At 51.9% G+C, this 108,547-nt stretch overlaps 4 protein-coding genes across 7 annotated transcripts; 2 read left to right on the plus strand and 2 right to left on the minus strand.

The window, feature by feature from the left end:
* Nucleotides 1-214: 214 nt before the first annotated feature.
* On the plus strand, nt 215-54,011 carry PPP1R37 (protein phosphatase 1 regulatory subunit 37). 4 transcript variants are annotated; one of them, XR_010323342.1, is made up of 15 exons: nt 217-826; nt 3,506-3,622; nt 43,979-44,076; nt 45,536-45,581; nt 45,793-45,893; nt 46,736-46,855; nt 47,378-47,528; nt 47,619-47,774; nt 49,003-49,115; nt 51,581-51,722; nt 51,804-51,970; nt 52,104-52,562; nt 52,699-52,872; nt 53,160-53,250; nt 53,342-54,009. XR_010323342.1 is itself a non-coding variant. In XM_064293793.1 (14 exons), exons 1-13 carry the CDS (start codon nt 625-627, stop codon nt 53,240-53,242), a joined length of 2,265 nt encoding a protein of 754 aa, XP_064149863.1. In that variant the 5' UTR covers nt 216-624; the 3' UTR covers nt 53,243-53,250; nt 53,342-54,008. The 4 variants fall into 4 exon arrangements, 3 of the variants coding, with proteins under 3 accessions (XP_064149865.1, XP_064149863.1, XP_003406498.2); XM_064293793.1 differs by having other exon boundaries at nt 216-826; nt 52,104-52,872; nt 53,342-54,008; XM_064293795.1 differs by lacking the exon at nt 51,581-51,722 and having other exon boundaries at nt 215-826; nt 51,917-51,970; nt 52,104-52,872; nt 53,342-54,011.
* Nucleotides 54,012-57,029: 3,018 nt separating this feature from the next.
* On the minus strand, nt 57,030-66,293 carry NKPD1 (NTPase KAP family P-loop domain containing 1). Its single transcript, XM_010586448.3, has 5 exons — nt 65,330-66,293; nt 63,844-64,347; nt 61,457-61,588; nt 58,254-60,005; nt 57,030-58,210 (listed from the first exon to the last, which is right to left on the minus strand). Exons 1-5 carry the CDS (start codon nt 65,427-65,429, stop codon nt 58,119-58,121), a joined length of 2,580 nt encoding a protein of 859 aa, XP_010584750.1. The 5' UTR covers nt 65,430-66,293; the 3' UTR covers nt 57,030-58,118.
* Nucleotides 66,294-66,339: 46 nt separating this feature from the next.
* TRAPPC6A (trafficking protein particle complex subunit 6A) lies at nt 66,340-84,178 on the minus strand. Its single transcript, XM_010586450.3, has 6 exons — nt 82,873-84,178; nt 70,694-70,761; nt 70,402-70,519; nt 69,707-69,790; nt 69,434-69,527; nt 66,340-68,725 (listed from the first exon to the last, which is right to left on the minus strand). The coding sequence occupies exons 1-6, from the start codon at nt 82,954-82,956 to the stop codon at nt 68,694-68,696; spliced, it is 480 nt and encodes a 159-aa protein (XP_010584752.1). The 5' UTR covers nt 82,957-84,178; the 3' UTR covers nt 66,340-68,693.
* A 7-nt stretch (nt 84,179-84,185) lies between these two features.
* BLOC1S3 (biogenesis of lysosomal organelles complex 1 subunit 3) lies at nt 84,186-108,286 on the plus strand. The gene has a single exon (XM_064293807.1). It carries the CDS (start codon nt 84,186-84,188, stop codon nt 84,786-84,788), a length of 603 nt encoding a protein of 200 aa, XP_064149877.1. The 3' UTR covers nt 84,789-108,286.
* The last annotated feature ends 261 nt before the right edge of the window (nt 108,287-108,547 follow it).

Consider the following 108,547-nt stretch of genomic DNA (forward strand, 5'->3'; position numbering starts at 1 on the left):
ATATTCAACACAGCTCCTATTGCCTTTCAAGTTCTCCATCCTTTCGCCTCCTCATCAGTTAGCCTAACCTCGTCAAGCAGATGTTTTTATTTCTATCAACTCCATTCCCTTCTCCACCTTCCTGGGATCGTGACAAATGAGTGCGAGCCCGAATATAAAGCGGCGCGGGTGGGGGTGGGGCTCGGGTTCGCGCTTGCGCGCTGCTCTGGGAGACGGCGTCCATCTCGCCCCGCCCCTCATATCCTGCAGTTCCTGCTCTGCAGATTCACTACTCACGTTTCTTTTCTCCATGGCTCTTTCTGCTCTTAGTTTTCTTCTCCATGTCACCTGCGAGACAACTCTGCCTGCAAGCAGCTTAAACTGATTTCTGTCTTTCTTAGTACACTGTAAACTTACAGGCCTTTAGCGAAAGTGCGATTGCGGACGAGCAGGCGCGCGCGGGGCTTGGCGGAGGCGCGCTTGGGCTCCGGCGGCGACGACTACAACGACGAGGAGAGCGGACGGAGGCGGTGCCTGAAGCAGCGGCGGAGCCCATGCCCCGGGACGGCGGGTGGGCCCGGAGAGACAAGTCCGGGGCCCAGGGCATGTCCCCGGGGCCCCCGTGAGGAGGCGGTGGCGGCGGAGATGGAGCTCCCGCCGCAGGAGGCGCCGCCCGGGCCGGGTGCTGACGGCGACGCCGAGGAGGCCCCCGCCGAGGCCCGGCCCCCCAGTCCCGCATCGCCCCCAGCCGACAGTCGCCTCAAGGCTGCAGCCAAGCGTGTCACGTTCCCGTCCGACGAGGATATCGTGTCTGGAGCGGTGGAGCCCAAAGATCCCTGGAGACATGGTAGCTACGGTTGGGGGCGGGCTTGTGGGGGGACCTGGGAGTCGAGAGGGGTCAGTGCAGCGCTGGGCACGGAGGTGAAGCTCATCAGGTTGCACTTGGTGATGATTTAAGCAAACAGTTTGGAGCTGGAGGAGGCTAGAGGAGAGGGTGGTTATAGGGTTGGGAAGGTGAAAAGTAGCTGGCTTATGTCCTTTGAGTATATAGTTCCCCCGGAGAAGGACAGAGAGAGCGGTCGTGGAGGAAGAGTGGGTCAGTATTGGCTCTGAAATGGCAATTGAAATAGTTTGATGAGCCCATGGGGTATGGAACGAGGGTAGGTTGCTGATTTGCAAGCCCTGGGTGGAAATGTTGGTCACTTTCTTGGCCAAAGGGAGAAGAGGATAAACCTGGACTGTGGCTGTGGAAAAAAGACGAACCCGTTGCTGTCCAATCGATTCTGACCCATAGCGATCCTATAGAACAGAGTAGAACTACCCCATAGAGTTTCTAAGACTGTGAATCTTTACAGAAGCTGCCACATCGTTTTCCTGCAGCGGCTGTAGAGGAGTTGGTAAATCTTGGGGTTGGGAAAATAGAGTTAGGGTTAACTCCCAGAAAAGGAGCAGAGTTGGTGGTCAGTATGGTTGTGGGGTGAGATAGAGAAGGTGTTAGATCTTGGTATTCAGAAGAGGAAAAGTCACTGCATGGCTCCTTTTTCCCACAAAAAAAAAAAAAAGAAGGGAAGCAGAAAGTCCTTGGTTATTCAGTTTAGGAGGGGAGTTCCTGGGTAGCACAAAGGGTTAAGTGCTCGACTACTAGCCTAAAGGTTGGAGGTCTGAACCCACCCAGAAGCACCTCAGAAGACAGGCCTGGCGATCTGTTTCTGAAAGGTTACAGCCTTGAAAACTATGGAGCAGCTCTACCCTGCACACATGCAATCACCATGAGTCGAAATCAACTCAACGGCAACTAACCACAACGGGTCAGGAGTTGGACTTGCTGGTTCAGTAGGTGAGAGCGTTGAAGAAGTTTGGTGGCTTGCGATGTTGGGAGATAGGGGAGTCCGTGGATTATAGGCCCCTTGGAGAAGATAGTTAGGGGTTAGAAGGCCAGGTCAGTGTTCACACCGAAAGGGCAGCTGGAGGAGTGTGTTGAGGTAGAAAGTCGCAGGTCGCTGGGCAGTTGGGAGCTGGACAGCAGTGTCGAGTCTGTTTCTGTGCTACAGAGGCCTCTTGGTCTTTCTGGGGTAGAGCCTGGGAAGAGAGGAATGAGACCGGCCATGGCCTTCTAGAAGTTGGTCTGCTGCCCCCACCCTCCTGCTGAGAAAGAAGTAGGAACTATTGCCAGTCTGTGGGCAGTGGAGGAGTTTTGTGGCTTTGGTCTGGGGGTGGGGGCGAGGGTGTGAAACATGGTAACTGGAAGCTGAACACACAGGGAGCTGCCATAAATGTCAGCTTGGCTGGTTATTGTTAAAGAGAAGGTGGGTAATTTAAGACTCTCGGCACTGGAAGCCAGCCAGGTCCCTGGGCTGTAGGCCCCAGGGATAGATGGTCAGTTTTAGGTTGGAGATCTTGGCAGACTGAGATCAAGGAGGGGAGTCAAAACAGACTCTGGCTATAGTGTGATATCCAGTCTAGGGAGTTCAGAGCAGGAAGGGGGAGAGACCTGGAGAGGCAGAGTAGGGTGGTGGTTAAGAGCAGAGGCTCTAGGTCAAATCCTGACTCTGCCACTTACCCACCTTGTGACCTCGGGCTGGTTGCTTAACACCCCCTTCCCAGCCTGTTTTCTCATCTGTAAAAAACCCCGTTGCCATTGAGATGATACCGACTCATAGTGGGTGATAATACATAATAGCCATGCCATGGGATTGATGAAAGAACTAAAAGAGATTGTGTATGAAAAGTGATTGGCCAGAGTGAGCCCTCGTGAAGGTGTTGTTATTATTAAGGCGACGATGGTCATTTTAGGGGCTGGTATAGAGGAGTTGGTTCTGGAGATGGGGCCTAGATGTTGCTGCTTTGGAAGTTTCCAGGAGAGGGGCAGAGATAGTGGTCAGTTTGAGGAGACAGAGAGATTCGACCCATAGGTAAGTCAAGAGACCGCGACCTTAAGGAGCTGGAAAAACTGCCTTAGCTGAGAGATGAGTTTGGCCAGGGCTTGGCAGCAGAGTTTGTTGTATGAAGACTGTGTGTAGCTCCCTGGGAGAGGGGAAGAGAAGATGGTCAGTTGTGGGGGGCAGTTGGTGAAGGGTCAGTGGTGGGGGCAGTTGGAGAGAGTTTGGTACAAGTTGGGAAGGGAAATTTCTGGTCTGCAGGTTCCCAGGAGAGGAACAGCTGTTTGAACCAACTGTTTCTCTTTGAGGAAGTCCTTTTTTCCTCTCTGAGACTCTAGGTTTCTTTCTCTGCAAGTGGAAGTGTTCATTTCTCCTGGAGGGCAGTTGTAAGAATGAAACAAGATAGCCCTTGTAAGCTCCTGCCACATAGTAAGTCTTCAGTAAATAGCAGCTGCTGCTATTAAGGTAGAAACTCTGGTGGCGTAGTGGTTAAGAGCTATGGCAGCTAACCAGAAGGACGGCAGTTCGAATCCACGAGGCACTCCTCAGAATCTCTGTGGGGTAGTTCTACTCTGCCCTGTAGGGTTGCTATGAGTCGGAATCTACTCGACAGCAATGGGTTTGGGTTTTTTTGGGGTATTATTCAGGTGGAGTCCCTGGATGGTGCAAACGGTTAATATGCTTGACTGCTAACAGAAAGCTTAAGAGATTTGAGTCCACCCAGAGGCACCTTGGAAGAAAGTCCTGTGATCTCTTTCCAAAAAGTAAGCATTGAAAACCGTATGGAGCACAGTTCTACTGTGACACACATGGAGCTGCCATGAGTTGAAAGTGACTCAAGGGCAATTTTTTTCTAAATATTCAGGCAGATATTTTCCCTCCAGGGGCTGAAATATTTGGGCAGCGTTGGGGAGGCAGTGAAACAGTTTGAGCGGAGGGAAGAATGTCTTTCAAGACAGAAGGTTGGCTGGAGTCTGCCTAGGAGTTGAGAATTGCTGATTGGCCTGCCCTCGTTAAGGGTGGGGTTGGTGACAGCTTACAGGCTGGGGGAGGCTCTTATTATTGAAGGTTTGGGAAAGGGCAGCAAGGACGGGTCAGGACTCATACTCCGGAGGCATTGGTCTGAGGTGCAGAGGTGATGGCATGGAGAAGTCAGTAAATTTATGGGCTGGAAGAGTTGGTATGTCTTGGCTGAGGAGAGGTGTTGAGTGGGCCAAGCAGTGAGGGAGTTGTGTGATCTTAGACCTGGGTTGTGGAGGTGTCATTGGTGAAGTTGGTGAGTTTGGACAGTGGATTTACAGACAAATTGGAGGGCCTGCTCCTGCCAAGGAGCAGTTAGGTAGCCTTTGTGCCTGTTGACCAGCCTTGGGGCTGAGAGAGGTAGAGGATTCGTCAGGCTGTAGAAAAGGAGCTGTGTACAGAAAGTTGGTGGAAGAACTATCTAGTTGGGAGGCTGCAGGGTCTTGGGCTGGCCAGGGAGGAGTTGGTTGGTCTTAGTACAGGGTGGGAGATTGGTTGGAGCTGACTGTGGCTCAAGGAAAGCACAGTGTGGGGGGGGGGGGTGGAAGAGTTGCACTGTTGCCTGCTGTAGTGACGTGACCCCAAAGGCCAAGGGGTGACGGCGGAGTTGGTGAGTCTGCATTGGCAGAGAGGTGATTCCAGAGCTGTCCATCCAGAGCAGAGTTGGAGACGTGCCTGGGCTAGGAGGTGAGGAGAGTCCCAGGGCTGGGAGAAGGCAGCACCTGAGAAAGGGGGGAGCCCAGCACAGGGTTCCCGCTTGGCTGAGCCGTGCCTTGAGGAGGAGCGCCTCGCCAGCCCTGACCAAGGGACCTCTCTGCTGTGGTGGAGAAGGGCGGGGGCTGGAGCTAGAGTGGTGTCTGCCTGAGAGCCCTCCATCAAGACTTTTCAGGGGCCCGGGCCTGGGGGATTCCTGGAGGCTAGAGCTAGAGGATGGAGATCTTGGTGGGGTCCATCAGTGCCTCAGAGGGGCTTTCCCTGACTTCCCATCTTGCACGGTGGCCCTCCCTGTCCCCAGCACTGGGGCCTGCTTTCTTTTCCTTATTGCATTAATGGCCGGCTGATGTTACATTGCATGTTTGTTTTCCTGTCAGTGGTCTTTCCCCCACTGGAATAGGAGGACAGACGCTTAGTCGTCCTATTTTCCACTGTTTCCCCAGCTGCCTCAAAGGATACGCAGCGATCGTGCCTAAACGGGCGCCTGTGGGCATGTGTGCGGTCATTAGGAAAGGGCTGAAGCCAGGCTGTGCCTGGGCTGGTGTAGCCAGTGAGAGGAGCCCTGCAGCCTGGGAGGTGGAGGCCCAGCTACCATGCGCTGTGTGGCCTCCGTAAGGCCCTTGCTCTTGCTGGACCTTGTTTGTTTCCTCATCTGTGAAGCAGAGGCTGTGCTCCCCTCCCTGCTGGCCACCCAGGGTGTCTGAGAGAGGAGACAGAGCTGGGCAGGGGCAGGGTCTCTGCAGGGAGCAGATGTGCGTGGATGGTGTGGGTGTGGAAGTGAAGGTCAGAGGAGGTGGAGATGGTGCTGGTGCAGTACCCTCCTGGGGGTGGGGGCAGGCACCAGTGGAAGAGGGACTGGCTAGCTGCTCCCCACCTACCCTGTGAGGGCAGGCCTGATGGTTCCTGCTCCTCTGAGGGCCCAGGCCCCACTTGTACCAGGAACCCTTTCAGACCAAACTGCAGGAATGGCCTGAGGCTGTTCTCCAGCCCCAGCCGAGCTGCGCGTGGGGAGGAGGCATGGGGTTTGTGAGGAGGCCTGAGAGCGGAGCTTGTGATCTAGAGCACGTGACAATTGAGCACGTGACAATCGGCCACAGTCTGGGAGCCCGCCGCCCCTCCCCAGTCCTGCCGATGACTCATTCCCCACTCCCTGACCTCCTGCCAGGAGTTAGTCCTGGAGTTGGTGGGGGGGCGATTTTGCCCACCAGGAAACTCTTCATGTGTAGTGGAGGCGTTGCAGGGTGAGGGGAACCCAAGTAGGCAAGGTGTCTCTGGCCACCTGAGCTGGGGGGGGGGGCAAGGCAAGGAGGAGACAGCAAGAACAGAGGGAGGGACAGTGGCCATGGTGTTCTTATATGGGGACCCAGGAGGTGGAAGTGCCGTACTATTTGTTCTCATTGAAACCCCGCGCTGCAAATTCAGTGCTTTAAACTGGTTTGACGGGTAGAAATATACCTGTGAGGGGTAGAAGTGAGGCTCTAGGTTAAGAACCAGTGTGTTTCCGTGTATGTGGTGGTGTCGCTGGGGGTAGGCAACAGGAGTTAGGGTGTCATTGATGCTGGCAGGGAGCTGCTTCTGCTCAGATTTCCGCCTGGAGCACCGGCTCACCTCCTCCTGCCCGAGGTCGTGCACTGCCCTTTCTTGCCTCTGTCGTGTGGTTGCGTTCAGCTTTCCTACCCGCATCTCCCTGAGCATCCTGCCGTCCCTCAGAGGCCTATCCCTCTGTGATGACTGCTCCAGCCATCCCTGTGACACTAACCAGGCGTCGGGACGAGCTCGGCCTCTGGGCCAGCCAGCATCTCTGACAAGCTGCTTGACCATGGGCAAGTTTCCCAACCTCTGTGAGGTGAGACAAAATCAGCACGTCTTGGCCACCAGCGTGAGAGGACCCCTAGCTTGGCAGCAACGGTACCAAGAGTCCAAACTCACAATTTTCACCCTAGCCTGTTTAGCAGCTGATGGTTTTGGACAAGTTGCAGTTCTTCCCTGAGCCTTGTCTCCTCTGTAGAATGGGCCCCCCAGCCCAGCCCTCAGTCCTGCCGTGAGGTGACCAGGTTGTTAATGGTCCCATTGTGTGGGGGCCTTATCTGCCAGGCCAGGTCCTGAGAACACCAGATGCTGGGGGTGCTGGCTCTTCCAAAGCTGACAGCTCTCAGCGTCCTCACACTCACACAGCTGCCTGCGTTCTTCCTACCTCCAACTCTGCATCAAGGGCAGGGACCATGTGTCCCTGCCTCTGTGTCCCTACCTGGGTGCAAGAGCGCTCAGGCACTGGGACAAATGTTGGGAGGAATGAATTTATTTTCTCAGATCCGACACCCCATGGTAGTATTTGGAAAAAACTTTTTTTTTTTGGTAGCTTATCCACTTTGTGCCAGGACAAGGGCTCAGCCCCAGACACCCCCAGGTAGGCTCTGGCATCTGTTCAGGAGCCCCAGAAAGAGCACACAACACTGTCACACAGAAGGCATACAGGGAATAGTCACTGAATGAACCTTTAGAAGTGCGTGTGCGCGCGCGCGCGTGCATGAGTGTAGGAGCGTGGCTCTCATGAGCGTCAGATGGCGATTGAGTATTAAGAACCGTTGAGCCAAATGCCCTGGGCTAGGCTGGCTGCAGCTGAACCATATTGTGGGAAGCCTATACAGGAACTAAAATTTCCAAGCCCCTACCCAGACGCACAGAGGCAGTTTCTGGGCATGGGGGCCAGGAATCTGCAATTCTACAAAAACTCCCAAAAAGCCCTTGTGACACACAGCCAGCTTTTGCTATCCTTGTGCTCAGTCCATCTTCAGCGCTCAAGCCCAAGACTGCCTTCCAGACCTCAATTCAAGGGTGGCTGAGGTCGACCACAAAGCCTTGTTGTGGAGCAAATTCATAGGCAAGTGCTGGCATGTCTGACTTCAGGAAGCTGCAGAGATTGGAGTTGGGCAGGGAGCTTGCTGGGCTAGAGCCTGGGCAGGCCTGGGTGTCCTGCTATTTGGGTGGCCTTACAGTCACCTGTCATTGCCTCCCAGGGCCCAACACTGTGCCAGGCACTTTGCAGCCTCATCTTATTTAAAGCTCGCAGCCACCCCAGCAGGTAGGTGCTGTTATTCCCATTGTGTAGATGAGGAAGTGGAGGCACAGAGAGGTGAAATGATTTACCCGAGGTCACACAGCCAGTCAGTCAGTCGCCAAGCTGGGATTCAAGCTGGGATTCAAACAGTTAGACTGGCTCTAGAACCTGCACTTGTAACTTTTATATGTGGCTACCTGAGCTTAGGCAAGTGGCTGCATTCAGTTCTGCGTGCCATTTAGTGTCTCCATCTGTAAACTGTACCATCTGTAAAATGGAGAGGACAGCTGTGGTCTCGCAGGGTTGTGACAGGGATGAGAAACAGACTGAGTAAAGGGCCGGCCCTGTGGCACTCAGGAGGCAGAGGGCACTGTTGTTCTCAGACAGTTCAGGCCGTGGCATCGGTCCTGGCCCTTGGCCCTTGGACGTGTCCTTCTTGCACTAGCACGGCATCTGGTATGGGGTAGGTGCTTGTACATCCCTCCTGAAGAGGTGAATGGGTGTCCGCATCATTCATTCAGCGTGGCATGCCGCTCAGCCTCGGGCCCTGGGACAGCCAGGTGTTAGGGCCGCAGCGGGTGAAGACAGCCCCATCCCTGCGTCCCTGCCTCCGTGGAGGTCACAGTCAAGTGAGGGAGACACGCAGTAAACAATTCTAACCAGATCAGGGTGCTGAGGACCCTGACTAAGGAGCATCCCCAGGGTGTGTGCATGGGCAGGAGGACAGCAAGGGCAGCCTCCTGGATGACGAAAGGACGTCTGAGGCCTAAAGAAATGACAGGAGTTGGGCAGGTGAGGCACTGTGGGAACTGTGTGCAAAGGGGGGAGGCAGGAGAGAAGGAGCTGGGCAGTCAAGTTGCTGGAAGGCAGCCAGTCTTGGGAGTCTGGGGGTGGGGGTGGCGGACAGGAGGGGAGAAGGTGGTGAGACCAGCTGGGCAGGGCCTTGGAGGCTGCTCAGCCTGAGGGCCGAGGGAAGTCCAAGGGAGCTGAGGAGCCACTGAAGTTGTAACAAGGGGCTTGGTTTGTGTTTTTACAGCCCCCTCTGGGGGTGGGTGGCGTGGAGGGGGTGAGACTGAGGGGAGATGAGGGAGGTGATATGGGCCAGGAGCCTGTGGGCTCTAGACTTCCCTGGCCCTGAGTTGGCTAATAGCTAACATTTGACTTTATTGATTTTTTCATTAACTTTATTTGAACTGCTCCCTCTCCCAGATTTTGCCATTGCCAGCCTTTTCTGTAACACTTCTGAGGTGACGATTTCCCTGTCTGTTATCTTGTTTGATCTCAGAGCTCCTCCTCCCCTAGTCGGTTCTGCCTGGCCCTGCCCAGGACATCCGGCCCCTAGGTAGAGTGGGCTGGGCCACCAGTGCCTGGGGTGGTGGAAAGTGGGTGGACTGGCCCAGAGAGCCAGGGCCCAGGGCCTACGCAGCCTGAGCACACCCTAAGTGCCTGAGGGTGCCCCGGGGCCCCAGATGCAGCTACTCAACTGTGGGCATCCAGCCCTATGCACACTGGTCCCTGGATACCACTCCTGGTTGTGATCCCTTGGAAGCCGGAGGTAGCCACCATGGCCCCTCGCCAGAATGTCAGTTGAGGGTAGCCTCCTCTGTGACAGCCCGGGTATGGCCCCGTGCTGCAGCTGTGCAGGAGGCTGCGTCTGCTGTTTGTTTAGTGTGGCAGGTGGGGAGCTCCCCAGTTTCTGGAAGGGGATTCTTGGCTAGGTGCCTAAAGCAGTTACGGATACCCATTATCCTTTGGTTATGTCCCCCTCACTAGGAAGGAAGCTTCATGAGGGCAGGCTCATCTTAGTTCTGGCTGCCCAGAACCCTTCATGGTGCCTAGCCCTCTGCAGGCTCTCCTACAGGATGATTGGTGGGTAGGGGGAGGTACAGGGTAAGCACTCAGGTGAGTTCCCACTGCTGTCTCAGAGCGGTTGTCTTAAGGTTGGGGGCTGGAGCCTGGAAGTGTCTGCATGTGACTTGCAGGCCACCTGGCTCCCTTTCCAGCAGGAGTCGGGGAGCCTTGTTGGGTTCCAGCTGGGAATGTCCTCCCTGGTTGGGTGGGCGAGCCCCTCTTAGAAGCTGCCGCTTAGAACCCATCGGGGTCATAGTCGTGTGACACCTTCACACCCACCCCTTCCATCTCCAGAAGTGTTAGCATCACATGCCAGCTGCATCAGTGACAGCTAGAGAACTGCTCACGTTCTGTGTGTTGGGGGAGGGCTTTTGCAAAGCACCTTCCCAACTGAACTCCCTTGGTTCCCCAGAGTAACGGGAGGGAGGGAGGGAGGGAGGGGGCTACCAGAAGATGAAGGCAAACGCCGGGAAAGTGACCCTGTGGTGAGTCTGGTGGTGGTGATCACAGCGGCATGTTTCTGGAGCTCTGACCAGGTGTGAGCGCTTTGCATGTGTTACTCATTTCATCGTCACCAGGCCAGGAGGGAAAACAGGCTGATACAGGTGCCAGGGCCACACAGAGAAAAGGGAGGGAGGAACTGGGAGCTGACCCTCTGCTCTGGTTCCCAGAAGCCGCTGAGGCTCCTTGATGACCACACCCCTGAGCTGGCAAATATTCCTGCCCAAATGGATGCCTGACCACTCACTGCTCATCTCCCCCTCTGATGTGCCACTTGATGGTCCCCTGCCTTTCCCAACAAGCTCCTGTTCATCCTTCCCACGCTGGCTCCAACGTCCCTTCCTTGGTGATGCTCCTAAGTCCCCAGAGAGTTCCGCTTCACTCTCTGGGGCTCCCATGGCACCTCCTCACGCTGTTGTTATTTGTTTGGGCCCATCTCCCCCGACTGGACCCAGAAGCTCCACGAGGGATCGTGCCTTCTCCCAGGCTCCTCGGGGCTGCAAAACCACGGCACACACCCAGGAATCTTAGGGACACTAGGAGCCTAGGCACCCTCAGAACTATGGTGGGGGCAGGGATGTGAGGAGATCAGGGGAAGGAGGATTTTGTTCTTGGATCATTTGTTCATGCGTTCATACACTCATTCATTCCTTGCCAACACTTGGCTTTGCCCCATGAGGTGGAGGAACCTCCTGACAGCTCTCCTGCTCTCTCCTGTGCCCTCTCCATCTCCTTCTCCACCCAGCAGCCACAGCAGTCTTGAAAAAAAAATCATATCACCCTCTGTGACTCCCGCCTTTCACACTAAACCCTAAGTCCCTCCAGCAGCCTGGGAGGCTCTGCGTGACCTAGCCCTGCCTCCACTGCCTCTGCACTCACTGGGTTCAAGGCAGGGTGGCTTACTCTAAGTTCATAGCACACAAGAGGAACACCCTGCATCCTGGCCTCTGGAAGGCCAGCCCCACTCACACAGCTAGCTCCAGCTCCTTTCTACAGTACCAGCAGATCCCTCCTTCCGGGACCTCCAAATAGGCCACCAGCAGGTGGTCAGTGATCTATGTCCATAGGCCTGCTGGTTTGCTCTCTTACCGCCTAGACTCTAGGCATCATGAGGACGGGGAGTGGGGGGGGGTTGTTTGGGACAGTTGCATCCCCTGTGCCCAAGCTGTGTGGCACTGTGCCTGGTTGGAGCTTGATACTCGTACCACCAAGAAAGCCGTGCTGAGAGCAGACTGTGTCCTTTGGACCTGGGATTCCTGCACGGAGAAGCTCCTAGTCCAGGGGAAGATTGATGAGAAGGCTGACAGAGAGAGAAAGCCTTCCCCTGGAGCTGACACCCTGAATTTGGACTTTTAGCCTACTTTGCTGTGAGAAATAGATTTCTTTGTTAAAGCCATCTACTTGTGGTATTTCTCTTATAGCAGTACTAGATGACTAGGACAACAAGCAAGCCATGAGTGATGCTAGACCTTGGGGACATAGACAGGCCTGGCCTCCTGCAGCCTGGCTCCAGCTCTGGGAAGAAAAGGAAGCCTGGAGCAAGGTGGAGGGCCGTAGAGAGAGGGAGCCAGACCTGGCAGACCTCCACTGAGCCAGCCTCTTGGAAGGGTGGGAGTGCAGGCCTGGACGAAGACGCATCTTTGCTGTTGACTTGCTGTGGGTCGTAGGCCAAGGCACTTGCCCTCTCTGTGCAGCAAGATGGCGTCCGAGGTCCTTTCCCACTGGTGTCTGTCTCCCCATTGCTTTGTGTAGCTCACACCCACCACTGAGTGCATCCCAGGACCAGCTCCCCATCGTGGGTTGGGAGCCGAGAGAGGTGAGGTCCTGGCAACTGGTCAGCCTTTGTCAGAAGGACCTGATTGCCCTTCCTCCTCCAACAGATGTGTCACAGGGGCAGGCAGAGAATGTCAGGGCATCCCGCCACCAGCTGCCTGTCACTGCCTCATCCTCTCACTTTCTTCCCTTCTCACTCCTGGCCGTATAATCCCCTTCTTTCCTTAGCCTGGGCCCCTTTTCTCCCTGGCCCAGTTTGGTCAGAATGACCAGAAAGCTTTTAGTCTCCCAGGGAGAGTTTTTCCTTGTTGGGCCTGGACTGGGCCCTGGGGCTCCCCGTCTGAGGCCTGCCCACTCTAGGTTGTCCCTGTCTGGAGACAGAGCTGTCCTGCCAGTGGACTGGGAGCCCCAGGAAGCATGAATGGGGCCGTCTTGGTCACTGCTGTGTCCCCAGCATAGGTGCTCAGTGAGTGTTGTCCCCCTAGGATGGAGTTGGGGGTGGGTACGGGCAGAGCCCCTGAAGACAGTGGCCCCCATGGACCTGCGCTTGGAGCTGCCATGTCTGACAGCTACCTGTCCCGTCTGGTCCTAGGGGAAGATATCTTAGGCTGGCGAGTCCAGTGAGTGGAGCAGGCACTGGAGGGCGGGGCCATCTGATTTAATATGTACCACCACCAGCTGTTGGATCCATGTGCCTTTCCTCACTGACCATCCAGCCAAGCTAAGAATCCAGGGAACCCTGCTATCATCCGGTTTAACCTCCTTGTTTGACAAATGAGGCAGCAGGGGGTGGCGGGGGAGCTTCCGAAGGACAGCCAGCTCTGTGGCTCCTGTTGCCCTTCCCGGCCACCTCTCTGGCTTTGGGGGTCAGTGTGTGAGCTGCAGGTGCATACTTGGGGGTGGGCAGGTGAAGAGACCTACCTGCCTTGTTGGGCGTAGTCCCCCAGCCCTGACTTGCATGTGAAGTTATTAATAGAAAGGACCTGGGCTCTGTAACAGTTGAGGCTCTAATGCCAGCCCCCCACAGAGCCCAGTGACCTTGGCTGTGTGAGCCTTGGTCTCCTCCTTATACCCTCCTGGAGCTGTCGAGGCCCCACAGGAGAAAGGGTGTGAAGTCACCTGGAAGCTTGAGTGGAGTTATTAAGGACAGGTGCCGGTACCCTGGCAGGGCACTCTCAGTCTTCTCTGACCTTAGAATTGAGGACTATTCATTGTTTAAAAAAAAAAAAAGTTGGAAAATCTAAAGAAGAAAATAAAAATCACTTGTTATTCTCACCATCTGGATTTTCGTTTTGAAAGAGCTCTGTTGTTGTTAGGTGCCTTCAAGCTGATTCAGACCCATAGCGACCCCATGTGACAGAGTAGAGCTGCCCCATAGGGTTTTCTAGGCGGTAATCTTTACAGAAGCAGATCGGCAGGCCTTTCTCCTGCGGAACCACTGAGTGGGTTGGAACTGCCAAACTTTCGTTGAGCAGCTGAGCTCTTAACTGTTGTGCTAGTAAAAAGGGCTCCTGAAAACAGCTTTATTGAGAGATGTAATGCATATACCATGCAGTTCACCCATTTAAAGTGTACAGGTCCTTGGTTTTCAGTATATTCATAGCTGTGCATCCATTAAGCTTAAGATATTTTCATTACCGCGTAAAGAAACCCCTGTACCTTTTAGCCATCATTCCCCTCATTGCTCCTCTCCTCCCCTCCCCTCCCCCGACCCAAGCCAAACCAAACCCACTGCCATAGTGACCCTATAGAACAGGGTAGAACTGCCCACAGGGTTTCCAAGGCTGTAGTCTTTACAGAAGCAGACTGCCACATCTTTCTCCTGCAGAGCAAGCTGATGGGTTCAAACCACAGACCTTTTCCTTAGCAGCCGGGTGTTTAAGCACTGTGCCACCAGGGCTCCTTTCTCTCAGCCTAGGCATCCTCTGATCTACTTTCTGTCTCAGTAGATTTGTGTGTCCTGCACATTTCATGTAAATGGAATCATGTAATACATGGTCTTTTGTGACTGGCTTCTCTGACATGGTGTGTTTTCTGGGTTTTTCCATGTCGTAGCATCTATCAATACTGTATTCCTTTTTAATGCCAAATAATATTCCGCTTTATGGACAGACCACGTTTCATTTATCCATTCATCAGTTTGGACATTTGGCTCATTTCACCGTTTGACTGCTAGGAATAGTGCTGCGGTGAACGTTTGGGGACAGGTTTTTGCATAGGCATATGCTTTCGTTTCTCTCGATTATATACCTGGGAGTGAAACTGCTGGGTCAGATGGTTATTCTCTGCTTAACTTTTTGAGGAACTGCCAGGCTGCTTTTCCCCGGGGCTGCACCATCTTAGGTTCCCACCAGCAGCGTGTGACGTTCCAGTCTCTCCACTTTCTCCACATCCTCCTCACCAGCCCCTGGGATGTCTGTCTTTTTGATTCTGAGCCCTTCTAGGTGTGAAGTGGGATCTCTGTGTAGTTTCCATTTGCATTTCTCTGATGGATGATGATGTTGGGCATCTTTTCATGTGCTTCTTGGCCATTTGTATTTCTTCTTTGAAGACTTGTTTATTCAGATCCTCTGCCCATTTTTTAATTGGGTTGTCTTTTTATTAAAGAGTTCTAAGATTCCGGACCCTTATCAGATGTACGATTTACACCACCTGGAATGTTTTGAGTCCTCAGATGCCATCCACGTTCCCCTCACCCCCACACTGTAAGCCTGGAGGGCAGGGCTTTATCATCTGGTTGTCATAGTCACCGTTGTAGCTGTAGATTTGTTTTTTGAACAAACGAATAATATTTGCAATTTGGATGTCTTGATGCCAGGATGGTGTCTTGTTTTAGTTAGCGCTCATCTGACTAGCAGTTTACCTGTTCGTTGTTCCGTGTTCTGTACTTTTGAGAATTGCTTCTTTGTGCCCTTTGCCCATTTTTGTTTTGAGGTCTTTTGTAACAGTTTTTTTCTGTCCATTGAAGCATTGAAGATATTAAGTCTTTGGGACTTTATTTTGCACATTTTCTCCTTCAGCTGTCATTTGCCTTGCTGGAAAGGTGGGGGGAATGGGGGACGAAACACCTCTTTTGTCCCTAGAAAGCAGCGTTTTTTCCTCTGTTACTTCACTGGATCTCTAGAGCAACACACCCATCTCTGCCCACGCAGCCCCCAGGACGGAATGGAGCAGCAGCCCAGGGCCTGGATGGGATGCAGTGCAGGAGGGAGGGCCCAGGCAAAGAGACAGCAGGTTACAGAGTGGGACTAGGTCTGGGTCAGAGCTCCACAGGGACCCTGTAAGGGTGACCTTAGCCACTGTTTGCCAAGCACCAGGCCTAGTGACCCGGTGAAGCTGCTGGGGCCCCTCGTCTTGTAGCTGAGGAAACTGCCACTCAGAGCCGTCAGTCACTTGCCGAGGTCGCACTCCTTTGCAGAAGGTGGCAGGAGCCAGGGCAGCCCCACCATGCTGCATAGGCTCAGCGATGCCAGGGCCCCGGGTGTCCGTGGAGCCCAGTCTCTAGCCCCTCCGCTGTGGCCATGGTCCCTTTATCTGGGGTGCTCATTCTTGAGAGGCTTCTTGGTCCCTGTAGTTTCAGATCCTCTGGCCCTGCTGGAGCGGGTGCCATCCACACCTCTCGTCTTCCCAGGCTGCCTTTTCCTCTGACCCTGGGTTTTTTTCTTGAATGCACTGACACTCTGGAGCCAGCCCTGTGCAGGCCCTTGGCGGGGGTTCTCCTGGCTATTTGTGTGTTTACATACCACTCACTGTCTTGGCCCCTCTCCTCCATTGTAGACTAAGAAGGCGCGCCCTCCCACGGTATTGTTCACTGCTGGATCCCTGGCGCCCAGACCACTGCTTGGCATGGAATAGACACTAAATACATACTTGACAGAATGAGCAAATGTCCATCTTTTGGGTCTCAGCTTAAATGTCTCTTTCTCTTACGGGTTTTTCTTAACTATTCCCAAATACCTCAATTTGTGTGCCCTCTGTTTTTCCTCTAAGACACATTTTTATTCTTATAATTTTGATTTGTCTTCTCAGCAGTTGCTCCCTGAAGGGAGGATTCAGGCCTTTTTTTCCTCCACTGTCTACCCTGCCCAGGCTGTTGGTAAAGGATGAATGGATCGATGTCTCCTGTAGTGCTTAGGCAGCCCTCACAAGGTGAGGTGGCGTTACCCACCTTTCACAGCTGAGGAGAGTGAGGCTGGGCTGTGAGAAGTTCAGGCACCCAGTTTCCATCCCTGGAGGCTTTGCTGGGTCAGTAAACAGCTCACATTTACTCACTTCTAGAATTCCAAATGAAAACTCTTCCAAAGCCTCTGATCCGACTGGCCATCTGGTGCCCCTGACCAAAAGCCTAAGGCAGGTGGCCCGAAATAGCCCACTCAGTGCTGGCAGGGCTGGTTGTCCCCTGACTGATTGTCTTTGGAGGCCCCTTCCCCTAGCCTGTCACCTACCCGGGATTTCTGTGGCCAATGGTGCCGGGCTTGGCAAGCCTTTTTCAGTACCTCAGGGCCCCCGGCTCTGTGCTGGGTCCCTGGCCTGTTTGCTTCATTTGACCCTGACAGTGCCTTTCAACTCCCCAAAGGCACCAACTATCTGCTGTCTCTCCTTCAAGCCCTTGCACGCGCTATTCCCTCGGCTGTGGCACTCTGCTCCCTCCCCTCTCGTTTTAAAATTATTATTTTTAATTTTTTTTTTGCTACATAAAATATTTATGTAACATACATGTAAGTTAAAGTGTCGTGTAATGAAAACCTGTGAGCCTTACCTCCCAATTTAAGAATGAGAACATTGCCACTAACTTGCCTCCGCCTCTGCGTGGGAGGGTGGAGCACACAGCTGGTAACTACTACCCCGCTTGCTGCAGTTGTCAGTCCATTGTTTTTTAAAACACTTTTATCACCTGTGTATGTGTGCTGAAAAGTAGAGTTTCCTTTTGCCTTTTTCTCAGTTTCATAAACATGGCGCTGTGTCATGAGTGGGCTCCTGGGTCTTGCTTTTTCTCATTTTGGCTTCACAGTTTCATCCATGTAGGTGCTCTGGAGTCCTCCCTTCTGTGGCCATGTCTTAGATTGTCCACTGCACTGTTTGCTGGTGGACGTTTGGGCAGTTTCCAGTTTTCCATATTACAAACTTGTGCGGCTGTGGACGTTCTGATACGTGTTGTGGGGTGTACGCCAGAACTCTCTAGAGTGAGGACCTGGGAGCTGAATTGCTGGTTGTGGTTGATGTGTATGTTCGGTTTTATCAAGTATTGCTGAGCTTTCTAAGGTGATTTCCCCTTCCTTTCACCTGGCTAACTCCTCATTCTTCAAGGGTCTCCTCCCATTCTTTGCTCCAGCAGAGCCCCTGCTGTGTGCCAGGTGCATCTTTGTTCTGGGATACAATCAGACTCATGATCCCTGTCCTTGTGGGACCAGTGGTGCTAGATATCCCCTCCTCCAGGAAGCTCTCCCTGACTGCCCTCCTGGGCTCCCCTGCCCTGGCCCTGCCTACTCTGGGTCATCACTGTCTGGGGATAGGTCGCTCTCCCCCACTGGACTGGGAGCCCCATGTAGATAGGGACCAGGGGTGGGGCCCAGAGCAGGTGCTCAGTAAAGGATCTGTTGTGTTACTGCTGAGACACTCACCCTTGAGGCAGGTGGTAGTAAGAGGAAGGAGTGCATTCCACTATCCAGTCCTTGTTGTAGTTGGGCCTGGACCCCAGGGCATTCTGAACCCAAAGCCCAGCACTTTCCCAAATGACTGAGTACCCAAATGCCTGTGCACGCGCTCTGTGGCAGATGGAGGGGAGTTGCTGTCCCACTGTTCACCCTACTCAGCCGGGCTGCAGGGCCAAGGAATGGGGTGGGCAGGGCTGGGGTGAGGAGAGGAGGCTCCCAACCACAAACGTTTATAAAAAGGATGGAAAGCAAGAATCGTGGAGGCCCAGAGGAGTGATTACAGCTGTGTGGGGTCAGGGTCCCTGTGGGCCTGGGGGTCAACAGCAACAGCAATAGTCAGGATTGTGGAATGCCAACGGTGTGCCAGGCACATTGCTCCGTGCTTTACATGCATTGATTCATTTTATCTCACTGTATCCCGCAAGGTTGGTGGGACTGTTACCCCATTTCACAGATGAGGGAGGACTCTGAGGGCCAGGGGTTGAAGTCAGGCTCTCCTAGCTCGTTAGTGGTAAATCTAGAATTCAGTGCAGGCAGCCAGACACTGGAGCCTGAATGCTCCACCCTTGCTGTGTGGCTGCGGCCCAGAGAGCCTGCTAGCGGCATTGGGCAAACAGCTTGGCCTTCTATTGACTTGATTCCTCATGGCAGTTGTGAGGTAGGGGTCAACACCCCCATTTTACAGATAGGTAGATTGAGGAACAGAGGCTATGTGGCTCGTAGTGCCACCTCCGAGTGGGGGAAGCACAGTCAGCCCTGGGCTCTGACTTCTTCCTTGTTCCTGATCCCAGACTCTCCCTAGCCTCTCCCCCCCACCCTCCCCCCCAAAAGCTCCCTGGAGAGAGTGCTTCTCCAGCCACTCTGGTGGTGCTCATTTGTCCCAAGTCCTTGCTTCTGCACACTCAGGCACCAGCCCTGAGTAAATATTTGTCCAAAAGCAAACAGAAGCATGTGTGGCCAGTATTTCCGAGCTGGGTGGCAGGGGACAGGTGCAGGCAGCTGGTTTGGGGGCAGCCGCTTGGTGAGCCTCAGGCCGGAGCCAATAGTTGGCTTGCTCTTTTTCTTGTCCTGCACCTACCCTCTGAGGTGGGGTTGAGGTGTCAGGCCCAGGATTAATGATGACAGCAGTGCTGTTTACTGAGCACCATCCCCATGCCAGGCACTTTGCACACGCACTGGTAGTCCCCGACTTAGGGCAGGCTCCGTTCCGAAGACTCCATCTTTAAGTCCTTTCTAACATAAGTTGAATATCTCTTTTTTTTTTTTTTTTTCAAGTATTCATTGTTATTGCCTTTTATTATCAGTGTCATTATAATCTAATCTCTATTTGTTTCTGGGGGTTGGAAACATCACTTGTAAACATCTGTGAAGGACCTTCTGAGAATAACATCAGCATTTGATGCGCGGCCACATTGTATGTAGTACCTATTACTAGCGATAAGATGTAAGTACTCACAAAAACAGACTGTTGTAAGTGTCGTAAGTACCATTTGTGCGCTTCTCATAACTCACGTGCTTCGTAAGTCGGGGACTACCTGTAATCTCAGCGGCTGCTTCTAGAAGCCTTTGGGTGTGTGTGTGTGTGCGTCTGTCTGTCTCTCTCATTGGCTCCATTTTCCAGATGCGGAGACTCAACCAAAAAGAGAGATTAGTGCCATTATCTGTGATGGTTGGGGTCTGTTTAGTTGTCAGGGCCACAATCCCTTTGGGGCAGTATTTGGTAAATGAGAGTGTCCATTGGAACGACCCAGGGAGTTCTTCCCAGAGGGTCCGGAAAGCTGCCGAGCCAGACGGGAGCCTGCCCTCTAGGCCACGTGCACTCCCGTCTTGTTCCTCCTCCCCTGCATACCGTTTGCTCCCGCAGGCAGGTCAGCCCGCCCTGCCCAGGGCCTCTTAGTCCATCTCCTGTCACAGAGCTGGCCACGCAGCCTTGGTTAAGATTCTGCATCCCTCCCCGCCTGGGACCGGACAGGGGCAGGTGCACTCTTGTGGGCTTGGGGCAGTTCTTAGAGAAGAGATGTCCGTACCCCAAACAGTGGTTGCGACCAGAAAGGTGGTAGAGTGTGGTGGTTAAGAGCAAGGCCTGTGGCACTAGACTGCTCGGGCTTGAATCCCAGCTCTTCCCTTTATTAGCTTTTTGTCCTTGGGCAGGTTCCTTAATTTTTCAGGCCTCAGTTTATTTGAGAGATGAGGATAATAAATCCTACTTCATAGAGTTGTTAGAAGGATTAAGTAAGGTAGTATATGTGAAGTACTATGTAAGTGTTTGCTACTGTCAGTAATAATAATAATGATTTATAATTAAGTTGCCTGTCACTTCGTTAGGGGCCCTGGTTGTGCAATGTTAAAGTGTTAAAGGCTGCTGACCGAAAGGATGGTGATTCGAACCCACCAGCCACTCCGTGGGAGAAAGATGTGGCAGTCTGCTCCAGTAAAGACTAAAGTCTTGGAAACCCTGTAGGGTAGTTCTACTCTGTCCTGGAGGGTTGCTCTGAGTTGGAATCGACCCAGCAGCGATGGGGGTCACATAGCTGGGTTTCTGGTGCTTGAGCAGTGTTAGCTGTATCAAGTCCGCACTGTGAGCTCTGGCAGGCCCTCTGTCCCGTGTGACCTGCCTCATTCCTTCTGTCCCTGGGGACTCTGATCACACTGGTTTTTTAGCAGGATCTTCATCAGGGCCAGGCTGCCGGGAAGGTCAGGAGGAGGGGAAGCTCAGGCTACCTGTCTGCTGCTGCCTTTCACTGGAGTAGGCAGGTCCTTCCCACGCCCCTGCCTGCAGCCCCAGCCTGCCCGGAGGCCCACCACTTGGCGGTGACGTAAGCCACCCCCCTGCATCTGGCTGCCTGCACGCGGCAGCACCAGCCCCCTGAGTCGTGATACTTCCCTCTGGGGGCGGGAGGAGAGCCCTGCTCTTTGTGAGCCCACGCTGCAGGCAGCGTGGCCCCTCACCAGCGTAGTGCAGCCCCCGCCTCGGCACAGGGTGTCATCCTGTCTTCCCTTCTGGTGTCCTGGGGCGAAGGGAAGTGGCCACTGTTTCAGTTCATGGAGCAAGTCAGCTCATTCATTCACAAGCGCTAACTTGGGACACTGACATCGGAAGCTCCTGGTTGTGGACAAGGAAACAGATGTTTGTAGACTGGGATAAGTCCTGGGACAAGACAAAGGACGCCCTGGACGGGGGGAGATGTGGGTGGGTGTGCATGGGGGGCTGCTGCTTTAGAAAGGCTTCTCAGAGACCAGCCTGATGGCAATTCCGGGCGAGGGGAAGGGAGGAGCAGTTGCCAGACCTGGAGGCAAGAACCAACAAGGAGGAGTGGGAGGCGGTGGTGGTGGCTGGAGAGCAGGTGAGAGATGGGCAGGGTCTTGTACTTGGGTTAAGGAGTCCAGCGTCACCCTCACGGCGAGGGACAAAAAGCGGGGAGGAAGTCAGTGGCCTTTGCCCGCTCTGCCTGAGCTTGGTCTGCGCCTGTGGCCTGCCTCGTTTCCAGTGTTGAGAACTGTGGAGCTGTGGAGGAGGTGGGCTTTCCTGTGCTGGGTTGGAGTTGCCTGGAGTTGCCCTATACGTCATCACCATCACCAGATTTCCTGTGTGCCCACCTTAGGTGTGCGTTTCTGAAGCACAGACTGGAGACGGAAACCCTGAATGTGCTGCTTTGGGGTTGTCTCCCTCGCCCCCTCCCTGTGCAGAGGGGGCTGCTGTGGTAAGGAGAGGCCAGGAGCCTACCTGGAGGTGGCGCCTTGTGACCCAGCCACCTGGGAGGGGGTATTAGTAAATTGATTGTTGTGGGCTCCCTGTAGAACGCAAGGTGCACCAAGTCACTGGGTGGGAGCCCCAGGGTCCAGCCCGGCCACTGTATTCTTTGACAACCTCCCTCTAGCTCCTGCTGCCTCAGGGTGTGGCCTGGATTCCTTCCTTCCTCCATTCAGCACACATTCGCCTCAGGCCTCAGGCCCAGGCTGCGGGGAGCCACACAGGGGTGGTTACCACCCTCAGGGACCTCATGATCAAGGGGTCAAGGGCAGACTTTGTAATTCATGTTGTTGGTGAAGGGCCTGCCCTGGTGCACCCCTGCACCCCGAGCTGTCAGCCCCAGGCAGGAGCCAGATTTCCCTCCCAGCCGAAATGTTGCCTTGAGGTCCCTTGTAGGCACCAGATCTGAGAGGCTTTTACTTTTGCTCCATATAAGTTTTTTTTAATGAATGTTTTCAAACAGATACACAAGTAGGAGTATAATGAGCCTGGGGGACCCACTTCCCAGCTTCAGGAATTACCAACATGTGGCCAATCCGTATCTCCCCTCATGTCCCTCCCCCCTTTGTTTTGTGACAAATCCTTGATATCTGTCATCTGTCTGTAGATTCTTCAGAGTTGCTTCAGAAACGGTGAGGATGTTCAGCCCCCAGACAGCCACCTTCTGTCTGCTGTCATCTAGGCCAAGACCACTGGGAGGTGGCCAGGCTGGGGCTGTCTTACCTCTGGCCGACCTGCACATGGCGTGTGTGTGTGTGTGTGTGTGTGTGTGAGAGAGAGAGAGAAAGAGGGAGAGCACGTGTGCATGCGTGTGTGTGTTGGTCAGAACAGAGCTCGGCTTCCCTGACACCCTGCGTGGCCACCTTACTTGAAGGAGGCACTACCCAGGAGGCTTTGGGGCTGTCAGGAGGCCGGCGAAGGTGCTGGCATCATTCCTTGCTCCACCGCTCTGTGTTCGTGAATACAGGTTTTTATTGTTCTTTTTTTTTATTCCATAAAAGCAGCCTTTGCGCACACTGTTCTGCTCCTTGCTTTTTCATTTCATAGTGTGGATCGTGTTCCCTGTTGGCTCAGAGCGTTCCACTGTGGGTGAACTGCAGCTCATTGACCTGTCCGCTGCTGGTGGATACTTGGGCTCATCCCAGTCTGTGGTTGCAAACACTGCTGCGATTTTGCTCCTTTGCCAGTCTGCCTGCAGGACGCATCCCCACGAGCAGAATTGCTGGATCAAAGGGGATATACATTAGTAATTTTTTTTTAATGTACTTTTATTTTGTTGTTGTTGAGAATGAATATACATAGCAAAACATACAACAATTCAACCGTTTCTACATGTACCATTTAGTAACATTCATTATATTGTTCCGGTTGTGCAACCATTCTCACACTCCTTTTCTGAGCTGTTCCTCTTTCATTAACATAAATTCACTGCCTCCTAAATTTCCTATCTAATCTTTTGAGTTTCAGTTGTCAGTTTGATCACATATAGATGGTTCTTAAATGAGTATAATGGTCAAGACAGATTTTTTTTACTAGTTAAGGTAAATGATCTCAGGGCAGTAGTTTCAGTACATTTGTACTTTTGATTGCTGTTGCCAGATTGCCTTCCAAAGGGGTGGTCGTGGTCTCTGCCTCCTCCAGCACCCTGTGGAAGCACCAGCCCCTCAGTCTCTCCTGCAACAGCGGAGCACCAGCCCCTCAGTCTCTTCTGCAACAGCGTGTGCTACCCTGCTTTGGGGTGCGTGCCTGGTTATCTGGTAGGAGAAAAATCGCATCTCAGTGTAAAGTAGTTTATTTGTATTTCCCTTATTATGAGACTTGCTGAATATGGACAAATCTAAGTCTCGGTTTCTTGCTTTGGGGAGTGGACTTAGCGAGTCCTTCTTAGAGTGCTGGATTGAGAAAAAAAGGAGCTAGCGTGGGGCTTTGGAGCACAGCCTATGAGGATCGAATACTGCCTCTGCTTTCACCTGGAAGCGTGGCCTTGCGCAGGTCCTTTCTCGTCTCTGAGCCTCATCTGGAAAGGCAGGGAAATAATCCCTGCTTCTTAGGGTTGGTCTGAGGCATAAATGAGGTTATATTTGTAAATCATGTAGTTTGGGACCAGGCTCAAAGTGGTGGCCCAGTAGAGCACCGAGAAGGCCCCTAAGCACAGCTGGTCCTCCTGTCCCCCACGCTGCTGAGTGCCTGAGGGCTCCGGGAGGTGGAGGGGTGGGGATGAGCAGTGTTGCAGATGCGGCTAGTCAGAAACACTGGACACTTCTAGGAGCGGGAGGAAATTTGGGCTGTGGCTAAAGCCCAGTGCTCTGTGGGTGGGTCAGCGAGAAAGAGGAAGACCCTCAACGAGATGGGCTGACACAGTGGCTGCAACGATGGGCTCAAGCATAACAACGACTGTGAGGATGGTGCAGGACCGGGTAGTGTTTAATTCTGTTGTACATAGGGTCGCTGTAAGTCGGAACTGACTCGCAGGGACCTAATAACAGCACTGTGGGTGGGAAGGGTATTTGTGAGAGACTCAGTGGAATAGACCCAAATTCCTGGACAAGTTTAGAAGGGCCTCTGTGACCTAGCTCCCACTTGACTGTCTTGTCTTAGCTCTAGCCTGGGGAGTTGCCAGCTTCGCCTAAGGCTTACTTAGTATCATCTGCATACCCTTCCCCACCAGCTGAGCCCCTGGAGGATGGGGACCAGCCCAGAGTGACTCTGTCTCCCTAGCGCCAGCACAGAACCTGGCATGAGGTAGGCTGTGGAAAATGTTTACTGAACGAAGAGCGAGAGGGTACCTAAGTTGGTATTCTCTTGAGCTCTGAGTGGCAGAAAGCCTAACTCATAGTGGCTTATGCAGAGAGGGAATGTGTTATCCTATGGAACTGAGCAGTTCTTAGTAGTTTGGCTTCAGGCCTGGCTGGATCCAGGGTCTCAGACAACGTCATCAGGACCCTGTCTCCCTTTACCTCTGGGCTCAGCTTTCTCTGAGTTGGTTTCCTTCTGGTGAGGTGCTCACCTCCTGGTGGGTGCCAGGATGGCCACCAACAGCTCCAGAAGCAGGAAACAACTTTAGCCATCCCAGCGTGAAGGGAGTTCCTGTTTCCTGGGACTGGCTGTGACTGATTCTGCAAGGGTCACCTTCCTGTCCCCAACTAAGTCACTGTGGTAGGGCTGTGGGACAACCTGCCTGTTCATGGAGCCTGTGGGGAGGATGGCGGGGCATGGAGTGGGGATGCTGGGTGGTACCATCCTATGATGGCTTCTGGGGTGGCGCCGTGAGGGCGGTGGGGTGACCAGGCTGGTCTGTACAGGATGGAAAGCAGCCATTCTGGATTCTCACAGACATAGCCAAGGCTGCACCCAAACGGGGCAGCTGTGCCCCTAACACTTAGTCCCCACCCAGGGAGCTGCTGCAAGTGGACAGGCTTCAGGGTGGCCGCAGGTGAAGGCCTCCCACTCTCCTGAAGACATGCTAGGGCCCTCTGGCCCTGTCATCAGCCCTGAAACTTTGCAACCATCAGCAGCCTGGCCGCAGGAAGGTGGTGTTTCACATAGAGTTGAGGTGGGCTGCCTTGTTCCCATTGTGCCAGTCACACACAAACGATGCTGTCCTGTGCAGGCCTGGTCACTCACTGGCCACAAGACTCCTAGCTAGTCAGTACTCTCTGGCAAACTGCACTCTACCTTCAAGGCCTAGCACAGCGTCCATCTGCCTGACCACTCGCCCTGTTTTGGTACCTTCTCTGTGCCAGGCACCGTGCTGGGTGGTGCTGGGGACACAGCATGGTCCACGACCACTTCGCACTGTCCTGCTGGGGCTCACATTTGAGTGGGGGGACAGACCTGTCTCCAGACACAGACAACCCAGAGCCTCAGTCTCATCTGTCAAGTGGGATGATGGGGCAGGGAGCATGTAAAGTGCTCATTGTGGTGGGCACAGAGTGGTGGCAGCAACTATAGTAAATAGTTATGGGGGCTCCCTGCCTGCACTCTAGGCCCTTGCGAGGTGGAAGGAGGCACAGGGAGGTCATATCTGGGTGTGTGTGAAGTATGGAACAGGGACTAGAACCCAGGCCCTCGGGCTTCAGGCAATGGGGCTGGGTAGTGGTGGTGGTTGTGAACCAGAGCTCAGGCCTGCACCCACAGAGGCCTGGCTTCCAGGTGCAGCTTTGCCATACCCTTGCCTTGCCTTGCCTTCCCAGGCTTGAGGGTTCTGGAAATACTGCAACAAGTGTTTGCTTTCTTTTTAAAAAATTATGTAAGTAATGTCTGTGTACATTCTGTCTGTATGATATACCCCAGGTCCCTGATGTCCTGTGGGCCAACCACTGGTTTTACAGGCACCCAGGCTGGAGACCAGATTCTCCCTCACTTGTTGCCCCGTCCTGCCCTACCCGCTTCCTAACTGGGTGCCAAGTCCTCTGGGTTTTCCCAGCCTTCTGAGTGAGTACAGCCACTCACTTCCAGAAGTGGTCTGTGTTAGAGCTTGACAAACTACAGCCTGAGCCGGCCATCCGTTTTTGTAAATACAGGGTTTTTTTTTTTGTTTTTAAATTATATATTTTTTGAAAAATAGGCTTTATAAAGACCAAATAAATTTCTTGGAAATTAAAGATGTCTCTCCCTTAAAAGGCAAAAGAGCAGCAACATAATTACGAAGAAACGGAATAGTTGGATAACAATAAAATAATGAGAGAGATTTTCACAAATATAAGTTTTGTTAGAACACATCTACCTTCATTCATTTACATGCTGTCTGTTGCTGCTTCTATTGCCCGGAGTTGAGTAGTTGCAGCAGAGACCATACATCCTGTGAACCCTAGAATATCTACTATCTAGCACTTTAAGAAAAATGTTGCAACCCCTGGTAAAAGCAGAAAACAAAACTGTTGCCATTGACTTGATTCCGATTCATAGCAAGCCCACAGGACAGAGTAGAACTGCCCCATAGGGTTCCAAGGCTGTAGTCTTTATGGGAGCAGACTGCCATATCTTTCTCTTGTGGAGCAGCTTGTGGGTTCGAACCACTGACCTTTCAGTTAGTAGCCAAGTGCTTAACCGCTGCACCACCAGGACTCTTTGCGACCCCTGGTTAGACTCTACAACTGCGTGTGTGTGTTGAAAGTCAAGTCACACGTGGGCGTTCAGTCTACTACTTCTACTTCTGTGAATTCTGAAAGAAGGGTAAAAAAAGATATTTCTTGGGGAAGCTGGGAGCTTTGGTGGGGTGCTGCCAGCATGGGGCCTAGTGAGCAGGGGGACAGTGGGGCGCGTGGCCACTGGAGGGAACTCTGCAGTTTCCCACAGTGCTGTTACGGGCTTCACAGGACTCCTCTTGTCCTGCCCAAACTGCTGGTTAGCTGCCAAATGAGGGTCAGGTGGTCACCATCAGAGACAAGGTGGTTCCAGGGAACGCATCACGTCACCTCTGGTGTGCCAGTCCCCTTGCCTCCCTGCTAAGGGGTGCTGTGGGCCCCACTCAGAGCAGGAGGAGCCAGAGGTCCTCTGACTCCGGTCCTGTTTCTTCTCTGCTGATTTTTGTGTTATCCTTGCTCCCCAGAATCTCCAGGGAACCCCTATTCCTCCAGAATACAAACATCCTAGACCGAGAGTAGATCCTGTCACCACTGTGCTCCTGGGGCATCTTGCTTGGGAGAGTGAAGTCATCACCAAGGTCCTCTGTGCCCCGCCTCACCCAAACCCCCTCTTGCTCCATTTGTGTTGATATCTTCTGTGTACCCTACTAGATGTTTAAGCCCCAGCAGGGTGGGGCCTGGTACTGTGCAGGAGGCCCACCCATGTCTGTGAAGGGAGGCACAGAACCCAGCTCGGTTGTTGGGGCCTTTGGGAGCCAGCCTGCCCGCCCTGTGCCAGCGCACCTCTGCTTCTTTCTCCTCAGCCACACGCCAGAAATAAAATGCCACCAGCATTGCAAAGTATGGCTATTCTGAGTGGTTGTCATCAGAATCACCTGGGGTCTCAAAACCTGGACCCTGGACCCTAGTGGACCTCATACCTCAGTCTGCCTCTCTGAAGGCCTGGAGCAGCATGGTCTCCATTTTATCTGGTGGGCACTCAAGGCTGGGCAGGCAGGTCTCAACGTCCCTGCCTCTGGGCCTGCCTGCCTGTGCTCTGCCCTCCCTCCACGGGAATCCCCTTTAGCTTGTCAGATGCAGCCTGGCCGCCTCTGAGAGCCGCCCTGTGCTGCTGCTTCGTGTTATTTTACTCCCACTGGGATGACTGTCTGTTTCCCACCGGCGGCAGGCTGCCAGGCAGGGTCTGAGTCACCGCTGCCCTTGCTGCCAACCTGTCTTTGCATCTCAAAGGTGTTTTTTGCACCTGAGTGCAAACAGAAGAGACAGACGGGCCTGTGTCTCTGCCTGTCACCTGATGCCTAGTGTCCGGTTTCTCTCTGTCCCTTTGTCAGGGCCACAGTGGGGGTGGGGGGAGGCTGTTTGCTGAGGAGACAATTGCACTGCCAGCCCCACCGCCTTCTCCCTGGGTAACTGGGGAGCTCCCACCCTTGCAGCTGTCACAGCATCATCCCTCCCTGCAGCTCTCTCCTTCCCCCAACCCACCCCCACCCCCCGCCGAGAGCCCAGGGATCCCACAGCCTGTCTCTGCCCCTGGCCCCTTCCTCCTCCTTGGACCAGTCAGGGTAGCCTGAGAATGAAGCCAAGCTCTGGTTTCAGAAGAAGACAGGCCATAGTGTGCACTCCAGTCCTGCCTCTTCTTGGCAGATGACTTGCCTACTTGGAGCTGACTTCCCCTGGTTCATGAAATGGGGGGATAATTGTGCCAGTGTCATCAGGTCGCTGAGATGGGCAAATGAAGTTGAGCCTGCGAAGTACTTAGCACTGTGCCTCACAGAGCAAGTCCTCACTACGTGGAAGCAGCCGCCGCCGCCACCATCGTCACCTCTGTCCAGTGTGGCCCTGCTGAGGCCGCTCTAGCCCTGTGCTGTTGGGCCAGCTAACTGGTGCCCTCACGTCCCTTATCTCCTGAGACCACAGATGTCCCTTTCAAAGAGGGGAAGAGTTTGCTGCTCTCTTTGATCACAGCCGCAGCAGGGTGTGGGTTGGAATGCAGGCCTCTAATTCCAAGCCATTCACTCTGCAAATCCCTTCTCCAGCCCACACTCACTTGTGAATACACGCAAAACACACACACACACACACACACACACATTTTCTCTTAGAAACACTCAAACATCCTCCTCCTCTCTGACAAACTACTTGAATTCCAGCCCCTGGTTAAGTCGAGCCTTCTGAGCATTGGCCCTGAGCAAACGCATCTGAGCCCTGACTTCCAACACACACTTAGATGCGTGTTCACCTCATATACATGGGTGTGCACCTTCCATTCACCGGCTGCCGGCCGTGGGCCCGGCTTCACTAAACATTCGCTCGCTCTGCCGATGCTTTTGTGGCCAGTGATGTGCTGGGTGCTGTGCTGGGACCCAATAGGGAGCAAGAACAGTGTGGTCCCTGTGGTCCCTGATTCCAGCTGTGCTCGTCCTGACCATTTCATCACTGCAGTGGCCCTATGAATTAGTTACACATCCCCATTCTGCGGATAAGGCAACCGAGGCACGGAGGTTAAATTACTCAAAGTATTTAAGCTGGGAGCCAGGATGTGAATCCAGGTGACCTGGCCCCATGTCTGTGTTCTTAGCCAGTTTGCAAGAACTCCTGTCTTGGGTGGGAAACTGGAGATGCTGCATATCAGAACCCCAAGCCAAGGTCACATCATGTGTGGAGGAGGCAGCAGGGATTCAAGTCCCTGTCACCTTGGGCCAAAGCTGTGCCCTTAGCCATTGCATAACTCTACCCTTCAAAGCTGGCCCCAGGCACTGCCTCAACTCCTACCACGTCCCCCAGAGCCTTTGCCCTTCCTGTGTCCCAGATGTCTTCCTGTGCTTCCATTTCCTCACATTACACTCCCGGGGCCTGCCTCTAGTGTCCCGTCCACAAGCTGCCACTGAGAGGCTCCCTGTGTTGGGCTAGAGAACTCCATGTGGGACCAGTGGTCAAGGGGCCGTTTCCCTTGCCCTGCTATGAATCGGGGGCTCGCCCCCACAGGGCACTTGAAGGGGCACAGTCCTGCCATGGCCATTTGGCCCTGCCTGGGAAAACAGGGACCTGTGGTTATGGCCCCCCTGGATCTTGGGAGCCCTGCCCCCTTTAAGAAACTTCAGCTGCTTTGCCCAGGAATCCTGACCCACAAAAATGGGGCACTGGGTATCACATCACCCCGTCAGGGTGGTCATCCAGACTGATTCGGCATTGTCTGTGGGCTGACCTACCATTTGTGCCCTCTGTGACGCTGGCCCATGACATAAGCTCTCTAGCTTACATGGATTAAATGAACTATCAGTACCAGGTGCCGCTGAGTTGACTCCAACTCATGATGATCCCATGTGTGTCAGAGAAGAACTGTGCTCCATCGGGTTTTCAGGGGCTGATATTTTGGAAGTAGATTGCTGGGTCTTTCTTCTGAGGAGCCTCTGGGTGGATCTGAACCACCAACCTTTCAGTTAGTAGCCGAGTGCATAGCCCTTTAACCCACCCAGGGACTCACACCTAGGTATAATTCTCAGTAACCCATAATTGTTGCCCTTTTAAGTCACTTTAAGCCCTAATACTCTTCATGCGAACTATCTCTCACAGCCGCCTGCTTTCTCATTGCCACTCTGCCAGCTAACCTTCTACGCCTGCTTCATTCTAACCTGCCTGACAAGGCGGAGCTGACCTCATCCAGATTAAAACTGTGTGAACAGCACGAGTCAGTAGGCGCCACACTGAACACAGGCGGGAGAGGCACGGCATCGGCCTTTAGGGGAGAGGCTCTGCAGCTTGCTCTCTGGCCCTTTGGGGGAGCTGTCCGCTGAGGTGTTGGGTGACACTGCAGAGGCTGCGGGAGAGGCTCACATGGTCCCCTGCCAAAGAGCCAAGTGGGCGCCCGGGGTGGTCAGGGACTAGAGGGCCTAGTGCTGCTGTCTTTCACAGTCCCCAGAGATCAGACCCTTAGAGTTGTTTTCTCTTCATCATTTTGTCTTAACATCACAGTGAACAGATTTTGTTACATGTCTCATCATAAAGAAGGAGCCCTGGTTGCCCAGTGGTTAAGCACGTGGCTGCTAACCAGAAGGTCAGTGGTTTGAATCCACCAGCTGCTCCATGGGAAAGAAATGTGGCAATGTGCTTCCTTAAAGATTTACAGCCTTGGAAACCCTATGGGGCAGTTCTCCTGTGTCCTGCAGGGCCACTATGAGTCAGAATCAACTTGTCAGTGATGGGTTTCATAAAGAGGCGCTCTGTCTAGGGGCCAGTCCTGGGTCAGCCCCTAGCTCTGCTAGTACTTGGCATGTGACCTTGGACAAGTCCTTGATCATCTGTCCCCATGCCTCAGTTTCCTCCTCTCTAAAGTGGAGATGAATAAGGAAGACTGAAGAAGAATTGAAACCTTGGAATTATGGTGTTGGCAAAGAATATTGTATATACCACAGACTGCCAGAAGAACAAACAAATCTGTCTTGGAAGAAATACAGCCAGCGTGCTCCTTGGAAGCACTCACATACTTTGGACATGTTATCAAGAGGGGTCGGGGAGGGGGCCAAGATGGCTGACTAGGTAGAAGCTACCTCGGATCCCTCTTGCAACAAAGGCTTGGAAAAGCAAGTGAATCGATCCCATACATGACAATTTACGAACCCTGACCATCAAACACAGATCTAAAGAGTTGACCTGAGTGACAGAGACTGAGAACGAAGAACCACGGGGAAGCAATGACTGCTTTCGGAGCCTGGATCCAGCATCCCAGTCAGAAAACCTTGGCGCCAGGCTTTGGACTGGGTGCAGGGGAGCTGAGCACGGCATCCTGAGATGGTGCAAACATGGGACGCAGCCCTAGTGCCCAGAAGTGACCTCGGGGGAGGCCCAGCCAGTGCACGCAGGCAGCGCAGCGATGGAGCTGACAGGAGGAGAGGTGACCGGGAGGCAGCGACTGATTTTGGAGCCTGGAGTGCAGCATCCCAGCCGGGGCACCTTGGAGCTGGGCTTTGGACTGGGAGCGGAGGAACTAACCACGGCTTCTGAGACAGCGCAAGCACGGGACGCGGCCCTGACCCTCAGGGGCAGTCTCGACCCAGCCAACACACACAGACTACATACCCCTCGGGAATCTCAGATAAAACAGCCATCGCCAGACAAGATAAGTAACTTTGTCTATGTTCCGGGGTGCTACTCTCTCCTATTTATCTGATCCCTCCCCTCCCCTTCCCAGGCGGCTTCATTAACATTGGAATTTCCGGAGCCAGAGAGTGAAGTGCGCTGCGGTTTTTCTTTTCTTGGTCTTTCCCTAACCCATTCTCCTGGCCTGAGAGAAACAGCTACAAAAAAACCCAGGGACCAAAAATCTTTCCCTAATTGGACTAAAAATACAGAACCAGCTCCAGCCAAGCATATGTGATCCACAGTCTTGGTCTTTCATCCCTACAGGGAACAAGGTGGCTATTATAATGCAAAGGCAATTCTGATAGGGATCTGACTGTAATTGTTTGATTACTGGAAAGACAAGTTTCCCAGGTCTGATATTTCTGCGTATTCAACAGAGCCCTCACCCACAACAGGGAACTGAGGGCTGAAGCTCCCCCCAGACCAGCTAGCCTCCTGCCTTAGGGGTCTAAGGAGGGTGACACCTACCAATCTGTAGAGGTACTTGCATTGGGGGCCTAAGGTACAGATGCAGAGCCCACCCACCAAAGTGCTTTAGGAATAGAGACACACCTACCTCACTGGCACTTGGGGGAAGCCCGTCAGCATCCTGCCCCCCCTGGAGTGTGACCCCCTGCTGCTACTAGAATCTGGTGCACACAGCTATCACCACTACTCCTCTAGGTGGATAGGTGACAGTCTGCACCACACACTTGATGACCCAAAATCAGATTCTACTCAAGAATAGTGAACAGACTCTTAGGCTTATATATCTGCTAACAGCCCAAACCAGCTGGTAATAGGACATAAGTGATTCAAGGGCTACAACAATCAAGACAGCACAATCTAGTAGCCCATCTATGTATACTGAAAGAAAACAAAACAAGATAAGACTCAGTGAGCAAATATAAAATAAATCACTACAATATCTTAGAGATGACTCGGAGACAGCAGTGGATATCAAGCCACATAAAGCAGCAGACCATGATTACTTCTACAACACCCCTAACTAAAGAATCAAAATCTTTCCCAAATGAATATATAATCCTGGAATTGCCAGATGCAGAATATAAAAAACTAATTTTCAGAATGCTTCAAGACATCAGGGATGACCTCAGAAATGAAATGAGGCAATCTACAGAAAAAGCCAAAGAACACACTGATAATGCAATTGAAGAAATCAAAAAGATTATTCAAGAACGTAGTGGAAAATTAATAAGCTGCAAGAATCCATAGAGAGACAACATGTAGAAATCAAAAGTTTAACAGTAAAATCGCAGAATTAGACAACTCAATAGGAAGTCAGAGGAGCAGACTCGAGCACTTGGAATGCAGAGTGGGGGATCTGGAGGACAAGGGAATTGACACCAATATAGCTGAAAAAAAATCAGATAAAAGAATTAAAAAAAGATGAAACCCTAAGAATCATGTGGGACTCTATCAAGAAGAATAACTTGTGTGTGATTGGAGTCCCAGAACAGGGAGGGATAATAGAAAACACAGAGGGAATAGCTGAAGATCTGCTGGCAGAAAACTTCCCTGACATCATGAAAGACGAAAGGATATCTATCCAAGATGTTCATCGAACCCCATATAAGATTGATCCAAAAAGAAGGGTCAGTCCCTGGTGAAGGACATCATGCTTGGTAAAGTAGAGGGTCAGCGAAAAAGAGGAAGACCTTCGATGAGATGGATTGACACAGTAGCTGTAACAATGGGCTCAAGCATAACAATTGTGAGGATGGCCCAGGACCAGGCAGTATTTTGTTCTCTTGTATACAGGGTTGCTGTGAGTCAGAACCAACTCAAGGGCATCTAAGAACAAATAACAAAAGTGGAGATGTACCTACTTCATAGAAGCATTTGGGGAATTGAGCCCTTAATAGGTATAAAGTGCCTGGGATGGCACCTGGTGCATGGTAAGTGCTATGTAGATGCTGTCTATTATTTCTCTCAACTGTCTGTACTGCTATTCTTTTTTCTTATTTTTTTATTTCGGATTAGTTTAGTGTCATTTCTATATAATAACATTTGTGAAATCATGGACTTGATGTGCTAGTTGTTTTTTATTAATAAATACATCATGATTAAAATTTGTTCTTTCACAAGCCACCCAACACTCTCTGCTGTGTCATCCCTGGTGCACACTCCAGGTCTTGGGAAACGCTGATGGTGCTGTGGGGGAAATTGAGGCGGTGGCGGTGGGGTGTGTCCACCCCGTGTGCCAAAACCTGTGCGGCAGTGGGTGTCCCTCCGAGCCCCGACATGACTTCTTTTGTTGTGTCTTTTCTCCAGCGCTGCTCTTACCTGTTAAGGTGTATCTTGGCCTCAGAAGAAATGGACAAGATGCAGTTATTGTTCTTGTCTCGGGGCGGGGTGAGAGGTGTCACCTTCTCTCAGTATGCCTCACCTACCTACCCTTGGTCTTAGTTTCCCCTTCTGTAAGTGGGTAGGCAGACGTGAGCTCCCCAGACCATGCCTTGTTCCAAACCCTGTGAATGCCAGGCTGACGGGGGGTCAGATCGCAGCCATTTTTGGACGACTTTCTGTTCCTTAATCAGTAATCTAGCCCTGTTCTATAACCGTGCCACTTTAGTTAGTGTAATTTTTTAATATCTGGAAAGGTAAGATTCTCTCCTGCCCCCAATCATTTCTTGTTTCAAAATTACCTTGACAATCTTGTGGATCTTCTTTTCCAGATGAACTTGGACCATAATTTGTTCAAGTTATAGACCCATTCCTCCTCCTCCTCCCTACACTGCAAAACCTTGGGATTTGGGTTGGGAAAGTGGCCTTGCCAGAACTCAGAACTGCTAGGTAGTCTTCAGGTCTCTGGCTCTGCTCTTAGCCTGTCTCTGGCCCTGCCATGCTCACACTCAGATATTGATCATCATAGACCACCAAACCAAAACCCCAGTGCCGTTGAGTCAATTCCGACTCATAGCGACCCTATAGGATAGAGTAGTACTGCCCCATAGAGTTTGCAAGGAGTGCCTGGCAGATTTTGAACTGCTGACCCTTTGGTTAGCAACTGTAGCGCTTAACCACTACGCCATCAGGCTTTCGTAGACCACAGGGAGCATTATTGTTTCCATTTTGCAGATGGGGAACTAAGGCCCAGTGAAAGGAAGGGACACATTAGCAGTGGATGGGTAGGCTGGGCCCCAGGGAGTGGGCCGACTGGAGGCTGGGCCAGGGAGGCTGTAGCCCTGGGAGGACTCCTCTGCTGCCCACTGAGGTTCTTTGCTCCGTCTCCAGCCTCCGAGGAGCCTCCCCTGAAATCACATGCAAAGTTCACCAGCTTATCTCTTCCGCAGACAGGGATAGCCTCTGGGGGTCTGCAGCACCCTGCTCAGTGCTGGCCTGCAGGAGGTGCCAGGCAGGAGGGCTGCGATGCTCTTCGGTTTTTCTAAGGGGCCTGTGACCCACAAAGATGAAGTCTCCTGAAGCAGCACTTTGTGCCCCAGACAGGGTCGTTGGGTTTGCTCTCTATTATTAAAAACCAGTCTTCAAAACATTACGTGCTGATAAGAAATTCAAAGCGTTGGCAGAGGTTCTTCACCTGAGAATCATAGGCTGGTTTTCCAGGGGACGTGAATTCCCGGAAATCATGTGGAGAGTATTGTGGTGATTATGAGCAGCACCAGCAGCGCCTATATCATCTAGGCTTCCCTAATGATAAAGGGAGTCCCAAGTGTCACACAGGGATACACCTCCCCACCCACGGTGAGATGCCACCTCATCCCCATTAGGGTGGCTATTATCCAAATAATGGAAACTGAAAAACATTGGTGAAGATGTGGAGAAACTGGAACCCTTGCCCACTGCTGGTGGTGGTGGGATTGTTAAATGATGCAGCCACGGTGGAAAAGTTTGGCACTTCCTTGAAAAGTTAAACTACCACATGACCCAGCAATTCCACTTCTGTGTATATACCTAGGAGACTTGAAAGCAGGAACTCAAACAGATACGTGTACACCGTTGTTCAAAAAAGAACTGTTCATCATAGCCATAAAGTGGAAACAACCCTAGTGTTCATCAATGGATGAATGAATAAAGTGTGTGTGTGTATATAAAAAAAGCAACAACCAAACCCAGTGCCGTCGAGTTGATTCCGACTCTTAGCAACCCTACAGAACAGAGTTGAACTGCCCCATAGAGTTTCCAAGGAGTGCCTGGTGGACTTGAACTGCTGACCTGTTGGTTAGCAGCCATAGTGCTTAACCACTATGCCATCAGGGTTTCCGTGTGTATATATACAAACCAAAAAATAGCAGCAGAACATTTTTGATACAGTACTGGAATATGAGCCTTTCAGGTTAGAAGGCACTCCAGTTATGATTGGGGAAGAGCTGCCTCCTCAAAGTAGAGTTGACCTTGATGTGCATGGAGTCAAGCTTTTGGGACCTTCATTTGCTGATGTGGCATGACTCAAAATGAGAAGAAACAGCTGCAAACATTTGTTAATAATCAGAATGTATGAAGTATAAATCTAGAAAAATGGAAGTCATCAAACATGAAATGGAATGCATAAACATCGATATCCCAGGCATTAGTGAGCTGAAATGGACTAGTATTGACCATTTTGAATCAGACAATCATATGGCCTACTATGCTGGGAATGACAACTTGAAGAGGAATGGTGTTCCATTATCATCAAAAAGAACATTTCAAGAGCTATGCAGAAGTACAACACTGTCAGTGATAGGGTTATATCTGTACTCCTTCAAGGAAGACCAGTGAATTCGACTATTATTCAAATTTATGCACCAATCACTAAGGCCAAAGATGAAGAAAGTGAAGATTTTTATCAACTTCTGTAGTCTGAAATTGATCGAACATCCAATCAAGATGCATTGATAATTCCTGGTGATTGAAACGTGAATTAGAAATAAGGGTTGGTAGTGGGAGAATATGGACTTGGTGATAGAAATGACACTGTAGATCACATGGTAGAATTTTGCAAGACTAACAACTTCTTCATTGTATGTACTGTTTTTCAACAACATGAATGGTGACTATACACGTGCACCTTACCAGATGGAATACACAGGAGTCGAATCGACTACATCTGTGGAAAGATGATGGAAAACCTAAATATCATCAGTCAGAACAAGGCCCGGGATCGACTGTGGAACAGACCATCAGTTGCTCCTATGCAAGTTCAAAGCTGAGGTTGAAGAAAATGAGAACACATCCACAAGAGCCAAAGTACAACCTTGAGTATATCCCACCTGAGTTGAGAGACCATCTTAAGAATAGATTTGACACATTGAACACTAATGACCGAAGACCAGATGAGTGTGAAAGGACATCATACTTGAAGAAAGCAAGAGGCCATTAAAAAAACAGGAAAGAAAGAAAAGACCAAAATGGATGCCAGAAGAGACTCTGAAAACTGCTCTTGAACATAGAGTAGCTAAAGAAAATAGAAGAAATGAAAAAGTAAAAGAGCGAAACAGAAGATTTCAAAGGGCGGCTTGAGAAGACAAAGTAAGTATTATAATGGAATGTGCATTGACCTGGAGATAGGAAACCAAAAGGGAAGAACACAGCATTTCTCAAGCTGGAAGAACTGAAGAAAAAGTTCAAGCCTTGACTTGTAGTATTGAAGGATTCTATGGGGAAAATATTAATTGACACAGGAAGCATCAAAAGAAGACAGAAGGAATACACAGAGTCACCGTACCAAAAAGAATTGGTCGATGTTGAACCATGTCAGGAGGTAGCATATGACCAAGAAATGATGATACTGAAGGAAGAGGCCCAAACTGCACTGAAGGCATTGGTGGAAAAGAAGGCTCCGGGAATTGACGGCATACCAATTGAGATGTTTCAGCAAATGGATGCAGTGCTGGAAGTGCCCACTCTTCGATGGAAAGAAATTTGGAAGACAGCTACCTGGCCAACTGACTGGAAGAGATCCGTATTTGTACCCATTCCAAAGAAGGGTGATCCAACAGAATGTGGAAATTATCAAACAATATTATTAATACCACACCCAAGTAAAATTTTGCTCAAGATCATTCAAAAGCGGTCACAGCAGCACATTGACAGGGCACTGCCAGAAATTCAAGCTGGATTCAGAAGAGAATGTAGAAGTAGGGATATCTTTGCTGATATCAGATGGATCCTGGCTGAAAGCAGAGAATACCAGAAAGAAGTTTACCTGTGTTTTACTGACTGTCAAAGGCATTCGACTATGTGGATCATAACAAATTATGGATAACATTTTGAAGAACACGAATTCCAGAACACTTAATTGTGCTCATGAGGAACCTGTACTTTGACCAAGAGGCAGTTGTTTGAACAGAACAAGGGGATACTGCCTGGTTTAAAGTCAGGAAACATGTGAGTTGTATCCTTTCACGTACTTATTCAGTCTGTGTGGTGAGCAAATAATCCGAGAAGCCAAACCATATGAAGAAGAACAGGGTGTCAGGATTGGAAGAAGACTCATTAACAACCTGCGTTATGCAGATGACACAACCTTCCTTGCTGAAAGTGAAGAGGACTTGAAGCACTTACTCTTGAAGATCAGAGACCACAGCTTTCAGTATGGATTGCACCTCAACATAAAGAAAACAAAAATCCTCACAACTGGACCAATGAGCAACATCATGTTAAATGGAGAAAAGATTGAAGTTGTCAAGGGTTTCATTTTACTTGGATCCACAATCAATGCCCATGGAAGCAGCAGTCAGGAACTCAAACAACTGATTGCATTGGGCAGATCTTCTGCAAAAGACTTCTTTAAAATGTAAAAAAGATGTCACTTTAAGGACTCAGGTGTGCCTGACCCAACCAGTGGTGTTTTCAGTAGCCTCGTATGCATGTGAAAGCTGGACAGTGAATAAGGAAGACCGATGCCTTTGAATTATGGTGTTGGCGGAGAATATTGAATATACCATGAACTGTCAAAAGACTGGACAAATCTGTGTTGGAAGAAGTACAGCCAGAATGTTCATTAGAAGCAAGCAAGGATGGTGAGACTTTGTCTCACATACTTTGTGCATTTTATCAGGAGGGACTAGTCCCTGAAGAAGGACATCATGCTTGGTAAAGTAGAGGGTTTACGAAAAAAAGAAAGACCCTTGACAAAATGGATTGACACAATGGCTGTAACAGTGGGCTCAAGCATGACAACGATTGTAAGGATGGTGCAGGACCAGGCAGTGTTTCTTTCTGTTGTACATAGGGTCACTGTGATTTGGAACAGACTGGATGGCACCTGACAATAACATATATGTTTAAAAAAAAAAAAAACCAAACCCTCTGCCATCAAGTCGATTCTGACTCATAGCGACCCCATAGGGTTTCCAAGGCTATAAATCTCTATGTAAAGAGACTGTCATGTCTTTCTCCTGCGGAGCAACTGGTGGTTTTGAACTGCCGACTTTTAGGTTAGCAGTCAACTGGTTTACTGTGCTACCAGGGCTCTTCTTCTTTTTTTTTTTTTGGTTTTAGTATATAATGGAATATCATAAAGAGAAATGATGTTCTGATACATCCTACTACATGGATGAACCTTGAAAACATCCTGGGTGAAATATCAGATACAAGCAAAGGAGAGTGAAGAACACCAAAGACACAAGGTAATTATGAGCCCGGGAGACAGGGCCACATGAACCAGCGACTACATCAGCCTGAGACCAGAAGAACTAGATGGTGCCCAGCTACAACCGATGACTGCCCTGACAGGGAGCACAACAGAGAACCCCTGAGGGAGCAGGAGAGCAGTGGGATGCAGACGCTAAATTCTGGTAGAAAGACCAGACTTAATGGTCTGACTGAGACTAGAAGGGCCCCGAAGGTCATGGTCCCCAGACCTTCTGTTAGTCCAAGACAGGAACCATTCCCGAAGCCAACTCTTCAGACAGGGATTGGACTGGACTATAGGATAGAAAATGATACTGGTGAAGAGCGAGCTGCTTGGACCACGTAGACATATGAGACTATGTGGGCAGCTCCTGCCTGGAGGAGAGATGAGAGGGCAGAAGCTGGCTGAATAGACACGAAAATAGAGGGTGGAGGGGAGGAGTGTGCTGTCTCATTAGGGGGAGAACAATTAGGAGGATATAGCAAGGTGTGTATAAATTTTTGTATGAGAGACTGACTTGATTTGTAAACTTTCACTTAAAGCACAAAAAAAATTTTTTTAAATCAGATACAAAAGAATAAATATGCGATCCCACTTAACTAAAATATCTCAAACAGGCCAATACAGAGGCCAAGGTAGATTAGAGGTTACCACGGGCCGGCGGCAGGGGACGTGGGGCAGTAATGCTTCGGGGGTACTGAGTTCCTGTTTGGGATGTTGAGGGACTTTTGGAAATAGTGGTGATGGTTGCCCAGTGTGGTGAGTGCAGTTAATGTCACTGAGTTGTATGCTTAAAAATAGTTGAAATGGCAATTGGTTTTTTATATGTTTTACCATAATAAAATTAAAACAAACACATATACACATACCTCCGCAGGCCGCCCCACTGCTGTGGTGGCTGCCACAGAGCAGGCCCCAGAGGTCTCCATCCCCAATCCCAGGATGCTGTCCCGCCCAAGGGAGGTTGTTGATGGCATCCCCCCTTCCTCCAGAGGTGTAAGGACTGGCCGAGGCTGAGAGTGAGCTCCCCTGTGGGTGGAGGAGGCTAGATGCCAGCTGGTGGGTGCTAACTGCGGTGGCTTTCTCTGCTGTTGAGTCCCTGAGGGCTGAGGGCCCCAGGGTGCCTGGCCCTGTGTGGCTGAGACAGCCCCAGTCATGCCCTCTCAGAGCTCCCAGTCCAGCAAGGAGGCAGCTCTGCCACTCACACAGTCACTTGTGTGTGGAGCGACCTTGAGCCTTAGCTTCTTCCTAAGATGGAGCAAATCAGACCTAGGATCCAGGGAAGGAGGGACACCCCAGGAAGGCAGCCAAGTTCTCAGCATGTCACCAGCCCTTAAATAGCTCTGCCTTATGTCTGCTTCACTCAAGCCCCTCTCTTGGACCTTATTGCCCTTTCCAGTGCTTCCCACCCAGGAACACTCTCCCACCTTCCCCCTCTGACCTTCCTGTCTCATCTGTAATGCTCTCTCCATCTCTTCTCCAAGCCTGGCCACCCCCTGCTTACCTTTGCCAGCCTTAGGCGCTGCAGGCCAACTCAACTTTCCTGGGCTCGCTCCTGAGGCTCCGCCTGCAGCCCCGGGTCAGTGTGAGGTCACAGCTGGTTCCACAGACCTGCAGTGACGACTCCTTGCTGCGCTCTGAGGGTCATGTGGAAGCTCATCCATCAGTCTGTCCATCCATGAAACAGATATGGTTTGATACCTACTGTGTGTCTTGACTGTGCTGGCAGTACTGGGGACATGATGGTGACCAAAACAGCTCTCAGCCTGCCCTCATGGGCTCACAGTGTGGTGGGGGAGACAGATCCATCCTTAGGCAGTGAGAACCTAGACTGGCCAGGGCTGGAATGGGGGAGTCAGAGGGTTACCTGCCCCAGCCTGGGCAGTCATGGAGGGCTTCGTGGAGGAAGGAATGTTAGAGATAAACACCTGAAGGCCTTATAGCAGTTTGAGTAGTTGACTGTGAATGAGTCCTATAGACTGACTACAACCCACTAGTGATGATAACAGCAGCCCATGTATACCACATGTCCACTTTGTCCTTGTTTCATGTGACCAGCCTGAGCCCAGGGGCCCTCTTTTGAAGTGTCTGTCTATCTAGGGCTGGGGTTCTTGCCCTTTGGCCATCCAATAAACCTGTGGGCCCCTTCTGAGACTGATCGTTTTAGAGGCCAAAAAAAAAAATAGGATTACAGTAGATACCAGTTGAAATACAGTTAGCTAAATGTTTTTAAAAATTTTGTGCTACTGTGGGATGCAGATCCCAAATTCTCATAAGACCAGACTTAATGGTCTGACTGAGATTGGAAGGACCCTGGTGGTCATAGCCCCCAGACCTGTTGGCCCAGGACAGGAACCATTCCCAAAGCCAACTCTTCAGACATGGATTGGACTGGACAATGGATTGGAGAGGGATAGTGGTGAGGAGTGAGCTTCTTGAATCAGGTGGACACTTGAGACTTTCTTGGCACCTCCTGCCTGGAGGGGAGATGAGAGGGTGGAGGGGGTTAGAAGTTGGCAAAAATGACGCGAAAAGAGAGAGTGAGGGGAGAGTGCGGGCTGTCTCATTAGGGGGAGAGTAATTGGGAGTGTGTAGCAAGGTGTATATGGGTTTTTGTGTGAGAGACTGACTTGATTTGTAAACTTTCACTTAAAACAATCAAAATTATTAAAAAAATACTTTTTATGCTACCGTTCATGCTCTTATTGACACAAGGAGGCGCAGTGGTTAAGTGCTCGGCTGCTAACTGAAAGGTCCGCAGTTCGGACCCACTAGCCACTCAGCAGGAGACAGATGTGGCAGTCCGCTTCCATAAAGATTACAGCCTCGGAAACCCTATGGGGTAGCTCTACTCTGTCCTATAGGATTGCTGTGAGTCAGAATCGACTCCACGACAACGGGTTTCTATTGACAGGTGAAATAACAAGGTGTAGCAGCAGATCTAGTACAGAGAACTGTTTTCAGCGTACTGGTGAGCATTTGAAATCTGCAGTAACTGTCGCGTGATGTGAAATTTCTATTGATGACAAAGTCACAGGATCTGCTAATGCTTTTCTTCTCTTTCTCTGCCTGTGTTAATAAGAAGGAGATGCTAAATTTCAATTAGTGGGGAAAAAGTAATTGTTCCCCATTCGAGTTCATGACCCCTTGAAGGGTCAGTGAAATTCCTGGCCCCGAACCCCAGCTCCAGATGGGCTTGGTTGGACTCCCTGAGGCTGACCCGTTCCTGTCCTCATCGGAGCTGGGGGTGGGGCACCAAGGGCATGGGCCTTCGTCAGTGACTCCCTCTTGGGCTACAGGAGGGACAGCAGACACCTGGGAAGGCTCTTGATCCCCTGCAGCTCCTCCCAGGCCCCATTTCCCACCCTCCTACCCCTCAGGAGGAAATGAGAGGAAGAAGATGTGGGGCCTGATCTCTGGAGAGGCTGAAGGCTGGGGCCTCCTTCCGCCTCTTCCCTCCAGCCCTGCCTGACAGTTCCCAGAGCACCTGGTGGGTGGGCCTGCCCCTCCTCCCCCAGCACAGTGGAGAGAGGAGCCCTGGAGCCAAACAGACTCTGCCCGACCAGCTGCGTGGCCCCAGGGAGATGGCTTCTGGTGGCCTCCCTGGGCCTCCATGTCCTCTCCCCGGAGGAGATGGGGTGTACCAGATGATGGTTGGTGGAGGGGTCTGCACCGAGACGCTCACTTGGAAGTTCCCAGGGGCTGGGCAGGATGGCAGCAGGGTGGGGGTAGGCTGGAAGGACTACCAGGACCCCTTGTCCTGGCACTGGGCCCGGGGTGAGGCTTGGCCTCTGCACCAGCGCTGCCTTCCCCGTCCCACCTTGTCCACTCTGCTGTTATCCACCACGATGGCCCCAGGAGGCCTTCCTAACACCCAGAGCTGACCCTGGCCCTTCCGCTCAGGGCCTTTATTCCTGCTCTTCTGGCCGCCTGGGCTAAAACCCAGGCTCTAATAGCCAGAAACTGAAAACAATACAAATCCTATCAACTGGAGAATGGATTGCCAAAGTGGGGTATATCGTCCAGGTACTGTTAAGCAATACAAAGGAACTGAGCTGAGAATTTTAAGCTCAGTGAAAGAAGCTAGCTGGGAAAGGCCTCCTGGTGCATTTATAGGAAATGTCCAGAAAAGGCTGAGCTGTGGACAGGGACAGCCCAGCTTTCACCTCTGTGGAGATGATCTGTGCACGGCTGGCTGCGCCTCCAGGCTGAGGGGGCCAGGACTTGTTGGGTTTGGGGTGTAGCCCTTCATTCATTCTGTGAGCCACTGCCCATTACCCTGGGGATGTCCTGGGCCCGACCACTGGCTACTTCTGTGTCCCTGGGTCAGGGGACCTGCCCTCAGTAGCCATCGGCTGTGAATGTTTGGCCGTTAAAGGTGTGCAGGTAGTCGAAGTTTGAGTGACATGCCTGTGCTGAGAGGCCACTTGGGGGCGCAGTTGAGATGGAACTGGATCCCATCTCCACCCCTCGCCGGCCATGTGGCCTGGGGCAGGGTGCTTCTTCCTAGGGTGGAAGTGAGGACCCATGCTTACATCCAAAAAAAATTAAATACTTGCTCTAGGCTTGGCGCTGTGCCAGATGGTGCTGGGGACCCAGCGGTGGCCAAGATGGCCCCAGTCCTGCCCTCCTGGGGCTCCCAGTCCAGCGTGGGAGGCAGTTCACAAGTAGAAAATAAATGAATGCTATGTATTCTTGTGTCCTGTTTGTGGGAAGGTGCTCAGGAATTTGGGAGAGTGTGTCGCAATGCAGGGGGGTGCTGCCTTGGTCAGGGGATGCCAGGGAGACCTTTCCCAGGGCAGCCGTGGCCAGCCAGGCCCGGACGGGAGGACAGAGCTCAGCCGTTGTTGGAGGGGGCGTGGTGATGAGGGGTACTGAGGTGGGCAAGGCGGTGTTGGCAGAGGCTTGGGGGCAGGAAGGAGTTGGGGCTCAGGGTGGAAGCCTGTGAGGGGCTCGGGTACGGAGAGTCACAGCCTGGGTCCTCTGTCCACAGCCCAGAACGTGACCGTGGACGAGGTCATCGGCGCCTACAAGCAGGCCTGCCAGAAGCTGAACTGCCGGCAGATTCCCAAGCTCCTCCGGCAGCTCCAGGTAGAACGAACAGGGCAAGGGGTTGGGCGGGGAGAGGGCTGCAGGAGCCTCTCCACCCACAGCCTGGCCCCCCAGACAGGGTGAAGGGCGGGAGCTCTCATCAGGCCTGTGTAGTACAGCTTGGAAAATCCTTTTTCTCAGTAGCACAAGTAATCGGGCTCTTCACAGTTATCTAAAACCTGTTGCCATTGAATCAGTCCTGACTTGTAGTGACCCTGTAAGGCAGAGTAGAACTGCCCCATAGGGCTTCCAAGACTGAAATCTTCATGGACGCTGACTGCCGCATCTTTCTCACGCAGAGTGCGGCTGATGGATTCAAACCACCTACCTTTCATAAATATCTAAACAATACAGAATTATATAAAGTAAGAAATTCAGGTTGCCTATCACGGTTGCTATGAGTCGGAATTGACTCGACGGCAATGGGTTTGGTTTTTTTTGATCACCCCCAAAAGAAAGTCCACACCACGGGGGAGGAACCATGCATACGATGTTTATACTCAAAATTCTTAATTACAAAAGTAAATATATGGTCCCTGATTTTCAAAAATTAAAATAGAGCAGACATACAAAGCAAAACCTACTTTTCCCGCCTCGCCCCGGAGCCCCACTCCCCAGCAGTCCCCGTTGTTAACAGCTTGACATTTTAGCACTCCGGCCCGTTCTATGCTGTGCAAGTAGACAGGCTAATCTTCAAAGGTGAACAGACCCCAGGGTAGTCTTTCATTTTTATCCAAATAGGGTCTTGCCACACTTGCAGGGTGCTTGTCTCACCCAGGGCAAGCACTGCCTCATACCTTCCCCTCTGTGTGGGTTGTTGCAGAATGTTGCGAGGTTGCATGTTCCCAGGGTCGTTCCTCCCTCAGCACTGCTGTGAGCAGTCCTGCTTGCCCATCTCTGCGCACCCACCCGGGTTAGCGATTCTCTGGGGGACTCCAGAAGGGGCCATTGCCAGATCCAGGAAAAGAAGGCCCTCAGTGTGGTAGCCAGGCAGACCTCGGAGTAGACCATCCTTGCCCTTTGCTAGGCCAGTGACCTTGGACCAGGCTTGGACCCTAGCCTCTTCATCTGTCATCGGGGCTCATTGCAGCACCTGCCCTGTGGGTTCATGTGTGTGAAACCTAGAGAACCGAACCTGGTACCTTTAGGGGCAGCAGAGCCAGGAGCGACTGGAAGACGTCTGTGGCCAGGAAGGGCCTCTAGGCTGGAGTGACACGGAGTTGACGCTCTTGCCCTGCACCCACTCTCTTGAGGCCCTGCATCCTGGGGTCCAGCTGTTGGAACTCCCTCTAGGCCTTTGTTTAGGCCCCCATGATCCCACCCCATGATATTGCTTCACCTTGGAAGTACCAGAGATCCAGGATGGGAGGCCCGGCTCCCCGACTGCTGGGGTCCAGCCTGGCCTCTGCGGGGGGGGGGGGTCTTCCTGCCTTCACCACTGTCCATTCTTCTCTCCCAGGAGTTCACAGACCTCGGGCACCGCATCGAGTGTCTGGACCTGAAAGGTGTGTGTCTGGACGGAGGCTGGCCCCTGGGTGGTGGGCAGGGCAGGGAGCCTCCCCAAGGTGCAGCAAGCCCAGGGCAGGTGGTGGGATCCAAGGAACCCCCCTTCCGCCTTGGCCCAGAGCCTGCACTTCTGCTCAGCCAGCCCCAGGCGTACACACACATGCCATTGCTCAGTATCACAGACACGCATGGGCCACTGTCTCATCCTAGGTGAGAAGCTTGATTATAGGACCTGCGAGGCCCTGGAGGAGGTCTTCAAGAGGCTGCAGTTCAAGGTCGTGGACCTGGAGCAGACAAATCTGGATGAAGATGTGAGCAGCCCCTCCCCCCAGACCCGCTCCTTGAGCCTCCTGGCCCCTGGAGGTTCAGGTGGGGAGGGCACCTTGCAGGAGGAGGGATCTCCTTGGACAGAGACCTGGGGATGGGGCAGGAGCAGGGCCTCTTGATGGTCACAATGATCACTGTGGGTGGAGGGGTGTTGGGGGTCCAGGGGTCGGGCCAGATGACGGGCCCCATAGGCTGCTCCAAAGGTGGAAGCATCTGTACGTATGGAGATGTGGAGAGTTGGGCGTAGGGGAGGTGTGTGGCCCACGGGAGCCTTTCCACTGGGGCCAGCAGTGCCTGCAGGGAAGCTGGAGAAATGCCCTGGCGGCACCCGCCCCATTTAGGCCTGGGTGTTCTCACCTCCCCAAACTCAGAAGCCACCAGAAGCCCGGGGTTTTTGGCTTGAGGTTAGAGGGAAACAGGAGGCCCAGTGGGAGAGAGAGAGCCCACAGGCTCTGGGCAGGGGTCCTGGATGGTGGGAGGCCGGGGCCCAGGGACAGCGGAGGCCTGGCCTGGTCACAGACAAAGCACATCCATCAGGACCACCCTGGGTGGCAGGTGACAGAAAACAGACTGGTTTCAGCAGAGAAGGCAGAGTGTGGGTTCTGGTGACTTAGAGGCCCAGGTGGCATTGTGCTGCAGGTGCAGCTGAACCCAGGCGCCAGTCCGTCAGCCTCACCCCCTGGGGAGGACGCCCTGTCTGCACTTGTCCTTCCCCCGCTGCCCCAGGTCCCCTTTTTTCTGTAGGACCCTGTGTTGTGGCCACACGCCTCCCCCAGGACAGCTTCAACCTGAGGCTGAGCCCCCCCACAATATTCTCTGTCCACAGGGTGCCTCAGCCCTCTTTGACATGATCGAGTACTATGAGTCGGCCACCCACCTCAACATCTCCTTCAACAAGCACATCGGTACCCGTGGCTGGCAGGCAGCTGCCCACATGATGCGCAAGGTGGACGCCCCACCTCTTGGTTTCCGTGGGGCAGCTTGGGCATGGGGGTCAGGGTGCTATCCCAGGACACCCAGCTCTTAGGTCCCAACACAGGAGCCTCGGGGTGTGGGCTCTTGGGATTCTGGGCCAGTGGGAAGCAGTGAATTTGGGATGGAAGCTGTTCTCTTCACCTCAACCATGCCAAAAAGAGGTGCCCGTTCTACCAGGCCTTCCCTCACCCTTTCTCTGCTTACAAGGCGTTTATTCCCTTCTCCTTCACGTGCCCATCCCCACTTCACGTTCAGAGATGTCAGGTCTGAGATAGGATGGGGCTGGCTGGGAGGGCTCCCTGTCACACCAGCTTGCCTCTCATCCATGAGACCCCAGCCTGGGGCCTTCCCCTCACTAGCCATGTCCCCAGCTGTAAAACCAGGTGACACCTGTGGCCTTGCTGACCTCTAGGATCCAGGGGGCAGGTCCCCTGGGGCAGGGAGGGCTGGGATCAGGCCTGATCGAGGCCCCACCTGGCACTGCCCCCTGCAGACGAGCTGCCTGCAGTACCTGGACGCCCGCAACACGCCCCTGCTGGACCACTCGGCGCCCTTTGTGGCCCGCGCCCTGCGCATCCGCAGCAGCCTGGCTGTGCTGCACCTGGAGAACGCCAGCCTGTCGGGGCGGCCCCTCATGCTGCTCGGTGAGTCCCAGGAGGACAGGCAGAGGGTGCTAGATCCCCTGGGCAGGGCCTCTGGAGGTGGCCTGCCCAGTCACCGCTGACCCCCTGCAGCCACGGCCCTGAAGATGAACATGAATCTACGGGAGCTGTACCTGGCTGACAACAAGCTGAACGGCCTGCAGGACTCAGCCCAGCTGGGCAACCTGCTCAAGTTCAACTGCTCCCTGCAGATCCTGGACCTCCGCAACAATCACGTCCTAGACTCAGGTGGGTGCGAGTCCACCCACCCCCTCCCAAGACCAGCTGCCCAGTGCCCACTCTGGGCCCAGTCCTGGGCTGGGCGGTGCTGGGCACACAATGGAGACCATGACAGCCCTGGCCCTACCCCCCAGTGGGGCTCACAGTCAAGTGGGGGAGACAGACCCGTCCCCAGACAGAGATGACCCAGAGTGGTCAGTGCTGGGGCTACAGGAACCTAGAGGGGATGGCTGATCCAGGCTGGGGGTCAGGGAGGACTTCCTGGAAAAAGAGGTGAGGAATTGAACAAATAATGGTAATAATTACAATCTGTGAAAAGTGTGCTAAAGGAAACAATATTGTTGGAATAAAGGGTCAGCTAGAGAGCTATTAAGATACAGGAAGGGGAGGGTGCCACAGAGCAGGGGACATCTGGGTTGAGATCTGGAGGGTGAGAACAGAACCAGCCATTTGAAAAGCCCAGGAAAAGAATCCCAGCAGAGGGAACAGCGAGTGCAAAGGCCCTGAGGTGGGAAAAGTTTGGATGGTTGATGTTTTAGGGAAGAGCTGTGGAGAACAAGTGGGTGGGGGACAGGTTAACAGGTCCTTGTCACCCTGAGGGCAGGTGGGTGGGCTCTGGCTCTCTTGAGTGTCCCCTGGCCTTAGTATGAAGATCCAGTTGGAGAGCCTGAGAGGCCAGTGCCTCCTGCAGAGGCCAGGCCAGGACCACGCTTGTTACTCCTGCAGCAGCAGGTGCAGGCTGAGCCCCTGTTCTGCGCCAGGCCCTCTCTGGGCTCTGGGCTTACGACCTTAAGGGAGACACACCTCTGTCCCTATGGTGCTTTGCTGTAGCCAAGAGACACATGCTCAGTGACTTAGCTGTTGAGTCTGTCAGCTGGTGTGGTATGTGCAGGGAGAGACATGGACAGGAAGCCGAGGTGGCTCCTGAGGGCTAGCTGACCAGAGCTAGTCCGTGAGGTGGAGAGGGTTGAGCCAGAGCCGAAGCAGGTGGGGAGGCCGTTGTCCGGCCGCCTGGGGAAAACACATTCCTAGCCATGGATCAGAGGAGCTGTGTGTGCTCTAGCCCGAAGGCAGGGTTGTAGCAGGCCAGTGCCTGGGGGGTGGGGCGGGGGCAGTGCCTCAGTGTGTGCTCAAGGCAGTCGGTCGCTCCCATGCCAGTGTCCCCTGGAGAAGCTTCAGGCTGGACCTGTGGAAGTGCCTAGACCTCCAGTGGGGCCTGACCACGGGTCTCCCCCAGGTCTGGCCTACATCTGTGAGGGCCTCAAGGAGCAGAGGAAGGGGCTGGCAACCCTGGTGCTGTGGAACAACCAGCTCACACACACGGGCATGGCCTTCCTGGGCATGACACTGGTGAGTATGTGGAAACGGGCAGGGGAGGGAGGGAGGTCCAGCGGCCCCCACTCTTCTGGGCACCCGTGCCGGTGACAACATTTCTCTTCCTGCTGTCACATCTCAGCCCTGCTCATCCTGCAGGCTCTGGGGCTGTTCACATTCTCTCTTCAGCCCTGTTTGCTCTTTTGTTCTACTTCTCACCATATTTTTCTTGAGGAAAATAACGTTTTTTTTGAACATTTCGTTGTGTTTTCAGTGAAGGTTTACATGGCAGTTTAGGTTCCTATTCAACGATTTCTACACAAGTCGCTCAGTGACACTGGTTACATTCTTCCCAATGCGTGAACATTCTCAGTGTTTCCGTTCTGGTTGTTCCCTTTCCATTCACTTAGTTTGCCCCCTTACACTCTCATCTTTGTTTTAAAGCAATTGTTGACTGTTTGGTCTCATATAGATGATTTTTTTTTACCTTCACATGTGTAAATTTTATTTTATTTGGGTTATTTCTTAAAACCATGGAACTCAGGTATTTGTGCACATACACGGAATGCTAAAGTTATTTTATAGGTTGGAACACAGAGTAATGCTGACCTTGGGTGATCAGAAGGCCAATGTGGTACGTCGTTTCTCCTCTAACACTAAGGTTCAAAAAAAGAAAAGAGAAAAATCATCTTCTGTTATCATAAATTAGGATCTCAGAATACGAATGTATTAAAAATACACAGTGTACCTTCTGCAAGTAATTTTCACTTCCGTAAGATTTTTTTTTTTTTTTGCTGGAGCCTTAGTGGTGAAGTGGTTAAGAGCTTGGTTGCTAACCAAAAGATCACCAGTTTGAATCCACCAGCTGCTCCTTGAATACCCTGTGGGGCCATTCTACTCTGCCCTGTGGGGTCTCTATGAGTCGGAATTGACTCGACGGCAATGGGTTATATGGTATACTGTCTTGATACGGCAAGCTCTGGAAAGGGAAACTCCTGTTAGGATCCTTTAAGTAAACCCTAAAATTGTCATCAAGCAATGATGGTATCCTGCTGAAGAAGGAGCTGATCAGGCTTCTCCACAGTTAATAGAGGTGAAGTCCCTTTTGTCAGTAGAAAATCGTAAGGTACAAAAGTCAGTATTCCCATGAAGGTCAAATGGAGAATATCTTAGTAGAATTCTGCTAGCCATTTCCTATTATTTAAGGGCATTTTTACTAATTTTTAAGAATGAACACACCAACTTAAAACGTGTACATGTGAAGCTGAAACCTATTTTTTTTTTTTTATTGTGGTTTAGGTAAAAGTTTATAGAGCAAATTAGTTGTCCCTTGGATAGTTTGTACATAAAGCGTCCAGTGACATTGGTTGCATTCCCCACGATGTGTCAGCACTCTCCCCATTTCCGCCCTGAGTTCCTCGTTTCCTCTCGTCTTTACCCCTTCCTGGCTTCTTATCTTTGCCATTGGGCAAATGTTGCCCTTTTGATCTTGTATAATTGACTGTTCTGAGGAACACATTTGTCTCAGGTGTTATTGTTTATTTTATTGGGTTGTCTATTGTTTGGCTGGGAGGTGGCCTCTGAGAATGACTTCAGTTCCAGGTCAGAAGAGCGTCCTAGGGCCATAGTCTCCAGGGTTCCTCCAGTCCCTATCAAACCAGTAAGTCCGGTCTTTTTTGTAAATTTGGTATTTTGTTCTCCGTTTTTCTCCCGCTCTGTCCAGGACTCTGTGTTGTGATCCCAGGCAGAGCGATCTTCATGTAGATGTTTTAAAGGAGCACAGTACTTATGGGGGATATTATTTTTTAAGCCAGTTTGTTACTTAGCTACAAGGTGACATCAGGCGTTAGTTTCGGTTCAGGGTTTGAAGAGCATCTTAGGGCAGTAGTCTCCCGGGGTCGTCCAGTCTTCAACCAGTCCAGTAAGTCTGGTTTTTTGGGAAAATCACCTTTCTTTGTCTTTTTGCATCCAATGCTGTAGCCTAATACACTGCTTTGCACAAGGTAGAAGTGTTCTGTATAATAAGTTAACATTTCTAGAAGCCTTCAGTGACTTTTAAATCTTTTTACTATGCCATATTTAAAGCAAGCTGACAGGACAGAGACTCCCAGGGTGCACCCACAGCTGGCGCCCAGGTTAAGACTGGTACAGGTGAGGGCTGACCACCCTAAGTCCTGAGGGAGATGCAGGGGTGCCAGGTGCAACCTCACAGGCCGGACCTCAGCATGGAGCCCAGATGAGCCCTAGCCAGGGCAGACGGAGGGCCTGGACCTGTGGGACATGGACCAGGGCCAGTCTTGGGGAAAATCTGGGAGACATTTTTTAAGCACACTCAAAGGATCAGACCTTTCCAGACCCACGGAGGGGCAGGAACCCCCACGCTCCAGACTCAGCCCAGCCAAGGAAAAAGAACAGCATGTTGGCCTCTTTTTCTGGTTCTTCCCTGACTTGTTCTTCTGGGCCTTTCCTCCACCATGGGGTTCCCCTGCACGGTCCCCTAGCCGCACACTCAGAGCCTGGAGACGCTGAACCTGGGCCACAACCCCATTGGGAATGAGGGTGTGCGCAACCTGAAGAACGGGCTCATCGGCAACCGCAGCGTGCTGCGCCTCGGCCTGGCCTCCACCAAGCTCACGTGCGAGGGTGAGGGGGCAGGGCGGGTGGGCTGTGGGGCGGCTGGCCGGGCGTGGGGCCCATGGCCAGCCCCTGCGGTCGCCCTCCCAGGCGCGGTGGCAGTGGCGGAGTTCATCGCCGAGAGCCCCCGCCTCCTGAGACTGGACCTGCGGGAGAACGAGATCAAGACGGGCGGGCTCATGGCACTGTCCTTGGCCCTCAAGGTGAACCACTCCCTGCTACGCCTGGACCTCGACCGTGAGCCCAAGAAGGAGGCGGTGAGTGGGCTCCCCTTTGGCCCTGGGGTTGGTGCGGTGGGGCAGGCAGCCCTGCCAGGGCCGTGCAATCAGACAAGCCAGGTGCTGATGTGGGGGCCAGCGAGACCCCTAGCCAGGCCCATCCTGACTACAGGTGAAGAGCTTCATTGAGACGCAGAAGGCTCTGCTCGCCGAGATCCAGAACGGCTGCAAGCGCAACTTCGTGCTGGCGCGGGAGCGTGAGGAGAAGGAGCAGAGGCTGCAGCTGTCAGCCTCCATGCCTGAGATCACTGTCACTGAGCCACAGCCCGAGGAGGAGCCTGGGGAAGAGCCCGCCAGCCCTGGGGAGGAGCCTGCCACTAAGGCACAGGAGAATGGGGCTCCGGACCCTGGGCCCAGCCCGGACTCAGACTCAGACTCTGAGGGGGAGGACGAAGAGGAAGAAGACAGGAAGCAGGATGAGGCCAACAGCAATCAGAGTCCCTCTGCCCCCTGCCCCGTCCTGGTGCCCCCCACGGACTCCCTGGGCCATGGGGACAGGACCCCCCCAGGCGGCCCCTCCTCTCCCACAGAGCAGCGCATTTCTGTGTCCAGCCCGGGCCGGGGCCACAAGGTATTTGTGGTGACCCGGGTGGAGAGTCCGCCTGAGAGGGCAGAACCCCCCGCCCCACCTGCCCCACCTGCCCCACCTGCCCCTCTCTCCCCACCCACCCCTCCCTCCCCACCTGCCTCACCTGCCCCACCACCAGCCGAGGTCATCAGCACGCAGGACCCAGGGGTGTCTGAGCCTCAGCCACAGCCGGAGTCGCCTCAGTCAGGGCCACTGCTGCCCAACGGCCTCAAGCCGGAGTTTGCCCTCGCATTGCCCCCGGAACCGCCCCCTGGGCCTGAGGCCAAGGGAGGTGGCTGTGGCCTGGAACACGGTGAGAGGTGTCCCTGGGGCAGGGCGAGGAGGGGTCCTGAGCTCAAGATGGGGCTTGCTTGGGTGTCCTGTGTGATCTAGGCCAGCAGCTGCCCTTGGGTGCGCCTGGGTTTCTCCCCTGAAGCATGGCCCATTAATGTGCAGGTGCATGTGGGACTTGATCCTGGGCCCCACACTGCCTCCCTGGATCCTTGGAAGCTGTTCCTGGGGGTGGGGGATCTGTCTTGGCTGGGCAGGGCTGCCATCCCACCCACCTGCTCAACAAGCTTCCCCATTCTCTCCACACAGAGCTGAGCTGCTCCAAGAATGAGAAGGAGCTGGAGGAGCTGCTTCTGGAGGCCAGTCAGGAATCTGGACAGGAGACACTGTGACACTTTAGGTGAGGGGAGGGGCCAGGGGCCCTGGGACACCAGGGAGCAAGCTCAGCGACCTACCAGCTCTGACCTTTCCTCCCATCTCTTCTCCCCAAGTTCTTTTTTTCTGGTCGGTCTTCGATGAGCTGAGGCCAGAGCCATGAGAATCTGCTCACCCTCACCCCAGCCTTCCTGAGGCCCAGGACGCCAGGGGTGGGGGGCCGCTCCAGGGACCCCCTCCCCCACAGCAACACTACAAAGGTGCAGGAGCCGCAGGGAATGGCCCCCTTAAGCACTTCTATTTATGTGTCCAGCCTCGAAGACTCTGGGCTGGGGGTGGATGGGAGGAAAAGGAGGAGGCCAGGGCTGCGAGGCCGTCGAGCCACAGCTGGGCTCCAGCCCTTCCCAGAGGGCCTGTCCTACCAGGCTCGCCCGGTTCGGGCAGGTGTCCTCAGTGGTGGTGGGATAGCCCCCTCGGCACCGGCCCAGGACAGGCAGGAGGGAGGGCGTGAGCGGTGGTGGTGGTGGTGGTGGTGGAACTTGGTAGAACAGAGCCCCAGCCGGGTGGGCCAGGGCGGGGGGACGGGAGCAGAGATCAGTGTCTTGTTCTCTTAAGTGCAATAAATCTATCAGGGAGCTGGGGTGGAGAGCAGCCAGGGTTCTGGGGACCCTGCTGCCCAGGCCACTTGAGGCTGTGCCCCCCGAGAGGCACTACAACCAGTGGGGGTGGGGGGTGGAGGGTAAGAATGGGCAGAGAGGGGAGGGGCTGCCCCTCTTGGTGCAGCTCTGTTCACACCTTTTCTAATAAACCAGAGCTGGATTCACCATCTGCCTGCCTGCCGTGCGCTCACCCTGGGGGCCCGTGGGCTTCTGGGCACAGGGGCAGGGGCCGTCACAGCAGCCCTGTTGGGGGACGCCAGCTGGGTTACTTGCCTGCCGTGCGCTCACCCTGGGGGCCCGTGGGCTTCTGGGCACGGGGGCAGGGGCCGTCTCAGCAGCCCTGTTGGGGGACGCCAGCTGGGTTACTTGCCTGCCATGCGCTCACCCTGGGGGCCTGTGGGCTTCTGGGCACAGGGGCAGGGGCCATCACAGCAGCCCTGTTGGGGGATGCCAGCTGGGTTACTTGCCAGTAGTTCCCCAGAGGACAGCCAGGAGGCAGGCGGGCAAAGGCCACGTCTTCCATTACTCCCTCCCTTGGATGCCCAGGCAGGCATGTACGCAGGGGCTGCACACACGCACACACCCCTTTTCTACAAACAGACACACGGCTTGGCTCTAACAACCATCTCACACAGCCCAGTGCATGCCTACCCTTTCTTCAAGGGGAAGCACTCAAGTATCTTCCAGCTCCGGGTCCAGGTGCTCGGATGACTCGTATGACTCAGGTTCAGATCATTCCCTGTGGTGCCGTGATAACAGATCCCAGCCTTTCCCTGCTGGCCCACATGGTGTTCAGGTGGTCACTGTGGCATCCTGCACCCCTATTCTAGCCTGTGCCTGGGACGCCATGGGCGGCGGCGGCTGTAGAGTGTGTCTGGGAAGGGGCTTCACCCTTTACAGAATGAAAACCACACGAGGGGGAGGGTCTTTGCCTCCCATCCACACCCTCTCCTGTTTGGGAGGCCCACACGGGAATAGAGATGGCAGTGGAAAGGCCAGGAGAGTCAGAGTTCGGACTGGGAGCCCTGGTCTTGTTCGGCCCTGGACACGCCCGGGAATTCTCTGCCCCCTACCTTCTTGGTGTCTATATAAACACCGTTACTGCTTAAGCCACTGTTGGTTTGCTCCATGTGTCCTCATGCTCCCCAGGACAACCATGGTTAAGACTCAGTGTAGGGGAGGGGTCGGGGAGCCTTACAGGGCAGCCACCTCCGGGCCACAGTGCAGGCCCTGCCCCCGGGGCGGCAGGGGAAAGGCTGGCAGCCTGGCTGTGGGCCCTGGAAGGCTATGCCACCATGGCCATGAGGCGGGTGTAGGGAGGAGCCCCTCCCAGGCTGCCCTGAACCCAAGTGTGAGGTTTGCCTTAAGGAGCTGAGAAGCCACAGCCCTTCACCAGGTTGGAGTCTCTCAGCACCCACTGCCTATGAACCTAAGCCTCAGCGGGGCTTCTGGCCCTCAGTAGCAGGGCTGGGGGCTCCCATCCGCTTGCACTCTGCCTCCATCTCCAGGCAAGGCAAACTAGAGGCTGGGGGCCTACCTGCCCCATGTGTGGTCCCCCCAATCCTGTCCCCAGCATATCCCTGCCCTTGCTGGCACTAAATGTACTTCACCGGGAGCTTCTGACTTTCAGGAGTGTTGGATACAGAGAGGATCCCCTTGGCCATGTTTGTATTTGCTTACCATTGCCTTAGCCACAGGTGTCCCTGGGTAGTGCAGTCTGTTAGAAACTCAACTACTAACCGAAAGGTTGGCGGTTCAAACCCATCCAGAGGCACCTCAGAAGACGGGCCTGGTGACCTGCTTGCAAAAGGTCACAATTTTGAAAACTCTCTGGAGGGAAGCTCTACTCTGACACACATAGGGTCACCATGAGTTAGAACCGATTCCACGGCAACTGGTTTATTTTTTGGCCCTGAGTGTGTTTTGGTAGCCTTTGTGGAAGGCCTAAGGGGGTCTGGTTCATCGCTCGCCTAGGCACTATACCAAATCTTCACAGTCTCCATGTCCTGACAAAGAGGTTCCTCTCTGCACATGAGGGTTGGCAGGTCGGCAGCAGTGATTAAGGGACCCCAGGCCCCTTCCTTCCTGTGTCTCTGACATCCTTCTGCCACCCGCCACGGCTCCAGGGGTCCCCTGCATCCAGCGGGCAGATGCTAGTGAAGGCCAGCCTGCTGCTTAACCCGGCACCATGGCGGGAAGGGGCACATCACTTCCAGCCCTTTTCTGACGGTAAAACGAAGCTAGTCCCAGGACCTCGTAGATAAGAGAGCTCCTTGCTAGAGGGAGCATGATCCCTGGTGGACAGTGGGCATCTCGGCCACCCCAGTCATTGTGACATCCTGGTTTTTTGTACAAAAACCCAAAACAAACCCACTGCCTTTCGGTTGATTCCGGCTCACTGACCCTATAGAACAGAGGATACTTGAACTGCCCCACAGGGTATCCAAGGCTGTAAATCTTTACAAAAGCAGAGCAGAGTGGCTGGTGGGCTCAAACCACCCACCTTTTGGTTAACAGCTGAGTGCTTTAACTACTGCTCCACCAGAACCTTGGAATCCCTATGGGGCGTTTTGTACAAAGTCCCCCAAACTCTCTGGGGCAGCACTTGGTCAGAGTCTTAAGACAACATGGGCAATGATCTGAGCACAGCTTGGTACCACCTCACAGAGGCTTCTGCTTTTCACGGGGGCCTGGGGACGCCTCAGTCCAGCTCCCAGTCTCCAGCCAAGTCCACACTTCAGTATCTTTCTGTTGCAGCACCCCATTCCTGGCACCAGTTTATTTTCAGCCTGGACTGTAGATGGTAAGAAAGAGAAACCCAGCTCAAAATGGCTTTAACAAAAAGAAAGGGAGAAATACTGGCTCCAGCAGTCAGTCTGTGGTGCTCTCCTTCTTGGCAAGACATCTCCAGGCAGGCCAGGCCTATCCCACCAGCTTAGCCATACCGGACTGGAAAAGCAGCGTCTCTGTCCGGACAGCTCCTGGGACAATCAGGACAGCTGTTTGGGCATTGTGTGCACTATGGCCAGGGGTGTTGGGGGTTATGGGCCAGCCTTGGAGCTCAGGCGCATGAGGCCAGTCCCCACCTGACCGCGTGGCCTGAGGGTGGGTGCTGTTGCTGGGCCTGGAGCGCACAGCTCTTGGGTCCCTCTGGGACTGTCCCCTCCGCCCACCCTCACCTTCCAGTCACATAGGGTATGTTCAGTGTTGGTCCCCCCACTGGACAGGGCCGGGCAAACCCCAGGCCTGCGGGTGTGGCTGAATATTTGACCAACAAGGAATCTGACGCTGCCCACAGGTGTGCCATCTCCAAGATCTCTGGGAAGGGGGAGGCTGGAGCCAGGCTGGCCGAGCCCAGCTCCAGCCCCAGGGTGCCCCTCTTGTCTGGCCTGGCTCCTGCTCTATGTCCTGTTAAGTGTCCCCATCTCTGTCCCTCAATATCCCAGGCCTCAGCTGCCCACCTAGGGGCTGAGCAGATGGCTTCAGTGTCAAACCCATGGCCCTGGAATGGCCTGTCAGGCAGGCAGCCCTGGACAAGTTACTTTTCTGGGGGAGGCTGAGCTGCCCACCCCAGCTGTCTGAGGTGCCAACGAGGCCTAATTACATTATTATGATGAGGGTGGAGCAGCCTGCTGAGGTCACCGGGGACACCACCCTCGGAAATGCCAGCTCCAGCCCTGCCCACAGAGGGGCAGGCTAGGGTGTGGGGACAAGGACCTGAATACCCTGAGGCCTGGACGCTCTCCTTCACCTGAGTCAACCTGGCACATCCGTCCTTCCTCTCCTCTGCCTCTGAAGCCTCGCCCACCACCCCCGCAGTCCCTTTCGCTGCCAGGGATGCCCATGACAAGGCTGCCAGCCTGAAGCTCTGAGGGGGTATGACAGGACAGGGCAGGCCTAGCCCAATCCTCACCTAGCCAGGCAAGACCAAGGCATAAAGACCAGTTGGGGGCTTTACACACCTTCATTTATTGCACTTCAATCCTCAGTTCCTCACTGATCCTGGATCTGCTCTCTGACACCACCCCACTCTTGGGGGCTGCTGCCAACTGCTCTGTCTGGGGAATGTGGCTATCACAGGCCTCACTCCAGACTCTAGACAATGGTCTCTGGGCCTTAGACCCATTCTGGACCTTTTGCCCTCATCTGGGCCAAAAAGTAGCTGTTGCTTCTGCTGGCTGGAGTCCTCCATTCAAGGTCCACTTGGGCTGGGTTCCCTGGAAGGAAAGGGCGCTCAGGCCAGGGGCCTAGGCTTGCCCCCTTTCGCCCAGTCTGAGGGTTGGTGGGCGTTGCTGGCATGCCTAAAGGCATGTTCTGCGTCGTGGCCTGGTGGGGATGAAGGGAAGGTGTTACTGACTCTTGGCATGGCCTGACGGGGACGCCCCGGAGGTGCTGGCTTTGTTGGCGGCGCCGTTGATGGCGTGGGAGACATCCCGGGCAGGGGATTTGGGCGGGCTGGGCGGCTTGAGCGTGCTGACCGCACGGATAAGGCCCATGCGGCGGCGGATGGAGTGGTCCAGGTTGACGGTGCAGCGCAGCAAGCTCTGCGCCTCGTCCACCGTGAAGGGGAAGTCGGCGCCCAAGAAGCGCTCGAAGAGTTCTGGGTCGCCGTCCAGGTCGAGTACGTTCTTCAACGCTTCGGTCATGGTGTGGAGCTCGCGGCTGTTGTCGCAGAACACGTTCCAGAGGCGCGCGCGCCCCTGGGGCGCGCCCCCGGCCTGCTGCCCGTCCTCGAGGCACTGCAGCACCCAGCTGAGGCGGCACGGCCACTGGTTGGCGAGCACGACCCAAGCCACGGCCTGGCGCGGCGTGGGACCCCTAAAGTTCCCCTGCGGCTGCTGCTGCAGCAGCAGGCGCACGGTGATGGGCACGGTGTTGACGATGCGCCGCATGGACACCACGTTGTCGGGCACGTACTCGTAGAGGCAGTCGCGCGCGTCGTGCAGACACAAAAGCGCCTCCTGGATGCGGCGCGCCGCCTCCGCGTCGATGCGGCTCTGCGCGTGCTCGGCGCCCGGGTGCATCTCCACCGCCAGCAGGTGCTCGGCCTCAGTGTTGTCCCGGCTGCTCCTGCCCCCGCCCGGCGACCGCAGCTTGCGCGTGATCTCGCGGTAGAGCAGGTCGTCGCGGCTCTGCACTGCGTCGTGCAGGAACTGCAGCTTGGTGCGGCGGCCCATGATGGGCACGGAGAAGGGCAGCGTAACCGTGCGGTTGAGGAAGTGGTAGCCGTTGTCGGCCGTGCCCTTCATGTTGCTGGCGCTCTCGAGGCACGCGGCCAGGATGCTGGGGTCCACGACCAAGATGAAGATGAATGGTGCGTGGCTGTCGGACAGCAGCGTGTTGATGGCATTGAGCACGCCCACCACGCGCTCCGGGTAGCACGTGTCCAGCCCGGTGACCTCGAGCACGACGCGCAGTCGGCGCCGCTGGTAGATCTCCAGGAAGCACAGGAAATCGGTGAGCAGCTCCACCTCCTTCTTCACCTCGCACATGAAGCCCAGCTGGCTGCCAAACTTCTCACGGGACACCAGCCGCTCGATCCTCTTGCGCTGGCTCACAAACAGGTGCTTGCCCACCGAGTACACGGCCATGAGCAGCCCCGAGCCCGACAGCGTGGTGGCCGCGCCTCCGAACGCCTTGAGCACGCTGCCGCTGCCGCTCGCGTGGCCCAGCGCGTGACCCAGCGCGTGGCCGCTCAGGGACAGGTAGAGCAGGCCCACGCCGAGGCTGAGCGCCGCCAGCAGCGCCAGCAGCACAAGGCACACACGGCATCGGCAGTGCCACTCGCGCTGGTAGAAGCCCGCCGAAGTGACCGGCTTGTTGCTCAGCACTGAGTAAACGCTGAAGGGCAGCGCGCCGTAGTGGTGGCGGATGCCCTCGCACAGCGTGGTCACCAGGCCGGCCCACAGCTTGTCGGTGCCCGCGTACTGCCAGGCGCTGAAGCGGATGAAGAGGAACTGCACGTTCTTGCGCCGCAGGTGCACCTCGGTGATGACCGGCTTCAGGAACACCAGGTACCACAGCAGCTGCGGCAAGCCCCAGCCGCTCACCTGCCGAGGCCGCCACCGCACGCGCCGCAGCTCCTCGGACTCGCGCTGCGCGGCCTCCTGCTCCATCAGCGCTGCGGGAAGGGGGCGGGACACGCATGAGCCGCGGCCGGCGGGTGCGGGGCCTGGAGGGGGCGGGGGCCGAGCGAAGGCCTGGACTCTGGCTTAGACCTCCGGGGACCAGGGGTGGGCAGAAGTAGAGCCCCGAGAGAAGAAGAGCACGGGAGGGGTAGGGAAAGGGGCATGAGGAAGAGTCAGGGCGGGGCTAGGGGCTGGGGGAAAGTCTGGAAGGCCCGAGGGGTAATGGGAAGGTTGTAAGGGTGAGGCCCAGAGGTTCTAAGGACAGGGTGAAAGAATGAATGTGAGATTATGAGGAACAGAAATGTTAGGCAGGCTGGTAAAAGCCTGGGTCTTAATTTCCTGGCTTACTGCTACTCTTCCTACGGACCTCAGCTGCCGCCTCCTCCAGGAAGCCCTCCCTGTTCCCCCAGGCTGGGTCAGGTGCCCTCTGATCTCCCCCATCTCAGCTCTAACCACTCTAGGTCGTCACACTCTGGAGATGGGTGTATCTCTCCTGCTGGACTGTGAGCCCTGTGAGGACAGCTCTGGCTGTCTCAGTCGCTGCTGTGCCTCTGAGCACCGAAGTGTGGGGTAGTGTTTGCTGAGCTGAGCAGTGCGTGACCCCTCTTGCCACCAGGTCAGGATCTGTCTGCTATGTGCTCAGGAATGTTCTAAGTCACCCAGCAAGAGTTCTAAAATGCTGTTTCTTTTGTCCTCCCAATCCAAATCTTTGCTCTCTCCCTTGCTGTGAGATCCCGGGCAGATCCCTTCTCCTCTGGGGATCCTGTTGATTCCTCTGTGACAACACAGGGGCTGGACACAGGCTTGCTGTGCAGCAGTTCACTGAATAAGCGGTTCAGGAATGAAAGGCCTTCAGGCTGGCACTAGCGCTGGGCACGTGGAGTGAGTCACCCTCAGCCTCTCAGGCCAGTTAAGACTGGGGATCTGAGTTCAGGCAGGGTGTGACACAGGTAAAAGCTGCTGCTGAACCTGGCCAGGTTTGGGCTCATTTCTTCAATTAGCATCTCTCTGTTGGGAGTCTTGCAGGTAACAGGCCCTGGGCTGGGGCTGAGGAGACAGAGATAAACCTGGGGGGCACAGGCCAGTGGGGGCTTGGCAGGAGCCTGCAGTCTCGGTGGAGAACCTGGGCTTTCTGCCTAGGGCACTGGGGAGCTGTGGAGGGCTTTTGAACAGGGGAGGGTCAGGGCGAAATGTGGATTTCAGAAAGATTCCTTAGAGTGGATTGGGAGAGGACAGACTGGAGGTGGGAAAGCTGGGGAGGAGGCTGGAGTCCAGGGGTGGGAGGGCGAGGCTATGGGCATGGGCATAGGCCTGGTTAATGCTGAGATGGAGCGCCTGCGCTGGGCAGGCTGGCCCCAGGGCTGAGTGCATCTTCGGGGAGCCTGGAGCCCAGCAGGGCCTAGAGGCTCTGTTTCCCGCCCCACCCCAACACACAGATCCTCACAGGTGATCTTGTCCAGCATCATGTGCAGGCGGCAGCCGAAGGGGGCATAGAAACCTACGGTCACCGGCACGGGCACGTGGCACAAGGTCTTGGCCAGGCAGCTACAGTAGACGTCATCCTCTGTCAGAATGTCTGGGGGCCGGAAGTGGGAGGTGGAGAGGGGAAACTGAGTCAGTGAGCCTGGCCCAGCACCACCTTCCTCCCCATCTGCCCTCCACAACGCCCACCTTCAGCTCTTCCGTGCACCAGCATCCCCGTGCCCCCAATTCCTGAGGTCATTCAGGTCAGACCCTCCAACTGGGGGTTCTGTGGCCACAGACAGGCAGCCTCCTTCTCCAGGGCTAGGTCTGCGCCTTGGGGCCCCACAGGAGGAGCTGACCCTGGGTCTGCCAGTCAGAGGCTGGGGGGCTGAAATTCCCCAGCCTGGACCAGAGGCTAGTGGGAATTTGGCTGCCCTGGCCCTACACCATCAATCTTGACCATCAGCCTTGCTTGGACACAAGGCCCTTGGATACTTAAGATACTACTTCCTGTTCCCCCAAATCCCCCATTGTCAGCTCCTGCCTGCTCCCCTAGCCTAGCTCAAGTGTGGACAGGGCCCAAGGACCCCAGGATCCCTCTGCTTCTGGTCCGCGACCCACCCCAACCTCTCACCCTCCCCGTAATCTCAAATCACCAATCCACCCAGAGCACAGGCCTGGAGACAGGCAGGCGGTCTCACGTTCAAGTCTTGGCCAGTTTTTTCGGCACATCCCTGCAAGAGTGGTAGCCTCAGGGAGGCTCAGTCTCGTCCTCTGGGGAGTGGAGCTAACTGTGCCTGGTCGCCAGGGCTGGGGCAGAGAGGCTGGCCAGTGGGGATGCTAAAGAGCCTGGCCAGGACAGCCTTCAGTAAATGGCACGATCTCAAATGGCTATTAAGGGCACAGATCTTGGTTGGGGCCTCGGGTGTGTGTGTAGGGGGGTGGTAACACACCCACTTTCACAGAAGCCTGGTGGGCTTGCATCCGTTCCCCTCTGAGAGAAGGAGCCCGGCCTGGTGGCTCAGCCAGGGGCCAGGAGGAGGACAAGGGCAGTGGAGGTGGCAGGAAGGGTGCATCTAAGCCCAGCTCTGACCTCACTGGCTGAACCTCTCTTTTCCCGTGTGAGAAATGGGCATCTTGACCAAGAGCCTCCAGTGAGTGACAACGTCATGCCCTGGAAGCCTGGCAGGGACTCAAGAGTTGCAGAGCCTGACCCAACCCGGACCTGTATCCCTGCTCCACTATTGTTCTACTTTCAAAACAGACCTAGAAACCAGCCACGTTGCCCCACCTCTGCCACCCTCACCCTGGCCTGGCCTGGCCTGGCCACCATTCCCTCTCGCCTGCACTCTTGCAGTTGCCGCCTCACTGAGTGGCCAACTTCCGCCCTCGCCTCCTCCTGCCCCCTCTCCTGTTAGATCTTGAGTCAGCTCAAGCTCCTCCTGGACTCAGAGCCTCCCAGGGCACCCCTCTCACTCAGGGTTACAGCCGAATCCTCACCTGGCCACCAGGCCCAGGGTGACCCGCCATCTTACGCCCTCTCTGGCCTCACTCTGTCTGCTGCAGCCGCACTGGCCTCCTTGCTGTCCCCCACCTCGCCACCCCGCTGCCTGAACAGACTCGAGAGAGCCGCACGGGTTCTGCTCAGACGTCTCCTATTTAATTTGCAGACGCTGACATGACCATCTCCTTCCCTGCTGCATTCCTCTCTAATGGGGTTATCCCCAGGTGACCTATTTTTTTAATTTCTTTGTCTTATTTGATTTGCCATATCCATCCCCAAACCCCAGTGGGGTGTGAGTTCCATGAGGACAGGGATGTCTGTCCTGCTCTCTGTCGCATCCCCAGAATACGTCCAGGCACACTACAGGTGTTCACTGCAGTTGCTGAATGAATGAGTGACCTAGTGAATGAGTAGATGAGTGAGTCGATGAATGAATGAGTGGATGAATGAATGAATGGGTGAATGAATGAATGGATCCCACCCCTGCTGTTCACTCCCTCCTCCCCAGTCACTCTCTATCTCCTGCTACAGCCTCACACTGTCCTGTCTCTCACCAGAGCTGGCCAACATTCGTCACCCTGCCCCATGCCCCTGGTGGCTGCTGGGCCAGGGAGGCAGGGCTGTGAAGAGAGAGCAGACCAAGGGTGTCGGCACAGGCAGAGAGAGGCCTTCACCGCGAGCTCAGGCGGCCCTACTCAGGCCAGCAGCAGCCTTGGATCCCCGCAGCTGAGGCAGAGGCGGGGGCAGTGGCGGGGGGAGACCCAGGGTCAGGATGAGGAGGGCAGGCCCAAGGAGCAAGAGGCCTAAGCAGGCAGCGAGGTGGTAGAGCCAGGGACGGAGCCCATGAAGGCCTGGGTCAGCACCGGAGTTGTAGGAAGCAAAGGGGCCGCAGGCCACCGGGGCTGGCAGGGGCTGGACATCAGTGGGCTTGCTGGGCTCCAGGAAGGTGCCGGCTGCTGAGGGTGGGGCTGGGCCGCTGCTGGCTACAGTGGGTACACCGGCGGGCGCACAGGTGAGTGAGGTGGTAGGTGCACTGGTGAGTGAGGTGATGGGCGCAGGGAGCGGCTGGGGGGCGCTGGCCAGGGCCATGAGGGCAGTGGCTGCTGCAGGCGGCCCCCTCTGGGCCCCGTGGACAGGGCAGAGCCGCTGTCGCGGTGGGCAGGGAGGTGGGGGCTGGGGCTGCCGCCGTCGCTGCTGCTGCTGCTTCTGATGTTGCTGCAGGACTGGGGGCTGGGGGTCCAGGCACCGGCTGCCACCGCCCTCCTGCCGGCCATGATAGGCCAGCTGCCAGTGGGGCAGAGGGGGCAGCGAACAGGGCCCGTGGGCTGGAGGGGCTGCTGGGTCATGGCGCCACTGGTGACAGCATCCTAGAAAGAAGGAAGTGGGGTGACTGGGCCTGGGTGCCTGACCCAGTGGGACAGTCCTGGCACAGAACCTGGTCAAGTCTTCAGATGGAAGCTGGGGCTGGAGCAATCTTGGGGGCACCTGAGGCCCCGAAGGATCCGAGTGGAAAGTGAGAAGTGGGCAGAGGGGGAGCCGTGCTCTCTCACAGGTGAGATGGGTAGACAGCAGGAAAGAAGAGGTGAGGGGCCTGGACTGCAGCCGTGCAAGGAGCTGTAGAGTCCCTTCAGCCCTTACTCCCCCAAATTCTTGGGTCTGTGGGGGGCCCCCAGTAAGAGACGGGGAGTCCATAGGTAGCTGGCCTGGCTGCTTCAGAGCAAGCCAAAGTGATGAGAGGTGTCCGTGGAGAGGGGACAGGCCAGCGGGGAAGAAGGGGGTGGGTGGCCCTACACCTTGGCCAGGCTGGCAGGAGGGTGCTGACCTGGCTGGCAGGAGGGTGCTGACCTGGCTGGCAGGAGGGTGCTGACCTGGCTGGCAGGAGGGTGCTGACCTGGCTGGCAGGAGGGTGCCTGAGGCCCAATCACCCATAATGGATGGTAATTGCCCCTCCTCCCCACTCCACTCCCAACCAGGGCAAGCATACCTGCAGTCACACGGGAAGCTGACCCCTCCCCCGATTCAGATGCACTCACTGCTGAGGGATCCCCCAGGACCCCCCTTAAGTTGGGAGGCTGTCTCCACAGCCTAGGAACTTGGGGAGGGGAACTATCCCCATACTAGGGGAAAGAGCAGGCCAGGGAGGCCTCCCCTGCTCCCATGCCTGGCCCAGGCTCCCATCTTGGCTCCCCAGGTTTGGGGTCCCCCCACGTTGGTTTCACTATGTAGAAGCCTCTATGGGAAGTGGTGGTGGATTCTCTCCCAGGACCTGAGGTTCTCCTTTCACTCAGCAGCCTCCACTCACAGGCCTCTTTCATGCTGTGACCGCCCCCCCAACAACTGAACCCCTACCTCCCTGGTGACCCAACTTGGAGTCCAAGAAGTAGCGTTCCGGGGGGGTGCAGGGGGGCAGGGCACCTTTGGCGAAGTGGATGTGGAAGGGCTTCTGCATGGTGGCCGGCGAGGGGTGTCAGAGGCTGCTCCTGGGGGGACAGGTCGGAGCAGGGAGCTGATGGCTCAGTGCCCAGTGCTAGGCAGTACGCACAGCAGAGATCTGACATAGGGTCCCTGCCTGCCTCTGGGACAGGTGAGATCCTGTCCCCAATATCACGTTCCTGGGACACTGAAGGGGGGCTGGAGGATGATCCGCTGAGTGTGAGTGACCAGGGTGGGGGAGAGGGGTTGGGGATAATTTGGGGGCGAGCGAGATTCCCATGGGCTGGGTGTTTGGACACCCCCAGCTGGGAAGGGCTGAGCAGGCTTGCTGGTAATGGGGGCGCTGTGGCGGGGGTGGGGAGGCTGCTGAGCTTTGATGGGCCTTTATGAAACCATGAAACCCTTGTGGCGAAAGTTGGGGAGCAGCCGAGCAATTCAGGGTGCTTGACATTCAGAGCTGGGTGCATTTGGGGGCCTGGATGAGGGTTTGGAGGGAAGTGGGTGCTGGGGAAGGAAATGAAATCAGGGTGGTGTGGTTTGGGGGGAAGTTCAGCAAACTGGGGACGGACTGGGGCATCCTGGGAAAACGTGAAGAGCCTAAAGCAAAGTCTAGGGAGAAGATGCTGCTGGGTAAGCGTGGACGGGAAGCCAAGGGGCAGAGATGGGGCAGTGAGGGTTGGGGCACACTTTGGGGCCAGATGTGTGGTTCACACCCGCTGCCTCCCCCTTCAGCCCGGGGCCCCCGTACCTGGTGGTGGCCTCTCGGCCCCAGCTCCGTGCCCAGCTGCTGAGCTGCCGTGCCAACCCCAGCGACTGTCAGAATATGGGTGCCAGCCCAGCTGTGAGGCTGGGAGCCACCCGACCGGTTTGCCCGCCTGCCTGCCCCGCCCCTCCCCGTGTGCCCGCCCTGTCCCCTGCTCTCAAGGACTCAGCACCCAGTGAGAGATGGATGTGACACCCATCTCAAAGAGAGGGCAGGTGAGGCCAGGAGCTGGGACCAGCCATGTATCCTTAGCCATAGTCAAGGGGCTCCTAGGGCCCTTCTGCCTCAGGAGAGAAGGAAGCCAGGACAGGGTGAAAGCAGACACAGATGCTAGTTCTGCCACAGCCCAGCTGTATGACCCTGGGCAGGTGACTTCACCTCTCTGAGCCTTGGCTTCCTCATTGCTGAGTGGGCCAGTGCTGGTGCCTTCCTCTAATGGTTGTCAGGAGGAGTCAGGGAAGGGAAGCTAAAGTGTCGAAGCAACTACAGCTGCTAGCATTGGTGGGGCCCCACTGACCCACTTACAGCCTCTGCTCTGAATGCCTCTCATAGAACACTCCTCTACACACACACCCCTCCTGCATGGAGGAGCTGGCACCTGATACCCCTTCTTCATATACTACGAAGGAAACCCCGATGGCATGGTGATTAAGAGCTTGGCTGCTAACCAAAAGGTTGGCAGTTCAAATCCATCGGGTGCTCCTTGGAAACCCAAGAGTATGGTTCTACTTTGTTGGAATCTACTTGCCAACAACAGGTTTTTGTTTTTGAGTTCACGTAGTATAGCGACCCAGTAAGGTCGCCGTGGTGCCCATTTTACAGATGATGAAACTGAGGCCTGCAGAGGTGAAGCTGATCACCCCAGGATGCACAGGAGCAGAAGGGGAATTTGAAAGCAGGCAGTGGCTTTGGCTCCTGGGTGCTCGGACACTCTGCCTCCTGGGTAGATGTCTCCTTGCAGACATTCTTCCTGAAGAGAGGGCCAGGGTGGGGCTGGGCAAGAGGGCATTAGACACTGTGGAGGCCCCCTGCTCTCCAGAGCCCTGTCTCCCCAGGGGTGGGCCAGGACAAATGGATTTGGGACAGGACAGAAAGGAACACCCTCTTCTAGGACCCCTGGAGCCCTGCAGCACATCCTTTCTGGTGGCCTGCCTGAGTGATCAAATGCTGCCCCGTAGCTGAGTTACAACCCCCACACCCTGTTCTCACCCAGGACCAGGCCTGTCTCCCCTTCCCCCATCCTTCTAGCCCCTTCTCCTGGAAGGCTTCCTCCCATCCTCCCTACGAATAACCCCGGCCCCTCAGGGCATTTAGACCAGTGGGGGAGGCAGTGCCTGGCTCATGACTCCATCCCTGGACCACGGGCTACTCCCTGCGGTGCACTCCCCCGCTGAGGATCCGAGATTCACCCAGGAAGCATCCAACTGGGTGCCAAGTGCCGGCACCAAGAGGAGGGACCAGGAGGAGGCGAGCCCTTGTAAACAAGTTCACACTGAGGGCACCAGGGTGTCTCCATGGAGGCTGTTTAGGGCTTCGGGAGTACTGAGGGCAAGTGACTAACCACCAACTGCCTGTGGTTGTTGCCATGGGCACAAAGGCCGAGCTGCTGCTGGATGTACGGGAGTTTGAGGAGTGGGCCCAAGAGCAGGGCACGTGAAAAGCAACGGGGCAGGCAGAGTGATCTCTGGGCTTGGAGGCCCACTGTGGGCCGGGGGCTGGGACTCCACTATGGAGGCTGAGGAGACCCTGCTGGGGGTGTCTCAAGCAGGGAGATCCTTCCTTGTTCCACTTGGGACTCACCCTCAGCCTTGGTTTACAGCTCCGAGTACTACCCCCGTCGTCAGGCAGTGGGCAGCCAGCAGGCAGCCAGCTGGGCCGTGTACCTGCCAGACGCATGTGCAGGGGTGGCGTGAAGGTGTGTGGTTGCGCTGTCCCCAGCCTGCTCCCAAGGAACCCTTGGCCCTGCTCCTTGGGGAGAGGCCCCATCCTGTGTGTCTACTGGGCTGGGCGGCCCCAGCCTTGATGATGCGGCAGGAACGCTGGTTTAAGGTTTCTGGTGCCGGGGGGCCACCCACTCCTGCCAGGTGTGCAGGAGGGAGGGGCAGACTCAGAGTTCAGGCCAGGGGAGGGCCTGGGAGGAGGGAACACAGAAGCCCTGCTCCCCATCCCCCCACCACCGGACCTGTGACACAACAGCGGCTTCAGAAATAAGCCCCTCCACAACTTCCACTTTCAATCTGGGTCCCCGTTTTTATTGTGCGTCTACCTGCTGAGCAGCCTGGCCCAAGCCCAATCCCTCCCTACCAGCCCCACCTGTGGCTCGGACCCCTGCCTGAGTGATGCCCCATGCCCCTGTGACTCTGCCCCCACCTTGGGCTTTGGCGCAGCACCCCAGGGACCCAGCACCAGGCCTGTGACTACCCCCAAAGGCACCGGCCCCTGGGCCCTAGGTATCTGCTCTCTCCTGAGGGTCCACTTGGGGGAGCAGCGGCGAGGCTGAGCTGGGGTGGGGACACCTCAGGCTCTCTGGATCACCACCTGGAACTTACCTGGAAGAGAAGGGCTGGCATTGGCCTGAGGCTGGGTCCTGGGGGGAGGGAGGGGCAGCTCTCAGATGCTGATTCTGGCCCTGCGCAGGCAGCCGGGTGGCCTCGAGCCAGCCTGTTTTCTCACTGGTCAGAGGTGAGCTCCCCACCCCGCTGGCCTTCGTCCAGGGCTGTGTGGGCACGGAGGCCAGGCGTACAGCGCTCGGGAGGTGCCAGCAAGGGCTCTGCAGCTTGGGTTACCCACTTGAAGCCCGGGTTCCCCAGTGGGAGGGAGAGGGGGGTTGGGTGCCCCTAGGTAGTGAGGCCTCCTCTGCAGGAGAGGGCCCTGCAGCCCCATGTCGTTAACAGGGTGGAGGGGTTAGAGGACACTCTGCCAGGCAGGCAACAAGGGCATCAGTCAGCAGGACAACTTCAGTGAGCAGCAGCTGGGGTCCCATGTTCACAAGCACCAGATGGGTCTATCATGGACCTGCTCTCCCCGGGGCTGGCACATCCCAGAAGCAGGTGGGAATGCTGGGGGCCAGGGGTGTGGGTGGGCCTGGAAGGTGATCTAAGCTCTCTGGACCTCCAGATCCTCATCCGCAGAGAGCTCAGCAGCCAGCTCCCTACAGACAGACAGGCATGCACATACGCATGCGTGCAAGGGCGTGGATGGTCCTGAAGCCCCCGCCACACGTGACGGACGGGAAGCAACCCCCCTCCACGACTCACAGGCGGGCAGGGCTGCCACGGAGGCGGTGACCAGGCTCTTGATGCCCAGGGTGTTGAGGGTGCCACGCAGGAGGCCGCAGGTGAAGGCCAGGAACTGGGGGGGAGGAGGGGTCATCGTAGGAAGAGGACAGGCCAGCACCCAGAATGGGGCCTCATTGAGTTTAGGGCTCATAGGTGCCAGGCCTTGGGGTACCCTCTAGCTTGGGGAGAGGCCTAACTTGGGCTGAGGGTGGGTAAGCACCAGAAGTATTATCTCAACACCCCTTTCCATACCTTGGGTGCTTCCTCCAGATACTGCAGGCCCGAGGCCATCCTGACGAGGAGGGGGAAGTCATTGTCCTGTAGGACATAGGTCCCCTGAGGGCAGAGGAGTCAGGGCTGGGGCTGTGTATATTGGTGGGGAGACATGGGGAGGCAGACCCAGGGGCCCCATCCCTTCGGGCTGGAAGGGCCCTTCCATCAGAGCTGCAGAAGGACCCTGGGGCTGTGTGGCTGGGGCTTGGTGTCCTCCCATCATGGGGACAGAGAAGGAAACAGCCCCTGCCTCCTGGGGGTCCGGGTGAAGTGTGGGTGCCTCCTGGGGGTCTGGACGGGGCTGAGACAAGCAGCCTCAGGCTGAGGGGAGGTGCCGCCAGCCAAAATGGGCCTCTTGCCAACCCTGGGGCTCATTCCAGGGGGCCTGGGGGAACTCTAGGAGCGTGTGCTACCCAGCAGCCTCTTGGCTCCCCTCAGTGGAGGGGACAGAGGCCCCCCAGGATGTGCCTGCCTGGCCCTAAGCCCTTGTCCTGGACACAGGGTGGGGACCGGCTTCCACTCCCATCACAGGGCAGGTGCCCAACAGGCCAGCCGGGCCTGCTGTACTGTCCCCACTGGGGGATCCCCTCCTGCGTTTCCTGGTTTCATCTTCTGCTTCTAGTCAGGAAGCCAGTCAGTGGCGTGGGACTCGCCAGTGGGGCCAGGGCTCACACCTGGTGGTTGGTGCGGAGGCCGTCCATCTGCTTCTGGAACACGGCCACCCACACGTCCTTGCACAGGAACTTGAGGGCGTCCAGTTCCTCCCTGAAAGCCAAGGTGTCCTGGGGCAGCCTTGGGGAGCAAGGGTTTGGGGTGAGGGAGGGGAAGGAAGCCAGGCCCGGTTCCCCCGTGGAACAGTGCAACCTTCCCACCCCAGTGGGTATACCCAGAATGGGACCCAGCCTGGGGGGCCTGCCACCCCCTGCCAGCCAGGGCCTGGGAGGCAGGAGTGGTGGAGGCTCTCACCTCTCGCCCAGAGCCTGGCCCACACGGAAGCCCATGCCCTCCAGGACCGACAGGCTGGTCTTCTGTCCCTAGAAGGGCAGGGAAGAGATTCCAGCTGCAGCAGCTGGAAGGGGACAGAGACCAACTTGCCCCGCCCCATCAGTTCACGGGTGAGGTGGTGTGGGAGAGGGAGGGGCTAGCCTGGGCTCAGCTGGCCACTGCAGGTTCAAGGCAGGCCTCTGAGGGCCAGGTGGTCTCTCCGATCCCCACACTCCCACCCCATCAAGCCCTCAGCACCAGCTCCCCTACACCAGGCAAAATGGGGCCTCCCCCAGGCTCAGCTCACCCCTGCTCGGCAAGGCGGACCTGAGACCACCACACTGATTCTAAGTGCCCTCAGTGTGGACCCTCACAGCATCCCTATGGGGCAGGCACTGCAGTAACCCCCAGAGGTTCAAGAGGCCCCACATGGCAAGCAGGGGAGCTGTGGGGAACATGGTGGGTGAAGCCAGAGTCAGGGGGCCAAAAAGGTGTGGGTCCCAGCCCCTCAGCTTGGTCAGCAGGGCCTATAAAGCCAACTAGAATCACCAAAAAAAAAAAAAAAAAAAAACGGGCAGTTGCTGTCAAGTGATCCTAACTCATGGCAACCCCATATATGTCAAAGAACTGTGCTCCACTGGGTTCTCAATGACTGGTTTTGTGCAAGGAGACGGCCAGGCCTTTCTTCAGAGGCACCTCTGAGTGGTCTCAAACCTCCACCTGTCAGTTAGCAGTTGAGCCTATTAACCATTTGCACATCCAGGGATTCCCAAGTAGGGCCCCCCACTGTCACGGATTGAATTGTGTCCGCCTAAAAATGTGTATCGACTTGGCTAGGCCATGATTCCCAGTATTGTGACTGTCCACCATTTTGTCATCTGATGTGATTTTCCTGTGTGTTATAAATCCTACCTCTATGATGTTAAGGAGGCAGGATTAGAGGCAGTTATGTTAATGAGGCAGGACTCAATCTACAAGCCTGGCTATAGTTTGAGTCAATCTCTCTTGAGATATGAGAAAGAGAAGCGAGCAGAGAGACAGGGGGACCTCACACCACCAAGAATGAAGAACCAGGAGGGGTGCGCGTCCTTTGGACCTGGGGTCCCTGTGCTGAGAGACTCGCAGACCAGGGGAAGATTGATGATGAGGGCCTTCCAGAGAGAGAAAGCCTTCCCCTGGAGCTGGCGCCCTGATTTCAGACTTCTAGCCTCCTAGACTGTGAGAGAATAAATTTGTTTGTTAAAGCCATCCACTTTTGGTATTTCTGTTATGGCGGCACTAGATAACTAAGACACCTATGAATTAAAATATCAGCCATGACCTGGGGAGGGTACTGATGGCGCTGACCGGTTGGAGTAGGGGTGAGGGTGCCTGTGCTCGTTTGGTGTCTACGCACTGTCTGTCAGTGTGCTCATTCACAGGGACTAGCATGGCCCAGGGAGAGAAAACGTTTACATATTTCTTTATTCTCGTGACCTGAAGGGAGCTGGGGACAGAGGCCCAGATTTGAAACACCACGATGGCCCAAGGCGAGAGGAGCTTGCATTTCTGAGTACATCCAGAAGAGCAGAGATGGGAGAACAGGGAGCACGTGGACACAGGGGGAATGTGGGGAGGGAGGATGCCCCCTGGCTCTCCTGGAAAGTCCTCTCAGGATGTCCCCTCACCCCCACGGCCACCCCCTTCCTTCAGCCATAACTTCCAGTTGTCTTCCCTGGCAGGTCCACACCATCCTCATAGCGACCTGAAGGGCGGTGGGAGCTCCCTACTTAGATGGCAGCCCTCAGGAGGGTGGCCAAGCCTCCTCAGCCTGCTGGAACCCAGCACCCCTCCCCAGCTCTGCTCTGCCCACAACAACACCCGCTTCCTCTGGCTGCAAGGCTGTGGGCACCTTCCCTATCACCCTCCCTGGCTGGGTCCTCAATGGCAGCCCTGCTCACCCCGCATTGTCACTGAGGGGGACATAAACTTGGTGAGGGCAGGGCCCAGGCTCACCAGTGTGCCTCTGACCTGCTGCAGCCAGCCCAGGGCCTGGCACCTTACTGAGCAGAGGCTGGACCAACACAGCCCAGAACTGGGGTGTGGTCACACATCGTGTGCTGAGGCTTTGTAGAAAATCTTTCCTTTAATTTAATGGCTCATAAGGTAGGCTGTGGGGCCGTGGTGGCACAGTGGTTAAACGTTTGGCTGCTAACCAAAAGGTCAGCAGTTCGAATCCACCAGATGCTCCCTGGAAACCCCGCGGGGCAGTTCTACTCTGTCCTATGGGGTTGTTGTGAGTTGACATCCACTCGACAGCAATAGGCTTGGCTTGGTTTTTTGGTAAGGTAGGCCATACTTCATACCACGGACTCTGGGCTCAGAAGTGTTATGGCAAACCTGCCAAAGACTTGCTGAACCACCAGGGAGATCCGATTCCAAAGCCCAAATGCTTTCCACTGCCTGGCAGGTCTGTGGGGGACAGGAGGCGGGTGGACAGGACTCCACCCACCATGGTCCTGGCAGCAGTGAGTTTGGGGCGAGGCAGCCTGGGGGCAGCTCTGGGAGCCGAAGGCCTGAGCAGAGAGGCTGAGTTTCAGACCCAGCGCCCCTCTTCTCTGCCAGGCCCCCAGGCCCCCTGACCTCACCCTCTTCTACCACTGCGGGCTCCACCTTTGGGAATCGAGCCCGGGTGATGACACAGCTTCCTGTTGGATGGCACTGGCGCTCTCTGGTGTCAGCAGCCTGCTTCCCTCATGCTTCCTCAGTGCCGGCCACATGGGAAGACTGACTAATGGGGCATGGGAGGTAAGCGCGAGGTCTGAGAGCAGAGTGAGGGGGACAGTCCATACAGCCACGGGTGACAAGGGGCAAAGGAGGATGTGTGTGGTGGGGTAGACCCTGCCCTGTGTCCCTCTCCCAGCAGCACTACCCGGTGACTGAGTGCAGTGCCCTGGGCCAGCCTGCCTGGGCCAGATCTACCCCTGCCGCTGACCGTGCCTCAGTTTCCTCATGTGTAAAAGGAAGATCATGTTGCCAGTAGCTCCTTCCAGGGATCCTGGGATCCTTATGAGGGCTAAAGGGGTGGGTGAATGTAAGCAGAGTGCTCCCATGAGCGCCACTCACCCCCTCTGAACCTCCGCACCCAACAAACGAGGTGACGAGCCACCTGGCTGATAAGAGAGAAAGCCGGTCCTGGAACATAAACTCCGTGAAGGAAGGGGCTGTTCTCTGGGCTGACATATCCCTGGGCCTTGCGAGACGCCCTCCCCAGTGGCTGTGGTGGCTGCAGCCCCGTGTCATCTCCCCGAGGTGTGCTCCTGGAAGCAGGAGGGCTTCACTGCGACCGGATTCCCAGTGTGACGGCGGAGACGCCTGGGCTCACTCATTCATTCCACAAACACTTCCTGGGGGTTCCCAGGGGTCTCAGCTGCGCCTGGTGGGGGTGACAGGTGCCCAGAGGATGACAGAGATGGCAGAAGGCAGGAGCCGGGGGGCGGGTACAGACAGGCAGAGGACACTCCACCTGGGGGATGGGGAAGAGGAGGGAATGCCCAGCTGAGGGTATGTGCAAAGACAGAGAGGCACAGAGAAAGCTCAGCCCGGCTGGGGAAGGCCGCTCAGGCTGTGAGGATGGGGAGGCGGGCAGGGGAGGTGAGGAAGCAGAGGTTATATCCTGGAGGGGGCTGAGGAGCGTGCAGCCCACCTCAGATCCCCACAGCGGAGGTTGTGGACCAGCCAGTTGAGCTGCCGTTCTAGTGGGGCACCGCACAAGAACTAATGATACAATTACTGATTTAATTACAATCATGGCGGCCGCCGGGAGGGAGAAATGGTTTGCAGTGAGACAGCTTGCTGGGGACTTCTGAGAAGGGAGATGACTGGAAAGGCGCAATAATGTCTGCCTGTGTCTGGAGGAAGAGGAGGCAGATGCGGGGGCGGGGGGGTTCCAGGCTCAGGGGACAGCCAGGACAAGGGTCTGAGGGGAAGAAGCAGGACCTGTGGAGGGCAGTAATTGGGGGGGGGGTGACAAGATGGGAACAGAGAATCAACTAGGTCCATCTGCCCAGCTGAGAGCGTGGCAGGGAGTCCAGAAAGGGTCCAGCAAATTCAAGTTCTACTTTAACGAACTTCAGATGCCTGAGTTTGTGCCCTGACACCACCGACTAGATGCATGGCCTCAGACAACTGATCTAACTGTGCGGCGCCTCAGTGTCCCCGTGTGAAATGGGGCTCATGGCAGTGCTGCTATGAGGGTTGACTCCGATATGTGTAATAACACTTAGAGGACCCAGCACAGGGCACCAGCCCAACCCACAGCTACGGTTACCGCTGGACCCCCCTGCCCCACCAATAGGGGCCAACTCCATATTTGCTGAACTAAAAAGACGGGGGTACTGGGGCTGTGGGGAATACAGCCAAAAGGGAAAGGAAAAGAGGACATGGGGGAACAAAGGGACAGAGGACAAGAAGGTCCTGGGAAGAAAGGGAGAAGGAGGAAGAGGGTAGGCGCCTCACCTGCCTCTATTACAGCCTGTCTCCTAGGGCTTTGTGGTTCACGCCTGAGTCCTAGCAAGCTTCTGAGAGATTAGGGGTTTATCATTCTCATGGAAGGCGGGGCCTGTCCCATTCATATGGATCCTCCAGAACCCAGCCAGAGTCTGTACAGGGCTGGGGCACACCACACCTGCCTCTGCGAGTTTACAGAGCTGAGAGGAAATGAGATAATACAAGGAAGGGAGGAGAGCTCCTTAGAGGAGAACCCCAAATCAGGGTCTGCACCAACGGCACCCACAAAACAGCCCAGCCATCAGGAAGGTGGCACAATCAGAGACAACGGGAAGTTTTTAGAAATGAAAACAAGAATGGCCCAGACAGACACTTTTTAATAAGGGAGCTGAATAACACACATCTGTAAGCTAGATAAAAACTCCCAGGTTATCCAGAAAAAAAACATAAGGCAGAAAAAATGAGAGAAAAGTTATAAGACACATGGGAGAGATCTGGAAAGTCTAATAACCATCTGGATGCCAAAAGGACACGCGGGAACAATGCAGGAGAAAAAATAACCAAAGAGGTAATAAGAGAAAAACGTCTCGCGCTAAAGGGAGATTTGAGTATTCAGACTGAGAAGGCCCACGGGGCTCTGATGAGGATGAATGGAAAACAAGCAAACCAGACCTGAGACTTCGGAACCGGGAAGAGGAAGAGATCAGAAAGATACAGCTTAGCTGAGGCAGGAGGGAGCCAGGTGGGGCCTTGTGGTCGGAGTCTCCCTTGTCCTTGGTCCACCCCGCCCTTTCCCACCCCTTTGACGATGTGCTGCTGCTCTCTCTTCGGCAGAGGGTGACCCTGTTCAGCCCCCACCTTCAGAGCCTCCTGTGCCAGGCTGGGGCTGGGAACCCAGAGTAGAGCCACCTTGGCTTTTAAGGAAATCACTGAGACCAGAGGCAACGTCTCGGCCTTACCAAGGTGAACGGCACCAGAAGACCCAAAAGAAGTATCCCTGAGCAAACGGGTGAGAGAATAAAGCCAGCACAATTCGCACCCTGTCGACCTGGGCTCTGACCCCTCACCTACCAAGGCGTCCTAAACAACCATTATAGATTGAATTGTGTCCCCCCAAAATACGTATTGAAATCCTGGCCCCAATACCTGTAAATAGGAAACCCTGGTGGCGTAGTGGTTCAGTGCTATGGCTGCTAACCAAAAGGTCGACAGTTCAAATCCACCAGGCGCTCCTTGGAAACTGTATGGGGCAGTTCCGCTCTGTCCTATAAGGTGGCTATGAGTCAGAATTGACTCAGTGACAACGTTTTTTTTTAAATACCTGTAAATAAGCAGCCCTGATGGTACAGTGGTTAAGTGCTTGGCTACTAACCGAAAGGTCGGTGGTTCGAACTCATCAGCTGCTCCACAGAAGAAAGATGTGGCAGCCTGCTCCTATAAAGATTTACAGCCTTGGAAACCCTATGGGGCAGTTCTACTCTGTCCTATAGGGTCGCCATGAGTCAGAATCGACTTGACAGCACACAATAACAACATACCTGTAAGCAGAGTCCCTGGGGCGTGCAAATGATTAACACACTCAGTTGCTAACTGAAAGGTTGTAGGTTCGAGTCCACCCGGAGGCACCTCAGAAGAAAGGCCTGGTGATGTCCTTCCAGAAACTCAGCCACTGAAAACCCTGGGAGCACAGTTCTACTCGGACACACACAGGGTTGCCATGAGCCGGAGTTGGCTTGACAGTACTGGGTTTTATATCTATAAATACGACCACGTTTGGAAATACGGGTTTTCTTTGTTATGTTAATTAGTCATACCCAAGTAGAGTGGGTTCTAAATCTAAGCACTTCTGAGTTATAAAAAGAGCAGAACGGACACAGACTCAAACACACACACGTGCGCACGCATACACACATGGAAGACAGATGTCATGTGAGGACTACTATAAGTCAAAGATTGCCAAGGAGCCAAGGAACGTCTGGCATCACTGACAAGGCCAAGACCCTGAGTTGAACTTCTAGCCTCCAGAACTACAAAAATAAATCCCGTTCTTTAAAGCCACCCACTTGTGGTATCTTCGTTAGAAGAGTGCTACGAAACTAAGATATAACCCCAAACCTGGTCTTCTACCCCCCTCTGCTCTCAATCCTCCCAGTCTTCCTTCTCCTTCCAGCCCTGAAGTTTGGCCGTGGCCTCTGCTTGGGATTGCTGCAGCAGCAACGACCCTCCCAGCCCGACCTCCAATCCAGGCTCGTCCACCTGCCAGAGGAGCCTCTCTAGAAAGTAAACCCGGTCCAGCCACCCTCAGGACAGAGCCCCAGCTCCTAGCCAGGCCCACAGTGCCCTGCCCCTCTCCGCCCCAAGCTCCAGCCCCTGGCACCCCCGCCCCAGGCGTACCACACCCCCCTCCAGGGCTCTGCAGCCACTGTCCCTGCCAGGAATGGGCTCAGTTCCAGCCTCCTGCCTGAGGGCAAGGGCTGCAGGTGTTAGTTGCCCATCCACCCAGGCCCTCCTCAGGGAAGGCCTTGGTGCTGGACACATGCTGGACACCTGCTGGGCCTGGTGGGGGAAGGCCTTATCCCACAGATGGTACTGGGGTCCTTGACACAGCTTACTACACACACTGAGAGGAATTCACTCCTTTGCCCAAAGTCTCCCCTTATCCTCAAAGCTTCCCCTTCCTCCATGGGTTTTTCCTGCTTTGATGATAACTGCCCCCAGGACCTCCTGGCTCCCTGGCTAGTCTTCCATTCAAAGATCTTAATCCTCTGGCTCCAGCCGCTAAGCCTCCCTTCAACCACCACAAATAACCACAAACCAGGCAGGAGTGGAAGACCCAGAGCGGAAACATTGACTGTGGCTCCCGAGTGCCTGGGCTGCGAGACAGAGCAATCAGCCATCATCCTTGTCCTCCAGGGGCTGGCCCCATGCCACAGACGGAGATGCAGCTGGTACAGACTTTAAAGCCAGACGGCCAGGCCCTGATTTTGCCTCTGATTGTCTGTGTGGCCTCAGTCCCCCCTCTGTAAAATGAGAACAATAACATCTACCTCAGGGGGCTGTTCTGAGGACCACCAGTGCCAGTATTTGCTGCTGTTGCGTTGATTCTGACTCATGGCGACCCACGTGTGCAGCACAGTAGAACTGCACGCCATAGGGTTTTCACGGCTGGGACCTTTGGGAACCAGACTGCCAGGCCTTTCTTCCAAGGCCCCGCTGGGTGGGTTTGAACCACCAACCTTTTGGTTAGTAGCCCAGCGCTTAACTGCTTAACTGTTTACGGCACCCAAGGACTCCACTCTGAGGACTAAGGTAAAATACCGTGCTGGGGAAGACATTAAGTACCCGTTAAGAACCCAAGCGCCTTAGTCATCTAGTGCTGCTATGACAGAAATACCACAAGTGGATGGCTTTAACAAACCCAAATTTATTTTCTCACAGTTTAGGAGGCTAGAAGTCTGAATTCAGGGCGTTAGCTTTAGGGAAAGGCTCTCTCTCTCTGTACTCCTGAGAAAGGCTCTTATCTCTTCAGCTTCTGTTTCCTAGTTCCTTGGAGATCTCCATGTGCTGGCATCTATCTTCCCCCATCTCAGTTTGCTTAATCTGCTCCTTTTATATTTTGTAAGAGACTGACTCAAGACACTCCCTACGCTAGTCCTGACTCATTAACAAAAACAACATTCCCAAATGGGATTAACCACACGTATCAAAAAACCAAAAACCAAACCTCTGCCACTGAGTTGATTCCACTTCATGGTGGCCTTGTAGGACAGAGCAGAACTGCCCCATAGTTTCCAAGGATCAGCCGGTGGATTCAGGCTGCTGACCTGGTTAGCAGCTGAGCTCTTAACTGCTCAGCCACCAGGGCTCCCACCACCAGGGCTCCCAACCACAGGTATCAGGTTAGGATTTACAGTACATATTTTTGAGGGACACAATTTAATCCATAACACCAGGGAACAGGAGGCCAACACTTGTTGGATCAAAGAGAAGGAATGGAGAGAGGAAGAGGGGCCAGGAGCGAAGAGAAAGGACTATGAGCAAACAGCATTTTCCCATAAAGTGTCCCCCGAAAACAGGGACTCCCCAGGTCGAAGTATATGGGGAAACAGCTCTCATCCCTGGCTGCACTGAGGCCCCAGTGTCCAGGCCACATCCCAGGCCCACTGGAATCTCTGGCATGGGACCCGGCAAGGAGATTGTACCCTGTAGCTGGGAGGAGAACAGCTGCCCCAGTCAAAGGCACAGCCAAGCATTCTGGAAAGCTCTGCAGTGAGCAAACCTGAACAACCCAGTGATAACCACCCGCATGAGCTCAGAAACCCATTAAAGTCCTTCTGGAGAGTGTCGGACAAGCCACACTGTGGAAGCACAAGTGGGCGTTTACAGCCCAGGTGTTGGAAAGGGGAGGCCTAGTTAAGCTCCCGCCTCTGCCACCTGTGAGCAAGAAACTCAGGCTGGCCGGAGCCTTTGCTTCTTCATCATAAGGTGGGGCTGATCACTCCTGCCTCTTTGGGTTGTTAAGCCCAAACCCATTGCCATCGAGTCGATTCCGACTCATAGCAACTCTATAGGACAGAGTAGAACTGCCCCATAGAGTTTCCAAGGAGTGCCTGGTGGATTTGAACTGCCAGCCTTTTGGTTAGCAGCCGTAGCACTCAACCGCTACGCCACCAGGGTTTGCTTTGGGTCGTTAGGAGGATCAGATGAAACCGGGATGGGCAGCACAGGGCCAGCACAGAGCAAACACTCCAACGTAGCAGGGGCTGTTTTTGTACTAAAGGCACTCCCCACCCATGCCCTCCACAGCACAGCCTCTGCACAGGCTCCTCCAATCCATCCCCGGCGAGGACCTACTATGTGCCAGAGAACACAGTGGTGTTGACACAGACCTGGTCCCAGCCCATGCGGAGCTCACAGTCTGTCAGGGGAGACGGATATGAATCAAAGGATGATAAAATCCACTGCTGTCGAGTGGATTCTGACTCATGGTGACCCCACATTTTACAGAGTAGAACTGAGCTCCATAGGGTTTTCTCGGAAAGCTTCCATGATGCTGCTGGGATGGTTTTGAACCGCCAACCTTTAGGTTAGTGTTGTTTTTGCCAGGTGCCATGGAAGTCAATTCTGACTCATGGCGACCCTATGTGACAGAGTCGAAATGCCCCACTGGGCTTCCTAGGCTGTAATCCTCATCGGAGCAGATCACCAGGTCCTTCTCCCGGAGAGCTGCTGGGTGGGTTCAAACCACCAACATTTTGGTCAGCAGCCAAGGTTAGTAGTTCAGTGCAAAACGTTTGCACCACCCAGGGACCCAAAGGGTGATACAGATACAGAGTTCTGGTGTACATTTACTGATGAGGGCTACCAAGGAAAAAGTGGGGAGAGGGGCTGTGAGAATGTAAAAGGAGACCCTGAACTTGTCTCGGGGCTCAAGGAAGGCTTTCCAGATGAAGGGGCATTTGAGCCAAGATCTGAATCATTAATATGGTAAACATGGGAATGAAATAAGCAGGGACCTGAGGGAGGAGGCTGGTACAAAGGTGAAGGGGGGGAGCCTGGACTAGGACAGGGGACGTGACAGATGGGAAACATATCTAGACAGCAGAAGGGGCGGAGCCTGATAAAAGGCTGGAGGTGCGGGAGACGAAGCAGATGTTGGAGGACTCCTGGGTTTCTAGTTTGAAGCCAGGATGGACAAAGTGCCGAGAAACTGCAACCCCTTCCCCGACACACACACCAACGTACACTCCCTCTCCCTTGCTTTATCTTTCTCATAGCACTTAGGTGATGTACCATTTGCAATCCACTGGTAACCTAAAGGTTGGTGGTTCAAACCCATCCAGCAGTACCATGGAAAAAAAGTCCTGGTGATCTGCTTCCGTAAAGATCACTGCCAAGAAAACCCTATAGAACAGTTCTACTCTGTAAAACATGAAGTCACCATGAGTCATAATCAACTTGACAGCAACTAACAACGACTGTATACAGGTAGTCCCCAACTTAGGATATGTTCAAGTTACAACAAACTGTACTTATCACCATCTTTTTTTGATACATCATTAGTAACATGCAGTAATACAACGTTGCAGCGTGTAATTTGCTGACTTTATCATTCTCAGATGTAATGTTTCCAACTCTTAAAGACAAATATTGAAATTATACAGATGCAGACAATAATAGTGGAAACTAAAAAAAAAAAAACTTATGATGAAGTAGTTGGAATGGAACTCCCTGACAAAGTGGGGACTACCTGTAGTTTACTCAAATTATCACTCTGTCTCCCCGCCACTAAGACCTAAGCTCCAGGAGGGCAAGGATTTTTGCATGGTTCACAGAGGCATCCCCAGAGCCTACAACAGGTCCCAGCACCTTGCAGGTTTTACGAAATGTCTGTTGAATGAATTAATGAACTCAGAAGTAACCAAGTTCAGGGGTGAAAACAGCAGCACCATGAATAGGACTCCCATCTGGGAAGAAAGCCTAAGCCAATAAAATTTACTTTTCTCTAGATGATGAAGATCATAACAAAAAGTACCCAAGCCCCCTCTCATTAGGCACCTACTTTGTGTGAGGCTCCCCAGCCCTTTTTATCTTGGCATCAGATTTTATAACAGGAGTGCCCATGTTGTGAGGGCTGAGTATGCGCTTTGAAGTTTTAGCTCATTCAATCTTCACAAGATCCAGCTTTCAAAATACCAAGCAGAGTCCTACCAAACCAAAGCCTAACCTGTGGCTGTCAAGTCGATTCTGACTCATGGCGACCGCAAGCGTCACAGAGTAGAACTGCTCCCTAAGGTTATCTTGGCCGTAATCTTTACGTAAGCAGATGACCAGGCCTTTCTTCTGCAGCACCGCTGGGTGGGTTTGAACCATCAACCTTTAGGTTAGTTGTGTAGGGCAAAACATCTGTGCCACGCTGGGCCCTAACATGCTCCTACTTCAGAGCTTCTGCACCGGCTGTCTCTTCTCACTGGAATGTTCTCATCCACCACTTACGCAGGGCTTATTTCCTCCCTTCTCCACCTTTGAAACGCTTTCTTTGAACAGCCACCATTCTATCCTTCTTCCTTCCCTATCTCTACTTTTCTTTTTAGGACTTCTCATTAGTTCATGGTACATTACAATTTTATTTTGTTTGATTCCCCAACCAAGACGTAAGCTTCAGTAAAGTCAGGGATTTTGTCTTAGAACAAAAGTCCCTGGAATACCATAGGCACTCAACAAATGTTGGTCGAGTGAACTAATGTCCCACTCTGGATGACCCTTTTACAAAGGAGGAAACCGAGGCACACAGAAGTGTGTCACCGGGTCGCAAACCTAGCGAGTGCCAGAAGCGGATTCAACGCAGGCAATAAACACCCCGAGTTTACACCCCTGAGTAAACACCCCGTAATATTAGTAATTATTATAATTACTAATTGCTTACTCTGTGCCAGGTTTTGAACTAAGTGCTTAAACTTCGGTTTATCTCCCTCGATTCTAACAATCATCCGCGGGGCCGACACTGTTGATTCCCCCACTTTACACGGCAACTGCCCGAAGTCGCCCAGCGAGGCAAAGGCTGCGCCGGGGTTCGAACTCGAGAAGTTCATGTGGCCTCCGCACTCTCCGGAGGCCTTGATCCGTCCTTCCCGCTGCAGCCTGCGTCTCCACCCCCGGGGCCCGGCGCTCACCCCAGGACTGGGATCTGGGCGCCGCGCCCACAGCTCCGCCACCATCTCCGTGTGCAGAAACTCAAACAGCACCGCGTCCGCCATACGCCCGCCTCGCCGCCCAACAACAGCTCAGGGCTCCCTGCTCTCATTGGTCCGGTGGGGTAGGCCCCACCTACCGCATGCCTTGGCGTGCAGGCCTACTCCCGCTTCCATTGGTCTCTTAGGATAGCCCCGCTTCCCACGTGAGCTAGAAAGAAGAAAGGGGACTAGTTCTTCTTTCATTGGCAGCACACGGTCGCACGTGCCGGCCTCTTCCGCCCTTACCCTTCGTGCGTTCTCTGTTTCCGGGTCTTTGAGCATTTCCATTGGCCGAGTCTCTGATACACGTGACATAAGTCCATTTTTAAATCCCTCTTTGTCCACTACAAACTCTCCTTCGCCGCACAACTCGGAAGCGCCGACCCAACCGCTTTCCTATTGGCCGTGCCTTCATTCACGTGACTTCCGCATCATGCGCTAAAATCTAGTCCTGAGAACTTGCTTCCTGATTGGTAGCTGTGCTACCCACGTGACTTGGCTGCCACCGCCCAGCCGACCCGCTCCCCTATTGGTTGGTACCTCCTCCAACTGTTGCTGTGTAGATTCTGCTCGTCTGCCGGCTAGCGGATCGCGCAGGCTCAGAACTCCGGTGCCTCGGTACGGCCTTCGACGGTAGCGACCCCAATAGTGCACCCTCCCCAGAGTCCAGCCGGATTGTCACTCTTTCCATGATCCTGGTACTGGTCCCCCCAGAAGCCCAGCAGCCGGTCTGCTTCCGGGTCTGAGACAGGCTTGCAGAAAGATGTGGAGGGTGTGGCCTCTGCTAGGAGGCAAATTCGTCAAGAGCTCAGTTTGGGACCTTGGGCTCCAGGGCCTTCATTAAGCTGCTCCTCAGTTTTCCCATCGGTACAACTGAAGAGGCTGGGGTCCAGCTGCCCCATCATCACCGGCAGAGGTGATGAGCCCCAGTTGATAGAAGAAACCGAGGCCCGTACGGGAAGCGGTTGGCTCCCAGTCACCTAGAGAGTCAGTGGAAGTGCTAACTCGGTAAGTTACCAGGGCCCCGCGACAGGCTCAGAACCTAGAGCAGGCCTAGGACCAAGGGGAGGAACCAGACCCAAGAGGTGGGGCTACGCACCTAGGAATGAACCCAAACCCCAGGCCCAGAACGTCATCCAGGGGCGGGATAGCCCTGAGGGTGACAGCGCGATGAGTGGGGGGCTACACGGAAGACAAGCAGGCTCCCGCCTCTCATGCTGTGCCTCCGCTCCTCTCCTCCCTAGCTGGGAGCCATGGCGTCCCAAGGCCGTCGGCGGAGGCCACTGCGGAGACCCGAAACGGTGGTGCCTGGTGAGGCGGCCGAGACGGACTCGGAGCTCTCGGCGTACTCGTCGGAGGAGGAGGAGTTGTACCTGGGCCCCTCAGGCCCGACGCGCGGCCGCCCCGTGGGGCTGCGGGTGGCCGGGGAGGCCGCGGAGACCGACTCGGACCCGGAGCCGGAGCCGAAGGCTGCACCGGGGGACCTGCCTCCGCTCGTGGTACAGCGGGAACCGGCGGGAGAGGCCTGGGGCGCCGTGGAGAGCCCAGCGCCCGCCCCTGCGCGCTCTCTGCTGCAGCTCCGGCTGGCTGAGAGCCAGGAGCGCCTGGACCATGACGTGGCGGCCGCAGTGAGCGGTGTATACCGACGCGCGGGCCGTGACGTGGCCGCCCTGGCTGCTCGGCTGGCGGCCTCCCAGGCGGCAGGGCTGGCGGCGGCTCACAGCGTGCGCCTGGCGCGAGGAGACCTCTGCACGCTGGCCGAGCGCCTGGACATCGTGGCCGGCTGCCGCCTGCTGCCCGACATCCGCGGCGTGCCGGTGACCGAACCAGAACAGGGCCCGGGGCCGCGAGCCTAGCCAGTCGGCCATTTGATTCTGCCCACTTGCTGACTCTGGGACGAGGTTCTGCCCCCTTCGTTGTTCTTTAACCCCGTCCTCCCCGCCATGGTGCTGTCACCCTCAGGGCTAGCCCCGCCGCCTGGATGATGCTCTGGAGTCTGGGTTCATCGCTTGGTGCAGAGCCCCGCCCCATCCCGCCCCTTGGATCTGGTTCCTCCCCTTGGTCCTGACACTGTTCTTGGGCCTTGCTCGCTCCTGGGTCTGTTTCTGTCCTCGGGGCTTAGTGTGCCCCACACTGCCTTGCGCTCTGCCTTTCTGAGTTTGGTTTCTGCTTCCAGGGGCCGGTCTTGGTTCTTTCCACAAGAGTCTCCGGTACCTTCCGTCACTCCCTGGGCTGTAAGCCTCCAGCCCTAGCTCCACTTCCAGGGATAGTCCCCTTTCTCCCCCACCCCCACCCCCAGCCTGGGTCCTTCCGCCACCCCCACCCCCCAGGTGCCGCCCTGCTTGACTCCCTCTCCTGGTTTTAGTTTTTGCTCAGCCTCCTCTTGGCACCTCCTCTATTTTTTTTTTTTTTCTCAGCCTGATCTTGTTCCTTGGGTCCAGCCATACACCGTTAGCGTTGGCTTTGCTTTATACTGCTTTTCCCACTCTGTGTATACCACCTTACTCATACTGTGCTCTGGAAACCCTCTATGGGCTCCTTCATCAGGCCCAAGGTAACACCCCCAGGGACAACTGTTCTCTCTGCATTCTCCAGTCAATGTGGCGTCTCCTCTCCATTCTCCCTGCCAGAATGGCATCTCCTACTCATTCTCCAGGCAAATGTGGCAGCCTCCTCCTGACTTCACAGGCTCAAGGTGGCTCTCCTACCTAGTCGCCAAGGCAAGGTGATTCTCCCTCTCAACTCACTAGGCCAAGATGGCGCCCCCTTCTTGACTCCTGGCTGAAAGCGACACCTCTAGGACCCAGTACAGCTCTGTCCTGGTGCTTTGGGCACAGTAGGACACCACTTTGCAAATAAGAGCATGTACAGTCTTCACTGGGTCGACTCCTGGATGCTAAGACCAAAAACCAAACCCATTGCCATCTAGTGGATCCTGCCCATAGAGGCCTATAGGACAGAGTAGAGCTGCCCCATAGGGTTTCCAAGGCTGTAATCTTTATGGAAACGGATTGCCACACCATTCTCCCGTGGAGCTGCTGGTAGGTTTGAGCCACTGACTTTTGGTTAGCAGCTGAGCACATACCCACTGGGCCACCAGGTGTGCTAAAAGGATTTGAATTTCTGGCTCTGCTCAGAGGCTGCGGTTAGCAAGCTCTTTCTGCAAGTTCTCTTTACGCCTGCCCACCTGCTCCCTCCTAGTCCCAGCTCTAGGCCCTCAGACCAGTTCACATTTTACCAGTGACTGTGGAGTCATTTCTGACACATGGCAACCCCATGTGTGTCAGAGTAGGACTGTGTTCCATGGGTTTTTCAGTGGTTGGGTTTTTTGGGAAGTAGATTGCCAGGCCTTTCTTCTGAGGCACCCCTGGGTGGACTGGAACCTCCAGTCTTTTGGTTAACAGCCAATTGCATTATCCATTTGCATTTTCCCCTTTTATTACAACCTGAAGCTGAGATCTCCACCCCAGGATAGAGAAGTGAGACAAGCCCTCCAGGACAGATTCATCAAAACTCGAAACATTTATCAATAAGGTCCTGTTCCTCTGCCTTCCACCAAGGGGGTGGTGGGTTGGTTGGTGATTTCTTTGAGAATGGTGGTCCCGAGAAAGAGATCCCCCATGTCTGCCCTACTGAAGGTGAAGCTGCAGTTGGGAAATCGGGGCCCCTCGTGTTTTGTCCTGCTTCTGCATTCATTTGTGTTTCGTCAAGTCAGCACACGTTTATTGAGCACCTGTTGTGCTGAGGGCTGAGGGTACAACAGCCAGTCTCTGCCCTCACAGAGCTCACAGCCCAGTGGGGGAGACTTTAATAAAACATTCTTATAAGTCAATGGGTATCTGTAATTACAGCTGATAGTTTAGATATGATTGTCATTGTTAGTTGCTGTCGAGTCGATTCTGATTCATGGAGACCCCATGTGTGCAGAGTAGAACTGCTCCATAGGGTTTTCAAGGCTGTGACCTTGTAGAAGCAGGTCACCAGGCCTTTCTTCCAAGGCGCTTCTTGATGGATTCAAACCACTAATCTTTCAGCTAGTCAAGTGCTTAACCTATTAGGATTTAATCTAATCAGGAGGATTCAGACAGCTTCCCTGAGCATGTAATGAATGAGTTTGAGTTGAGCTCTAAAGGCGTTAAAAAAAAATCCCGTTCTTATCAATTCCGACTCGTAACAACCCTATAGGACAGCGGAGAACCACCACGTAGGGTTTCCAAGGAGTAGCTGGTGGATTTGAACTGCCAGCCTTTTGGCTAGCAGTCAAGATCTTAACCTCTGCACCACCAGGGCGCCACAGGTAAAATGGGAATGGGCTATAGAAGAGTGGCAGGCAGAAGGAACAGCATATGCAAAAGCCCGGGGTCAGGAGAAAACACAACCTACTGAGGTAACAGAAACCCAGATACCAAACTCATTGCCATCAAGTTGGTTTCGACTCATGGTTACCTGATGTGTTACAGCATAGAACTGCTCTACAGGGTTTTCTTGGCTGTCTGGGTAGCGCAAATGGTTAAGCGCTCGACACGTGGCCAAAAGGTTAATGGTTCAAACCTACTCAGGCACCTCAGAAGACAAGCCTGCAGATCTTCCAAAAGGTCACAACCTTGAAAACCCTATGGTGTAATTCTACTGTGCACACATGGGGTAGCCATGAGTTGGAATGGACTGGACAGCAGCTAAAAACAACAATAATCTTTATGGGAACAGATTGCCAGGCCTTTCTTCTGCAGCACATCTGGGTAGGTTCAAGCCACCAACCTTTAGATTAGTAGTCTAGTGCAAACTGTTTGCACCACCCAGGCACCTTACTGAAGTAACAGGTTACTTTGTCTACTTTCCTGTGACTCGATGGCAGTGGGTTTGGTTTGGTTTGGAGTGGAGGGCGGTAGAGGTGGGGGGTGAGTGTGGTACCAGCAAGGGCCAGGCTAAGCTGGGTATTTAAGTCATATGAGAGGTAAAGTTTTTTTTTTAAGGAATTGAGCTTTCTTTTATTTATTTTTAATTTTTTTGAATTTTATTTTGTTGAGAATATACACAGCAAAACATAAACCAATTCAAGAGCCTCTACGTGTACATTCACTGCTGACATTCCCTGGGTGGTGTAACCGCTCTCACCGTCCTTTTCTGAGTTGTTCCTCCCCCATTAACGTAAACTCACTGCCCCTAAGCTTCCCGTCTAATCTTTCCAGTTGCTGTTGTCAGTTTGGTTTTGAGCAACCAGTAAGCCAAGAATGGCATCATTAGATGTGTGTTTGGTGAAGATGACTTCTGGCTGGGGAGCCTGTAATGTGGTTGCCTCTGAAAACTACCCACACGTTTTGGTTTAAGAATCAATAAACATGCTTTTGACTGTAAAGCTGAGCTCATGAGAGAGCCAAAAACCCAAACCCACAGCTGTTGAATCGATTCCGACTCATAGTGACCCTACAGGACAGAGTAGAAGTGCCCCATAGGGTTTCCAAGGCTGTCAATCTTTATGGAAGCAGACTGCCACGTCGTTTTCCCGTGGAGGAGCTGGTAGATTCAAACCGCCAAACTTCTGGTTAGCGGCTGAGTACTTTAACCACTGCACCACCAGGGCTCCTTATGAGTGAGCAAGGACCAAAATTGGGGAGGTAGCTCAAACTACAGTTGTCCTGGTGGTGTTTGCCAATACCAGCAATCCAGGGCCTCGGATTTGAACAGCTTCCAGTCCCAGAGGCAGGCTGTTTGGAGAGAAATAGAACCCATTGCAATTGCACCACATCGTTGTGTGTGTGTGTGTGTGTGTGTGTGTGTGTGTGTGTGTTTTCAGCCAATTATGTTTCCATTTGACCATTTCTATATAAATTGTTCAGTAACATTAGTTACATTCTCCTACAGCGTGTCAACCTTCTCTTTAATTGCATTCTGGTCCCTTTCCAGTGCTCTAGTTTCCCTGACCCCTTATCTTCTCATCTTTGCTTTTGGTCTCATGTAGGTGGTTTTCCAATGGAGCACTGTACTCACAGGTAATATCCTTTATTTTGTGTGCCAGTCTGTTATTTTGCTAAAAGATGACCTCGGGATAGTTTTGATTCAAGGTTTAAAGAGTGTCTCGGGGTGATAGTCTCAGGGAGTTCTCTGGTCTCAACTGGTCCAGTAAAAAAAAAAAAAAAAAAGGTCCAGTAAGTCCGGACATTTTGAGAATTTGAGTTCTGTTCCATGTTTTTCCCCTGTTGTATCAGGGCCCATCTATTGTGGCCTTGACTAGAAAGGTTGGTGTTGGTAGCCGGGCACCATCTAGTTCTTCTGGCTTCAGGGTAGCCGAGGCCGTGGCTGGTATAGGCTCTTAGCCCTGTAGAGTAGTTTTTTCTCTGAGACTTTGATTTCCTTTCTCTTTGCTCCTGATAAGCAGAGACCAATAGTTGTATCTCAGATGGCTGCTCACAAGCTTTTAAGACCCCAGATACTACTCATCTCACTAGGATGCAGAACACGAACTTCGGGAGCTATATTATGCCAGTTGACTGAGTTGTCCTTCCATAGGCTTTTCTTGGCTATAATCTTTACAGAAGCAGATTGCCAGGCTTTTGCAGCACCACTGGGTGGGCTTGAACTGCCAAACTTTAGGTTTGTAGTTGAGTTACAAACTGCTTGCGCCACCCAAGGACCTAAAGAGAAGTAGAAGCCCCTGCATAAAACCTGGTCCCTGGAAGATCTGTACCTTCAGTGAAAGAGTGTGGTAGAAAAAGTCTGACTGCTGAGGCACTCTTAGGAAAATAGCCTATCTCAGATTGAGCACTCATTGGGGTGGGGGAGTTTCCCCCTGAGAATTCATAACCACATACTTTCCTTCAGGCCTGATTGGGGTTTGGATTTACCCTTGCAGAGTGGTTCAGGCAACTCTAAGCATAGAAATGGATGTAAAGTAGGCTTCTGATTGAAGCCAGGGAATGCTCCCTTTATCCAGGCCATGTAGAATTACCACAGATTAAAATCAATTGAACTTGAATTTACAAAGCATACAGGGGGATAAAGTAGGGAGCTGGCATAGGCCGCTGGCTCTCTTCCCCAAATTTAACCTGGGGGAAGCACGGGGAGAAAGAAGGAAGCCAGGATCTGAGGCATAACAAAAAGGTGAGAACTGGGGGACACAGAGGGGGTGGTGACCTGGCCAGGTGTTCTGGTTCCTACTGCTCTCCAACAAATGACCCAAGACTTAGTGGCTTCAAACAACCACCATTCCATTATGCCCACTTGCAGGGCTCAGCTTTAATGAAAAGTGGGAGTGCTCAGGAAGGAGGGATGTGGGTGGCCTGCACCTACTTTCATTCGCTTCTCAGCCCAGGCAGAGACACGGAATATCCCTGATGTGCCCAGTCTCCCTGGGGTCTGAGTGTCGGCTGCTCCTTTTTGTCTCAGACATTTGTCAACCCAAGGTGGTGTAGGGAGAGGAACACAGTCAAAAGCTCTTCCTCGATCCACTTCCCTACTGTTAGGGACTGAATTGTGTCCCCCCAAAATGTGTTGTAAATCCTAACTCCTAAACCTCTTTAAAGTGTTAAAAAGCAAAGATGTCACTTTGAGGACTAAGGTGAGCCTGACCCAAGCCATGGTGTTTTCAGTCACCTCATATGCATGTGAAAGCTGGACACTGAATAAGGAAGATCAAAGAAGAATTGATGCCTTTGAATCATGGTATAGGCAAAGAATACTGAATGTACCATGGACTGCCAAAAGAATGAATAAATCTGTCTTGGAAGAAGTACAGCCAGAATGCTCCTTAGAAGCACGCATGGCAAGACTTTGTATCAGGTACTTTGGACATGTTATCAGGAGGGACCAGTCCCTGGAGAAGGACATCATGTTTGGTAAAGTAGAGGACCAGCAAAAAAGAGGAGGACCTTCAACAAGATGGATTGTCACAGTGGCTACAACAGTGGGCTCAGGCATAGCAACAATTGTGAGGGTGGTGCAGGACTGGGCAGCGTTTCTTTCTGTTGTACACAGGGTTGCTATGAGTCGGAACTGACTTGATGGCACCTCACAACGACAGCAACAGGCCAGTAAATCACAGTTCGAGAAGATCATCACCCAGCCCTGCTCCTTTCAGAGTGTAGGGAGAGCTCTTGAGAACTGGAGCTGCCTGGTAGAGTGGCAGCTGAGGGGTTCTGTCTTAGTCATCCAGTGATGCTATAACACAAATACAAGTGGATGGCTTTAACAGAGAGACATTTATTTCTTCACAGTAAAGTAGGCTAAAGTCCAAATTCAGAGTGTCAGCACCAGGGGAAGGCTTTCTCTCTCTGTTGGCTTTCTCATCAATCTTCCTCCAGACCAGGAGCTTCTCCACGCAGGGACCCCGGGTCCAAAGGACATGCTCTACTCCCGGGCACTGCTTCCTTGGTGGTATGAGGTCCCCAACTCTCTGCTTGCTTCCCTTTCCTTTTTATCCCTTGAGAGATAAGAGGTGGTGCAGGCCACACCCCAGGGAAACTCCCTTTACATTGGATAGGGAATGTGAACTGGGTAAGGGTGTTACAATTCCACCCTAATCACCTTTAACATAAAATTACAGTCAGAAAATGGAGGACGAGCTGGAAGTCATGGCCTAACCAAGTTAATAGACACGTTTTGTGGGGGACATAATTCAATCCACAAAGACTTCCTCCCCTTGGACATAGTCTCTCCCTCACTCCTTAAACTCACTAGGATGGACATTAGCTGAGTTTCACCTCCGCTGACACACATCACAAGACAGGGTGTTTGATATCCCAAGGGGTAAGAGTGCTGTCTATTGCCCATCTGTCAGTTTGTTGTACTATGATGACTTGCATGTTGCTGTGATGCTGGCAGCTATGCCATCGGTATTTCGAATATGAGCAGAGTCATCCATGGTGGACAGATTTCGGTGGAGCTTCCAGACTGAGACAGACTAGGATGAAGGACTGGTGTTCTACTTCCGAAAATCAGCCAACAAAAGCCCTATAGATCACAACAGAGCATTGTCTGACTGCTTTACTTTGGACATGTCACCAGGAAGGATCAGTCACTAGAGGAGGACATCATGTTTGGTGAAGTAGAGGACCAGCGAGGGTGTGGGAGACCCTCAGTGAGATGGATTGGCACAGTAGCCACGACAATGGGCTTGAATATGCTGGTGAGGTTGATGCAGGACTGGGTAACATTTTGTTCTGCTGTCCATAAGGTCACCGTGACTCAGAGAGGACAGCAACTAACAACAACACACATGCTGTAGGATGTGGCATTTTTTTTTTTATAAGACTGAGGGGCTTAAAACAACAACCATTTTATTATAGCTGATGATTTTTAAAAAAATTTTATTCCAAAATAAAGATTCACATGAAGTCGTGGGGAAACGTACAGGGACTCCTCATACACTCCTCTCCTAAGCCCTCGCCAGTGTCAATGCCCCACATAACTACAGGACAGTATCAAATCCAAGACATTGACAACTGGCACAATCCACAGAGTTTATGAGATTTCACCAGTTATACACGTACTCATTTGTGTGTGTATGTGTAACTTAGTTTCTGAGTGTTGCTATAAAAGGAATATCACAAATGGGTAGCTTTAACCAACAGAAATTTATTTTCTCACAGTTCTGGAGGCTAGAAGTCCAAGTTTAGGGCACTGGCTTTAGGGGAAGTCTCTCCCTCTGTTGTCTCTGGGGGAAAATCCTTGCCTCAGCTTGTCTAGCCCTGGTGTTCCTCAGTTTGGCAATCTTCACGTGGCATCTATCTTTCCCTGTTTGTGTTTGCTTGTCTCTGTGTCTGTGCTGCTCTTTATGTTACTGAGGATTGATTAGATTTAGGACATGCCCTAACTGATATGACATCACTAACATAACAAAAAAAAATCCTATTCCCATATGGGATTACATCCACAGGTACAGGGATCAGGACTCCAACACATATTTTGAAGGGACACAATTCAATCTATAACAGTACACAGGTCTGTACAATTCTATGCAATTTTGTCACATGTAGTTTTGCAAAACCACTGTGACAATCCAGATACGCAACTATGTCATCACCACAAGGCTCTTTCATGTTGCCTCTTGTAGCTATACCCATCCCTCCTCATCTCTAACTCTTGACAATCACTAATCCATTCTTCATCTCTATAATTATGTTATTTCATGACTGCTACATAAATGGAATCATATAGCTCATGAATTTTTGAGTCAGGAATTCAGACAGGGCTCAGCAGGGTGATTCTTCTGTTCTAAATGGTATTGTTGGAGGTCATCAGGTATTCAGCTTCCAAACTGGCTGATCTGGAGAGTCTAAAAGGCTACACCCACATGTCTGGCATTTTGGCAGCAGTGACTGGAAGGCTGGGCTTACCTGGGACTGTCAGGTAAGAGTCTCCACCTGGCCTCTCAGTGAACAAGATAGAAAGCGCATGGCCTTTTTTGATGTAGCCTCAGAAGTCATACAGTGTCACTTGCACCTACGCTACTAGTTTAAATCACAGCCCACCCAGCTTCAAGGAGATGGGGCATAGATTCCACCTTTTGAGGAGGAGTGTCAAAGAAATTGCAGCCATGTTTTCAATAAAACCACTATAAAGAAAAGAGATAGCCAGATGTCTTAGTCATCTAGTGCTGCTATAACAGAAATACCACAAGTGGATGGCTTTAACAAAGAGAAGTTTACTTTCTCACAGTAAAGTAGGCTAAAAGTCCAAATTCGTGGTGTCAGTTCCAGGGGAAGGCTTTCTCTCTCTGTCGGCCTTTTCATCAATCTTACCGCAGCCTAGGAGCTTCTCCACACAGGGACCCCAGGTCCAAAGTATGCACCCTTCTCCCAGCACTGCTTTCTTGGTGGTATGAGGTCCTTCTGTCTCTCTGCTCGCTTTTCTCTTTTATATCGCCAAAGAGATTACATCAAGACACAATCCAATCTTGCAGATTGAGTCTGGCCTCTCTAACACAACTGCCACCTGTCCCCGCTCATTAATATCATAGAGGTAGGATTTACAACATAGAGGAAAATCACACACTACAGGGACTCATGGCCCAACCAAATTGATACACACATTTTTGGGGGGACATAATTCAACGCATGACACCACATATCTGAAAAATATGAATTATAAGAGAAAGACAAGAAATTGAATAAACTGTGGTGCCGAAAGTAGAAAGAATGGTACAAATAAATTTTTAAAAAATTAATGAGCATAATAAACATCTTCAAAAAGATAAAGGAGGGTATCAATAAGATGAAGCAGGAATAAGAAGTTATAAAAAAGAACCAAGTGAAAATATTGAGTACGAAATAAAGGATACAATGAATGGGATGATTAGTAGAATGGAGTTGGCTGAAAACCGCATTTGTGAGCTGGAAGATTAATGAAGAGACTCTGCCAGAAGGTAGCAGAAAAGGATAAAGAGATTAAAATTTACAAAAGTTAACTGTATATAGGTTAGAATGTGAAGTGCCATCCTTTAAATAATGGAAATACAGCCCCCTCAAAGAAAAAAAAAAAAGAGAGATTTTGGGTTGAAAAAAAAAATCACTGATGAATTTCTTAGAATTAAAGAAAGGTGAAAAGCCTCAGTCTGAAAGAGCTAACCAGGAAAACAGGTTAGGTGAGGAAAGACCCATACCTACACACATTGTGGCAAATCTTTAAAATTCTAAAAGTTTTCAGAGAGAAAAATTAGGTCACCTGAAACAAGAATCGGAGTGACACCAGACTTGCCTATAGCTACACTGATTATAAGAAGACAACGGAGTAATCTTTTTCATGTATTGCAGGAAAAGAAATCAGAACCCAGATTTTTTTTATTTTGCTGTAGGGATTTTTTTTTTTTTTTTAACCTAAGCTTTAACATCCTGCCAAAATGTCAATTAGATGTGAGAGAACGTGAAAGATATTCTGGGTGTACAATTTTGCCATAAAAAGACCATCGTCAGGAACATTCTTTGAGAATCTATTCTAATGGAAAGATAAATCTAGAAGGGTACTGAAAAATACATGGGAAACAGAGTTCATAAAATAATTTGGACAACTTTACAATAATCTAAAGAAAACAAAGGCTGAGGGGAAAAGGAAGAAAAGAAAATGGTCCATTCAAAACAATGCAGAACTTGTAAATCTAAGCCACACCAACGCGATGGTGTGGTCTGAGGTTGAAGGGAAGTGATTAAAAAAAAATAATATTCTATTGTGTTTTCAGTGAGAGTTTACGCAGCAGATTAGGTTCCCATTCAACAATTTCTACACAAATTATTTAGTGGCACTGGTTACATTTTTCACAATGTGTTGACATTTTCATTAGTTCTGTTATTGTTCCATTTCCCGTAATCTAGTTTTTCCGTCCCTTTACATTCTTATCTTTGCTTTAGGGTAGTTTTTGACCATTGTTCTCATATATATGATTGTTTAAAGGAGTGCAATACTCATGGGTCATAGTCTTTATTTTATGAGCTATTCTGTTATCTAGTTAAAACAGTTTCAGTCCAAGGTTTAAAGAGTATCTCAGGGTAACGGTCTCAGGCAGCCCTCCAGTCTTAACTGGTCTAGTAAGTCTGGACTTTTCAAGAATTTGCGTTCTGTTCCACATTCTTCTTTTCTATCAGGATCCATCTATTGTGGCCCTGATCAGAACAGTCGGTAGTTGTAGCCAGGCACCATCTAGTTCTGCTGCTTTCAGGGTAGATGAAGCAATGACCCATGTAGGCTACCAGTCCTGTGGACTAGGCTATTCTCTGAGTCTTTGGTTTCCTTCTTTCTCTTTTGCCCTGGATCAGTAGAGACCAATATAGGCATGCCTCAGAGGTATTGTAGGTTCTGTTCCAGACCACCGCTGTTGTTGTTAGGTGCCGTCGAGTCAGTTCTGACTGGTAGTGATACCACGTGCGACAGAATGACACACTGCCTGGTCCTGTGCTGTCCTTATAATCGTTATGCTTGAGCCCATTGTTGCAGCCACTGTGTCAGTCCATCTCATTGAGGGTCTTCCTCTTTTTTGCTGACCCTTTACTTTACCAAGCATGATGTCCTTCTCCAGGGACTGATCCCTCCTGATAACATGTCCAAGTACGTGATTCGAAATTTCACCATCCTCACCTCCAAGGAGCACTCTGGCTGTATTTCTTCCAAGACAGACTTGTTCGTTCTGCTGGCAGTCCATGGTAAATTCAACATTCTTTGCCAACACCATAATTCAAAGGCACCAATTCTTCTTCAGTCTTCCTTATTCATTGTCCAGCTTTCGCATGCATATAAGGCAATTGAAAATGCAGTGGCCTAGGTCAGGCGCACCTTAGTTCTCAAAGTGACATCTCTGCCTTTTAATACTTTAAAGAGATCATTTGCAGCAGATTTGTGCAATGCAATACATCATCTGATTTCCTGACTACTGCTTCCATGGGTGTTGATTGTGGATCCAAGTAAAATGAAATCCTTGACAATGTTAATCTTTTTTCCATTTATCAAGATGTTGCTTACTGGTCCAGTTGTGAGGATTTTTGTTTTCTTTACGTTGAGGTGCAATCCATCTTTGATCTTCAACAGTAAGTGCTTCAAGTCCTCTTCACTTTCAGCAAGGAAGGTTGTGTCATCTGCGTAACGCAGGTTGTTAATGAGTCTTCCTCCAATCCTGATGCCCCGTTCTTCTTCATATAGTCCAGCTTCTCGTATTATTTGTTCATCATGCAGATTGGATAGGTATGGTGAAAGGAGACAACCCTGATGCACACCTTTCCTGATTTTAAACCACACAGTATCCCCTTGTTCTTTTCAAGCGACTGCCTCTTGGTCTGCTTACAGTTTCCTCATGGGCAAAATTAAGTATTCCGGAATTCTATTCTTAGCAATGTTGTTCACAATTTGTTATGATCCACACAGTTGAATGAATGCCTTTGCATAGTCTGTAAAACACAGGTAAACATCTTCCTGGTATTCTCTGCTTTCAGCCAGGACCCATCTGACACCAGCAATGATATCCTTTGTTCTACATCCTCTTTGAAATCGGCTTGAATATCTGGCAGTTCTCTCTTGATGTACTGCTGCAGCTGCTTTTGAATGATTATCAGCAAAATTTTACTTGCGTGTGGTATTAATAATATTGTTCGATAATTCCACATTCCGTTGGATCTCTTCCAGTCGGTTGGCCAGGAAGCTGTCTTCCAAACTTCTTGGCATAGACGAATAAGCACCTTTAGCACTGCATCCGTTTATTGAAACATCTCAATAGGTGTTCAGCCAATTCCTAGAGCCTTGTTTTTCACCAATGCCATCAGTGTATCTTGGACTTCTTCCTTCAATACCATTGGCTCTTGATCGTATGCCACCTCCTGAAATGGTTGATGTAGACTGATTCTTTTTGGTAGAGTGACTCTGTGTATTCCTTCCATCTTCTTTTGATGCTTCCTGCGTCATTTAATATTTTACCCACAGAATCCTTCAGAATTGCAACTTGAGGCTTGAACTTTTTCTTCAGTTCTTTCAGCTTGAGAAAGGCTGAGTATGTTCCTCCCTTTTGGTTTTGTAAATTCAGGTCTTTGCACATTTCATTATAATATTTTACTTTACCTTCTCAAGCTGCCCTTTGAAATCTTCTGTTCAGCTCTTTTACTTCGCCATTTCTTCCATTTGCTTTGGCTACTTTACGTTCCAGAGCAAGTTTCACAGTCTTCTGACATCCATTTTGGGCTTTTTTTTCACAACTTCCAATTTTCCTAGACTCCTACTTTGTACATTCCACATTCTTATTACTAAAGTATGTTTGCAGCTGTTTCTTCTATTTTGAGTCGTGCCACCTCAGCAAATGAAGGTCCCAAAAGCTTGACTCCATCCATGACATTAAGGTCAGCTCTACTTTGAGGAGGCAGCTCTTCCCCAGTCGTATGTTGAGTGCCTTCCAACCTGAGGGGTTCTTCTCCCAGCACTATATCAGACAATGTTCCGCTGCTATTCATAAGATTTTCACTGGACAATTTTTTCAGAAGTAGACTGCCAGGACCTTCATCCTAGTCTGGAAGCTCTGCTGAAACCGGTCCACCAAGGGTGACCCTGGTGATATTTGAAATACTGGTGATGAAGCTTCCAGTATCATAGCAAGCCACCACAGTATGACAAACTGGCAGATGTGTGGTGGCAGACCATTGCAATGAAGTGAATATCACAATAAAGTGAGTCACACAGATTTTTTGGTTTCCCAGTGTATATAAAAGCTATGTTTACATTATACTGTAGTCTATTAAGTATGCTATAGCATTATGTCTTTAAAAAAATGTACAAACCTTAATTACAAAATACTTTATTGCTACAAAATGCTAACCTTCAATGAGCTGTAATCTTTTTGCTGCTGGAAGGTCTTACCACTATGATAATGGCTGCTGACTGATCAGGTTGTGGCTGCTGAAGGTTGGGGTGGCTGTGATAATTTCTTAAAATAAGACGACAATGAAGTTTGCCACTTTGATTGACTCTTCCCTTTCATGAAAGATTTCTCTGTAGGAAGCAATGTTATTTGATAGCATTTTACCCACAGTAGAATTTCTTCCAAATTGGAGTCAATCCTCTCAAACCCTGCTGCTGCTTTGTCAACTATGTTTATGTAACATTCTGAGTCCTTTGTTATCATTTCAACAATGTTCACAGCATCTTTACCAGGAGTAGATTCCACCTCAACAAACGACTTTCTTTGCCTATCCATAAGAAGCAACTCCTCAACCATTAAATTTTTATCATGAGATTGCAGCAATTCAGTCGCATCTTCAGGCTCCACTTCTAATTCTAGTTCTCCTTCCTGGAATTATGAGAGGTAGAATACAAAAGATTAATATACAGAATTCTTCAAGAGATCAGGAAGGAGATCAGGCAAAACGCAGAACAAGTCAAGCAGCACACAGACAAAGCATTAGAGGAACTTAAGAAGATTAGAGAAGAGATTAATGACAAATAGGCTGCAAGAATCCATAGAGAGACAGAAAACAGAAATCCAGAAGATTAGCAATAAAATTTCAGAATTAGACAACTCAATAGAAAGTCATAGGAGCAGAATTGAGCAAATGGAAGTCAGAGAGATTGAAGATAAAGCACTAGACATCAAAATTTTTGAGGAAAAATCAGATAAAAGAATTAAAAAAAAATGAAGAAACCCTAAGAATTATGTGGGACTCTATCAAGAGGAATAACCTATGGGTTATTGGAGTGCCAGAACAAGGGGGATAACAGAAAATACAGAGAGAATTGTTGAATATTTGTTGGCAGAAAACTTCCCTGATGTCATGAAAGATGAGAAGATATCTGTCCAAGATGATCATCGAACCCCATACAAGGTAGATTCTGAAAGAAAGTCACCAAGGCGTATTATAATCAAACTTGCCAAAACCAAAGATAAAGAGAGAATTTTAAGAGCGGCTGGGGATAAATGAAAAGTCATCTACAAAGGAGAGTCAGTAAGACTATGCTTGGACTGCTCAGCAGAAACCACGCTATTCATAAGAAGGCAAGAAGGCAATGGGATGACATACATAACACCTTGAAGGAAAAAAATTGCCAGCCAAGAATTATATATCCAGCAAAACTGTCTCTCAAATATGAAGGTGAAATTAGGACATTTCCAGATAAACAAAAGTTTAGGGAATTTGCAAAAACCAGATCAAAATTACAAGAAACACTAAAGGGAGTCCTCCAGTTAGAAAATCAATATCAGATAATAACCTAAGACTAGAACACAGGACAGAGCAACCAGATATCAACCCAGATAGGGAAATCACAAAGATAAATGCTCAAAACAGGGAAACAGAGATGTCCTTATGTAAAAGATGACAACTTTAAAACAAAAAAGAGGAAATAAAAAATGGAGTCACAGATCTTTCATATGGAGAGGAAGTCAAGGCAATATAAAGAAATAAAAGATCGGTTTAAACTTAGAAAAATAGGGGTAAATACTAAGGTGACCACAAAGGAAACTAACAATCCTACATCAAAATAAAAAAACAAGAAAAAGACTCAGCAAATACAAAAGCAACAACAATGAAAAAGAGGAAAAGAAAATGTATAAAGAAAAACAACTCAAGCACGGAAAATTAAGTGGAAAAAAGAAACTGTCAACAACACACACACACACACAAATCAAAATGACAGCACTAAATTCATACCTATCAATAATTACGCTGACTATAAATGGACTAAATGCACCAATAAAGGGACAAAGAGTGGCAAAATGGATTAAAAAACATGATCTGTCTGTATGTTGCCTACAGGAGACGTACCTTAGACTTAAAGATACAAGCAAACTAAAACTCAAAGGATGGAAAAAAATATATATCAAGCAAACAACAACCAAAGAAGAGTAAGAGTGGCAATATTAATTTCTGACAAAATAGACTTTAAAGTTAAATCCACCACAAAGGATAACGAAGGACACTATATAATGATTAAAGGGCCAATATACCAGGAGGACATAACCATAATAAATATTTATGCACCCAATGACAGGGCTCCGAAATACATAAAACAAACTCTAACAGCACTGAAAAGAGAGATAGCTCCACAATAATAGTAGGAGACTTCAACATATCACTTTCAGTGAAGGTCAGAACATCCAGAAAGAAGCTCAATAAAGACACGGAAGATATAAATGCCACAATAAACCAATCTGACCTCATAGACATATACAGAACACTCCACCCAACAGCAGCCAAGTGTACTTTCTTTTCCGACGCACATGGAATATTCTCCAGAATAGACCACAATATTAGGCCATAAAACAAGCCTTAAAAGAATCTAAAACATGAAAATATTACAAAGCACCGTTTCTGACCGTAAAGCCATAAAAGTAGATATCAATAACAGAAAAAGCAAGGAAAAAAAATCAAACACTTGGAAACTGAACAACACCTTGCTCAAAAACTACTGGGTTATAGAAGAAATTAAGGCTGGAATAAAGAAGTTCATAGACTCAAATGCAAATGAAAACATTTCCTACCAGAACCTTTGGGACACAGCAAAAGCAGTGCTCAGAGGTCAATTTATAGGAATAAGTGCACACATCCAAAAAGAAGAAAGTGCCAGAATCAAAGAAATATCCCTATGACTTGAACAAATAGAGAGAGAGCAGCAAAAGAAGCCCTCAGGCACCAGAAGAAAGCAAATAATAAAAATTAGAGCAGAGTTGCATTAAAAAGAGAACAGAAAAACAATTGAAAGAGTTAAAACCAAAAGCTGGTTCTTTGAAAAGGTCAACAAAATCGATAAACCATTGGCCAAACTGACAAAAGAAAAACAGAGAGGAAGCAAATAACCCAAATAAGAAATGAAAGGGGAGGTCTCACAACAGACCCAACTGAAATTAAAAGAATCATAACAGAATACTAGAAAAATTGTACTCTAACAAATTTGAAAACCTAGAGAAAATGGACACATTTCTAGAAACTTACTACCTATCTAAACTACCACAAACAGAGATAGAACAACTGAAAAAAGACTGTAACGAAAGAAGAGATTGAAAAGGTAATTAAAAAGCTCCCAACAAAAAAAGCCCTGGCCCTGACGGCTTCACTGGAGAATTCTACCAAACTTTCAGAGAAGAGTTAACACCATTACTACTAAAAGTATTTCAGAGCATAGAAAAGGATGGAATACTCTCAAACTCATTCCATGAAGCCAACAAAACCCTGATACCAAAACCAGGTAAAGACACCACACACACAAAAAAGAAAATTACAGACCAACCCCTGGGGGCACAGTGGTTAAGTGCTACAGCTGGTAACTAAAAGGTCGGCAGTTTGAATCCGCCAGGCACTCCTTGGAAACTCTATGGGGGCAGTTCTACCCTGTCCTATAGGGTCGCTATGAGTCGGAATCGACTCAACGGCAGTGAGTTGGGTTTTATCTCTCATGAACTTAGACACAAAAATCCTCAATCAAATTTTAGCCAAAAGAATTCAACAACATATCAAAAAAATAATTCACCTTGACCAAGTGGGATTCATAACAGGTATGCAGCGATGGTTTAACATTAGAAAAACGATTAATGTAATCCATCACATAAACAAAACAAAAGACAAGAACCACATGATGTTATCAATTGATGCAGAAAAGGCATTTGACAAAGTCCAACACCCATTCATGATAAAACTCTCAGCAAAATACGAATAGAAGGAAAATTCCTCAACATAATAAAGGGCATTTATACAAAGCCAATAGCCAACATCATCCTAAATGGAGAGAGTCTGAAAGCATTCCCCTTGAGAATGGGAACCAGACAAGGATGGCCCACATCACCATTCTCATTCAACATTGTGCTGGAGGTCCTAGCCAGAGCAATTAGGCTAGAAAAAGAAATAAAGGCCATCCCAACCTGTAAGGAAGAAGTAAAAGTATCTCTATTTGCAGGTGATATGATCTTATACACAGAAAACCCAAAAGAATCCTCAAGAAAACTGCTAGAACTAATAGAAGAATTCAGCAAAGTATCGGGACACAAAAATCAGTTGGATTCCTCTACACCAACAAAGAGAACATTGAAGAGGAAAATCACCAAATCAATACCATTTACAATAGCCACCAAGAAGATAAAATATTTAGAAATAAATTTAACAGAGATGTAAGAGACCTATACAAAGAAAACTACAAGACAGTACTTCAAGAAACCAACAGAGACATACATAAGCAGGAAAACATGCCTTGCTCCTGAATAGGAAGACTCAACATTGCGAAAATGTCTATTCTATCCAAAGCGATCTATAGATACAATGCAATCCCGATCCAAATTCCAATGGCACTTTTTAATGAGATGGAGAAACAAATCACCAACTTCATATGGAAAGAGGAGAGGCCCTGGATAAGTAAAGCATTGCTGAAAAAGAAGAACAAAGTGGGAGGCTTCACACTACTTGATTTGAGAACCTATTATACCGCCACAGTAGTCAAAACTGCCTGGTGCTGGTACAACAACAGATACATAGACCAATGGAACAGAATTGAGAATCCAGACGTAAATTCATCCACTTATGAGCAGCTCATATTCAACAAAGGCTCAAAGTCCGTTAATTAGGGGAAAAGACAGTCTGTTTAACAAATGGTGCTGGCATAACTGGTTATCCAGGTACAAAAAAATGAAACAAGACCCATACCTCACACCATGCTCAAAAACTAACTCAAAATGGATCAAAGACCTCAACATAAAATCTAAAACAATAAAGATCCTGAAAGAAAAAAATAGGGACAATGCTAGGAGCCCTAATACATGGCATAAACAGTCTATGAAACATTACTAACGATGCACAAACACCAGGAGAGAAACTACGTAAGTGGGAGCTCCTAAAAGCTGAACACTTATGCTCATCCAAAGACTTCACCAAAAGAGTAAAAAGACAACATACAGACTGGAGAAAAAATTTTGGCTAAGACAAATTCGATCAGCGTCTTATCTCCAAAATCTACAAGATACTGCAAAAACTCAACAACAAAAAGACAAATAACCCAATTAAAAAATGGGCAAAGGATATGAACAGCGACTTCACCAAAGAAGACATTCGGGGGGTAACAGATACATGATGAAATGCTCACGATCATTAGCCATTAGAAAAATGCAAATCGAAATTACAGTGAGATACCATCTCACTCCACTGAGGCTGGCATTAATCCAAAAAACACAAAATAATACATGTTGGAGAGGTTGTGGACAGACTTATACACTGCTGATGGAAATGTAAAATGGTACAACCACTTTGGAAATTGATTTGGTGCTTCCTTAAAAAGCTAAAAATAGAATTACCATAGGATCCAGCAATCCCATGCCTTGGAATATATCCTAGAGAAATAAGAGCCCTCACACAAATAGATATATGCACACCCATGTTCATTATAGCACTGTTTACAATAGCAAAAAGATGGAAACAACCATCTGAAAGACATTATGCTGAGAGAAATTAGTCAGTCACAAAAGGACAGATACTGTATGAGACCACTAGTATAAGAACTCAAGAAAAGGGGAGGGAAAGAGAGGGGTATTCACTAATTAGATAGCGGACAAAAAGTATTTTAGGGGAAGGGAAGGTCAACACACAATACAGGGGAAGTCAGCACAGCTGGACTAAACCAAAAGCTATGAAGTTTCCTGAATACAACCAAACACTTAGAAGGATGTAGTAGCAGGGGTGGAAGTCTGGGGATCATGGTTTCAGGAGCCATCTAGGTCAATTGACATAACAAAGTGTATTAAGAAAGTGTTCTGCATACCACTTTGGTGAGTGGCATCTGGGGTCTTAAAAGCTAGTAAGTAGCCATCTAAGATGCATCAATTGGTCTCAACCCACCTGGAGCAAAGGAGAATGAAGAACACCAAAGACACAAGGAGAATAAGAGCCCAAGAGAGAGAAAGGGCCACATATACCAGAGACTCCATCAGCCTGAGAATAGAAGAACTAGATGGTGCCCGGCTACCACAGATGACTGCCCTGACAGGGAACACAACAGAGAATCCCTGATGGAGCAAGAGAAAAGTGGGATGCAGAACTCAAATTCTAGTGAAAATACCAGAGTTAATGGTCTGATTGAGACTGGAAGGACCCCAGAGGACATGGGCCCCAGACTCTCTGTTAGCCCAAAATTAAAACCATTCCTGAAGCCAACTCTTCAGACAAGGATTAGACTGGATTATAAAACATAAAATGATACTGGTGAGGAGCATGCTTCTTGGCTCAAGTAGACACATGAGAATATGTTTGCAGCTCCTGTCCGGAGGTGAGATGAGAAGGCAGAGGGGTACAGGATCTAACTGAATGGACATAGGAAATGCAAGGTAAAGAGGAGTGTGCTGTCACGTTGTAGGGAGAGCAGCTAAGGTCACATAATAATGTATATACGTTTTTGTATGAGAAACTGACTTGAATTGTAAACTTTCACTTAAAGCACAATTAAAAAAAGAGAGCGAGAGAGAGAAAAAAAAAAAAAAGAATTGAGCTGCTAACCAAAAGGTAGGCAGTTTGAATCCACCAGGCACTCCTTGGAAACCCTATGGGGCAGTTCTACTGTGTCCTATAGGGTCGATATGAGTGGGAATCGACTCGACAGCAACAGGTTTATGGGGTTAATTGCTAATGACTGTGAGCATTTTTTCATGTATATGTTGGCCACTTGAATCTCCTCTTCAGTAAGAGGTGTCAGTTCATGTCCTTTGCCCATTTCTTAACTGTTTGTCTTTTTGTTGTTGAGTTGCTGAAGTTTTCTATATATTTTAGAGATTAGACCCTTACTGGATATTTCATTCCTAAAGATATTTTTCCCGTCTATGGGTTGTCTTTTTACTCTTTTGATAAAGTCTTTTGATGAGCATAAGTATGTAATTCTTATGAGGTCCCAGTTATCTAATTTGTCTTCTGCTGTTTGTGCATTTGTAGTTGTGTTTAATAATCTCTTGTTGAAAAAAATTATGTCCCTTGGTTTTATCCCTGTGTTATCTCCCAGGAACTTTATAGTTATACTATCATTCGGAATCGACTCGACAGTACCAGGTGTGTGTGCGTGTGATCCATTTTGAGTTGGTTTTTGCTCACGGTGTGAGGTACAGCCCCCGTTTCATCTTTCTGCAAATGCGTGTACAGTTGTGCCAGCACCATTTGTTAAAGAGACTGTTTCTTTCCCATTGAGTATATTTTGACCCCTTGTTGAAAATCAGTCGTCCATAGATGGATGGATTTACTTCTGGGCTCTCAACTCTATTCCACTGGTCTATGTGTGTCTATCATTAAACAAGTACGAGGCTGTTTTGATTACTCTGTCTGTATGGTATGTTTTGAGGCCAGGTAATGTGAGGCCTCCTACTTTGTTCTTCTTCTTCAGTAATGCTTTGTTTATCTGGGGCCTCTTTCCTTTCCATATAAAGTTGGTGATTAGTTTTTCCATTTCAGTAAAGAACGTTGTTTTAATTTAGATTGCTATTACATTGTATCTAAATCACTTTGGGTAGTATTGACATTTTCATAATATTAAGTCTATTAATCCATGAGCACAGAATGCCTTCCCATTTATGTAGGTCTCTTTTAGTTTCTCGTAGTGGTGTTTTACAGTTTTAATTGTATAGGTCTCTTACATCCCTGGAGCCCTGGTGGCACAGTGCTTAAGCACTCAGCTGCTAACGGAAAGGACGGTGGTTCAAACACACCAGATGCTGGATGAGAAAAAGATGTGACAGTCTGCTTCCATAAAGATTTACAGGCTAGGAAACCCAATGGGGCAGTTCTACTTTGTCCTACAGGGTCACTGTGAACTGGAATCGACTCAACAGCGACAGGTATTTTATCTTTTTGGGGCTATTATAAACGGTATTATTTTCTTGATTTCCTTTTTGGAGTTCTCCTTATTAGTGTAGAGGAACCCCACCGATTTTTGTTTGCTGATCTTTTACCCTACAAGTTTACTGAATTCTTCTATTGGATCCAATAGCCTTCTTGTAGAATCTCTGGGATTTCCTATGCATAGGGTCACATCATCTTTGAATTATTTCCTTTCTTTCCGATTTATTTCCCTTTCTTGCCTGATTTCTCTGGCTAGGACTTCCAGTACAATGTTGAGTAAGAGTGGTAATAATGGGCGCCCTTTTCTTGTTCCTGTTTTCAAGGGGAAGGCTCTCAGTCTTTCTCTATTGAGAAGAATGTTTGTGGTTGGTTTTCCATATATGCCCTGAATTATGTTCAGAAATTTCCCTTCTATTCTTATTTTCTGAGGGTTTTTATCATGAAAGCCTGTTGGATCTTATCAAATTCCTTTTCTGCATCAGTTGAGATGATCATGTGACTCTTTTCCTTTGTTTTATTTATGTGCTGTCTTATTTAGCTAGTGCTGCTATAACAGAAATACCACAAGTGAATGACTTTAACAAAGAGAAGCTCATTCTCTCACAGTCTAGGAAGCTGGAAGCCCAAATTCAGGGCACTGGCTCCAGGAGAAGCCTTTCTCTCTCTGTCATCTGTGGGGGAAGGTTCTTGACATCACTATTCCCCTGGTCTAGGAACTTCTCAGGGCAGACCGTGAGTCCAAAGGACACACTCCACTCTCGTTCTTCATTCTTAGTGGTAGGAGGTCCCTATCTTCCTGTTCCCTTCTCTCTTGTTTTGTCTCTTGTAAGATAAAAGGTGATGCAGGCCATACCCCAGGAAAGCCCCCCTTACATAGGATCAGGGACATGACCTGAGTAAGGGTGTTGCATTCCACCCTAATCCTCTTTAACATAACCTAATCTTGCCTCATTAACCACACACAGAGATTAGGATTCACAACACAAGAATATTATATCAGATCACAAAATGGAAGACAACCACACAATACTGGGAATCATGCACGGCCTAGCCAAGTTGACACACGTTTTTGGGGGATGCAATTCAATCCATAGCATGTGATAAATTACACTGATTGATTTTATAATGTTGAACCACTCTTGCATTCCTGGTATCAATCCCATTTGATCATGATGTATGATTTTCTTCACATGTTGTTGAATTCTGTTTGTTGGAACTTTGTTGAGAATTTTTGTGTCTATATTCATGAAGAGTAAGGTGCAGCTGATCCAAGTCATGGTGTTTTCAATAGCCTCATATTCATGTGAAAGCTGGATGATGAATAAGGAAGACTGAAGAAGAATTGACGCCTTTGAATTGTGATGTTGGTGAAGAACTGATTATACTATGAAGTGCCAAAAGAACAAACAAACCTGTTTTCGAAGAAGTAAAACCAGAATGCTCCTTAGGAATAAGGATGGCAAGACTACATCTCACACACTTTGGACATGTTATCAGGAGGGATCAGCCCATGGAGAAGGACATCATGCTTGGTAAAGCAGGGGATCAGTGAAAAAGAGGAAGACCCTCAACAAGATGAATTGACACGGTGGCTGCAACAGTGGGCTCAAGCATAACAACAATTGTGAGGATGTCACAGGACTGGGCAGTGTTTCGTTCTGCTGTGCATAGGATCACTATGAGTTGGAACTGACTCAACAGCACCTAACAACAACAACAATATTCATGAAGGATATTGATCTGTAATTTTCTTTTTTTGCCATGTATTTACCTGGTTTGGGTATCAGGATGATGCTGGCTTCATAGAATGATTTAAGGAGTATCTCTTCCTATTCTAAGATTAAGAGTTTGAGTAGAATTGTTGTCAACTCTTCTCTGAGTGTCTGGTGAAATTCCCCAGTGAAGTCATCTGGTCTGGGGCTTTTTATTTGATTGGGAGTTTTTTTGTTTGTTTGTTTTTATTGTGCTTTCAGTGAAAGTTTACAAATCAAGTCAGCCTTTCATACAAAAATTTATATACGCCTTGCTATATACTCCTAGTTGCTCTCCCCCTAATGAGACAGCACACTCCTTCCCTCCACCCTCTATTTAATGACCATTTGGCCAGCTTCTGACCCCCCCACCCTCTCATCTCCCCTCCAGACAGGAGCTGCCCACATGGTCTCCTGTGTCTGCTTGATCCAAGAAGCTCACTCTTCCCCAGTATCATTTTCTATCCCATTGTCCAGTCCAATCGCTGCCTGAAGAGTTGGCTTTGGGAGTGGTTCCTGTCTTGGGCTAACAGAAGGTCTGGGGACTGTGACCTCCGGGGTCCTTCTAGTCTCAGTCAGAGCATTAAGTTTGGTCTTTTTACAAGAATTTGGGGT

Source organism: Loxodonta africana, chromosome 11 (assembly GCF_030014295.1).
Source record: "Loxodonta africana isolate mLoxAfr1 chromosome 11, mLoxAfr1.hap2, whole genome shotgun sequence".
Lineage (NCBI taxonomy): Eukaryota > Metazoa > Chordata > Mammalia > Proboscidea > Elephantidae > Loxodonta > Loxodonta africana.

Bases quoted from the DNA above. Each gene is read 5' to 3' on its own strand.
- NKPD1 (XM_010586448.3), bottom strand. From the start codon at position 65,429: ATGCAGAAGCCCTTCCACATCCACTTCGCCAAAGGTGCCCTGCCCCCC. The intron at 60,006-61,456 runs GTGAGGATCTGT...CCCTTCCCGCAG, and splicing joins GATGCTGGACAAGATCACCT to CGCTGATGGAGCAGGAGGCC. The intron at 58,211-58,253 runs GCCATGCCAAGA...CATCCCCACCAG, and splicing joins CTCCGGGGCGTCCCCGTCAG to GCCACGACGCAGAACATGCC.
- PPP1R37 (XM_064293793.1), top strand. From the start codon at position 625: ATGGAGCTCCCGCCGCAGGAGGCGCCGCCCGGGCCGGGTGCTGACGGC. The intron at 47,529-47,618 runs GTGAGTCCCAGG...GACCCCCTGCAG, and splicing joins GCGGCCCCTCATGCTGCTCG to CCACGGCCCTGAAGATGAAC. The intron at 51,723-51,803 runs GTGAGGGGGCAG...TCGCCCTCCCAG, and splicing joins CACCAAGCTCACGTGCGAGG to GCGCGGTGGCAGTGGCGGAG.
- TRAPPC6A (XM_010586450.3), bottom strand. From the start codon at position 82,956: ATGGCGGACGCGGTGCTGTTTGAGTTTCTGCACACGGAGATGGTGGCG. The intron at 70,520-70,693 runs GTGAGAGCCTCC...TTGCTCCCCAAG, and splicing joins GGCCAGGCTCTGGGCGAGAG to GCTGCCCCAGGACACCTTGG. The intron at 69,791-70,401 runs GTGTGAGCCCTG...CTCTGCCCTCAG, and splicing joins GCCTCCGCACCAACCACCAG to GGGACCTATGTCCTACAGGA.
- BLOC1S3 (XM_064293807.1), top strand. From the start codon at position 84,186: ATGGCGTCCCAAGGCCGTCGGCGGAGGCCACTGCGGAGACCCGAAACG.